Below are 114,159 nucleotides of genomic sequence, written 5' to 3'. Positions count from 1 at the left end.
ACCACTTATCGACTTTTGTATGTCTACCGGTGTCGAGACGTGCCCGTCTCTTCGTCAGGATACAAATTGAACCATCATGCAAAATCATGTTATCCCCTTCCTTTTTGTTCAACTATTTCTCCCACATTATAAAATATTTTCATAACCTCATTCGTGCGTGGAAGGGTTGCTAATTAAAATGCATGTCGTGTTGGTTTTATATTTTTGTGTAAAAACTATGATAAAGGTGTATAGTGGGTTTTGCAAGTTGGTTTGATTGGTGTCCCGACGACGAGACGGGTGCGTCTCGAAACCGGTAGACATAGAAAAGTCAGTAAGTGGTTATACAATACAAATATTAATTAACAGTTTGTAAAATGTTTGACCACAAAGTTAATGCTTTTAATATAAATAATATTTAATAACATTTAATAATACATATATTGTAAAATCGGACTCTCCCAACCCGTGAAATGAAAAAACTCCCGTTATTTTTGAAACACATATCGTATGTGTATAGTAGATTAAGTATTTTTTGTCTTAGTTCTTTATTTTTATTTTTTAAAAGATGCTAAATATTATTAATGTTAATGAGACTCAGCTGAGTCTTGACTTGAGTCGTTAAATAAGTCCAAATCGTCCAAATCTTCAAGTAATTATTGGATTTGGTCATGCCATGGCATTCTCGGTATTCCTCGATTCATCCTCCTAGATCTTAGATGATATATGCTTTTTTCCCTTGACTACAAGCCAAATTCGAAGTTCGTCAGTAGTTATAAGGTACATGCGATGTTATAAAACCTAATTAAGTTCTCAGAGTCTGACACATTTGGGAAGAATAATGGTGGTATGCAGTAGAGCCACGGTCTAGTTTTTTTCAAAAATGTTTTCTGATCTCGATATTAAATATCAGTGAAAAAAAATCATTCAAAAGTCAAGAGATATAAATATTATTAATAAAATAACAAAAACATTATTGTCAAAGCACTAAAAAGTTGAAGAAACTCAATCCTAAGGTATGGACCGTGTCAGAGAATGGCCGATTGGTTTTATTATTTATTCCTACTAATGCATTCGGAGTAATTGCATTTTATTGTAGCTAAATCCGCTATTCTGAAAAGTCATCCTATAGTCGTTATACATTATTTATTGCGCCACGCAGCTAACTACATAATATTATCTAGCATGAATATCGAGACATGGGCTTCAAATCTCGACAGAAATTTGAGTCTTGAAATTGAGACGAGACTCGGAGATCGAGTTTCAAAATTTCCAGATTTTTCAAAACTTTGAGACTAGTCGATCATCATTCCCTTTCCGCACCTAATGGTGCATAGGGCACTGCATTGGTACGCCAATCACAGTAAATCTGGATCATTTTTGTTTCAAACAGGTAAGAATCAAATCGAATCTTACGCTTCAGGTACCAGGCTCCTTTTAAATAAATATTTCATATCAACCATGCCAGGAATCCATGCGATCGTTCTTTACCAGCATGGTGATTAAATGAAATAACATTTCAATTTACTAAAATGAAAACTGTTGATCATTATCGGCTACTATTGTAGGTACCTGTATTTTAGCTGTGAATGTATATGATTTTAAAAATGAATATATCCTTAAAAATACAAGACTATAAATCGCGTTCATTGCCAGTGACGACATGCGGACTAAAAGCCATGTCTGTGACATGTTTCAAGTTTGTGACAAAAGTAGTCAGAAACCAAAATGCACCTAACGATCCATGGAAAGACGGATGCGCCGTGTATGTCTAAGAGACAGAATAAGAAATGAAGAAATGAAGAAATGAGGCGCCGAACCGGAATCGTGGATATCACGGATCGTGCAGAAAAATAAAATGGTAGTGGGCAGGACACTCGGCGAGGCAAAATGATGGCAGGGGGACACCCAGTATAGTTAAGTGGAGACCATGGGCGAACAAAAGAAGTGTTGAAAGACCACAGAAAAGATGGGTCGATGACATTGCTCGATAGCCGGTAACATGAATATTTAAAGCGGGTGATAGGAAGGAATAGAGACGTTTGGAAGTGACCTTTATCCAGCAGTGGAAATAATAAGTTTCTGGAAGAAGAAGAAGAAGACAGCATACTTTTAATTAAACTTTTTATTTTAATTTCGAGTCTCGATTCTCGAATGGAATTCGACATAATTTTTTTATCAAATTTAATGCTAAAGTTTTGTTAAATAAAAAAATAAATGCGATTCTTAAAAACTAAGGTAATTTTTTTAAGAATTAAACTACCTTATTTTATCCATTTTTAAAATAAGGTATACTGCGTTTAAATGTTTTTAATGTTAATGTGTTAGTGCCTGTTTGGTAAACCAATTGAACGTACGATTTTCAATAGGGAAAAATCAGTTTTTTTAAAACATTTTTAAAGGGTCTATAAATTCCTGTAGAATAAAAAAATATTTTTTTTGCTACTTATTAATAGCACGTTAAATATTTTTTCATCATTTATCATTTATATAAAATATTTTATAAATATTGTGAGTAATGTAATCCATTACTTCACATGTACATTCTACATTTTCATTAGATTTGAAAATACTTAATGTAATATTAGTACTTAAATCCATTATTTAGGTTATTTATTTATTTAATACTTCAGGTACAAAAAAAATGCTAAAAATAATATTTTTCAGCCAATCAAATCCACTGATAAGATATAATGTGAGTACCTACTAATTGTACCTTACCGAAGTAATTAATAAAGTTGCCAGAAAATATAAGTTACACTTTTGAAAACCTTTGAAAAGCTATGCATGTTTTTTTATTATTTTTTTATAATCTTTTTTCAATAAAATTCACACATTATTACAATGTTAATACATTATAAAAAAGAACACAAAGTACTAAAAAATATAAATTTTTGCTCCCGATAATAATAATTTGTCATCGGGTGCTCAGACGTTAGTTTTAATTAAGAATCAAATAAAAAAGCAGACATTATACTGTATACATATAAAATTATAAACATATATTATTTTGTTTTTGATGCTTTGAAAAATTAAAAATATTATTAATAAGAAGAAAGAAAAGAAAAAACTCAACAAAACCAGATAAAACGGGTAAATTTTTAGGAAAATATAGCAAAATACTACAATTAAAATTGAAGAACTGCCATTTACTTGAATATATTTAAATAGTGTGTGCTCGAAAATGTAATCAAAACAAGATAAAAAATAAAACAAAGTAAATCGAAAATTTCCATTTATATCTACAGAAAAAAAGTACCTATAAAGATCCTCAGAAAAATTAAGGGAAATGACTGGAATAGTTTTTTCTAGATTTACATAATTATGAATTTGTATTATTTATTAAGTAAGCTTCAAGCGTGTTATTAATGTACTAATGCCGTTCTTTTCGTATCTCATAAACGGAGTCATAATGGTAAAACTTAAAAGTCCCTTAAATTCCTACGTAATATACATCTCATTCTTATAACATTATCTTCATTTCATTGTTATTCTAATAAGTATTTTAATAAAGCCCGCATAACGTACAATGGCGGGTTCATTATACAAAATATTAACTCTAACTTTGGACTACAATACACTTTACTTAACTTTTGTGTTCCATTATAAAAGCAGATAATGAAATAACATGATTTGCTTATTATTTATTCAAACCGTAGATAAATACACATATAATCGTTGTATTGTAAGAGCGGATAAGTTATAAGAAAACGAAGAAAGGTATAAGCACAGATAATTGCCATTTTTCTTTGTCATAGATATCACTTAAAATCTTTTGTTAGACTGCCAGTTATTGTCTACCGCAAAAAATCAGAGAATTAAATTCCGAATACGATAGATATAGTCTGAAATCAAAACTTATATTTACAGGTGCCGTGGTGCAGTTGGTTAGACGTCCTGGCGTCGCAGGTTCGATTCCCGCCAGTTGAAAGAAAAAAAAAACAGGATACATTTTTCTTTATTGATCAGGGTGTCGTGGTGTATTTTTCCCAAGTTCTTTCCATATCCCATCTTTCAAAATAGAGGCTTTGCGAGGAATCCCCAAAAAGAGAACCAGGATGTAACCAATCTATCATTGGCTCGTTCTTAACCCTTATTTTGGCAGAAAGATTTTTTTTTAAAAACATTTGATGGGTGAAAAGGCTTCAGAATCCCTAACAAAAAATATTTTATTTTAATTAAAGTTTATTCTGAAATGTGATAATGCAGATAAGGATGAAAAATACGGTAACGCAGTTTTGACTAAATGCTGTTTTACCCTGCTTTAGTTCATGAGAAAAATATAAATCAAATGTACATCAAATTATAAACATACAATTATTTATTTGTTTATTTACTTATTTACTTATACATAGGTTGTTTATTACACATTATTTAAGGCATAAGTCCCAACTCCATGGGGCTAAAAGTCTTGTGTTGAGTTAGGACGAGCAATTGCCAAGAAAATTAATAAAATGTTATATATACATCTCTAAATAAATATACATTATTGAATGTGTTTACACATATTCCAGCATACTTAAAATATTTTTTATTAAACCAATTTGAAAATCAAAAAATGTTTCCTGGTAATTGTAACAATTTGGTAAATTTTCTCTCTCATATTAAAAATAAATTTCAGTTAAAAAAAAAATTAAAAAAATTCTTTGAATTTTTTATAACGTATACTAATTATAAATGCATAGCTCATTAATTATAAGAATTTATCAATTATTATTGTATCAATAAAAAGTATATTTATATGCATAGAATTAAGAATAGTCCAGAAGGAGCGTAGAATCATATTTGAATACATCGGACTGTGTCCAATAATTCCCCCACTCCATCTTACTTTCGCCGGGCGTATTCGTGAAGTCGCCGGGCAATGTTGCTTGAAGGGAATAAAAAAAATCACAACACAAATGTAAGGTAAAAAAAAAAGTAATCGTTATTGTGCACGCGGAAACATTGATTGACACAACAGAGTAGATAAGTAAAGGGTCATTTAATAAGAGTAATTGAATTAATGAACTTTGAACTTAAAATATAAAACAAATTTTATTTGACATAAAACGGATATTTTTATATCATGTTAAATAATATTTGATGTTTTAAAAATAATGTTGTTCAAATGTCCCCCACGGCGTTGTTTAATCCAAGGTCTAATTTATATTAGTTCTTTTATTAGATGATCAAAGCAGGGTAGAAAAAATATTCTACCCTGGCAACACTAACGGAATTTCCATTTTGTTTCTTCGACAAAATGACAGATGGAAAAAATAATTCAATTTTTAAGTAATGCATTTGTTATATACACATTCATTTGCAAACTACAGATGAAATGTGATAGCATCCTGTTTATTCAAGACCCTAGCAGTATTTCCAAACTTTAAAAGGACACAACACGACATAGAATTCAAATCAGGAGTTGCGTACTGAGCGACGTCTACAACTAATTGGTCAAAATGTAAACCTACTCATTTATGAGTAGTTAAGTCGCCTTCTGTTTGATGTGCGTATGCGGTTTCTGGACTATTCTTGATTCTATGTATATGTCCTCAGAATATATAATGTTCCTTAAACATAAAAGTTATGGTAAAATATATGATAAAAAAACAATTATTAAGTAATGTAACACTCAATAATATAAATAATATGTGCAATAATAACATAAAGAAATCAATATTAGTCCCTACATTTTTTTTTCCAATAAATCCCCGGCTACACTATTTAAATGTGAAGTTATTATCATTTAAGATTTTGTTTTACATTTTTAGTCCTTTGTATTCGGCATTAAATGTTTGATATTTTTGGAGCAACATTGTAATGTTTTTTACCAAAGGAAGTTTTTGCAAGTGGGACAATTGCTGTGTGAGTATTTATATTTTGTTGAGTTCTTTTGACCTGACTTAATTCATCAAATGTATGTAGTAGGCACCTTACAAACAACTATCTTAGATTCAATGTCTTGAACTCATCGAGTAGATCTTCTGTTGGTTCTTTCAACGGTTTTTTACAAATTATCGATTTTTGTGCTATTTTCATAGGTTCAAGGATTGGGCGAGAGCTACCTCCTTAAGCTAAATTGCAATACGATAGTTTACTTTTGCAAAAAGCGAAGTAAATTTGCTTCATAAGTTTGTCTATGAATTTTAATGACAAAGTTAGTCAAATTCTGGAATCAATATCCCACTAGTCACAATTCAATACCCCATCTGCTAATGAAATAAATTTGATTGTAGGTATTTACGAATGAAACGATATGTCTGTTTTATTTTTTACAGTTGTAGTGTTAGTAAGGTTTAAGGAGAAAAAATCTTTGCTTGATTTTATTCCTGCAACTGGCGGGAATCGAACCCGCGACTCCTCGCCAGTTTCTCAGTTGGCCGTTTAACCAACTGCGCCGCGGCGCCTATTCGTTAGCAAATGAGGAAAAGAAAGGCATGAATCAAAATGTCATTTCTTCGCGATAGTAACGTGTCTATTTAATTATACATCATTGGTTTTCATGGACTACACCTTGATCGATATTCTTTCGATAGGGGAATATTTGGATAGATGCAGGGAAAAAGACAGAATAACTCTCCTATGAACCCTTAGTTCGCATTTTGCATACTCAAAACGACGTAATATATTTATCTAACAATAAACATACCCTGTAAACGGAAGCATTACTGTTGTATCCTGGTTTTACGAGTTTATTTAAGGCGCCGAATTAAACTCTCTCATCCAAAATGGCGACGCCGTTAAACATCGAAATTTAAATAATATCATAAAGTTGAAAGCCCCCTTTTAAAATCAAACTAATCTTTCGCAATTGGATGAATCCGATGCATCCAGGGGCATAAACTGGGATGCATATTTATGGGTCGTAAAATATGCTAAAATTAGTTCCTTCGTCTTACGTGTATATTAAGGTCCTTTTTACTTCTTTCTTTGAAATATGGGTAAGAGCTCATTTAGAGTACAAACGTTTTTTAAATTTTCTTACTACCTATCGAGCAAAAGTTTCTAAATATGAGCATGGGTACAGTGTACTGCAATGTAAAAATATAAATAATTTCATTGCAACATTATACTCGTATTTTTATAATTACTAGCTAAACCCGGTAATGCTTTGCTATTGCTATATTTGAGTACACAAAATTTGATATCAATTATTGTATTTACTCTAAATTAGACATGTAAGTACGCATACATGATTATTTTTGTATTTCGGTTTACGTACAATGTGAGGACAGAGAATTTTGATAAGTACGTATTTGAACATTGTTTTCCTGTCACTGTCTTGCAGATGACTCCCCGATACTGTGCGAAAAAGACAACTGCATGTCAGACCATTTGTAACAATATACGAAATTGACGTTTTGTTGTTCCGTTTTCCGCGCCTCAAAACTGAGCCAATTTTGTTATTTTTTTTGACGTATTATCAGAATTTTTTTTTTGTATCCTTATGTATATTTATATATATTTGTATACCGTGCAAAGACAGCACGTAAAACGGTGTTTTTTTACGGGTTTTTGGATGGTTTTAGTTCCCACAATAAACAATTTTTCAAAAAACAAAGCACTAGAGGCACGCCAATGGTAAATATTTATATTGTTTAAAAAAATCTCCACTGTAGTGCCAGAAACTAGAGAGAAAAAACGAGAGTACGTTTGTATGAAGAAAAGTCGAACCACGTTTTCTCTTAAGATTAAAAATTATAAAAACTTTACTTCTTAATGCTTTTATGTAATTAAAGAAACAGGTTTGTTTTTTTTTTTTAATAAAACCGTTGATACACATAGACTCACCTGGAAGCCTCTAAAATTATGTCATTTAACTTATGCTCAAACGCTCAGTTCAGCTCTAGCCGTACGTTATTCTTTAACTGCCAGCCGGGTTTTGACGTGAGCTTGACATTTAACTCTATACCGAAATGCTTGGTTGTGTCAAGTAAGCGTGTAAAAACCGTTCTAATAAACGTAAAAAAGATGGTGTAACTTTTCATTTATAAGGTCTTAGTTAATGATAGAATTACATAACTTGAAATAATAATTTTTTTTATATTGAATTTAAGTATGTACCTTGGTACTTGTTTATTGTTAAATTCCGAAACTTGAAATAATTCATTTTCAAATATAGAATTCTTCTTGCAAACGCAAAACTCTGCTCTCCTCGCCAACAGGGGTGGACTTTAATGAGGATTACGATTTTCTAAAACGTATTTAATGTCAGTTAATATTATTTTAGTATTACCGAAAATGCAGTAAAAAGAAATAAATGGGTAGAAATTATAAAGAAATTAAGGAAATAATCCGATTTGAGATCCATAAAAAACGAATGTTGTTCATAAACATTAAAAAACATTTTTTTTAAATATATTAAAATAATTGTTTTTTAATATAAAAATAATTGTTCATAATTGTATTCAAAAGAATAACATCTTTAATTTTTTTTTCTATATTCAGTCTCGGCAAATGCACTTCTGTTGAACAATGAAAAAAACATTTAAGCTCATAACTTTTTTTCTACTAAATAAATTGAAGATTTTTTCTACTTAATAAATTGAAGAAGTGGGAAACATCTACATTTCGCTGAAAACCGCACATAAATCGGTCCAGTAGTTATTCAGTCTATCGAGGAGTTCGAGGACACACATACGAACATTGCTTTTCATATATTATAATATAGACTAGTGCCAAAAGATCTAGCGAGATCATCTCTAGCTGACGATCCTCTTATTTTGTCAGTTCACGCTTACGCAAATCGTCTCAATATAATATATTTTGTTTTGCACAAGCTTTAACTCAAATAAGAAAAAAAATGTGGTGAAACCGTGGCTTGAGCGAAATATTCTCTCGCAGGTTCAGAGATAATGTTTATATTCTTAAACGAATGTTATTATGTTTGGTTCTTTTCTGCTTTGACTTATTTTTGAGTATTATTTCATTTATTAACGGTAATTAGTTAATATTCTGTGACCTTATTCTGTATCTGATTCGTTTCGTAAATTCATTAGTTTTATGAGAAGAAACGAGAGCGCAATCCGATTTTGATTGCGTTAGATTGAGATGGATAACGAACGAATGACAAACGAACAAATTTACGGAACAAATTTGCAACAGAATAAGCCTGCTCTAAAGCTAAAAAATCGTGATTCGCTTTCGTTATCTACGTACGACTCGAACGAATTTACGAAACAAAGGAGTGATACGATAAGTGATCTATTAGTAGAAATTAAACATCACAGAATTAATAACTCTCCCAGGCAACAATCCCTAAAACGGTTGGATTCTTTTGGCATTTAAATGTGCTAATTTGCTGAGTAATGAAAACACCCTCATCATTTACATATTCTCACCCAGTAGCGCATAGGGCACTGCATCGTAGCTCATGAAAGCTGAACTGATCAGTATTGCAGTGTAGAACCACCTTTAAAACCAATATTTTACATATACCCAGCCAGGAATCGAACCCGGGACTTCGTGCCGGAAGTTACGATCTAGAAGTCTGGATGAGGATGTGTCAGATATTGTAGCAGTAATAAGTTATTAGGACTTAACACGTGAGAATATATCATAGATGGTAAAAAAGTAAAGGTTATTGATGAAATTAATAAAAATGGAACACAAAATGCTGACCACTGTCAAAGTGGAACGGAAGGTCTGTTAATGCCAATTAGTTTTTGTGGTTTCCTTTTCTCAAAACAAATTCGAGAAGTTCCCGACAGATCTTCCCAATATAGTTAGATTAGTCAGAAGGAATATAACTTTTGCAATTTATATATTGTAAGCATTGTAATAAGCAATAGAAAAAATAAGCAACTCCCTTAATTTAAAAAATATATAAGCCCGGGACTTTTCTTTACTCGATTTTCTTATTCAGTTCGTTGAGAATAGGCATCGAGTCAAAATCACTCGATTATGGTTCTAATTCCCACACAGAACCGTGTTCTGAGTCTACCCGGACACAGAGATTTTAAACATAACGTTTGTAAATATTGTAAATAATAATATATTTAAAAGGAAACCCGATATGTTTTTATGCATCCAAAACCGCAAAATCGTTCATCCCCAAAACTACGGGTAGGGTGTGGAATAAACGCAAGCAGTCGTAAAATTTGCTAGTGACTGTCATATTTTTAGAGGACCATATAAAATGAAGTGATTTACGACACCATATAAAGGACTAAGCTTTTCATGGGTTCCTAAAGGATGTATTTTTACACATCTGAATTTAAACCACTTAATTAACTATATTCGGAAAAAAATTAGACGTCATTTTCTTGGTTGAATATGTCATTACTATTACTATTACTACTACCATCACGCAATTTCTCCGTAGGGGTAGGCAAAGAGAATGGACCGCCACACACGTCTAACCATGGCATACATTTCTAGCTTCTTCCACATTCATACATTTTGTCATACATGCCCTTCGGTTCTGCCTGCATTTGGCATGACCAGACTAAAGATTTTGGAATATCTGATAATGCCACGTCTTCCTTGGTCGTCCTCAAGATATATACAAGAATATACTTTTGAACTTAATTGTTTTACTTTTATTTTGATTGTTTATTTCTACTAAAAGTGCAGTGCGTTTTACCTACCTATTGGTACAAAAAAACATGTTACCAAAAAATTTTATAAAAATTCTGCGTCATGTTTTAATCAAAAGCAACTAGGTATTACGAGTATCATATTTTTATAACATTATATTTTAAAAAAATAAATTTATTTCAAAACAAAACTACAACTGACCCCGACGTGATTTGAACACGCAACCTTCTGATCTGGAGTCAGACGCGCTACCGTTGCGCCACGGAGTCTCATGGGCACAGAGGCAAAAATGTAATATATAACTCATTACTATGTCAACAGTACAAGGTTAAAGTTTAATAATAGGTCATTGGCCTAGGTTCTTGTGCATTGTAATGCGTGTTATTTTTAATAGTTTTGAATTATTATGACCGTTTACTTAAACTAAAAATATCTCGGAAGGAATTTAAGAAGACGATAAATATTAAATATGTAGTTGAAACTCGACAAAATACGTCGTTAAAAAAATACTTCTTAAAACTGAATGTCACCAGGAAATGAAAATATTAAAAAAAAATGTTTTGGATGTATGTTTAACAAACAAAACAATAACACATGAATATTATATAATATTATTTTTTTCATCCACCAACTGAGTAGTTCGTAGAGTTGTCGCTAGGAAAGGTTTGGATCTTCGATAAACGTATACAAAAACGGTACTCGACAACGTGGCGGGCGGCTTTAAATTTCAAACAATTTCAACAATGTTATATTTTTATAAAATCATTATCATCATCATCCCCTTTCCGCACCTAATGGTGCAGAGGGCACTGAATTGATACACTAATCGCAGCGTATCTTGATTTTTGTTGTTACATGAAGGTAAGATGAGCAGTCTTACGCTTTAGGCGTCAATCCAGGGACTATGACATATTCTAGTGTAAAAACACATTTTCGAATAAATATTTAATGTCAACCATGCCGGGAATCGAACCTGAGACCTTTTGCAAGCTAGGTAAATGCGCTGACCATTACACCACGAGGCCAACATAAAAACTAACTTAATTATAATAATAAAAATACGTATATTGTTTAATTCCACATTTATTTATAATTTTTACCAGTGAACGGGTTTCGTCGTGACCGACATCGTCAGACTGGTAGGAAACATAATTAATTTCTATGTTATACGAGTTCGCTTCCATTTGTGGTACAGCCATGCTTTTTACTAAAAATAAATACTCATTTAAAAAAAATTGCATTTACAGAAAAATTAAAACTTGCTGTACCTATACGTTGTTTATTTGTTTACGATTTATCGAGCTTTTTTGTATGAATTTGTATTTGTTTAAATGTTGGAAATTGTCTTTTTTAAAACTATTTAAATTAAAAATATTTAAACAAATTAACTATTGGATGTATTTTAGAAGGTTGATGTTCAAATATAGGCGAAATATTGAATGTTACACAGTGGGTAAAGTGGCCATTTAAACCAGCCAATGGCAATTCATAAGCTCTGTAAATGCATAAACTTTCACAAACATGCTCTTCCTAAAAATGTTCCCAATCTTGGTTTTAATGTGATAATCTTCCAAGGGGTTAAATCCAATCCTTGTCTACAAAAATTTTGATAAACTCAACATATTGTTGTATTTTTCATCTGTTGAGGTAGGTTGGTTGGCACGTTCGCCTATCATAAGTCCTGGGTTCAATTCCTGGCAGGGTAGACGTGTAATATGATTTGAAATATTTCATTGCTTCTGGACCGGCACGGCCTTGATTATGATGGGAAGATAAAGACGTCATACCTTCACCTTGACGGAATAATTGAAGATAAATTCTCTCTAGCGATTACTAAGATACACTACCGATCCTCCCACCATCAAGTTTTGATGTAAGTACATCGGGTTGTACCAACGGGTCAAGAACCTCTTGATACGTTTATCTACGCATTCAAAGTGACTAAAATTTTGTTTCACCGAGAAATTTTTCCTTTAATTTTGATTTATTCCAATTTTTAATCGTTTCGAGGTTGGCGTTTTTTTTCTTAAAAGCCTTTTAAAAATATGAGAGAGGAATAGGAAAATTTTTAAATCGAATTAAAATCCGACATAACTGTCAGTGTAGTAAAACGAACGCCTAGATGCAAAAAATAATGTCGCTAGGCTCTGCTTTATTAACTTACAAGAGTATCAAGGCGTTAGAAAGTTGAAAAAATTAAATTAAATTATCATATTTTTTCCATCTGTTTTATACAGACAATCTTTAAGCGTACCGTCTATGCAATTTCCAAAAGTCATATAAAAGTCATGTCCAAGCTAGCACTTTTTGCTTGAATTAGGATTTATTTGAGTTTATAATCGCTTTGAAGTGGTCACTTTTTATCATAGAAGCCTATTTAAAATATAAATGTGATTTTTTCAAATATTACTTACGTTAATGACGTAAGGAACGCGGAGTATTTTTTTGCGGTCATTCATTGGCTTGTTTCGATCATATTATGTCGATATGACAAGTAGGTAAAACATACCGAGGTAGATACAGATAGTACAGAAGTTAATTATACCGTCTGGATATGTTCAGATGAAGATAGCGTTCATAATCGAGGCACGGATGTGTAGGATTGATAACCTTACCTTCATGAAACAGATAATCGAAACAAGCTGCATTCGGTTTATCATGCAGTGCCCTATGCACTCCTGGGTGCGGAAAGGGGAATTACGAAGATGTCGATGAGGTATTAACTAATGAATGTTCCACGAAGAAATGTCGGTAGAAAAACTCAATCGATTAGGTACACTCGATAGGTGGCAAGATTTATTTATTTATTATATATACGGCCCAAGCCAATTACAACAGTTACATGAAGAAACATTAATGCAAGAAACTGAACAAAAAGAGCATAAAACTATTTAGCAAAGACAAACAAGGGCTAAACAATAATTGTATACAATATATTCAAAAAAACGAAAGACCTAAAACTTTAAGCTAAACCATGCCAATCCGACTTCATCCCACACCGTTTAGTCGTGAAGAGATTTACGAAAAGCTGGAAGATCTATCCCAAAGAATTCCAAGTCGTGTGATGAATTGACTAATCTACACATTCTGGACATTGGGGCATAAAAACCAAAGTTGCTCTTAGAAGATTTATTTATTTATTTCAATAAGTGTGTCAGTAGATATCAAAATCGTAATATTAGGATCAGATATATTGTTTATATCGAAAGTGGAAAGATCCAACGTTTTACTATCATAATTCAAGTTTGAAAATTAACTTCATATCAAACCTACCAATACTGTGGCAACAATACTTCGACAACATATGGTAAAAATGCAGTAATTAATAGACTTCACTCTCTAGGCAATGAGTACCGGGACGTTGTTGACTCATTTCACGTGAAATTTAGTACAAATAGAACGGCTCTTCTTTATTTCATTGGTAATAGTTCTAGGTAACAATTTTTTTACTATTGTTAAGAATTGTTTTAAACTTCTTTATTAGTGTTTTTTTTTTTTTTTTTCATTTCTTTTCTTGAATAATTTATAAGTAAAAAATATTTCTCTTCATTATTTTTTTACATCATCATATATTTTTATACATAAATATATAATACTATTTACCTAAGTTTTAGTTTTAAATAATAATACATAAACATATTTTAATATTTTTTTTAATGTTATTCAAAATTGTTTTCTTAGTTTTTTTTAACTGGTTCAAAGTATTTCTAATACCAAATTATCTTTTTTTTATCGATAATTCTATAACTGGTAATATTTTATTATTTTATATGGTTTATCTTTTTTAGACTTTCTTAATTTGTTAATGAATAATATTGTTTTAAATGCTCTGTATTACTTATAATTATGCTTACATGTATGTATATTTAATTGTATTTGTAACTAATATGTAAAAGGCACTAAGTGCCGTTTATTTCAATAAAATAAAATAAAAATCAGCAACATCCATACCATGCATTGTTTCAAAACCGGCAACATCCGATGTGGCCAATCACAGTGGTGCATTTTTTAAAATACGGATGCTAGTTTGCATTTTACAGTGAATGTGTGATGACTCGATGCTTTTGTTTTTTTGTAGTTTTTTTTTATTTTTTTAAATGTTGTATTTTTTTAATTATAAGAAATTAATATTAAATAATAGTTTCGCAATACGAATTGGTTCCTCATTTTATCTATTTACTTTCTCATAAAGCAGTTCCAGTGTTGCGGAAATTATGACAGTTTAATATCGTCCTTTTATGAGATTATATTATTTTAGGCCAAGTTTAGAGGCGGAAACATAAATTGCGAGAAAGAATAATCTTTATCCACCCTAGCGTTGTTTCGTGTAAGGATATTAGGGTGGGTATTTTATTACGGGCGTTTTATTTAGAACTCTGTTTATAGTGATTGGATATTCCGAATGGATTGAGTTATTCGTTTCGACATACTAGACACAATAACGCGTAAAAACTCGTCTAATCTTAAAATCGTGCGTAAATAAATATTTTCATTTGGGTCAGAAGGAATGCTTAAAATTCACACATTAATGAAATTATTTAATAAGAGCTAATTTATTGCAACAAATAAAATTATTGAACATGTTACAGTTTAATAAAAAGTTATATTTTTATTTTTAGATTTGTGCCTGCAAGCTCTTTTGTCCATGAAAAAACTCATACATTGGATTTTCAGTTACTTTTGCTTTTTTCATGCAGCTGCCTTTTCAATTTATTTTTTAATATCGTGACATTGTTGTATGGTAAATAGATATAATTTGAAAAGACTTTCTAGGGGGAAGAATTCATTACTATTCTAGATTTGACCATACTCAAAACACGATAGTATAAAAAGTAAAAAAGTATAACAAATCTGTTATAATCCGGGTACGTATTCAAATATAAAGTTAAAATTTTACTAAAATTTTATCTTCAAAGTGAAATTTAGTTTTCCGTATGAAAAATATAATATTTTTACATATTTTTTTTTCTAAATATGTTCAATTACAGGTGATCAACGAAGATATCTAGATTTTTCATACAAATATACACATTTTCATACATAAATATCGAGTTAGTTTATACCGTCTCGATATGTGCCGATAAAGATAGCGTTTATAATCGTGGCCCAAGACCGCGATAATAAAGGCTATCTTCATCGGCACATACCGAGACGGTATACTTAACTTCTGTACCATCTCTATCTATCTCTATATGTTCTACCGACTTGTCTTCTTTGGCCTTGACAATCGTGACGTCAAGATGATGTTTTATTTAAATTTAAACGGTAAAAAACAAAGCTCAAAATTTAACCGACTCGTAACGTATTGACGGGGGCAATGCGAGGAACCGTTCACGGGAGTTGAAAATTACAAATTAAAAATATTTTTTTATGCTACGAAAAAGTTTTTTTTTTGCCTCGACAGTATTTCATCGACCCTTATTAATAAAAAAAGTTATATTTCCCTATTAAATACTGCGCATTTTATTTAAAATTTAATAACACATCAAATGGATAACCCCTTAAAAGTAAAATCACATTATAATCGTAAAAGGGACGAAGAGTTTACATTTAAGTACCGTGAAACAAAACAATGAAAATCCGCACAAACTTTGAATTGCAAATCGGTGACTCTCGAATCAAAGAATATTTTTTAACTGCTTGGCTATCAAATGCCTTTGCCATAAAACATTGTCAGATGTTAAGATTTATGACGAGATATTATTCGAATAGAAATAAATTATTTAAATAGATCAATCAGAAAGCGCAGTAAAAAGTTGTCTTTAAAAGGGGGCAGATAATATTTTTACTTTCAGATTTGTAGGCTTAAAGCGAATTTGAAAGGGGAGTTTCATTCTTATTGAACCAACATTTAACTTGAAAAACGTAAAGTATACGTTTTATCAAAATGGTTTGTTTTTTTTAGTAATTTCGTGAAAGTTGGACTCGGGTTTCATTGCAGGAACCATCTTCAGAGTAAACTACGCAGAAGCATCATATTAAATGGGAATTCAAGTAGACGAAAGTGAGCATTTTCTACATCTCCTGAAAGCCGATAGCGATATTTGCGCAGTGAACGGTGAAGACGCCATAAACCTAATTATTGTAAAATAATGAAAAAAAAACACTAATGTGTAATTTGTTGTATGTTTGTTGTTGTGGCGCTTCTTGTTCTCCTTATTTGGAAGAACGGGCACAACTTATAATATGTTAACACCGAAATAGAATAAGAATAATACGAAGCAAAGGATTTTAGACACAATGGCTAACCTATCTATGATGCTTTTTTCATCTATTGATGTATTTAACATGCCCCTTAATTTATTTAAAAATAAATTAAGACTGATTTTTACTGGCTGCGATACGATCCCATTTGCTATTTAATGATGCTCACACTTACACACACCTGAACACTTACTCCCACATACACACAATCACACCTATGCACTTACTCTCGTACAAATACACAAAAACACACCCTTTTGTTGTACCACAATTTAATATGTATGCTTTTTATTTAGAGACTTCGCTGGTCTGTCCTTAAACCGTATATTTTTTATGTTATTATATCGTTGTCGACTATTTGTTTCTGTAAAATAAATAAGTAAATAACCTCAGGTTGGCCTCTCACACACGGAAGGTTCCAGGTTCGATTCCCGGTAAGAACACAAAAATCAAATATGATTTTTCTCAAGCCTGGATATTCTGTGATGTAATTCACCACTGTAATTGAGCCTCCTGGCCTGTTGTAGTGAAAAAAAAAATACAAAAATCATAAAGAAAAGAAATCGAGTGGAGATATGTCTCGTTGTGAAGTTATTGGCACGTTCGTTTATTATTTATGGGGTCCACGGTTCTTGTCAGGGTAGATGTGACTTATTGGTTTTATAATAAACGTATGCTTTTATTTTTTTACAGAATTGATTCACCATTTTAAAGTTTTATTTTTTGTCACAATCGTAGAACAACGACGCGTATGGTTTTTTTTCAACTTTACATAAGAGAGGTTTATTTATTTTTTCGACACCTTGATACGCACAAAGGTATATCCTTTAATAATCGTCTTGGTTACATATTTTTTTATTTTTTGTAAACCTGGAATATAAAGGCTTTACAAAAATATTTTCTTAGTCTAATATTAAAATAAAAACAATGTAGAATTTTTCGCATATCAGTCTTTCTTCTACGATCACAATAATACATCTATTTCCAATGTTTAGTTTTTGTAAGCACACAATTTTAATATATATATATTAATAAGAGTTGTCCCAAAATGAAATTAATTAAAATTTGTTGCAACATAGTGAGAAAATATTTTTAAGAGGGGAATATGGAAGTCTTGGCATTTAAAGGGCTTATGATATGTCATTGGCCGGTAACAATTACCATTCTGCCGATGTTCGAACATCCACATTTCCACAACTCTTCCATCTGTTGACTTTTGTGAAGTAAAAAAGGTGAAACCTTTATCATGTGGGTGAGGTTCATCCGACTGAACCAATTCACCTACTAGGCAACGCCTGAAAACCATTATCCAATTTTCAAACTTCTTTTACCAGGTAGTTCATTCAACAATGTTTTTAGTATGTCCAAATGCTTTCAGACGGGCTAGATTTGCTCCCCAGGGAGTTATTCATATTTAAATTTGTTGCAACAGAGAGGGAAAACATTTTTTAGAAGTAAAGTAGCCACTGAAACCAGCCAATGACAGGTAATAATCCTTGTAAATGCCTAGACTTCAATATTTCCTTCTCAAAAAAGTTTTTCCTTTCTGTTGCAACAAATTTAAATATGAATAACCCCCTAGGAAGGAAATCCAGCCAGTCTGCAAGCATTTGGACACACTCAAAACATTATTGAGCTTCATTTGTTAAAACTCATTGAAAATATTGTTCAGAAACTTGTGTTTTTATGTGTCTATAAATAAATTAATAAAAAAAAAACATTAAAGAATAATTAATTTTGTTACACTTATTACCCGCTTTTTTATTTCAGTAATGAAAAATGAGAATTTGTAACCATTTTAAATATAACTTCATTGTATCAATTTCACCGCTCAGTTGTATAAACAAGGTGGAAGTCTTGGCTAAGAATTTTCAGGAATGTTTCAGCAACGCGCATGCGTCACCACGTAACGTCTGCGCGAAAGCCTCCTTAGCAGATTTGGGAGGATGTTTATCTTTCAGTCGACGCAACCCCTACCGAGGTCCCATGGTGTAATGGTTAGCACTCTGGACTCTGAATCCAGCGATCCGAGTTCAAATCTCGGTGGGACCTTCATTTTTCTAGCTATCGAATACGTTTATGTACTTATAAAATATCATAATTAACACATTGTTACGAAAATTAAACCAGATATTCAATATAAATTATATTAACCTATTTTATCAGAAATCAAACACTGATTTGAGTCTACTTGAACACTTTGTTTTATTTTTACCAATATAAAAACATATATTTTGTGACAATTGTTTCGCCTTGTTAGGGCTTTATCAAACGAATTTTCAAATCAGTGTTTGATTTCTTATATATTAAAGTTCTACAAAATAAACACAAAATCAATAAATAAATGATATGCTTCTATATTTTTATTTTTCATTTGATAAATGAAAAATAAAAATATATTTGTTAACTAGTGTGCACATTTAGTTGACATTATTAGTTTAGTTATTTTTTTAATTTTTTTTTATACTTTTAGCCATTTTAGTAAAATTCAGATTAATGGCGCTGTTCAATAAACATTAGAACACGTTGGGATTTCAGTTTCCTGTTAATTATTAAAGTAATTTATTAAATTTGTTTGGATATATTAAAATAACACATTGGATTTAGATTGCAAAACGTCTTGCACGAAATATAAATAGCACATTGTACTCTACTATACAAACATATAAATATTTTTTGAATGTACACATTGTATTCATATTATTTTTTGCTACGTAAATGTGTTTTCTTGAAATTTCTAATAAAGATTATTTTTAATATTATAATTATATTCATATATTTACTGAGAATGAATATAATTTTTTAAACATAAAAAAATCATAATCATCATCCCTTATACTCACCCGATGGCGCATAGGTATTGCCCATTTGATGCTGTGAAACTTGATAATCTGTTACATGAAGGTAAGTTGATCAGTTGGACACTTTGTAGCCAGTCCAAGGAAAGTAAAATACTGCGGTATAAAACCACCTTTATTATTAAAGTATTTACTATTTATTTTTAAATTTATCGCAAAAAAATAATATGCATACTTTATAACAGGGAATCTATATAAACCAATTAATGTAAAATGAAAACGGAGTGTTCTCTGTTTATGATAGTCTCCATCTAACATGGTACAGCCTGTTCTAAGATGGAGATTTTCTATCGTTAGAGCATAAGTAGTCCTATACTAATAAAATTATAACATAAAAAAGAAAAACAAAAACAAAAATTACTTAATTATAAATGCCTGGCTAATCAAATGTAAGAAATTAAAAATCGTTATTATACAAATATAAAAAATATATACATATGTATGTGCCAAGAATACATGTTACATAAACATAAATAATATAGTATAATATATAATAAAACAAATATAAAGCAATGACATATACCTTGTACAAACATTTGATGTCAGCCTTCCTAGGAATCGAACTCGGGACCTCAAACACGGTGAGCAACCGCGCTTACCAATACGCAACGAGGCGAACTTTTATTCACTCGATTTTTCTTTTTTAAGGTTCATCTACATGAAACTAGCTGTTGAGCCGAAAACACTCTTGTAGGATTCCGGTTCTGTTTTATACAATAAACTGTATTCTTCACCTATCCAGACACCCACAATATAAAGATACAATTAACAAAGTACAACAGGGAAATATAATATTTTAGAGAAGGCCCCTTAAATAAAATGTTTTCCATCTCTGTTGTAATTTGTTAATCTTAATGACTCCCTAAGGGGTGAAATCCAGTCTTTGGTCTGCAAACATTTGGACAAACTCAAAATATTGTAAAGATACAATGATTTACAATACTAACCATGCCAATTTATATGGCTTGCTGATGGAGATAGTTTTAACTCTTAAAAATCTGTGGTAATTAATCCCTTTGCGCGCGGTGATGTAACATTGTGTTACCACTGGTAAAAGACGGAATATTCTAAAGCTCAGACATTTGAAAAATAAAATTAACATGCAGACATACAGTTTAATTTTTTTTCTTCTTAATTTACAAAAATAAACGTTAACTTTAGCCCTGATATAGCAAAAAAAAATCATACATTCGCCGTCCATAATTCACGCGTGTGTCTCCCATCACTGTCAACAACCGACTGAATTTGTTTCACACAACACCGGCTACGGCGGCTACAGAACAGCGTCTCTGTCTTCCTTTTTATGTGTCTATCTTCGTGCTCCCTCTAATATAGATGTATTGCTGTATTTTTCGGACATGATTCTTCGGGTAGCAAGGTTAAATGTTTTTTGTATTAAAATCCAACATAGTTATAAAAATTTTAATTTCCAAATCGGGTGTAAAAATGTCAATTTGAAGATTATAAAAAATCCAAAACCTTATCATTTAAACAGATAAGAGACATATATCAAGTCTTGTATCGTATGTCGACTAGTGTGACATCTCAGCCACACAAGAGTTAAACACACGTTTATTCAACAATGTTTTGGGTATGTTCAAATGCTTGTAGACGAGCAGGATTTCCTCCCTAGGGAGTTTTTTAGATCTTAATTTGTTGTGGTGGTTTATTTAAATGGTATAAGAACAATAATAAAAATTGAAATTTGTTTACAGGCGTTGTCTTGTAGGTAAATTGGTTAAGCGGGATAAACCTCACCTACATGATAAACGTTTAAGCTCTTTTACCTCACAAAAGACGACCGATGGAACTGTGGAGGAAATGTGGATGTTTAAACATAGGCAGAATACCGGGAATGAATATGCATCACATTTTGATATATTTAGTTTATCTCTGCCTAACTTAAAAAATAAAGTGACCAACATATTTTTATCAAAAATAGCAAATCATCTTCAGAAGATTGGGTTGGAATAGTTATAATTTGATTGATTAATGTATTTTGTTATTGTATAATTTCTTTAAAATATGTATGTATTTCAAGTAATGAATAATCTGTATAGTACGAGTATATTAATATTTCATACTCGATTTTTTTTATTTTTAATCTTTTTATTTCTAAGCACTCTTTATACCACATATATGTAAATGGCAGAAATGCCGTATATAAATAAATAAATAAATAAATAGTGAATTTTACGCAGTGTGTGAAGTAGCTACTTGTATTTAATTCAATTCATTTATTTTAAATAAAAAATATTCATGACAAACAAATATTCAAAACGTACACATTATAAAAAAGAAAAAAATACATGAAAGATACTCATGTCAAAGTAGTAGGAGAATCTTGCTCCGGAAAACTCCTTCGGATACATGGAACAGATCAATATCCATAGCGATGTTGTTCAGCATAGCGGTAGCCCTTCCAACAGGCATTACCATCGGCAGATTGGTCCTGTATATCGGAATATGAAACAATCTATGCTGACGCTGTCTTAAGTATCAGGAACATACACACCAATGCTCATCATAATCTCTGAATTATCAATCATACCGCGCAACAATCGATAAAAATGTATGGTCAAATACCCATTCCTTCTAGTCTCTAAACTGTTGTGATCAGCACACCCTGGAGAAACTCGGTCGGGTAGAGACAAGGGTAATACCCGCACTCTCTCATGCAGAGATATCTCAGAAACTTTTTTTGGATATTCTCTATCATAATTCATATGGCCCCCAAATCATCGAGCCACTCTCGAGTCTACTTCGCACCAAGGAATTGTAAATAGTTCTCAATACGCGGGTATTTTCGAAAACCCTGGCAGTACGCAGAACAAACCAAACAAGCCAATATCAGGTCGTAAGCCCATAAATGCGTAGATTTCCATATTCCCTTCTCAAAATAATTTTCCTCTTTGTGCAACAAATTCAGAATTCAAAAAAGAGATTTTGAAAAAAAAAATGGATTTAAAAAAAGTTTACCTCTTGATGAATGTTCCTCTGAAGTTTCACAGTCTGCCCCTGAAACACCGTGTATAGATAATAAATGAATAAATAAATCATGTTTAAACTGATCGAATTTAAATAGCCAGTATCTTACTTTTCTCTTGTCTCTCTTGGTTGTGCCATTTCTAGGCAGGTTGGCAACAAATTGAGCATAAATGGAACCACTTTTTTTAATATCCTTTTGGCCAATTTGTTGCATATTTTTGGGATCATTAAATTATCTTCGTAGTGTAACGCATTTGTCTCCTTTTGCAGAAAATAAAGAGAAGATCGCCCTGAATCTTGTCGAAATAATTCTGCCATATGGTATACAAAATACAACCCTAAATTTGAGCGTCCAAATGACAAGTATCGTTTAGAAACGAAATGACACCACCATTTGGGTGCATAAGGCTGTGAAAAAATCGACGAATTAGGGGGAATAAAATAATAACAACTATTCGAATCGGATATTAAAGTTGCTGGTGGAAAACCGACTCAAAAAGGTGACAAATTTCAATTATGATATTTAGTTCACTGCGCAAACGATAGATGGTGTTTTCAATATAAATAGTTTCCTAAAAGCCACTGGCGTGGCGCGGAGGGCAGCAGAAACAATATATTGTTTTTTAAAGTATCGTATAACTGTCTGCCTCGCTGTCAAATGGTCTTTAGCTATTTATTTTACTTTCTATTGTATGTATTTTGTAACTTGAGTTACATAAATACAACTTTAATTTTATTGGCTCGTTCGACAGAATTGCCATTTGGAAAAAAGCCAGCCAATGATGAATTTACATTATTACATTTTAAAAAATAACAAAAAGCCCATCTTTTTGGTGCACTAATATGTATTTTAAGAAGAACACAGTCTAACTAGTTGCATAAATAATAAAAATAATTATCATGTCTTTCTCTGCACTCAGTGTTACATAAGGCACTGTATCGGAACATCGAATAATGGTATATTGAGGTAAAATCCCCCTTAAACAAAAAATTTCGCTCATTTACATTATTTCCTTTATATAATGTTCGTTTACGTTTCGTTGAGGATCGTTTTTATTTTTTAATTATATTTTTGTGACAAAAAAATACCCCGCCCTTGAGTGAACGCACTGTCTATTGCAGCATTGAGTGACATTTTCATTTGGCAAGTTGCGTTCACGTCAGTCACGTGTGTATTGGCGCGAAAACTGGAATTCGCGCGAAATTGGGGCGGTAAACGTCAAACCAAATGACAAACCCTTCTCTTATGTGACCCCATACATGATTTAATTGTAATATATATTATTTTAAACATTAAAAACCACTTTAAAACATCACCTAGGTATATTCTGTATCGAATTGACATTCCTCATTTAAGTTTTCGTTATAAAGGTCAAACTTATTTTATTTCATCATTAATATTTAAAGGATTGTATAAGTAATTAAAAATCCCAATAAATAAAAGTAAATATTTATATATTTTTACAACCACTGACCAACTTTTTTAAGTTCGTTTTCCGGTTCGAGACGTATCCGCCTCTTCGCTAGGACACTAATTACTTTAACATGCAAATCCCACTGTACACCTTCACCATAGTTGTTTCACAAAAATATTATATGAACACGCTGATAGGATAAATGGTATTAAAAGCTAACACCAACGTACGCTGATTAAAAATAAAAAAAGGTTTAATCCTACGGGAACAAGAGTGGGTGTAAGCTTCTAATGGCGTGTGTCCTATCAGCACGTTAGTTATACGTTTTTGTATCACTACTTTGGGAAAGAAAACCGCTCTTGAAAACTCATTTATTTATTTTATTTAAAAGATAAATAAATATTTGCATATTCTTACGATTTACCCAAATATGTATTTCGATTTCGCGGCCATTTTCAAGGAGTTGTAAATAACTCGCAATTAGAAAATGGTAATAAAGTTGAAGTAGAGTGGGGTTCGATCCTCGGACATCTACATCACGGACATCACGTTGTGTGGAGCCCACAATACATAACAAACATAGAAAGGATTGAAAATGTTCAATGAAAAATTTTAAAATACCTTGATTATAAAAACCATAAAACTCTTTCTACTTACAGCCAATCTGCCAAGCAAAATGGATTTTTTACCCTTGAAAATAGACGCACTGTATCTGAATTATGCTATTTACATAAATTATTTAATAATATAGTAGACTCTTTTAACCTACTCTCCAAAATTAATCTTAATGTCCCCTTTCGCGTGACAAGAAATAAGTATTTATTCCATCTGCCAGTCTGTAGCACTAACTATGCACAACACTCTTTCCTCTATCGTTCTTGCTCTAACTATAATGTTTTTTTTTTCATCTATTGATACATTTTACATATCCCTTAATTTATTAAAAAATAAATTAAGACTAATTATTTCTGGCTGCAATACGATCCCACTTACTATTTAATGATGCACACTCCTGAACACTTACTCCTACACTGATACACATAAACACACATCTACACTTACTCTCATACAAATACACATAAACACATCCTTTTGTTGTAACATAATTTAATAATATGTATGATTTTTATTAAGAAACTTTGCTGGTCTGTCTTTAAACTGTATTTTGTAAAAATGTTATTAAATCATTGTCGACTGTTTGTTTCTTTAAAATTAATAAAAAAATATATCTAATCCGTGAGTCCGCAAAACTGGCCACGGTACCACAAACCGATTAGTATTATGTAATGTCTATGAATAGGCTGGAGGCTTTTGAGATGTGGTTGCATCGCAAAATACTTAAGATATCTTGGACATACCTGATAACGAACTCCATAGTCTTAAGTTAAGCAAGAACGAACAGAGAAATCTTAACCACCATAAAAGTTCGTAAAATTTAATATCTGGGGCATATAATGCGTGAAGAAAAGTACCGCTTGCTTCATTTAATTTTGAAAGGCAAGATTGAGGGTCACAGAGGGTCTGGAAGAAGACAGATGTCCTGGCTGCGAAATATACAAGACTGGACTGGCTTCAGGACTGTGGAGCAGATTTTCCGGGCAGCACAAGACAGGGAGACTTTTGCAATAGTGATTACCAACGTTGGGGATACCTGACAGGGCACTAAGAGAAGAAGAAGAATGTCAGCCTCCCAAAGAATCAAACCCGGGACCTTACCTCAAGCATGGTAGGCGAACACGCATCCACTACACAACAAGTAGATTTTTTTTCCTATTTGATTTATTTTTCAGGATTTTTACCTTAAAACAGCCGTTGAATTAAAAATACTTTTTCAGGATTTTTATTATATCGCAGACACAAAACTGTACTTTTAATCCGCCCAAACACGGACAATTATACAATTTGACAGGTAAACATTAGAAAATCATTTAAATTATCACTCCATTATAAATATTTCAGAAATTTACGATAGTAATAATATAAATAAACATAACAATGCAATAAAACGACATTTTTATGCGAAATTCCGATTTATTGTTGACTATTGACCACTGCTTCGTTTTTCGTCGTAAGAGGTATCAATTATATACTTTCACATACACTCATCATTATGAGTGCTGTGACCGGTCATATTATGCCACAAGCGTAAATCTTTGTACAGTTATGATTGTATTACATCGAAATGATCGGAAAACTAAACTTTTTTAGAAAACCAAAAAGAATTTAAGGAAAAAATCTTGTGGCTAATTAAAAAAAAATGCGTTATGCGTATAGTTTAATTTTGATTTTAAAATTGTTCGTGGGCTAGCGCAATAAGTAATTTGCGAAATTCGTAATAAACATAATATTTATTTTATACTATAATAAATATTATATTATATACTAGCTGACCCGACAGACGTTGTCCTGCCCGAACGTTGGCTTGCCTTGGAAAAATACTTTTTATTGATAAGTAGGTGCCTAGGTACTTGGTTTTGATTAAATTCCAAAACTAAATATTGTTAATATTCAAATATTAAAATTAAGTAGGTACTTGTTTATGGTTGAATTCCAAAACATAAATAAATATTTTTTCAAATATGGCATTCTTTTTGCAATCATCAAACTCCGGTCTTCTCACCAACAGAGGGGTGTACTTATATAGGAATACGATTTTTTAAAATTTATTCAATTTAATATTATTTTAGTTTCACCAAAAATCCAGTTAAAAGAAATAAATGAGTAGAAATTATAAGGAATTTAAGGAAAGAATGTGATTGAGATCCACAAAAAGCAAATGCTGTTTGTAAACTTTCAAAAACATACTTTTTTAAACACAAAAAACAACATCTTTCCATTTTTTTGTAAATGCATTCTCCTCAAATGTAACCCTGGTAGATCGATGAATAAAACATTTATGCTTTTTACTTATTTTTTACACATTGGTTAATATCTACGAACACGCATAGCGCAATGCTCTGTATTTCTCTGAAAACCGCACGTAAATCGGTTAAGCCGTTTAGAAGTGACATCACATGTACAGAGGAATTATATATATAAAGATTTGACTTATTTTATCAATGAACAATGACAATCATACTTACATAATGACATTCAAGATATATAATACAGCTAAACTCGTCACCTCTTATAATTATCCACAGCATGCTATAATTTAATAAAAATACGAATAAAGCGCTAAAGTTTAAGGAAACTAGTTTAAAAATAATAAAATAAATGAAAAAACAGCATTTTTGGAAAAATACAACTTAAGTAATAATAGAAAAATATTAAAAAAATAACAAACAAAACGAATAAAAAAACAGCATTTTTGGAAAAAGACAACTTAAGTAAAGTTATAATAATAAAAAAATAATAAACAAAAATTTCGAACCTAGCAAAACTAGCCACTGCACTACAACCCGATTCAATTATATTTTGTATCGGAAAATATCACACAAACTGATAATAGTATTTTAAACAAATGCTAAATTTCGAACATGTCCATATTTGATTAAATTTTTCGCTTAGATTCTGCGCGCACCTAAAAATACTATGCTAAAATTGAACGAATAGCCGTCACTGTATTTTCATTAGTCAAAATATAATAATAATAAAAAAAACTGCAACACAACAGGCAAGGAGGCCCAATTACAATGATGAATTACGGCAAACCCAGACTTGATAAAAATCACTTTTTTATGGTCTCACGCAGAATCGAACCTTCTGTATATGAGTCAAGCGTCAAGGCTCTTAGCCATTATACTACGAAGGATACCAAATATGAAAAAAAAACGTTTTCTGGTTCAAGATTTACAACTCATTAAAAATGACCTCAACATTGAAAAATTTCAGTAACTCATAAAGACTTAATTTAAAAAATATAATTTTATACTTTTACGTATTTTCTTTCCCATATAATACAGTCATGCACACTCAGCGTAAATGCAAACTGCTGATTGTTCGTCGGCCATTATACGTATTATCCATATTGTATCATCTGTATTTGAAATTTAAAGTGCTCTTGACTGGACTTCCATATCGCTGCCGGTTTTTTGCGGATACGTTCCTTGATTGTGCTTTGAGGAGGGTTATTAAGTAATTTCGAGCGTCCATTAGAATTGCGTTTCCTGCAGATTAGTACTGCTTTAGAGATAATATGAGAATAACTCAAACACGAGCTGATTGCGCAATAAAAATACCAACAAGACACAAGTATGGTAACACCGATTTCTGTCGGTTTATTTAAGTTACTATTTTTTTAAATGTTGAATCCAAATTTCACCCCGCTTCGTTTTACTGTCTTTTTCTTCACGTGTCATGTTGGGTCTGCCCGACGTTGGCGGCCCCTCGGAAGAAAGCTTCCCTATCATGAGACCCGGAGCAGTGCAAAACAGCTCCTCCACAGTTTTAATCCTGGTCCACGTTCAAATGTTTCGAAGCCAGGAAAGCTGTTTTCTTCTGACCCCTCTACGTCCCTCGATCCCCATTATGACGAGCTGAAGTAAGGTTTATTTACCAACTCCCAACACATGGCCAAAATATGATATCTTATGGAACATAACTGTGATGAATAGTTCTCGATTCGTATTGGCCCTACGTAATACTTCATTGTTGGCTATCATATTGGTCCCATATATTTTTAACTTTCTACGGTGGATCCACATTTCAAATGCTTCAAAGCGGTTTATAATATTAACTATAAGAGTCCACGCCTCTACAACGTACAAGGTTAGACCATATACGAGTACCTATATAACATTTAATCATTCGTTGTCTCAGCTGTTATCGGCAGAAATATTTTTTTTAATTTTGTTGAATGCTGTTCGGGCCGCTTCTATTCAGTGTCGGGGTCTAGATTCTCAGTGATTATACGGCCCAGCACCTGAACTGTTTCATTCTTTCAATATTGACATCTCAAAATGACTTACCGTCATGTCAGCCAATTTGGTTTTGCGGAAATGGACCAAGAAAAATTTGGCTTGAAAACAGAAAGGTCGATATGGAAATGACATTTGACGTGTTTCACGGCGCTACGAGTTGCTGTTAAAATGGAATAAAACCCTTGACCTTTACGAGTAAATGGCATCTAAAATGACGTGTTCAAATTTCACGTTGCTATAAATTATTACAGTTTCGCAGTTCTTGTGATAGACAAAACATACATAACATTTTCATTGGGCTTAGTATTTACATTTTACGAAGTGAATATTAACGTGATTTTTTCGGGGGTTGAGTTTATCACATTTTATCGTTAGTACATTTAAAAAAAATAATATCTTAAGTCAATGAATTTGAAAACTATTGGAAATGTTTTTGATAAAAGCTCATAAAAATGTTTTATTTTATTACGTACTATAGTATAATGCTTCTGGATTTTATTTCCGAATAAGCGTTTAATTTCCACAATACTTGTAAAATTTATTTCTATTAAAGACTGATAATAGATATACAGATGTAGCGTAATTGATTTGTTAATCAAGTTACGTATTTATTCACATAGGGCCTTACTTTTAAACCTGGTATAAAGTTACGCCTAAACATAGTGGTAAAATAAGGATGGTATTCTCATCCCTTATTCTACCACTATTAGAAATATGATATTTATTTAAAAGAAATTTAAGTTATAAACAATACAAACAAAAATAATAATATTACCTCACTGGGGTGGAGTTATCTGTGCCGAGGACACTTAAAATATATATTTTTTTCAACATGTGAGAATACACAAAAAAGATTTAATATACAGAGAGAAATAACAAAATATTATGACAGTTTTAAATACAACGTATTTATGTTTATATACTCATACCTATATTAGTATAAACACAAGTTGGTAGATGATTACAACACCAGGAGCTCAATCACAGATGGCTATCGACATGCTAAAAAACGTGCTAAGTATTTGAGCGATCACCACGAACAATCATGAACACGCTGAAGTTAAAGCGGTCGCGTTGCAAAACGAAATTCAACTTCGGTCAGTTCAAGAGGATTGGTTGAATCTCGCACAGGAACTTATCTATGGCGTTTTGCAACGCGACCGCTTTAACTTCAGCGTGTTCATGATTGTTCGTGGTGATCGCTCAAATACTTAGCACGTTTTTTAGCATGTCGATAGCCATCTGTGATTGAGCTCCAGGTTTACTAGTATGGAAGGGCTAGCTGTTCCTAGATATTGCAATAAATATGGCAAAAGGACACTGCAATGTATACCTAAAATATTTAACATGTTACCAAACAATATTAAAAATACTGAGGTAAATACAGGAGTGAGACGTTTGCTCAAATTATAGTTAATATAAAAAAAATTGTATTAGTGAAAGTTTTTAATTTTTGATAATGTAATATGTAATGTTTTTTAAGTAAAATGATTGTTAATGTAGGTTAAGTGTAAATAATTGATACAATTTATAAAAACCTGCTGACGAGTTGTATGTATGCAACTCAACGGGACTTTAATTTTAGACTATTTTGTAAATACTTTTTTTTATAAAATAAATAAAATAAAAATATTTTTATTGAAAAACGCGCAAACGCATTCTACCACTATGTCTAGGCATAACTTAATACCACGTTTATGAGTAAGGCCCAATGAATCGTTTGAGAAAATAAACGTTTTAAATTAAAACTGATTTGAATAGGTTTTAATTTATTTTGTTTTAAAACACAAATAGTTATTATGAAATGTTTTGTACATTTTCTAACATGAAATAAGGATTAAATCGTTAAAATGAAGGTTTTATAATAAATATGAAATAAGTGGAGATAAAAACTAATAGGGACTTACTTATAAGTCTGGTATAAATTATTATTTCCCCCCCCCCCCTTCCAATGCCTAGGCGCAATTTTATACCAGGTTTGTAAGTAAGGCTTATAAAGCCATAAAACTGGTGAGTGAAAAATCAATTGATAAGTATAAAAATAGCTACCTCTTAAATACCCTTTATCCGCTGCCCTGCCCAGATACTTCTAGTGATTATATTTTTGACTTCTATAAAAGAATCAAAGCAAGGGTGATATCAAAATGAAATTAAAGCATGGCTTTTTAAGTGGTTGAGAATTTTCAATAGGACCATAATCCCTCTCTAATAAAGTTGTTAACCCTATTGTGGACTGACCAAAGGGGTCCCTTTTTGGAATGTTATTAGGACTCGTGATATAGTATGAAGCCATGACCGTCAAAACATCGTTACTGACAAAAACAGAATTTTATGGGAGAATGTTTGACTTATTATTATTACGGATAACTTATATAGCGCCATTTGCGTAATATAATACCTCAAAGGCGCTTTACATAGTGATTCCATAGATAAATAAATTTAATTGAAGCTTTTAAATTTGTAATTTAATTAAAACAATTTATTTTGATGTCGCATGCTACGGATTTATTTTAATGATTTAGAGAACAAGCGGGTTTTAAGTTTTTTTCCGAAACATCCCTTCACTTTCACAGCCTCGCACCTCTGCTGGGAAAGCATTCCATGCAATAAGACATGCGACCGCAAATGCGCGTTCACTAAATTTAGTGCGCTGTTTGCGTAGAGGTATATAATAACTTTTCTGCTCTTCGTAGACGTAGCTGATCTAAGCGCGAGACCCCTGTCTGCTAGTTTATCTGGAATACATAGTTCCTTTAGATATTCCGGAGCAGAGTTGTGCAGTGATTTATACACAAGCCAACAAAGTTTGTATTCGACCCTCTGTAGATATCGTAGCCAGTGAAATTCCCGAAGTAGTGGAGTGATATGACTGAACTTAGAGATTTCGAAAATAAGTCTCGCTGCAGCATTTAATACAGATTGTAGGTGAGTCATTTTGTTCATTGGTAGACCTGCATAGATACCATTACAATAATCGACTCTAGACACTACAAACGCATTTATTGATTGACGGGCGGCATCAACCAGCAAATTTTTGCGTATGCCTTCTAAATTATTAAGGCATATACGAGTACGTTGAGAACCAAATTTAATTTCGAGTTTTCTTTATATCAATAAAATAAATATTCGAAACAAAATATGATTCTCGAAGTATATTCCTAAATAATTAAGAAAAAAAAATATTCGTCGTTAAATACTGTCTTTGTTAGTTACGATGTTTTGGCGATCATGGCATTATATGTAAAAAGAGAATTTGATACAAAATAAATAGTATAATCAAATATAGAAAAAAGAAGAACATGAAAATTCAATTAAAACGCTTTTATTTTGTTCATAAACTGGTATAAATAAATGAAGGTGGCTTTAGAACCCAATAAACCAAAGGCAAACATTTTAAAAGGATGTACGTATTGAATAAAATGTATGTATTAACCTCTAACTTTGTGGTAATTCGACCGTTCTTTTACCCCTTCTCCACACCATAATTCCACAAACACAAAATATTACTTGACATAATACCTTGACTTATTACATCCACATTATGATAAGTTTAAGTATTTTTTAGACACTGTTAAAATTATACAATAGGATACTTACATATTTCGACTCGTGTAAAGACTCTTCTTCCTTTCATGGTTTAACTTCCCTTACTAAACGTAGAAGCATTTCTGATCTGTCTTTCCTCTTCAAAATTTTAAACAATTTTATCGATAGTCAATATCTCTTGGAGCGTATTTCAATCAATTGTCCCGTAAAGTCAACATGACAAGTTCATTTTTTTTATAATTCATTGCCCAAAAAAAAATATGTTTAAGAATTGTTTATTTATCGTAGCTGCTTCAAATTTAATTAACTTTGTCCCCATTTAGATATTTTTTATATAAAATTTTGTGACTTCAAAAAAAACTTTTTGAAACACTGTAAAATGAAATATTTGTCAGTGTGTAATAAGTTTATGTTCCTTTGAATATGTTTTTTTATTATGATATCAAAATTTTGAATTGGTCAACTACATTATAAAAATCCCTCTTCTCCACTCTATTTCGTCATCCCTTAACCTTCTTACGAGCTCTTTTTTTTTCTCATGTCTTATATAATATATTATTTTTCTTTTTAATGCGTAACATGTTCTCTCATTATATTTGTGGAAAAACTTTAACTGGATATATGCACTATTTTCGTATTTTGTATTCGTATATAACAACTATTGTTTTTCCTTAATAAATAAAAAAAAAATATATATATATATATATTTATATACCTTTGGCCAGGTTCTAGACGCAATAAAGATCAGGGCTGCAGGGCGGAGCGCTCGACGATCCTTGGAGCCTGGGGAGGCACACCTGGGGAGGTCACGGCACAGTTAAAAAAGTCTACATTTCAACTCTTAAAAGGATTTGCTAGAAAATTCCTTTACACGCGGTGATGTAACATTGTGTTACCTCAAGCAAAATACAGAATATACTGAAGTTCAGACAACTTATTATTATTAAAATATTACAACAGAGATGAAGAACATTTTAAAGAAGGCAATATAGAAGTCTAGGCATCTACAGGGCTTATGACCTGCCATTGGCTGGTTTAAGTAGTCACTTTACACACTGTGTAATATTCACCATTTTGCCTTTGTTTGAATAAACACATTATTTCATTTCTTAAATCTGTTGATTTTAGTGAAGTAAGTTTGTTTTTGGTCTTTTTCACACAAACGTCAGCCACAAAACAGCGTATCTCTCTTCCTTGTTATAATTTACATTCTTATGCTCTTTCTTATTCAGTAAAGTTGGCATCACTTTCATTCGTATAATAATTCTTCGCAAAGTCCTTACTTATCACCAAAAATATTTATCCTTATAAATATTTTTGGTATTGAAATCCAGCATATTTACACAAATTGCGAAAATGTTGATTTAGAGATTACAAAAAATACATCTTTATCATTTTAATATGTAAACACGAGAGATATATTAAGTCTTGTATCCTATGTAGACTCGTGTTACACCACAGTCACACAAAAGTTAAAAAGTTTTTTGTTTTTGCTACTGGTATTTAGTTATTTTTTAAAAATTACACTGTTTTCATTAAATTAAGAAAGAATGTAAAATTCAATATTTGAAATATAAAAATAAAAAAAATGTAAAAATAATACATAGATTTAAAACCTTAAAAATGGCGTCCGATACACTTAAGAATATTATGAAACGTTAATGATCACGTGTTATAATTACTGCACAGTAAATTACCATAATAAAATAATGGCAACGCTTACTGAATACTTTTTACAATTCAAAGTTGTTTTGTAATTACCAACTGAAAATTTTATATGATTTATTAATTATGCCCGCCTCGTTATTAAATAGCGCGTTTGCCTATTATGCAAGAGGTCTTAAAATTGATTTCCGGCGTGGTTATAACGAAATATTTATTTAAAATAATGATTTTACACTATAATATTTCATAGTTCCTGGACTGCCACCTAAAGTGTAAGACTGATCATAATCCGCCCAGCTGTAATGCTCATATTAAACATATTTTTTTAAAGATTTTTTGTTTTACAGTCAAATTATATGAAAATTCAATCGGTGTATGTTACTTCATGCAAATCAATGAAAACTTATCATGTAAATATTTAAAAAATACACATATTTTTATATTAGAATCATAACATACCTATTATCTTGAGTACAAAAGACAAATTTTGAAGTTAAATTTTTTAGACTTTTTATTACTGTGCCAACAGCCAAAGGATTTTTAAACGTTTTTGCCCATCTTAAGGGATGATTATCTATGTTTGCGTATTACAAAGTAATTTTATAAATAATAGTTAGTTAATACTTATTATTACTTCTGTTTTTAAAATAAATATTTTAATAATATTCTATGTGCCAGAGGTACGCACTTGTTGGCGTATTCTGCGCCGAAAAATAATATTTTTGAATTAATATAAAAATGCAAATAATGCTCTGGCCCCAAGACATTGTTTTAAATATCTCAAATGTTTATTAAATTAAACACGTTAGTCATGTAAAATATTATAAATCATACCTCGTTAGCAAGGTAAAATAAAAGAATCATTAAATTTTCGGTTCTTATGTATTGGGTCTTAACATAGTTGTGGCATCATTGAGCAGACTGTAGAACCTCTTTTAATATACTGTCCAATGTTCGATAGGCCGAGATGGGAACTTGAATGCAAACAAAACACGGATAGCTGAGCTTCTGAACTGTAATGATACACGAAGAGAGACTGTCCGATTCGTTACAGGGACGATCAAGCAGGCTAAGTTATGTAATGGTGGTATTTAGTTCTTTTTGTTTTTTGTGTCAAATATTTACCACTTTTTTCTTTGGTAATGTAATATTGTGAAGTGTTATTGAATTAATTCTGATTTTGCTCTTATTTTTATTATTGTTATCTTCGGTGGAAGAAAGTTAAAGTCTACTGAGTACAATTTCAAGATTAAATTATTCGATAAAACCTTGCACAAAACGAAAGCAAGGTACGAGTAATAACAACTTGCAGCTCTTATTAATAAAAACACGTAGAAAAGTATAGTTGTATCCGTTTTTACCAAATTAAAAAATAACACAAGTAAAGTTTATACGTAATTCGAAAAAAAGGTTTCTGCTCAACAAGATATTGTATTTGCTGTAGAAAGATTTGAGATGGCAGTATACAGTCATGTGACTACAATTCATCTGCTCAGGCAATTCTACGGTGGTTTGAAGAGGATCTTTATAAAAAAAATGCTTAAGTGGTCCTCATCAAAGTTCATTGGTCGACCGAAATGCTCCATGTCTTTCAGGTCGAAATTACCATCTTTGAAACGCATAAACTAATGACGAGCTGTCCTATCATTCTTAGTATCTTCACTGTAGGCTGCGAAACCTTATAAAACTCAGCCAAAATCAAGTGAGGGTTATCACTGGAGCCCTTACGGGGCACTGCAAATTGAAAAAACACCTTGCTAGAATGAACCTTTCCGAAACTTCTAGATGTAAATAATATATTCATGAAAGAAGCTTCATCTTCGGGGAACCACTGGTTAAACCTGAGGATGTTAAAAAGCCCGCCCCCTACCCAATAGCCTGATACTATAAGGATCAGCAGCTCAATCACAAATAACTATCGACGTGCTTAAAAACATGCTAAGCATTTGAGCGATCACAATGAACAATAATAAACATACTTAAGTTATCGCAGTCATAAGTCAACGCGTGTGTAATCTTTAAGTCAACGCTCGTGTCAGATTGTTTTTTGTTTTCCTTGTAAATAAATCCAGTTCACTGGCGAAAAATTGGCGTTTACTATAAAAAATTATACAATATATTGCATTTGCGAAAAAGTAAGTAGTATCTTATACAAAAAAGTTAAAAATTAAATTACAATTACTACAGCGACTGCTTTTCTTGACATTTGGCTTATCAACTGCCGGCTAAATGCAATAAATAGCATGAAAAACAATAGATAAATAAATTAAAATAGCAGTTATGGAATATCTTCCATATTTACACCGGTGACATTCAAATATGTGATTGCACAGCAGGATTATACGTCGCGAAACGTAAATGTTTTGTCATTTAATATTAGGTGTTCGCGGATGTTCCATTGTGATCGTGAATACGATAAACAACCGTGGCGAGAAATTGTTATCACGTCGCTTATTAGCACGTAGATAGTTATTTGTGATTGAGCTACTGGGCTCGGAGGGGAGATTTAGCGAAATTGGAACTCTCGTTTTCCACACCGTGGTCAGGCTCTTTATAGACCTGGGCATGAAGGAAGATAACTATTCATAGGGACCCGTCACAATAGATCTTCACAGGTCGCAGTGACGTCAGGAGCTTAAAGCATAGCACTGACCCGTATCTCAAAGAATAAGAATATGTAGACTGCGTAAATATCGCGAGCAACTTTAGCAAATTTATTCCCTCGATTGAACGCGAACCGAAGGCGTCTGCAAGCATTTGGACATAATCAAACATTGTTGAATTACTACCTGGTAAAAGAAGAAGTATAAAAATTGGAAAATTGTTTCCAGGCGTTGCCTAGTAGGTGATTTTGTTCAGCCGGATGAATCTCACCCACGTGATAAAGGTTTCAGCTCTTTTACTTCACAAAAGTCAACAGATGGAAGAGTTGAGGAAATGTGGAAATGTGGATGTTCAAACATGGCCAGAATGGTGAATGTTACACAGTGTGTAAAGTGGCCACTTAAACCAGCCAATGACAGGTCATAAGCCCTGTAAATGCCTAGACTTCCATATTCCCTTCTCGAAAACTTTTTCCCTCTCTGTTGAAATAAATTAAAAAAGTGTTAAAAATGCTTTATTTCGTCTACTTAGCATGCCGTTATGAAGGTTTGAAATCAAATAAAATAAAACGTGTTACGTAAAAGCAAACACAATATATTGTACAGCAGAAAATTCTTTCGAATGACGTATAACCTTTACCATTTTGTTTGACTTTTGATGCTCATTTTTGAGTTTGGAAAAAAACGGACGCAACACATGTTAACACCTAATATATACCTACGAAATTTTCATCAACAATAAAATACGTTATGCTTGCATAAATTATATTTGTTCCTATGGATATTTATGTAACTATTTTGTACGTTTGATAACTGGTTTGCAAATCAATTACTTATCTGTGATCGATAATTAATTATTTGAATACTAATCAGAATCCGAGGTTTTAAATTCGAGAATATTAATCAAAGTAATGTTTACTCTGAAGTCAGAATTCTTTATTATATTCGGATGTAAATGTATTTAAGGAAATGAATTGCCTGATTACACATCTGTTTTATTTATGTATTTATGAACAAGAAAATAAAATACATATTTGAACATTATATTTTTTCCCACATTCACTAATTTAAAAAAAACAATTAAAAAAAAAAACATATTTTAGTTGAAGTTTTTTTAATTACCATTCTTATTTTTATAATATTGTGTTTACTTTCTTGAATAAAAACTCTAAAATAATGTTAATTAATACTTTTAAGTAATATATTACAACATTCATACGCACAAGCATCAACGAGGTTTTATTAAATAGACTCATAACAGGCGTGTAGTAGATGGCATTTCCATTCTTGGGTAATTGCCTTCATCGTAATCAAACGTGACGCATCGTAAAAAAATGCCCCGGTATGTGATAAGAAAATGCTTTAATTACCTGCATGGTTGCAATAATGATTGCGATTTAATCTACACTGGGAAAACTTAAAAAAACGTTAATATAAAAGTAAAAGAACACTTAAGGTGCCTAAATAATAACATTTTTTCTGAATTCGCAAACCATCTGATGGAAAATAAAAATAATTTCATTAAAGACACTGGATTACATGTTCTTCATATTGAAAGTAAAATATTAAAATTAGACAATTTAGAAATATAAGATATTAAAAAAGCTATTCATAATAAGAAAAAAATAATAAATAAACAACATTTCCTTCAGTCGAATCCTATCTAGGTTTAAAGATCGTATCCATCTCACAAAACGCTTCCTATCCTAGTAAGACAAAAGTACTTGATTTATTAGCATCATATCTCCTAGGAACTATATCTCAATTATTATTTCGATAATGTTTTTTTTTTCTCTATTGATGATACTATTATTTTGTATATTTGATTATGTATAAATTTAAATTTGAGAAATTTATATTTTAATATTTACATCAGATATTTTTTAATTGTCTTCTTTGGAATTTTATTTTTAATACCTTGTTTTTTTGGATTGTTATTCTATTGCATCACATGTCATTTTAATTTAGTTAAATTAATTTTTCAATGTATATTTTATTATGATTACCGGAAGGAGCTTCTTGCTACTATCCGTGGCCCTGTTATAGGTCCTGTCGGATATACAGATCTGGTGGCTTCTAAAAAGAATTTCAAGGCTTTTAAAAAGTTTTGTAATCATTTCGGCGAATTGATCATGTCCTATCAATTTAATCCCAGTCAGTGAAGAATTCACTTCCCTCTCTTCTCAATCCAATGAAGTACATATTATGTACTTCTGGATTACTTTCTTTCAGCACAAAGATGCTAAGGCTACCAGATTTCGGAGAGCTCCTTTGGGCAGCTTTTCTCGTTTGAAAACGAGCAAATTTTCCGTGTATGTGGGCACCGCCAAGGAGACTTATGTCCTCAGATGCGGTGTGCGGTATGTGGTGGGTAAGCTGTATATTTTATTGTTTATTGGCTTGACACGGGTACAGCCTTAAAAACCTCAATAAGTTCAGTTATATTTAAACGAGTGTAATTTTGAATGATAAAATAAAAATGTAATACTTAGTAAACATCGAAATAGTAAAATAGGATAGAATTCATAAGTTAAGTATACCTTGACAAAAAAGCTTGTATGGCTTTGAAACCGGTCGGTAGAAAAAATAAAAAAAATTAAAGTGTTAAGAGATTTTTTTATTTCATCACAAAAATATTGTTCGCATCAATGCAGAGATAAGATCAAATCAAACCACTTTTAAAAACCGTAGCATAATTGTGTGTGTTCCGAAAGATGTTTACGTAATTAATTAAGTATCTGAATAAAAACCAAACTTCATAGGTATGTTTTGTTGAGTTCACTTTCTATTGATTATACAATCGAACTGACTTTACTTTATAAATTACTTTTCAACATTATACCTATACTAGCATGATAATGTGCTTGCAAGGAAATTAACTAGCGCAATAAATCTTTACCAAAATGTGTGGGTTAGTCCATGACTACATGGATATAAAAGAAATCTATTATCCTAACGTTGTAATAATTTTTAGATGAAACTAGCATGTAACTGTCGTGTATAATATTTGGCTCTTCGGGCGTAAAAATCACGGCCTATCCTGGTGAACTATTTGTGTTTTTTTTCTTCTCTGAGAGATCGCTGCTGGGACACACAAATAAACTTTTAATAAAGAGCTCTAATTTGGAACATTCTTGTTACTGAAATATTTAAAAAATATATAAATACAAATCATTAAATAAATCACCAGTGCATTAAAAAAACATGCGTTTATTCACAATGCATTTTTTTTGTTAGAAACCGTATGTAGATTTTATAATATCGCATCGTATAAATCCACACGATACCATAAAATAAGAGTAAATTCATATTTATTTTATTATTTAATATATTTTTTATTTATTTAGTGATTCATCTCAGGTAAAATCCTTCTAAACGAAATCGAGTAAAAAGTAATCGGCCTCTTGTGTAACTATCATTTAATGCAATAAAGAAACCTGGGGTGATATTTCAAACACTCTCGCGGCCGTAGAAAAAGCTTTTATTAGTTTTATTATTATTATTTTGTACCTAAATACGCAAGATAAAAGTGTTTTCTACGGCCGCGAGAGCGGTTCAGAATAGCATAGCAGAGCGCAGAACTTTTAAAGAAGCAGATCAGCTGAATATCTTATATGAAGGCTGTTTAACAAGTTTCCCACCGAGGTAAAAGGGCTCTACCAGTTTGGATTAAAGAAACAGACGAATTAAAGATTTTCTCACTAAAAATCAAGACTTCAAAGTCTAAAAATGTGTTTTTTATTATTTCAACATTAAAAAAATCATAATAATGTTTTCTTAAATTGGTAGTTGTTTTATTTTTAGTTAATTTGATTTTTTTCTGGAAATTTCTTATGTTTTTTATTTGTTAGAACTGGCCAATAAACTGTCTTAATTTATTGATATTTCAGTGCTATCTAGATTTAGTTTACTTTCGTGTAAAAAACAAATGGATTATAAAATAAAAAATAATGCCAACACAACAACAAAAAAACAAATTATGTGCCATGTGAATTTTTATGATCCTCTAAAATGTGCCTTAAGGTATTTGAGTATTTTTTTTTTTAATTTTCGACACCATAAATTTAAAGCTATTTTTTTTTCAATTCTGTTCCCGGTAAAAACAAATATTTCTTCAAACAAATAAGAAAATTCATGTGAAATAAATACATAAATAAATAAAAATAGGTTTAGTGTCCAACAAATACAATATGGATTTATTATGTGTAAACAATTTTTAAGGTTTAACTTAAGAGTTGAACCGGCTTGAACCGGGTTGCGGTCCCGTGGCTAGTGTTGCGAACTCACGGGTCAGAGGTCTGAGATTCGAAACCCACTAGAAGATTTATTTGTTCTTATAGTGAGTTATTCACAACTCGTTTGAAAATCACAAGAAGGCGAATACTTTTTTTCATAAAAAAAGAACTAATGATCATAAAAATCAATAACGTCACAACTGCGTTGATGTCAAATAAATGCTATATACACTGAGGCATCATTAAAAAGAGATGATGCTTTATTAAATGATAGGTTGAAATTATGTTCTAAAAATGAGCATTAACATCAAAATTGCCGTGTAAAATGCGTAGTAGAGTAATAAACAATATTTGTCTATGCAAGTTTACTGTAAATTTAAAGCTCTATGTCGCGCCTTTTTACGCAGCTTCACATTTACTAACCGCTGCGCATAAAACACTATTTCCCACCAAGTAAAAGAAAAATCCCGAAGCTTCAGTTGAATGGAAAACAAGACGGTTGCTTAGTGCCGCATCTAGTGAATACATAATGTGATATAATATATGACATCTATATAAGGGGTAAAGGAACAGCACAATTTGGTCGGGCGGGCATTTTTATTCTTGACGGAGAAATAATAATCAAATTATTATTACCAGAAAAACATGTTTTTTTCATTTTCTTTTGTTAAACCCATCATCATACTACCTTAAACAGATTTTTCGTAGAGCCCCTTTATTGGTAATCCGTTAGTTTTACATAATATTATAATCAACAAATTACAACAGGGCTGGAGAACATTTTAGAGAGGTGAAAATTAAGGAAATTTCTTACCCATTAATACTAAATGCTCACTCGTACAAGCATTACTACTACCCATTCTAGATTACGCTGATGTTTCCATGACTGATTTAAGCTGTGAGCAACTTTATAAATTTAAATGACTTCAGAATACACGCATAAGATTTATTTTTAATATTTCAAAATATATCTATATTTCTGATTTTGGTAGAAAACTGAAATGGCTTAAAATTACACAGATGAGAGACTATCACTCCTTCTCACTTCAGTTTACAATAATTCATACTCCTACCGCTTCCTTATTTATTTATTTATACTTTAACAATGTTTGTATAATTTTTTTATACAAAACAATGATCCCACACTGGGGTGTCCCGTGCCGAGGGAAACATTTTACAATAAGTTCAACATGAGTTATTTAACATAGTTAACATAATAAGAAAATAAAAACGTAATTAATCTAATTAACTAAATTATCATCTTATAAGCGATATAAACTTAAATAGTTATAAAAAACATAACAAATTCATATAAATATACCTTCGTGAAATATTTCAACGCTTATCAGTTCATGGTTTACCTCTTCGTTCTAATTCTCAAAGCACCCTCTTAATAACCAGCCACAATTTCACTTTCTTCTTCAACTTGTATAGTGTCTATGCAGCTCGACTGTGGAATCATCTTCCATCCACTATCAGAGATGTTACTACAGTATCTCTGTTTTAATCACGTCTGAAGAAACATTTAAGTAAATGTTCTCTTCCTTAATTTTCTCCTGCTCTCTTTCCTTTTTATTCCCTTTTCCCATTGTAATAGTATAGATTAAAGGTAATTTGTATACAGATACAATCATTTCTATTTATGTTAATATTTAAGTTTTTTGTTTTTGTTTTATATATATGTTATGAAAAAATGAAACTTTTTTATTGGTTAGTTAGAAGAAATTACTATTTGTAATATACAATTAACAATATGTACAAAAAGTTAAATAAATAAATATGGAAGTCTTGACATTTACAGAACTGTCATTGACTTTTTTAAGTGGCCACTTACACACTAATAATAATAATATTTGGCTAAGTTATATAGCGCCATTTTTGTGAAAAATCACCTCAAGCGCGCTTTACAATTGTATACTTAAACTTACATTCTAATTAAGCTAAAGTGACATATTATATTTTCTGATTTAAAATTGAGGGTATGATAATCTAAGGAAGTGAAATTTTAGTTGGGATCTGAGCTGACTGGGACTGTCGATGATTCGTAAATTTAAAGGCAATTGATTCCAGGCAGAGAGGCCGGCAACGGCAAAAGCACGATCTCCAAATCTAGTGTTTGGGGAGCGCCGGATTTCAACAAGTTTACCTCTGCCTGAATCGAATATCTAAGAGTAGATTTTCTTTGACATGTATTTTGGTGTAATTATTTTTGTGTAACATTCACCATTTTGCTTTTGTTTGAACATTCACATTTCTTCGATTCTTCCTTCTGTTGATTTGAGTGAAGCTAATGAGCTAAAACCTTTATTTTTGTGAAGAGATACGCCTAGACTTCCATATTCTGTTCTCTAAAATGTAATCCATTCCTGTTGTTATTTATTGATCTAAATGACTCCCTAGGGGGTAAAATTCAGTAATTTTCCTACAAATATTTGGACGAACTAAAAACATTGTAATATTATTATAACGTTACACTTATGTAATCCACTTTCTTCATTCTGTTGACGATTAGCGCAATACGTAATAAAATTTAATGACCAATGAAAGTTACGGCTGTGTGAGGTTTAGGTTAAAAATTGAGATATTTTTATAATCACGTTGTAATGCGTAGCACTATATATTTATTTAATCACTTTATATACCTACATATACAATTTACATACATATGCACAGGGCGGTCATATTGCCTTAAGGCAGTTTCTTCCTACCTAACCTAACCTAATCTAACCTAACCAAACCGTTCAATTTGAGAACATCAGTGGTTTTTTATTTTATTTAATTGAATTTAATATATTTTTTTTTATTATTTTTTTTTACTATATTTTATATTTTATATTTTATTTTATTTTTTTTTTTTTCATTTTATTTTTTTTATTTTTTTTTTTATTTTTTTTTATTTTATTTTATTTTATTTTTATTTTATTTTTTTAGGTAGGTAAATCAACAAAGATACATACTAGAAAATATACAATTTGAAAGCATTCGTCGATACAATTTTACATGCAATTATAGAATTACACGAAATAGATTTATATATTAAGATGTAATACATATTTTTAAATCAGGATACGATGCAATAAAAAATAAGTTGTACATGTAAACTTATTAAATAAGATTTATACCCAAGAGATTATTTGCAAAGCTGAGAGAGTATCATGAAAAATGACAATTTTATTGTTTCGGCAGTATATATTATATTCCCGACACATGCGGGCCATAGGTGTATGGTATATGAACATATAAACACATTGTTGGTAAACGAGTACTTTAGAATGCTTTCTAAATTGATATCATTTTTAAATTATTTTATTTTAATTTGGTTATATTCGTATATTGAAACCAACTAAATAATTATTGTTTTTTATTTTTGATTTAATTTAGACAGAAGCGACACGCATGCGTCGAGCAAGTCGCTATTGTCCTACGGTCCTGTCCTTGCGCGTTCACACGAAGACAATGCGGCCGCGCGTACTCGTTAATTGCAGTTAACTCGTGGACAATAGATCGTATGCTGGGCCAGGACAATATTATATTATCCTCGTTTAAACGTTACATCAACGCAGCGTATCTCGATTATCTGTTACATTAGCGTTGAAATCATAAGTAGACTAAAGTAAGCATTTTCAACACCTCCTTCTGTTCGTGTTTAATCGAGGAATTATTCCAGCTTTATAGCTACCAAAGCTGTTCGCGATATTTGCGCAGCGCGTAAGCATGCTAAGTCATTTTGCAGATCTGATTTGCAGAGTGAGAATGATCATCTTTGCCTTAATGTACCATATGATCAAGATACGCTGCAATAAGCAAGTTCAGTGTTTTTTTTTGTTAATAGACTATTAAACAAAGTAAAAAAATAATTATGTATCGTTTTATCAGCGCTGTGATTTTTTAAAGTTTTGTATTTCTAAAATTAATCCGCGTTTGACGTCTCAAATTCTCTTTCGCTTCTTCTCGGTTAGTTTTTCCGATTAGTCCGTTGACGATAAGTAAACCATGAAAAACGAATTATTATTAAAAATGAAAAAAATGTTTCAGCTCTTTAATTTCAAAAACATCAACATGGATAAATAAATAAATAATAACGAACAAAAAACGTCAAAAATGAACAAATTTACTGATTAAATTTATATATTTTTTTAATTGTGTATTTTATTGAGTGGCTACTCGATCAAAAGTTTAAATGTTAATAGTTATTAAACTAGCTTATGTGTAAAAAATTTAATTTTCTTTTATTTAAAAAAAAACCTATTATTTGTATGTACATATATTACTGATCTTTCCGGCTGTTAATTATATATGTAAATTCATTATGTTTATAAATTAAGAAAATATTATATCAGTTGATATTGATATTGATCTACACCAACAAGCTAAAAAAATTGAATCGGTGAGATTTAGTTTTAGTAAAAATAAAAAAATTAAATGTTTAAAGTGTAAAAATGTATACCTCGTTAATAAAAAAAAAGAAAAGAGTATTTACACATATTTTAATGAACTTGTAAGGTTTAACAATAAAAAATCTACTTTTTGGCGTTTTGAAGAGAATTTTTGTATATTTAAAGTATGTGAAATAGGTCGATCAAATTAATCTTTTCACAATAATAAAAGTTTTGGCTCTTTTACTTCACTAAAATCAACAGATGTGAGAATTGAAAAAAATGTGGATGTTCAAACATATGCAAAATGGTGAATGTTACGCAGTGTGTAAAGTGGCCACTTTAACCAGCCAACGACCGGTTAAAAGCCCTGTAAATGCCTAGACTTATTGCCTTCTCTTAAATGTTCTCTATCTCTTAAGTATTTTTTTAAGCTCTCCCTAGGGGGTGAAATCCAGTCTACAAACATTTAGACAAACTCAAAATATTGTAATAAAACAAAATGGTCAAAGAAGAAGTTTAAAAATTTTAAACTTTCAGGCGTTGCCTAGTATGTGAAATAATTCGATCAAATGATTCTCTTCACAACAATAAAGGTTGTAGCTCGTTAATTCCAACAAAATCAAAATCAACAGATGGAATAGTTGAAGAAATGTATATGTTCAAACATAAGCAAAATGGTGAGTGTTACATTGTGTGTAGAGTGGCCACTTAAACCAGACAACGACAGGTTATTTGCCCTGTAAATGCCTAGACTTCTATATTTCCTTATATAAAACTTTCTTCATCTCTGTAGTAATTTGTTAATATTTAAATACGCTAAAACCGAATATCGGCTTCGGCTCCTTGTTTCGGTCGGTCACTATAAACTACTATGAGACGAGCAAACACAGGGTCAGATAAGACAGCCGTTGCTTGTAGAACAAACTCTATATGGTGTTGTATAATCTCTCTGGCTATATAACAATCTAAAATATATAAGTGTGGGTATATATAATGGACTGCCTATCGGCCACTTGTTTTCTCCGATGTTAGCCATTAAAAATAGGTATTAAAAATTTACCCGGGAAAAACAATGCGTAACGTGCAATAAATAATTACGTTTTTCCCACGCGTTTAATAATTTTAAATCGAAAATAACACGCATCATAAAATAATCAGAAATTTTGAATTGATAATGTGAACTTAATCAATTGCAATTTCCAGCATTGTATTTTGTCAGCCTCGTGGTACGCCTCCGTAATATGGTCTCCTATATGTTACTCCTATAAATCGCACCGAATCAGTTCAGCATAAATTTATAAGAAAAATTGCGTACAAACTAGGAATCACAATTATAACTATACCGACATGGAACTTTTTCTTAATATATCCAGTCTCTCACAACGTTGATTTATTTTACGCAGATTTAATTTGCGTGTTTAAAATACTTAACAGTTTATTTGATGTACCGACTATTCCCCAACAAATATCTCTTAATGTTCCTTCACGTAGACTCAGAAATAATGAAATTCTGTTCCTCGGTCATCATAAGACTAATTATGGTATTCATGCGCCTCTACTCAGAATGATTAGATTTGTAAATGAAAATCAAGAACTGAATTATTTTGATTGTAAATGGATTTTTTTTAGAAATAAACTGAAAAAATATTCCCAATAAATTGAGTGCATATTTGTAGAATTAACCTGGATTCCATAATGCCTTTCTAATGTATTAACTTGTCTTTGCTTTCCTTTGTTATATTATTGCTTTTATTATTTGTTACTGTATTATTATTGTTTTTCGTTAAATGATTTGTTTAAATTGGACATTAGCCGTAAATTTGTTAAATAAATAAAGTATCTTGATCATTTTTGGTACATCAAGATAAGATGATCAGTTTTACGTTTCACGTACTATTTCAGGGAGTATGAAATATTCTAGTGTAATAACACCCTCTTAAATAAATATTTTATATCAACCATGTCGGGAATCGAGACCTATTACATGGTAGGCAAACGCGCCGACACAAACTTCTTCATTACTCGATATAAAAACGAATTAATATACGTTTTAATTGATCTGCTACTGTTTCTGTTTAGACTATCGCATTTATAATTATTTAAAATAGTGTCGAGTGTAACAAGTTATAAGCGAGGTCATATTGATAACTTTATGGAGATATTACAATCATAATTAGGCATATCTTTTACGTAGATATTTATTTATTTTATAGAAACGTACGATACATTCAAAAACAATTAAACTATTCAAGAAAGATAATATGGTAAAAAAGAAGAAATAAAAAAATTAAAGAAATGCGTGATTGCAAAAATATGTAAATTTAGTTAGTAAAAAAATTAATAATTTTTAACCTTGTTTTTGCTCCCCGCAAAATGGTCGATACATACCACAGTGTATTTCTAAGGTTTCGATAGAAAACTGTTTTTTTTTAAACTTCTGATCATTTGTCAAAAACTGTACAACTGTACATCTGATAAATTTAATAATTAATGTGAAATAACGATGTTTTTCATTTGTCCCAATTTTTGTAGACAATGCCGGTTTTCACTCTTGGGAGAGAAAACATTGTGGATATAAAAGTTTAGGTATTTATAAGGCTTCTGATCTATCACTGGCTGGATTATTATTTTAATTTTTTTTCCACACAGTAAACAAAGATTAATAATAAAAAAAATAATGTGACCTCATTGGAGTTACCCGTGCCGGGGACCCTTAACAATATACTTTTTTTTTAAGTGGCCACTTTACACACTGTGTAAATTTCACCATTCTACCAATGTCACTGTTTAAAGTAGGTTTGAGGTCTTGGATTAGCATGGAAGGAATAGATAGACACCTTCTTTAAAAAAATAAAATATAATGAAATACTGCAAATAAATCCTGCCTTTTGTTCTATCAGCATATGTTATGTTAATCTTTTTTTATTTTTTATTAATATCCCTACAGCGATGAGGTAGAATTTTTTCAAATTCAGGATTATGGATATTCGAGCGTTTACAGGGCTTATGACCTGTCATTGGCTGGGCTAAGTGGCCACTTTACGTACTACAACATTCCCCATTCCGCTTATTAGCGAATATCTTTTTTGTTTTTTTTTCTTTCTTCATGGTTATGTCATACCATATTTATATGCTATAAACTTTTAAATCATTAAAAAAGGGATGGCCCACGCTCAGACGCTGAAGTCTTTGCGGGCATTTTTTCCAAAGTATATATAGCTTAATTTTAAGATGTACTTTTTAAAGTGTATTTTTGTGTTTAAATTTGAAAATAAATATATCTATAAAAAAATATTTTAAAAATTTTAAAAAATTTTTATTGTGTCAACATACAAATTTCCTTCATTCTTCCATATGTTGTCTTTTGTGAAGCAAAATAGCTGAATCCTTTATTATGTGGGTGAGATTAATCTGGTTGAACTATTTCACCTAGTAAGCAACGCTCGAAAAGATTTTTTCAATTTTCATGCTTCTATAACAGTTAGCTTAGTCAACAATGTTCTGAGTATGTTCAAATGTAAAATGACTACATAAACCCGCCAATGACGGTTCATAAGCCTTGTAAGTGTCTATGTCTATACTTCCATATTCCTTTTTCAAATATGTATCCCTCTCTTTTGCAACAAATTCAAATCTATAGATAAATAGCTCTAAAGCTCTGTTAAATAAAAGCTCCGTTACTGTATGCACACAAACATTATTCTCTACCTCCCATAACTCATTTTACAAATACAAGAGTTACTGGTTACTCCACCCTGATGCTGCAAAAACAATTAAAAATTAATACAATCTTTGGTCAAAGAGGATTCGCCTACTACTCGGTTAAAGTGTACAATATAAATCCATTGTCCATAAGGACAATAAGTAAGTACTCGCAATATCAAATTGCTATTAAGAAATGGGTAGTGGAGGTGGGTTGCACACGGATCGATGAGTGGATCAAGCCAAATAGGTAAATATTTGTGTCCTGTTTATGAAATTTGGTCTACAAGTCTATATGAATTTGTTGTGTTTTTTTATGATTATTTTAGTTTATATTGCATATTACATTTAAGGTGATAATTAGGTTATTTGGATTAATTACGTTTTTATTTTTTGATTGTTTCAACTATGTTAAAAAAAACTAATTCAAGACATGTTTTAATTATTGTAAAATGTTTCCCTCGGCACGGGACACCTCAGTGACATTATTCTGTATAAAATAAATACAAATATTGCAAAAGTATAAATGAAATAAAATAACTCCAAAAGAGGAAATCCAGCCTGTCTTCAAACATTTGGACATACTTAAAACATCGTAGTTAAAAAAGATGTATTAATTGCTAACTTAGTTTATATATGTATCTTTGTAGGTCTCATTTAACTGGGCCGGCGTTCTCGTAGGTCCGAACGAGAAGGCGCAACTGATAGCAATCTTAACAGTGACGTAACGGCAGCTGGAGTAGACGTAATAAGAAAAATGGAGGTGGTACAGCTTACAGCTGCCTCGGGAAACCACAACAAACCTTCCTTCTGTTAGTTGGTGCCGGAGTCGCGTACTGAGAGTGTCGCTACGGGCGCATGCGCGCGCAACAGCCTATCAGCAAATGAACCGGTGCGTCATTTAAAAATTAAAAACGTTATTTTCCAATTTTAAACATCTGTCATTAAGAGAACTAAGGGCGAAATAGATGTCACAAGTGATTTATGAATGCGTAGTATTTTTTTAAACTGGTTAATCTACTTTTTTACGTCGAATTAACTAAAATTTAAGCACAATTTAGTGTTTTATTGCACAATTTAAATTTTAAATGCGTTTGTTAAAAGGAATGTGTGAAAACTATATTGATTGTATTTTATTTAATTAGTGAGTTTCAGAAAAAAAAATCAAGATACACTGCGGATGATGTACTTGTAATAATATTAGGAGCAACAATGCAATAATACGAATTGATTGGTGTAATTTGAAAATTATTGTAATGCTCCCTTTTTATAAAAACCGGTGCATGGATAGTGAAACATTATTTAAATTCATTATCATTACCCTTTTCATACCCACTTGCGCATAGGACACTGCATTTTTAAACGAAATGTAGCGTATTTCGATCATCAGCAACATTGCGGTAAGGTGATCAGTCTTATGATTCAGGTGCCAGTTAAAGAAAATTGAAATATTGCAGATGAAATAATCCTTAAAATCAATAATTCACGTCGATCCTGCCATGAATCGAACTCAGGACATCAAGAACGATAAGCAAACGCGTGAATCACCATACAACAAGGAACACTTATCTCCACTCAATTTTCCTTATCAAGGATTTTTACTTGAGAGCAGGCATTGAGTCTACAAGACCTGGTTTTTCACATACAAAATTGTTTACTTCATTCACCTGGACGTAGACACAGATTATAATAGAATGGAGAAATAGCTGTCTTAATTCAATATGATTCATATTTGTAGATTAAATAGTTTATTACTATTAAAAAAATTATAAAATAATGGAATTTCAAAACAATAATTAAAATAAATTGGTTCACATATTAAAGAGCATTTTTACACTGAAGTATAAATTACAAATTATTTTTTGAAAATAAGGGTTGATTAAACCAAAAAATATAAGGTTTCTTAAAAGTTTCCATCACTGCCTAGGTACCGACTTTTTCAAAATATTTTTTTTATTTTTTAACAGGTTCGATATTTTTTTTTTAAATTGCAAAAGAACTTACATGATAAGGCAAAAGTGCACGAAATGAAAACAAAACAAATACCACATCAAAAAAGAGGATACCTCTTGTGCTTGGTGTGTAAGGTATTTATTTATTATTTTATCCAATGTGATGTCATTTATCTCTATCGTTACATAATTTACAAGTCTTTATAAAAACATGCCATTTGCATTAGATAAACGATACACAGCTCAAGCCGATAAATCAAAAAATGGCAAAGCTGTAACCAGTTTCCGCACGGGAAAATGACTAAAAAAATTTCAAGTGATGTGCAATTATATATCATTAATGGAAATACTAAGTTACACCAATAACGCATTTCTCAAATAGCAATATTAATGAAAAAAAAAACAATTAGAGTTAACCAAGGGAAAAAAATAACAAACACATAATGTAACTTTTGAAGTTTTTTATTGTATTTATATACTTTGAATGAGGTTTTTCTGAATAGAGTTTTTGGAGTCTTTGAAATTTCGACATTGTTATTCTGTGCAGGGTCAATTTTATTCTATTCACTATATTGATATGATCATTACACAACATTAAAGTAGATAAAATTTATTTTTTTTACATTATAACACTTATAATTTTGATATTCGTGGATACGGGGATGGCAAAAAAGGCGATGGCAAGTTTGGAAAAGATATGAAAGGACAGAGGCATTTCGAAAGCTACAAAAATTAGGTTGGTCAGAACTTTAGTCTTTTCAATTTATTTATAAGGGGCAGAAACATGGACAATAAGGGCAAAAGAACGCAACATAATATACGCCTTTGAGATAAGGTGTTTGGGAAAGTACGGTAATAATACCCTAGACAGCCAAACATACCAACCAACGGCAACGCCTCAATTCTTTAGGAACTGAAGCTTACTGACAGACTGTCGTTCATATGCCTCAGAAGAGTTCTCCGATATTATGCTTGTCTCGCGAGGAGATAAGAAGATTGCCCGGAGAAGCTTGTTGCGGATGGCAGAGGGAAGAAAAATACGAGGGAGGTTTTCCATGCGCTGGTCTGACCAGGTGAAAACCGGCACAGACATTTGTGACGGCTTTCAGAGACAAGTGGATAACTGCAGTTTTGAGAGTGCAACATGGTGGTCATGATCCTCAGTCATGAGGGACCGACTATGAAGAAGGATACATTCACTCACTGGTGATGGGCAAGGTTCCGGAGTGAAATATTGTACATAAAACTCATATCATATTAATTTATTTACTGGTCGGAACGGCCAAAGAAACTATTTAGAAATAATAAATAAATTGAGAAAAGGAAACCTAGAATATTATTGCAGATTTGAGATAATTCAAAAACCTCTTTATTTATTTGTTTTTGTTTTCATTTCCAGGTACTCCAAAGAGTGTAAAAAATCGTTGAATCCAAGTTTTCAGCAGTTTAAAAATTGGTCAGTGTTTTCTTAATTAAATCAGTGAACTGTTTTCAAAATGGAATCCGGGGGTTTGGTGCGTACCGTCATTCTGATTGGTTTGTTCCTCGTGCTGGTGTGTGACTACTCTACCCTGATATGCCAGGTTTATCAGTCCTTCAGCAGCTCCAACGTCTCCACGCCATTCTTCACTGATGAGGAAGGCGACAGTGGACAGAGCGTAAGAAGGAACCCCACAGCATTCAGGGAAGACAAGGCGGAACTTGACCTTGATGCTGACCTAGACTTTAAAAACCTCAAACTATTCGGTAAGCAATCGTTTTTTTAATATTTACAGAATGCAATTCGACAGCAGGTTTTTATATATTTTTAAATATTATGTACTTAACCGGTATTAATAATCATGGTTAAAAACATTGGCTTCCGGCCTCTATCGTGTAGTGGTGAAGACGCTTGACTCACAAACGGAAGGTTCCAGGATCAATTCCCCGTGAGAACAGAAAATTCAATTTGATTTTTCTCCATCCTGGGTATTCTGTACGGTAATTCACCACTGTAATTACAAATTTTATTTTAAATTAGCATTAATAGAAACTTTTTCCATTGGACATAATTAGAAGTACTTTCCACTTCTGTATTCGAATCTCTTAAAATATAATCTATTAAAGTGTCCTTTTGATGGCAACAATAAATATGGATTTATTACAATACTGAAGAAAAGTTAATATGAACTAATAAACCATTTGTGATCTATTCAAATATGGTTTGTGAAAAAAAAAATAGAAAATTCCACGTAAAATTGATCTTTTCTACTCTTGTGTGCATTTACGTGTATTTGAATGCACACAAAAGTAAAAAAAAATAAAATTATTAGCAATATAAAATTGAAACTTGCACCTGTATCTTAATTATCCATGTGAGCATCGTCTGCGTAGCATGTCATGCTAACGACCTTATCTCTCTTAGTCCTTAATTGGCTAATTCATTTTTGAAAGCTATTTGTTTATTTATTTTGTTTGTGCCAGAAATTTTCTTGGCTATATTTTGTTGTGATATATTTAGTTATAAAGATGTTTGACTTGCGTGGTTTTTTGTTGTTCTGAAAATGCACATTTAAATAAAAATTATAGTATTATTTGAGTCCCTAATTGAGTAAGTGACTCAAATGACTAATTATTTAAATATTTATTTATTTAACTTTTTGTATATAATGTTATTTCTACATTGGCGGGCTTATTGTCAAATGGCAATTTCTTCCAACCAACCCATAAAATAAAAGTTTTATTTTTATAATTTATGTCACAGAACATATTCAATAGAAAAAAAAGGTTAAAAAGCTAAAAATATATAAAAATAGAAATAAACGTATTTGTTTATAAATTACCTTAAATCAAAACTATAACTCAATGGGAAAAAATAAAAAAAGAGGAAAAAGGAAAAAGGAAATAATAAAACAAATAATAATTGCTACTAGAAGGTACCAGTAAGTTTTAAGCATGGAGGCTAAGTTATACCTTTGTGGTCAACCATATTAAACATTGAATTTCAGACCCCAAGTATGATTGATAGTTAAATGCAGAACATCATTAAACCGCTAGGCAAATGCTTTGCATCTCTTTAGTACATAGTAATTAGCGTTTGAATAATTGTAAAACATACCAAAACAAACTTTGTAAATAAATTTTGAAGATAACAAATAGCATAATTAAGACGCATATAAATATATAAATAAGTTTTACAAATAATAATATCAATCAATTCGTCACAAGTTGTATAACGATTGGTATTGGAATTTTCAAATACATACTACATACTAAAACAAAATTAAATCATTTTGACTGGGAAGTTGTTTTGATTAACAACATTGTAACTTTATTTACAATTAATCTAAAATGATTTGAACTTTCTTATCTTAAAAGTAATTATGTCAATATTAACTATTATGAATGCGATAAAGTCTTATCATTTATTAATTATGATGATAATGATTTATTTCAAAACACGTTTTTAATTTTTGATCTGGAAACCGTAACATACTTTTTATTTTTTATAATAAGAGATCCATTACTCTTATTAATTCGTATCTTACTGGTAGGAAACAAAATGTTCGGATAAATAAGTATTTGTCAACCAGTGTTGATGTTACATCGGGTGTACCTCAGGGTGCCCATTTGACACTCCTGCTTTTCAATTAGTTAATAAATGATGTTGCTAAATCATTCTCTAACTCTCGCTTTTATGAGTATAAATTTAAATTCAGAGATAACTTTAATTAATCATATTATATTTCAAATGCATCACCCCTGCTATCAATATTCCCCATAATTAGGAAAACTTCACCCCCTCCACCACACATTGCCTTCCCCCTTTCGCCCAACCCTTTCAGTACCTAAGTATTAATCTGTGTATGTGTTAAAGTTTAGTTTATATTTACACCTGAGGATGGGTAATACTGATTACCAGAAAATAGTCGTGTTTTAATGTATTAAACTCTTGTGTGGTAAATTTACAAAGTGTTTTATTTTAAATAAATTCAAAATGTTTTTCCACAAAGTAAATACAGACATTATCTCTTTTAACCAATGGTGCAAAGTCAATAAATCAGAACTTAATATTAAAAAATGCAAAATAATGTCATCACAAAAACAACCTATTTCCTTCGAGTACCTAATAGAAAACTCCAAAGTTGAGGTAGTTAAGTCCATCAGAGATTTAGGAGTTGTTTTGGACTTTAAACTGACAAAAAATGAGCATATAGATAATACAGTAAATAAATCACTGAAATTACTTGGCTTCATTAACAGAATATCCTCTGATTTTACTAATGTCCGTATAATCAAAACTCTTCATAGCTCAACTGTTCGCCCTCTTTTAGAATATGCCTCCGTGGTCTGGTCTCCATTCTATGTCAATCGCATAAATCACATTGAATCAGTCCAACATCGCTTGCTTAGTAGCGTGGATGCTTGGAATAGAGAGAGGTAATTATTCTTATGCTGATCAATGTTAAATATTTCTAGTGTACAAAAACGTAAAACTAATATTTATTCCATATTTATGTTCGGCATACTAAATAGTACAATCGATGTTCCATCATTACTGGGGAAAGTAAAATTCAATATTCCGACTCGTAGGTTGAGAAACAATAAAGTACTGTTCATCGATCAGCATAGAACAAACTATGACGTTAATTCTTCAATGACTCGTCTTTGTCGTATTGTTAACTCAAGACAAGATCTGGACTTTTTTGGTTTAAGTTTACAACGATTTAAACGAGAACTAAATAAATAGTCCAGATCGTGTTTTGATATCCCTTATGTTTGTTTGTCAATGCTTCTTTTCTTTTTTTTAAATGTTTTAAAATATTCTTTTATTGTAATATTTAAACCTTATTTATTGTACACATAGACAATGTCCGTTAATAAATAAATTATAATAATAAATAATAATATAGTTCAAACTGTTATTTTAATTCAACTACTGTCAACAATATTTTGTTGCTTTATTGATTACTTTAATTTATACTTTCTAAACCATATGTAAATGATTATAACAATTTTATTTATGTAGGTACTATTAATTTATTAATTAAAAAAAATTCGGCCTCGTGGTGTAATAGTCAGTGCATTTGCCTACCACGCAAGAGGTCTCGGGTTCGATTCCCGACATGCTTGATATGAAATATTATTAAAAAGGGTGTTTTTACACTAGAATATTTCATAGTCCCTAGACTGGTACCTGAAGCCTAAGACTGATCACCTTACCTTCATGTAACAAAAATGATCAAGATACGTTGCGATTGGTGTACCAATGCAGTGCCCTATGCACCATTATGGGCTAAAAGGGATTGATGATGATGAAAATTTTGTTTACCGATTTATTTTCGTTACTTTAAAGGTTTGATTTATATTCTATTACTTTTATAAGTTTCAAATGTTAGTTCTTTAATTTGGATTGCTATTTTTAATTGTTATGTTTAATTTTTAAAATGGTTTCATATGAAATTATTATTATCAAAGTATTTGATGTAATTTCTTGTATTTGGATTGTTTTTTAAAAAAAATATATTGTATCTAATAGATTTTTTTTAAAAATTAACTTTATATTTTGTTGTTATTATGGCTTCACACGGGCACAGCCTTAATAGACATAATAGGTTTGTATAAAAATGTAATTTGAAATGAATAAATAAATAAAAAATTGAATCGGCATTCACTTCGTAACACTTCATTATACATGAATATAAAAATAAAACTTTTTTGTAAGTATTGTATAGTAGTACTATGGTACATACAATATTCTGTAAATGTACTATTTTAGTTTTATATTACCCGTTGATGAGAGGAGTGCTCTCCCGAAACTATGGTAGTGTTGTTGAAAAATAATAAAATCGTTTAACTCAAATAACCAGGTTTCATTTTTATAATAATTTGAAAAATGTACGTACATACTCGGATACCTACACGGTTTTTCACGGCCATACCGCGAAACTTCTGAGGAACATTTTTAATGATGTATTTTAAAAACACCCTAATGAATTTTTTGAAAAACCGTTTTTTTTTAAACTGAGAAAAACGTATTTAACCACCGAAGCGATACGCATTGGATGTTGACTAGGAAATAAGCTGGGCAGGGCAGGGGTAGAGCTAACGGAAGAGATGCAAGTTTATGACATTAAAGATTTTCTCCATTTACTCAAATTATAATAATAAAAAAATTCGTTCAAAAAACGATTTCTTAAATAAAAGCTTCAGTTCTTAATCTTAAAAACCTTTTTTTTGTTTTGTAATTTCCGTTACTCCGTAGCAAATAATAATTAATATCTTAACGATTTAGTGGCTCAAGGATAAATAGTGAAATATATTTTTCTAATACCCACAAAGCCTTTTGAAAGTCTGTCGAATCTAAAACATGGGGTAACGTAATTGAATATTAATCTCCATTGAAGGTCTTTGTACTGATTATTTAAACAATCATATTTACAAATAATGTGTTTTGATAAATTGGTTATATTTTAACCTTAGTGAACATTACAATAAATCAAGAATCATAATTATTTATAGAGAACAATATATCGTCACCTTAATTTGAATACAATGTAAATCACACAATGATAACTTAATAGAAGACTATGAAAATTTCAGCGGTTTTTTTACAAAATATTTTGTTCTCAAGGTATACAAATAAATGTAAACTACTGTACTACATAATTCATTTCAAATGAGGAGAAAGACATTCTTGAGAAGGGAATTTTTAAATCGGGTTGTAGTCCCGTGGCTAGTGTTGCGGACTCACAGATCAGAGGTCCGAGGTTCGAACCCCACTCTACTCCAGCTTGATTTCCATTTACAAAGACTGATTTATTTTGTGAGTTGAAAATGGCCACCAAACTGGAAATATTTGATTTAATTACAAGAAAGCCAATTTTTATTTTTTTCAAAAAAAATCATTTTTAAAAGTATTGAAGTTTAGGTATTTACCGGGCTTACAACCTGTCATTGGTTGGTGTAAGTGTCCAATTTACACACTGTGTAATATTCACAGCGGCCTCCATGGTGTAGTGGTTAAGACGCTTGACTCATTCACAGAAGGTTCCGGGTTCGATTCCCGGTGAGAACACATAAATTAAAAATGTGATTTTTCTCAAGCCTTGGTATTATGTGATGTAATTCACCACTGTTATTGGGCTTCCTGGCCTGTTTTGGTGTAAATTAATAAATAAATAAATAAATTTAAATAAAAATCACAATTCTGCCTATGTTTAAACATCTACTAGGCAACCCCATAAAACACTTTTAAATTTTCAGGCATTTTTTACCTGTTAGTTTCATTAATAATGTTTTGAATTTGTCCAAATGTGTGTAGACAGGACATTTATTTTGTTTGCATAAGAATCTGTTCAAGTTTTTCGGTTCATATTTTTCTGTGATATATTTAATTATGTTTAACTAAATGTTATTATTCTTATTCATAATGGTGGGGTTCAGTGCTATGCAAGCTCCTGACGTCACTGCGACCTGTAAAGATCTATTGTGACGGGTCCCCGTGAATAGCCAAGCCCAGGTCTATAAAGAATCTGGTTACTGTGTGAAATGCGAGAGTTTGAATGTTACGAAGTACGTAAAGTGGCCGCTTTAATCAGCCAATGACAAGTCATAAGCCCTGTCAATGTCTACGCTTTCAGAATATCTTCTCGAAAATATTCTCCATGTCTGTTGTAATATATGAATCATTATTAAATTGATAAAATTCTCGGTTACTTATTCTCCCATAAGAATTATCATTACTCTCCGAGCACGTATTAAAGTAATATTTAGTAACACTATGACCAAGTCTCCATTTTCAATTTATTTTGATCAAATCGCTGCCGGGTTTTTTAACCACAAATTGTGCCACTTAATGAAGTGAAAAATGCAAATAAGTATATTGAAAAACGTATTTCCGTTTTAAAGACTTATATTTTTTGATTTCTCCTTTTGATGTACTAATAGGTCCAATATCAAAATAAAATAAACAAATTAGTAGGCAGTACGATTTTCTGAATATGTATTTTTTAATTTTTGCTGGAATTTGGCAAGAAGCGGTTTTTCATATAGAAAACCTCAGGTTAGCTCACAATAATTACCATAGTATTCATTGATATAAATATACATTAGCGAGAGATTTGGCGAGATTTAGCGAGAGATTTTGGTGTACTGATGGATGATAAGCTTTTATTTAGAGATCACATAAATACAATAGTAGATAAGGCGTACAGACTTCTAGGGTTTATTTTTCGAATTTCCAAGCCATTCTCATCACCAAATACATTCAAACTTCTTTACTATACTTATGTGCGAAGTCAACTCGAATTCGCTTCATTAGTATGGTCCCCTCAATATAATGTATATATTAATCAAATTGAAAACATTCAAAAGAAATTTATAAGGAGCCTGGAATATCGTTTTGGTAACATTGAAAATGATTACGCCGCATCTTTGATCAATTTTAATATAGAATCACTACAAAAAAGGCGCCTTAGATATGATTTAATTTTTCTTTTCAAAATTCTCAATAACATAGTTGATTAGCCGTATCTTTTACAAAATATTGGTTTCCGTTGTCCTCTTCGCTATACTAGATTAAATTCCCTTTTTTATGTACCAACTTGTAAAAACAATTATACCTCGAATTCATTCATTAGACGTACCTGTAGAAATTATAACGGACTCAGTATTGATGTAGACATTTTTAACTGCACGTTGCATTTGTACAGAAAATTTCTTCATGGGGTCGATTATTTGGGATAGTTGCTGAATGTACATCTTGAGTGGTTTATGCTATGTATATGTGCCGCATGTAATGTATATGTTTGTGTATGTTTTATATGTGCGTTCATGTGTGTGCGTGGATGGCTCGGAGTGTACATTCGGTATTTTTATTTATTTTAATTTTTTACCTCCATGGAAAACGCAAATGTCAACAATTATTCTTTTCTCATTTAAAATTCTTATTTATTTTTTATTTTTTGTCACATTTAATGTTTATATAATCTTTTTAATTTATGAAAACTAAATTGGTCTTTTTATGTTAAAAAATTGTTGTTTTTTGTACTTATTTTGTATGACTGTATGTTTTCTGAATAAAATAAATAAAATAAAAAAATAAAAAAAATAAATACATATACTAGAGCACTAAGCACCCGTCTTGTGTTGGAATCAACTTAGGTTCCGGAACTTAACTTATCGTCTGTAAATGCGCAGCAGCGTAAAAATGTGCGACATACAGATTTGAATTCATAGTAAACTGGAATAGACAGTTAGTCTTTTTTACTCTACTACGCGTTTTGCTCGGCAATGTTGACGCGACAACGCTCAATTTTCAGAACATAATTTTAAACTATCGTTCTATGAAGCATCATCTCGAATTAATTTTACGCCAGTGTTGATATTAACTGTTTTATTTATAAATTCTTCTCTTCTCTAAGTAAATAAATAAATATATGTATAAAGTTCATACATACATTACATACATATACTCACATTAACATCCATGAATTGAGTTTTTCTATTGACATTTCTTGGTGGAACTGCATTTTAATTATAATAATAAAAATATGTTTATAGTTTTATTCCACTTTTATTGTTCTATTCCAATTCAATTATATTATTTTATTCCAAAGTGGAAAAAAAATATAAACGTATTTTTGCTATTATAATTAACATATATGCATACATAAATACATATACCACACGCGTTCATATATATAATTAATAATTAAAGAAAGAAAACAAATAATTTTGCTCTTGTGACGTTTTTATCGCAATTTTAAAATGTTTTTTAAAACAATATTTTGTTTCGTTGAAAAGATTTATCGTACTAAAGTTTTTATTGTATGACAAGCATACTCGATTATGTATTCTTTTTTACCCAGTTCTGATTGTTAAAGAAACAATGATAAAATATGATTTCGTCTACTATTGAATCTGGGTATTCTAAATTGTTTTTGTGATAATTAGTGTCAGCAAAATCAATTATAAATATACCTGTTCTTGAAATATTATTCCATACGATATTATTCTAATCTCTAAAAAAAATAATTTTAATTGAAACCCTGGATAACACTTACATATTTGAGCATTTTTTTTAAATTACTTTTTTTAAACAAATCTTGAATGATTGATAATACATATTTTGATTCGATTTAACCTTAGGTTTCAGATGTCAGTCCGAGGCTTTGATATTGCAGTGAAAAAACACGTATTTAAATTACAAAAATCATGTCAACCTTGTCGGTGATTGACCCCGGTAAAGTTTATTGGTATCACTATCGCAAAATATTTTTCACCTGCTTAAAACATTTCAAAATGAAATCGAAAAGTTTAGTTCAATCTTAAATTAAAAAAAAGATTTAAAATATTACAAAAGAGATGAAAAATATTTTAAGTTAAAGAGCAGAAATGCGGGTAAGATTCGTGTAATTTAATTATTTCATCTACATACTAGCCAACGCCTGAAAAATTATTTTTTTTATATTTTATACTTCTTCATGGATCAGGAGGATTGATCAACAATATTTTGAGTTTGTCCAAATTTTGTAATATGTTAATATTAACAGCTTCCCAGGGAGTTGAATCCAGTCTTTGTCTACAAAAATTTGGACAAACTCAAAATATTGTCAATCAAATATTCAATTTGAAATTGTTCAAAAACGGTTTTAGAGGTCATAAAATAACAGAAGAAAATATGTAAATGATAACAGAACAAGCTAAATTTAGAGCAGCCTTGATAAATGAGTTATTTATATTTTTTAAATCTGGGTAATAGATTTTAAACTAATTAGATTTTTTAAATAATGAGGCTGACACAAGCATTATACACAAATTTAAAACAGGGGTGCTGCGTTGGTTTAAACAAGTAGAGCCGAGCCAATGGACAGCGAAAGAAAGGCTAAAAGGATCACAATGTAAATGTTGATGGATGCAGAAAACGAGAAAGACATGGCATGATCAAATCCAACAAATACTTGAAAATTGACATGTCAAAAGTAGTAATGTTTTCTTACATGCGGTAGAAATTGGAGCATTTCACTTATTTATATTTAGGGGTACTTTATTAATTAAGTACGGTGAAATTTCTTTAAAATTTATGAAAAAATTACTACTTTAAATGACGTCACAAGTTATTCTAAATCAACCAGTGGTACTCACAAATTAGGACAACTCGTTGAAGAGAACTAGTGACGTCCGTGCGGAGTAATGAAAAAATACAATGTTCTAAAAATCGAAGCTATTATAATGCGATACAAAAATAATAATTGCGTTTAATAGGCTACGAACAATTTTTATTTTTTTTAAAACCATTGAACTTCTTCCTGTTAGTCGCATTGATTTAACGGGACTACTTAAACGCACACTTTTTCTTTTTTTAAAAACGCAATTTTGTGATAGCTTTATTTTTATTATTATTATTAATATTTTTTTATTGACGGACTTATGCAGCCCATTCTAACAATAGCAAATATATTTTTTTTTGATAAATATAGGTACTAATCAAATAAAATACAACTAAATAAAATAAAAGCAGGGACAGAAAAATGAAAATTACTACCTCAAGACAAGATACGGTCTGGTCTATCTTAGTGATTTTTTAAATCTATAAAGACTTACACCAAAAAAGTCCAGATCTTGTCTCGAGCTTACAATACGACACAATCAGAACATTGGTGCATGTAAGCCATAGTTTGTGCTGCGTTGATCAAGGAACAGCACATTATTATTTCGCAACTGGCGGATTGGAACATTGAATGCCATATTTTTCCAGTAACGATAGTTTTGTCACATTTTGTCATATTAGAATTTCAGTGACTCAATTCCTTTGATTGTTATTGACTAACTTGTTACATTTTGAATTGAAAACTTGAATAACATTTGTTGATTTTTTAAAAAATATCTTTATTATCTTTTTGATTGTTTTTATAACGTTAACCGTGTAAGAGGCACAAGTGCAAAAAAATATTTTTCGTAAACTTTGTAAATTTATTTTTTAAGAAAATCTTTATTGCAAAAACTTGATTTGTGAAGATTTAAAATGTCAAAATTACAAGGGCCACTGCCAGCTATACCTTGAAATACCTAAGTAAACCATTTTAATTTTTAATTTCTGGTTATTAAATGGTTCAGGTAATGATTATAAGTAGGCAATTAATGGTTGATGAAATTGAGATTTATAATTAGATAAGATGGCTTCCGTATTTTAGTAATAATAGACTACCGGTTTGTTGTGTGGATATCACTCAACGATTGTGGTTAATGGGGTATAACTAAAAATAAAATTAAAATAAAGTAAAGAACATTCGTATTTCATAATTTTCTAGCATTGCATTAGCACTAAAGTTGCAGCATTCTCGATTATTTTTGTCGAACAGTCGTAAGTCGCACGTAATTAAACTAAATCGTTTGAATCCATAACGCTTTACCGTATTCTTGATGAAATGCTTTATTTTTGTTCGATTATATAACATATTTTTTTAATGCGTATAATAGTGTAACCTCAATTGTACTTGTTGGTAGTAAACAAATGTATTAATAAGTGAATTTTTCCACACTTCCTCTTTTCAAAATAGATGGTACAGAAATTCCATTCATGACATCAGTCAAAAACTTAGGTATTATTATTCATAAGCATTTAGGGTGGCATGATCAGGTTTACGAAGTTAGTCGTAAACTTTATAGCAGTTTGCACTCACTTAAAAGATTACAGAATTTCTTACCAATTAACGTTAAGCAAACATTAGTCCAGAGCTTACTTCTTCCACTCCTTGACTATGCGGATGTATGCTATCCAGATGCTAACTCTGAATTACTTGATAAGTTAGAACGATTGCAGAATATTTGTATTCGTTATATTTTTGATCTTCGCAAATTTGACCACATAACCGAGTATCGCACGCAACTACATTGGCTTAGTATCAGGCATAGAAGAAACATTCACATTCTATCACTTCTTCACAATATTTGAAATAATCCCTTTTCGCCTGTTTATCTGAGAGAGCTCATCCAAACTCTTTCACAACACGGACTATCTCATCGTTCTAGTAACGAGAGAACCCTTTTAATACCCTGTCATCGCTCTAATTTTCTTGCCTCCTCTTTCACAATAGTAGCCGCTCGATTGTAAAATAATCCACCCACTAAAGTTAGAGACGCCCCTATTTTTCCTTCCCATCCCCTCTCCTCTTTTCATAGTAAAGTGTTAATTTTTTGTTTTTATGTACTTTTATTTTGTTAATCTTTGTTTTTGATTTTTGTATGATATCGTATGATTCAATATGTTCATGTATTTATAATTTTCTCTAACTGAACGGTTTGGGTAGTTAGGAAGAAATTGCCTTAAGGCAATATGCCCGCCCTTATATGTATATATTGTATATGTATATAAAGTGTCAAATAATTAAAATAAGTAAATAGTGTTATAAATTGTATATATATAAGAAGTACAAAAATATAACTAAATACAAAACAAAACAAAATAATAAATGTACGAGTATATAATAAAATACTCAAACGCGACATTTTGGCTTATTTATAAAAACGTTTTTTCGCATTACAAAATAACTTTTTGTATCTTTTGATTGAAAACAAATAAGACAACATAACAAATATTCGACCATGCTGTGGTCTGAACAAGGCTTCCTCTCACCCATAAACCTGTTTGTTCTAAGTACCAATCCTTCATTTCCTTGTCCTGACGTCATGAATCTTGAATCGTAATATGGCGATACAAAATGGCGATAAATCAATTGTGATTCATCATTAATAAATATGTAAATTATTTTTTTTTGGGTTTTTGTCATTGATTTTGAAGCCTTGAAACATGCGCAAAATTTTTGCAGAATTTATTTATTTTTTGCGTTAAATATATTGTTCCCTCACTAGAGTCCCATGCCGAGAGAAACATTTGGTCTTTTTTTGAAACATGCCATAAATACACATTAGACATTAAAAAAAACATAAAAACTAACACATAATTTTTTTTTTTTTCCATTTAACCTGATCCACTTATTAATCCGTGCGCAACCCACCTCCATTATATATTGCTTAATAGCGATTTTATATTAAGAGTGCTTACTAATAATTATTGTTCTTATGGACAATGGAAGTAGGTTGCACACTTCAATTGTAAACCAATCCTCTTTGACCGAAAGTTGTGCTAATTTTCAATTGCTTTTGCAGAATCAGGGTTGAAAGTCTGGAATATAGAATTAAGAATACTCCAGAAGCCGCATACGCGCATCAAACTGAAGTAATTTTACATTTTGACCCATTAGTTTCTTTGTAGGCGTCGTTCACTACGCAACTCTCGATTGGAATTCTAATATGCCGTGTTGTGTCGTTTTAAAGTGTAGAAATACTGCTGGGATCTTAAAGAAACAGGATAAGATCTCATTTCATGCTTAAGTGGCAAATCCAGTACTAAAAAATTGAATTATTTTTCCATTTGTCAGATTGTCAAAGAAAACGAAATGGACATTTTGTTAGTGTTGTAAGGGTAGTATTTTTTTTACCCTACTTTGCTCATCTAATGAGAGAATTAACAAAAATTGGACCTCGGATTAAACAACGCCGTGGTGGACATTTGACTGATATTATCTTTAAAACATCAAATATTATTTAACATGACATAAAAATATCCGTTTTATGTAAAATAAATTTTGTTTTATTTTTAAAGTTTACAGTTCATTATTTAAATTACTTTTATTAAATGACCCTTTACTTATCTACTCTGTTGTGTCAATCAATAATTCCGCGCGTACAATAAAATTTTAGAGAAATTGACAAATAGCTTTTTTTTACCTTGATTATATTTTTTCCCATCTGATAACATTACGTGGCGACTTCACGAAAGTGGGGGGATTTTTGGACACAGTCCGATGTATTCAAATATGGGACTATTCTTAATTCGATGGTCTGGAAACTCTAATTTTAGTGCTTTTAGTAGAATTTTTACATGTATTTGTTTTTCAGACGTAACATTATCATTGGGTATTTGGCGCTTAAAGTTTGATTCTGAAAACATATTAAATACCAATGATTCGCAAAATACATTAAAGTATTCCAAATTGTTAAAACAATATTATACTGTTGAATAGTTAATTAGAAGTACTGCCACACTTAAAATAAACGCATTAACTTGGGTTTGACGCGTTTCGAGAAAAAAGTGTTTAAAGTTTTTTATTTTTATTTTGCTTGTATCTCAGGAACTTGATAAGATGCGTTTGTGAAAACTGAAATACCGATAAAATGCAGAAATCATAATATGTCACTTTGAGAAAGTTGTAGATCTCGTTTTCGTGATACCAGATAATATAATAACTCAATTTCGTCAAAAACCTTTGTTGATGCGTTTATCGTAAGCGCGGCAGCGTACCTGTAGAAACTTAAATGGTATCAGCGGTAATAAAGACATTTTCAACTGCAGATTTAACTTAAGCCGTTAAATTAAGACAACATATCAATAAAGACAGGAACCCTTGAGCAATGGCTCGATATTATGAAGGCATAGTACTCTCCTACAGCAAACATGGTTTTACCAATGTAAAATATGTCAATCTTTAAAATAATCGTGTTCAGTTGCCTGACTGTTTTTCCCATCAGCATTACTTTTACACCCTTACTTTGATATGTTAGGTATATGTGTGCATATGTATGTTTGCATGCGTCTGTGTATATCTATGAATATATGAGTATATATCGTATATATATGTATATGTATGTATGTATATATATATATATATATATGTATGTATGTGTGTTTGAATATGTATAATATTTCTATTTGTTTTTAGTTTTAATATGCAACAGTTTTATTTGATTTCAATATGTGTTCTTTAATTTTAAGATAGAATAAATAAAATAATTCGTTTGAGACACCTAAAACATTATATATACACTAGCTTCCTATATCGGTACATGCTCATTTGGTTGTACATAGGAAGTAAGTACTACTGACTAACTGACTTTGCAACAATAACCGATAAACCGGAGATTCAGTCTATTTGTATAATATACTCATATAAATGTCTATTTATTTTTATTTTTACTGAATTTTTGGCCTAGCAATGTGTGCCTATTTAAGATTTGCAAACTTTAAATGCATATCTTTCTTACTACTTTTCTTCTGTACTTAACTCTTTTACTATAAATATTTTATTATTGTTTTCACTATACATTACTTATACTGAGTTTAACCATTAAAATGAACTCTGTTTTTTAACCTTGTATTAAATTTAGTTTGGTACAAATTGGATACGGTCGTTAGTTATAATAATAAATAAATAAATTATCAGCGTCAGGTTAGTTCTGGAAGCCGGGAATTTAAATTTATCTAAGATATGCATTGCACTGTTTATGGGAACTTTTGAAAAGGTAACATTTTTTTACACAGTAAAGTTATCTCCCTTGTGGTTCCAGTCTAGGTCACGACTCTCCCACGTATTACTTTATATCATAATTACTTAAATTGCACAATACGGCAGACAATGAAGATGAAATTATAACCTTTATCGAAAAAAATGGTATGTTATAAAGATACTTTTAACGATTCAAAATGGCAGCAAGATTAGGCTCAGCTCTGCAATAGCATTGATAAATTCAATTTAATTCATTACAATTTAAATTAAAAAGTTATTTATTTTTACTCTTACACAGCAAACTTCCATCATCATCACAAAAGTACTTTCGAAACGACCCAAATTTTTACCGGACACGGAGCTATGAGAAGTTATCTACATAGGTTTAAATTAAGAAAAGGTGACTATTGTCCATGCGATGATATTTCTTCACAGAGTATCGAACATCTGTTATATCAGTGCCCATTTTTCAGTTTACAACGCCATAGTCTTGAAGCAGAATGCAGGAAAGATGGAATATCCTTAACAGATATCCACACTGTAGTTAAAAGTAGTTATCAAGCGACATTGTTTTTTGATTTTTTTTTTTGTCGGGGAGGGGTAGAAGTTTGCTGAAGGGATGCTAGTCTGAGGAATGAAGTTCAACTCCACTTGGAAAAATTAAAAATTAAAAAGACTTTTTGGAAAAATTTTAAATATATTTTTTTTAAAGCTTTCCATGAGGAACGTTCCTTTGATGTTTCGCGGTCTGGCCCTAAAAAACCGTATATTATCATTTCACAAATACATGTATGTATTTACATTTTTTACGATACAAATATTTCAAGTTGGCAGTTGGCTCAGGACCGGAATGCCTACTCTAGAGTGATCGCCAACGTCTGCTTCAGGGGAACCTGATATGGCACAGAAAGAAGTAAAAAAATAATTATCACAATAATTTCCTTATACGCACCCAGTAGGTGCATAAGGCCCTACATTGATGCTACAATTGCAGCGTATTACAACGACGGATGTGTGAAAAATACCACAGTGACTTTCTTTTATATTTGATCTTGGAAAGGTTATAAAAAGGCTTCATGTTTAGAGGTTAAAAAATAAAAATATGTATATAATTATCCCAAGTATAAAATTATATACTTTTAAACTTATCAAATTGTGATATAAAGTGACAAAGAAATACTAGGGTCAATGAAATATTACAGTGTAGGCCATCTTTTAAAAAAATATTTTAAGTTCCTGAATAGATTCGTTGTTATAAAAAATAAAATAAATAAAACAACTTTGTTTTTTAAACACAATTTTTTTTTTTTCCACCAACCGGTTTCAAAGCAAACAAGCTGGTTCGTCAAGGTTTACGTAACTAATGAATTAATTTCTATTTTATTTTTATCATGTTAACTAAATACTACACGGGGACCTAATAAATCAAGTCTTTTTTTTCCTTACATGGGTGGTAATTTGATATCAACATTTTAGAAGCTAGACAGGAAAGGACTGGAAGAAATATTATTTATTTGGTAATTAATTATTTTTTTCTTATTATGAATCGCTTTTTTAATTTTTACGATATCTTAAGTTATGAATATTTTCTGTCAGATAATTTGGGATTCATAAAAATTATTATTATTAAAGCATCTTAAGTGTTTTTTTACTCTAATATTGACGAAAAAGCTTGTTTGCTTTGAAACCTGGCGTTGGAAAAAAAATAAATTAGTGGTTAAAAACAAAGTTGTTTTGTTTATTTTATTATAATGAATAACCACTAAGTTCTTCAAATATAAACTTTATATTTAGATTGGTTGTTATTTTATTCCATCCGCAAATATTTTTAAAATATTCGTAAATATATCTCTATACATCATGCAACCCCATTATATTACAGCTGTTACTGTTTTTATACACGATAAATATGAATTTATTCGATTCTCACAAAAGAAGAAGTTCACATGGTTTTTCTATCATTTCTCAAGAGTTTATCCAATTTAATGTATCCGGCTCATTATATTCCATACGATACAAGATACCTTGTTGTGTTATATTATATTAAGTTAACTTCGCTATTTCAAAAAAAAATGCAATTAAAAACTAGTACTGATATAATAATCAAAGATATTTTTAAATATCTGTATACAAGTATTTAAATTGTTTTTATAACAGTCATTTAAGTCTAAGATGTATGCAAGAAAAGCGATTTGCATATAAATGTTGATATATCGAAAGTCATGGTTTTTGAAAGGGATGAAAAAATAACTAAATGTGAGATCAGTGTGATCGGAGATATTCCGAATCAGGTAGAAGAATTCATGTATCTGGGAAGTATGTTTACTAGAGAGTGATATGGCGTTCTATCATCTCTGCCTACCCCTACGAGGAAACAGCGTGACGGTTTGTTTGTTTGTTTAAGTGTATAAATTTGAAAACGGCAATTCAATCTAGATAATTTAAAATAGTGTTAATCTCATTGTTATGGAACATTATAATGGAAAAAAGAATATGTAAATTCCAATCGGTGGTAAACGGCTAAATGACAGATGTGCCATAAAGTGAATTTTGCAGAAGTCATAAATATTTTTTTTAAAGAAAAATTACATCAACCCCAGAACAATGTAGGTAAGATAGTATGTAAAACCCATATATGGATATGTAGGACAAATACTAAAGAAATTTTTGTTTGTAAACTTAAACGAGAGTTCGTAAAAATAAAGCTAAATTGAGTGTAATATTAATCCAATGATAAAGGTTTCACCTCTAAAACTTCACTAACATCAACAGATGAAAGAACTGAAGGAATATAAATGTTTAAATATGAGCAGAATGATGAATGTACACAGTGTGTAAAGTGGCCACTTAAACCAGCCAATGACAGATCATAAGCCCTGTAGATGCCTAGACTTCTTTATTACCTTCTCTAAAATATTCTTCAGCTCTGTTGTAATATGTTAAATCCAATGATTTAATCGGATCTCAGGTGTAAAACCGTTGTATGCGCAAATAGTGTAGTTTAGAGATATTTTGTTTAAAGATTTTACTTTGCTTTGGATTTTATAAACGTTTTTTATATTTTTAATTAAGCTCTGTTATAAAATTTCAAATCATAAATACACTCCTTCTCTTCATCTTCTTCATGTCATCTTACATGCGTTCACCCCCGTTCACTGCCAATAACCGATTGACTCTCTTTTACACAAACACCGGCCACAAAACAGCGTCTCTGTCTTCCTTGTTATGAGTTTTATACTTGCGCTTTCCCTTATACATATTTATTGCAGCAAGAACTAATACTGTTTGGATTGAAAAATCAGCATATTTACACAAATGTAACGTTCCAAATCTGGTGTAAAAATGTCCATTTGAAGATTATGAAAAATACAAATTCGTCATTTAAAAATATAAGAAAAATATACACGTCTTGTATGGTACGTAGTGTGACATCATAGCCACACCAGAGTTAAATATGTATAGAGAAGAAAATGTAACAAATATGTATCACGTTATAATATGTGATAAGGAATCGCATATCTGACCTTCTAAATTATTATTTTTTTATAACGGGTTATATAAAAAACAACAACGCATTTCATCTGTATGTTTTTATATGAAAACGTAATCAAATATTTATTATTTATTTCGATACAATATTTTTTCCGAAGCCTTTATACGTTGGTTTTAAGTCTTATATAACAAATATGTTCCATTCATTTTTAAGGCGTAACTTATGTAACGAAGTTACTTAAGTGTGTCATGAAATCGAAGAATACGTTATAAGCCGCCGAACAATGTCGTATCTGCATTGAGTTACATCACTATACAACCGGAAATATGTCGGAAGTTAAAACTCGGAACAGCCGAGAAAGTGAAAGTGTCGATAGACCAGTAATGACTATTTTGCTTTGTGGGCTTGTAAAAGTAACAAAAAATACCGACGTAATTAGATTTTTTTCAAATTAGTTTGCAAAGGAAACATTTTTAAATTGATTTTTGTATTTCTTTAGTTTGTCAACATTTAAAGAAAGTAAAAATAGTTTGGCGAAACAATAAAATAAAATATATCCACAAAGACATATAAAAAATATTAAGGATTTTTTTACAATGTTTGATCTTTTGAAATTTTAGGACAGTTTTAAGGTATATTATTATTTTATAAAATGACAGAGCTTTGTATACCTGACGAGTGATGTTTTATTTTTAAAAAACTGTTGAAAAATTATACCTGTATAGGAATCTGTGTTTCGCTTATTTGTAAGAATTTGCAGCAACATTTCCTGTTTCACAATTGAAACAGTTTCGTGAAATATTTTTTAAATATCAGTTTAGAGTCGCGTGAGCAAAATGTCTGGTACAAGAAACTGCTGAAACAGTTTCACAAAAATTAATTAAACTACTATTTCTAATAAAAAACTGGTCTGTATCTGAAACTATTTCTTTAATAACAGTTAAGAGCCGTGTGGACAAAACCTAATAATATTCTGACTGGTTTTTCATTACAGTAACAGTTTGGAAAACCGTTTTGTAACAAAAACAAACACCCAAAATAGCAAATAAAAATTAAGGTTAATTTGATAGTATTTTTATAGATTTTTTCACCTAATGGTGCATAAGAAACTGTATTGATACCTACATAATCACATAATCGTATCTGGATGATTTTTAAATAAAATACATATGAAAGGTTTTCCGATTTGGGTTCCAATCCTGAAACTATGACATATTTTAGTAAATAATTCGGCTATTTGATTCAATATGTTACGTCGAGTTGAGTTTACTAGAAATTGAGACCAGGAACTCACGAATAGTGGTCAAACGGGCTTACCATTGCCTTAGTAAGTTACCTAAGTAACCTTTTCCTCTTAAAGAGCCTAATTTTATGCTTCGAATGACATATTTTAACTCAAAACTGTAATTTTTAGGGTTAGTGAATTTTGCCTGAAAAGCGCCGATATATAGTAATTGAAAAGGGACTTTAATTCTGTGGGTAGGAAATATATTCTGGAAATTTTCTTCATACTTAACTCAAAAATTACAATTTTGGACGTGTGCCATTATTATTGCATGGGTGCGATTTGTAAAATCTTAAATTGTTAAGTCTTCGGTGTATCTTCATAATCCAGTCATTTTGTTACGCTTTCTTTAATTTGATGACATTAAAAAACAAGTAACTTTTGTCAGACATCATCAACAGGTAATATATTCATGTAGCACTAAACTGGAATAGCCGTGTCGTACTACTGACTACACAGAATATGGCTTGCAATTGTTACTACAAGTTCTGCCATAACTAGTTATCTACCCATTACAACAAGTTTCTAGTTAACAACTTTAACGAGTCGATAAAATATCACACATATTTATCAAAGTCTAATAAATTGACAGAGAAAGCCAAACGGAATTTTATAATTATAGATGATTTTAATAGCCGTTAAATCAAAGACAAGTATTGATGTAATCAATATTTTATGTCTGGAATCAAATTTTTAAACAATAATATAAATTAAAGAATACATTAACAAACTAAATTTAAGAAAAATAACTACAATTCAATTGATTAAATTAAATTCAACTGAGTTGTAAGACACAAGTCAGAACTCCAAAGGACTAAAGTTCTGTGTTAAGTTGGGACGAATAAAAATACATTGAAAGGCATTATTTTAGTATAACACAAATATAATAGAATCGGGTCGTGGTCCCGTGGTTAGTGTTACGGACTCACGGATCAGAGGTCTGACGTTCAAACCCTACTCTACCTTAACTTGATCTTTATTTCTTAATAGTGAGTTATTTACAACTCCCTGAAAATGGCCTTAAAAAACGAAATATTTAGGTAAATAATAAAAACGCAAATGTTTCCTTTAAAAAAAAACTAAATTAAAAATGACACATCGTTTTTTAGCAATTCGTTTTCTTTTCAAGGTGCTAGAAAACGGTACAGCGAAACGTCGTTTTTGTCTATTCTAACAAAAGGTCTGACATGCAGTTGTCTTTTTCAAGACAGTGACAGGAAAACAATGTTCGAACACCTATTATAACAATGTATACGTATCTAATTTTGACAAAATACAATAATTGATATGAAACTTTCGATTGTGTTAATTTGATCTATTTAGCAAGAACTCAAATCCAGCAATAGCAAAGCATTGGCGGATTCAGCTCGATATACATATAAACACAAAACATCAAATCCGGCGATGGGCGTTGTAATGCTGTCGGAAAAAAGTACGAACGACCCACGGCATAGTGACCCATGAAAGCTTATTACGCATCTGAACGGCCGGCAGTAAAAATCTAAGAAATCTAACTAATATTTATTTAGTTATGTACCCAATAAAGTTATTCGTTTATTTTGTACGCCAAATATTTGTGATCCGGAAACAAACGAATACCGTTTATCCAGAAATTAAAAGTGAAGTTGTTAATACAAAAGCGGGTCACAATCCTTAAGAAATTAAATATCAGTAAACAGAATATAAGTAATGATATTATATAATACGTGTTTGCATAGAAACCACGATGCATAAAGTTCAGACGTGAATATAAATAAGTAATTCTTATGCAATATTTCGATGGATAGCGAAAAGCTACTTTTGAAATTCGTCATCAGAACTTTAGTCATGCTTTTGCAGTGTGTGAATAAATAACAACCAATACTTTCGCTAGCAGCTAACAAAGCATTGAATTTTTGGTCCACTACGATTGCGCGCATAATAAAATAAATTAGACCTGTTTTTAATTAACACTCCATAAACGAAGTGATAGCATGTTGTGATTATAAAATATATTGAATCCAAAATGTTATTTCTTTTATTTTATTCTTCCGGTTTCAATCCTCGGGTCTTGGTATCGGTGAGGTGTTCAGCAAATATTCGCACCTACTTCTATATTGATTCAGCTCTTGGTGGCTTTTTTAAACTATTAATATCATGATGTGCGACCAAAAAAACGGATTTTAACCCTGTTTATTTTGTTTAATTTTTTGATTAATTTATTTAATTTTTTTTTTTTTTTTTTCTAAATTCCCCTTTTTATAGATTACATTTTTTGTGGATACTCCCATTTCACTAGTCCGTCTATAGACACTTTCGGGTGTGTAAAATCTATTATATTGTTTAAAAGAATACATATTTCTCACATTCGATTTTATTTTAGTAACAAAACACATTTGAAAAAAAATATTTAAAAAAAAATATTATTGTCAATATATTTATGTACCATTTTTATGGAGACACCAATTCTAACTCCATGGAACCAAAATTCTATGTTGAGTTGGGACGAATATATGCATAACAAATATATACTCGTATTATACAGAATATACATCATTCAAAAATATATGGCATAAACAACATCAATAAACCATCACGCCGTTTCCTCGTACAGGTAGCCAGAGAGGAAAGAACGCCATATCACTCTGTTTTTGCATACAGACCTCGCTTCCTCTACATTCATTCATATTCTCATGCATGCACGCCGATTGTTAATACTCTTGACTCTTGACATGTCCATCTTCAAATATTTGATGGACTTGATCGTACCATGTCTTTCTCGGTCTTTTTCGTTTTCTGTATCCATCAACATTTGCATAGTATTTATTTATTTATTAATTTACACGCCCTACGGGCTTTTACATATATTAGAAATTACATTCAAGTGCAACAGCAAAACATAAGTATGTAAAATTTAGTTAAAATTAAAGATAACATAAGAAAAGCCAAAAGATACAATAATAAGTCAAAATAAGGAAATGTACCAACATAGGTATAGGTTACATAGAAAAATATTCAATAAATTTACATATGAAAACATACACACATACATATAAGTTTGTAAATTATTATAGAGATACACGAGGAAAAAAAATAGTAAATAAAGAACAATATTAAGAAATTTTATACAAATTAATTTATAACCTTTTGAATACTTAACCTATATTTAAATTTATATAAAGAGAGAAAGTAGATCCTTTTAGCCGTTGTTTCGTTGTTCATTCGCTCTACATGTCCAAACTAACGCAGCACCGCTTTCTTGATTCTGTAGGTAATGCATGTCTCAGTCTTACACAGTTCACGGATGTCGACATTTGTGCACCTATCATACATCGTTTTACCACACATCCACGTGAGGAATAATAACGTATAATAATTAAAAACATTTGAAGTTCATGAAAATAAAAAATTGAAATAAAGTAACTCAAATATTTGAAAAACCATCAAGGAGTTTCTCATTCAATAATTTTTTTTTACATTTTTTTATTTTTTTATTCATAAATTTCATAAAAACTACAACTTTTACACATATAGTAAATGTTATCACTATAAATCTCCAAAAAAAGAGACTAACTCTTGTGCTTGGAGAGTGGCTTACACTGTTTTAGTTGTTTATTTCTAAGAGTTTATATAATTTTAAATACGAGTACATGAAATGAAAAATAAAAATATAGGATATATAATAATAAAAACATAAAACAATAATACATTCATAGTAATTAAAATTTAATGTTGTTTTTACACGAGTTCAAAAAATTTCTTTAGATTAACTTTAAATTTATTTATTGATATATTATTTTTAATAGTTTTTAGTTCATTGGGAAGATTATTATAATTTTGTACACCTTTGAAGACAAAGCTTTTTTGACCATGACTTGTATGGGATTTAGAAATTTTGATATTATGTTGGCATTGGTTGGTATTAAATAAAAAGAAAAGAAACTTCTAACTTGCGGATGCGATCTGAAAATGTAATCTTTGTGTCGAATTATGTTAATTTTGTGACTTCACTTGTAAATAAAAAGATCTGTGCTTTCGAAAATAGAAGTGCTTCAAAATAAATTCAACTGGTCCGACAACAAAATTAATAATTTAATGTAAAATATAAGATCAATATCTTTGTGTTTGTGTTGTCAGCTCAATACCTTTCAGGCATTGTACACTGATAACAGCGGAAATGAGAGTATTGTGGACTGTATAGAAATTGTTTACTCATTTTTAAGTTCTTACGATTGTTTCTTTCATGAAATACTTCACTTTTGCTATTTGCACGGATACCGGAATCGTGTTGATGATGATGAGATGTTTATTTGAAGTTGTTTATAAACACTAATTGCACTTTGTCCGAAGTATGCAGACACAGGATATGATAAGGATATATCAGAGAAACACCTTTTACAATGTGACTTGCTTACAGGACGATAGAAGAACAATTTGAAATGGGAAGGATTTATGTAGGAACGGTATGTTAACAAACAGTCTTATATGAGATGATAAAAAATGTTAATTCAGTGCTTAGCGGTGTTTATAATTTTTATGAATAAACGAATACAAAAACATGTTTTAAAAAATAATGAAAACATGACCCGAGCAAATTTTCTGGATTTTTGTAAATTTCTTCGCCATTAATACAGTGTGCATTAATTTAAACATATTATTATGATGGATAACCACAAAGTTGGTGCTTCATATATAAATTTAATATTTTTTTAGGTCTAAATAACTAAGACTTAACCATTATTTTTCTTACCGCTGTTAATATTGTCGGCCTCGTGGTGTAATGGTCAGCCTGCCATGCAAGAGGTCTCGGGTTCGATTCCCGACATCGTCGATGTGAAATAATGATTAAAAAAGGGTGTTTTTACACCAGAATATTTCATAGTCCTGGACTGGTACCTGAAGCGAATAACTGATCATCTTATCTTCATGTAACAAAAATTATCAAGATACGCTGCGATTGGTGTACCAATGCAGTGCCCTTTGCACCATTAGGTGCCGAAAGGGAATTATATATATATATATATGTTAATATTTAGTACCAGTATGGGCCATTCATTACGAAAAAGGGTTTAAAAAGACTGAAAGTACGTGTAGTCGTAATAAAGGTATTATATGTTAATATTTAGTACCAGTATGGGCCATTCATTGAGAATAAGGGTTTAAAAAGACTGAAAGTACGTGTACTCGTAAAGGTATTAAAATATTTCTTAATTTTCGGTCAAACCGTGTCCTGAATTGTATACTGCATACCGCTTATGTAAGCAATCCTGTCTGAAGTAGAACACAGTATCCATAAGAAAAACATAAACAAAGCCAGCATAAGACTATGACCCCTTTCTCATACAAACCAGTCTCAGAATTTGGGCCCAACGCATCATTAAGCACTACCACACAGAAACAGATTACGTCTTCGTTCTTTCTCTCTGTTTTGGCCACAAGTGACGTAACCGGACTTGTCAGAATACTTTCTCTTGAGGCTTGAGGTATTACCATACAGATACAGCCGTTCACGACATTGTACATGTAATATTACAAAGGAACAGTTTTTCATTCAAACATTATTATTTTTATTAACATATTACAACAGAGATGAAGAAGATTTAAGAGAAGGTAATATAGAAGTCCAGGCATCTACAGGGCTTATGACCTGTCAATGGCTGGTTTAAGTGGCCACTTTGCACACTGTGTAACATTCACCATTCTGCTCATATTTGAACATCTGTATTCCTTTAATTCTTTCATCTGTTGATGTTTGTGAAGTTAAAGAGCTGAAACCTTTATTTATGCGGGTGAGATTCATCAAATTGAATTATTTTACCTACATACTAGGCAACGCCTGAAAATATTTTTTTTTCAACTTCTATACTTCTTCATGGACCAGGTAATTTATCAACAATATTTTGTTGAATCCAGTCCTTGTCTACAAAAATTTGGACAAACTCAAAATATTGTTGATTATTATTTTTATAACACAATATAAATGAAATGTAACTGACGTATGAAATAATAGATTTTAAATAAAAACAATAATTATTGACTGATACTCCCAGTTTTTTTTTTAAAAAATAAACTTAATTGCTCTTTATTTTAATTAATTAGGGTTCTAGCATTTTGATGTGCTTTTTTATTTTTTTATTTTTGCACCACAACAGGCCAGAAGGCCCAATTACAGTGGTGAATTAAATCTTACATCACAGAACATCCCGCCTTGAGAAAAATCACATTTTAACTTTTGTGTTCTCACCGGGAATCGAACCCGGAACCTTCCGTGCGTGAGTCAAGCGTCTTGACCACTACACCACGGAGGACGATTTAGTACTTGTACCAACTGCGCCACGGCGGCGGCGCCTGTCTCTTCAACTATTTATTCAATTATCTGGGTTATAAGAGCGAATGTTAGTCTTTTTTTTGACGTTTTAACAGCGTTGCAACGTCCATAATATAATCTAAAGCATCAGAATATCATTTCACCCAGAAAATCATTTTCAGTAACATAATCACAAATACAATTCTTTCGAAAAAGGAATATGACATCCATTTTAATTATACGGCATCTGTTGTTTATTAACACATATTTTTTTTTAAAATAAAAATTTATTAAAAAAAGAAGCTATTTGAATCTGCTTTTTAAGCCGAAATAAACTTAAATAATAAATGAACTTTAAAAACTTTGTTATAAATGTAGATTACGAGTATAAAACATTGTTTTAGAGTAAAATATTGATATACTAAAAAAACTTATTATTTCGTACAATTTCACTAAGCGTTCAATATAAAAATTATATATATATATATGACAATTGATCTGATAGCCTAGTCAAAATGTCCTATTAACATTTTTTTTGTATAAAATGGCTTTTTTATATTGAATTTGATGCTTTTGTCAATGTCATGTTGAATTGTTTTGTTAACAATAATCAATAAACAACAATAATCCAATAATTTACATACCAACTAAAGTAAGTGCAAGGTTATAAGATTTTTTCGTCTGGAAAATCCAATCATATACGTCTACTCACTGAACGATGAAATATTATCATCTGTGTCTAGTATACTAGATTTAGGTATTATTTTTTAAACTAAACTTTATTTTACGATTCATATTCATAAGTCGGGTTGTGGTCCTGTGGCTAGTGTCTCGGACTTACAGACCAAAGGTTTGTGGTTCAAATCCCACTCTACCCCAACTTGATTCAATTTTTTAATAGTGAGTTATTTACAACTCGTTGAAAATGGCCCTCAAAATTAAATATTTGGGTAAATCATAAGAACGCAAATATTCCATTAAAAAAAAAAAAATGTTATCAATAAATCCTTTAAACTTCTTGGATTTATTGATAGCAGCACAACTGACATAAAACAATCAATACCCTTAAAATTCTCTTCGGTTTCCTAGTTCTCCCCCACCTAGAGTATTCCTCTGTTATCTGGTCTCCATATTATGATGTTCACATAAAAAATATTGAATTAGTTCAATGTCGATTTTTAAGAAAGATAGGCGAGAGGTTGGGCCTACCCAGAGACCAATACACGTATAATGAGTTAGAAACTAGCTTAAATATATATTCACTTTAAGATCGTCGAAATAAATCCGACCATCTAGTCCTACTTAAAATTCTCAATTCATTCTTTCATGCGCCTGAACTACTGAGCTCAATAAAATGAAATATTCCAACTAGAAACCTCAGACAAAACTTACTCTTTTATAGCAATTACCATAGAACTCCCTATGGTTTTCATTTTTCATTCCCCTATGCCCAGAATTCTCAAGTCTGCCAACAAACATACCAGTCTTGATTTCTTTAATAACAAGTTGTCTTCTTTCAAACGATCACTGAATCAAATTTTATTATAAACCCCTCTCTCCCGCTCCACTCCCACCAAATCTATTATTTACCATTGTGTCTTTCTACTTTCCTTAATAATAATTTTCCCCGTATAAATATGTACTTAAAAATGCCCATTGGGCAAATATATAAATAAATAAATAAATGAACTATGTGGATCGAACATATTTTTGATTAATCATAATTTATTATTATATTATTCTTTTAAATTTGAACCGTTTATATTTTTTATTTTTAAATCATTAACTTTGTGGTCAAATATTTTAAATAATGTTAGTTAATATTAGTGTAAATATTTTTTCATAGATTCTTTGATGACGTGCACATAAGCGAGAGCACATTTACAACATAATTTATTTTTTTTATATCTCAACAATGCAAATACTTATGATCCACTTTCATACCATAAATATTTTCTAAAAAATAGTTACCGATATATTAAAAAAATGTAAGCTTTAATTTAAAAACCTGGACGTAAAGCTGTGCGCGTATAATAGACTGTAAAGCATTATTATCTGTATACGGAAGTAGGTGAGCATAATAAATATTATAATTACCAACACTATAAAGCTTATTACATAAGCTTATATTTTCGGTATTTTAAGAAATGATAGTAAATCTATCAAGTCGTAATAGATTATGTTGTGGAAACAAAATTACTAAGTTAATCGTCTTATTTTTATGTGTTTGAGCGCATGAAGAATGAAGTTCTGTGTGTGAAACAGAATTAGTACCCTTGCCGAGTGTTTTAGAGTCAATGGCAGTCAGTTAAAGACCCCGAAAAATAAAATCGTGTGGGGATAAGTAGACCTCGTAGTTGGCGCATTCGCCTATCATGCTAGAGGACCCGGGTTCAATTCTTGGAAAGGTTGACGTGAAATTATACGTTTTAAAGGTGGTTCAATACTTCAATATTTTACTGTCCCTGGACTGGTACATGAAACTAACGACTGATCACCTTATCTCCATGATACAGCAGATCAAAGTACGGATTAAACTACTGGATTAAAAGTTCTTCATTTTTAAAATAAATTATCAAAATTAGACAACTTGGAAATCTTGGAAATCAAAGAAGAGATTTATAATAGGAAAAAAAATAATAAATATGTAAACCAACAATATTTTGAGTTTGTCCACATTTTTGTCGACAAGAACTGGATTCAACTCCCTGGGGAGCTGTATTACCTTACCTGTATTGTCTATATTACCTTCTCTTAAATGTTCATCTCTGTTGTAATATGTTTATATAAACAGCTTCCCAGGGAGTTGAATCCAGTCCTTGTTTACAAAAATTTGGAAAAACTCAAAATATTGTTGATAAATCCACCTGGCCCATAAAGAAGTATAGAAATTGAAAAAATAACATTTTCAGGCGTTGCCTAGTATGTAGGTGAAATGATTTAATTAGATGAATCTCACCCGCATAAATAAAGGTTTCAGCTCTAAAAATTTACAAACATCAACAGATGAAAGAATTTAAGGAATATAGATGTTCAAATATGGGCAGAATAGTGAATGTTACACAGTGTGTAAAGTGGCCACTTAAACCAGCCATTGACAGGTCATAAGCCCTGTAAATGCCTGGACTTCTATATTAACTTCTCCTTAATGTTCTTCATCTCTGTTGTAATATGTTAATATAAACATATATACAATATTTCCTTTATTCCTCCTCACTCCTGTCTAGTTTCAAAGATCGTATCCATCTTACTTCACACTTTACAAGAACAGCACGACAAAAAGACTTAACTAATTAGCTCCATATGTTCGATGTACGAGTACTATTTAGCAATCACCATTAAAATAAAATAGGATAACATTAATTAGTTAATTATACCTTGATAAGGAAAATGTTGCCCAGTTTTTTTTATTTATGCTTTATTAGATTAGTTCGTAACATCTCAAGAACTGATACAAGCTTTTTATAACAGTATAATTTTTATAAAAATATTTCAAAAACGTATTTTTTCAAGTTGATTTGAAACATTTCAATGATTTCAATTTTTCTTCAGGTAACTCATTGAAACGCTTAAATTCCTTGTACAATGAGTTTTGAGACGCTGTTTTTCTCCTCATTGGTAATCTTATCTTTTTTATTCTTAATTTGTATGACAATGTTGGTTGAATTTGATTACATTTTTTATTTTATTAATCCCCTAATTAATTAGGGGTTATTATAATTTAAGGATTAAAAATGCTACATTCTATTTTATTTGTTGATTTGCTTTGAAACCGGTCAGTAAAAAATAAGTGGTTAAAAACAAAGTTGTTTTGTATTTCTTATATTATTACCCTAAGTATGTTATTTTTTCTTCATGAAGAGCGGAATTTAATTTTCAAGGACATTTTGAGTAATTTTAAAATAATTGTAAGGCGTTTCCAAGATAACACGTATTTTTCCATATAAAATATTAATTTTAAGGACAATCATTATTTTGCAGTCTACAGACACAAAACATAAAAGAAAAACTCATGGTCAGTGAGCAGTTTCGTTCCAACCTCTTGAAACCTGAAACTAAAATAAGAAGATGAACTTTTTTTATTTGGACGTTCAACAAGGATTTTGATGGAGCCATGTGGTACACCGATGGCTACAAGAAAGATGGACAAGCAGGTGCTGGAATAAGCGGAGTTGGACTCGTCAAATGGTTTTCCATTAGCCTAGGGCTCTATCCTACTGTCTCCCAAACGGAACTCTATGCCATCCATGCCTGCGTACATGAAAATTTGCGCAGACAGCTTGCCCACCACATACCGCGCACCACATCTGAGGACATAAGTCTCCTTGGCGGTGCCCACATACACGGAAAATTTGCTCGTTGTCAAACGAGAAAAGCTGCCCGAAAAAGCTCTCTGAAATCTGGTAGCCTTAGCATCTTTGTGCTGAAAGAAAGTAATTCAGAAGTACATAATAAGTACTTCATTGGATTGAGAAAAAAGGAAGTGAATTCTTCACTGACTGGGATTAAATTGATTTGACATGATCAATTTGCCGAAATGATTACAAATATTTTTTTAAAGCCTTGAAATATTTTTTGGAAGCCACCAGATCTGTATATCCAACAGGACCTATAACAGGGCCACGGATAGTAGCAAGAAGCTCCATTCGGTGATCATAGAGAAGGGTAAAGGGACAAGACCACAGGATGTGTTCAGAAGATTGGTTAAGATATCCGCAGCAGCACGAAGGGGAGTCAGCAATATTAAAAACCAATATTTTTTTATTAAATTTACCATGACCAGATAAAAACTGCGTAGTCCAGTGATCGGGAATAACCCAAGAAGATTCTAAGCGCTGACAGATTAAAGGAAAAAAAAGAATTGTAACCCTCCCCGAATTGAATGATTCCCATAGCGATTGCCAAACATTAAGAAGAGCATTTAAAGTCATTTTTTATATATTCGATTGAGACATTCCTTCAGTTGGGAGAAGACAGACGCCACCAATAACATAGGAGCGCCTTTATTTTAGGTGTAAATTTGCAGATCGTTGCTGAACCTCCAGATCCAAAGGAAACTAGCCCGTTAGAACCAATTTGCGCAGACAATACAAAAACTATAAAAAAAATATTCTCTCAGACAGTCAGGTTGCTCTTAAAGCACTAAATTCTGCCAAGATCAATTCTTAATTAACCTCGGAATTCCTATATCGGTGAGTGTAACAGTGTGACATTAATTTGGGTACCTGGATACTTGAAGACTATATACTCGATACTCAAACTCGAAGGTTGCGAGACAGCTGATGAATTGGCAAGGCTGGGAGCTGAGATAGCCCCAATAGCCCTGAGCCCTCTATGGGTAGTTTAAATGTGTTTCTTGTTGCTTAGGTCATGGGCCAAGAAGCAAAGCGTAATGCTTTGGCAAAAAGTACATGGTCAGTACCATCTAAAGGAACTGATAAAAGGGTACTCGCAAAGGTTAACATTGGACCTAATAAAGCTAAAGCCGAAATGGAGTAAGGGTTTATCACAAGAGTCTTTTCAGGGCACAGCACATTGAGCAAACACCTTGGCTAGAATGAACCTCTCCAAAACCTCTAGATGTAGGTTACGCAGTGCTGATGAGGAAACACCTATAGATATTCTATGTGAGTGTGATTCTTTACATCATAAAAGAAGCATCATTTTCGGGGAGACACTGGTTTAACCTAAGCATGTTTAGAGAAACGAAAAAAAAAAAAAAAAAAACAAAAACAGCATATATTTAACATAAATATGAAAAAAATAAAACTTACAAAAAATCATAAAATTGCATAACTATAACAATAATAACAAGTAGGTAAATACACCTAAGCAACCAAAAATGTTAACGAAATAAATACATAAATATGAAAAAACAAAAAAAGAAAAACATTTTTAAATAAAAAGAAATGTTTAAGAATAATATTGGAGCCTAGGGATAGGCGAGTGCATGTGATAGTTGGTCCTAGAACTTGCAGAACAAAAATAAGATCTGTGGCGGGTATGTCGACCAGGTACACGGAAACACACCAACTCCAGCAAATCAGGATGGTCAATTAATGAATTGGACACCTTCTAAAGTAATATTAGGTCAGTTAGGATTCTTCTATCAGAAATTCTTAAAAGATTTGCAAGATAACAATTTTTTTTTATTTAAAATTATTTGATTGGTTGCATAAATTAATAAGTCCATTTTTTTATTCCAAACTTATAATTTTATGCGGAATACCGAGGCGATGTGATTTTTTTATAGCTAGTATTTGTGCAAATTTACCATCAAGTATATTTATAAATTTTATGCTAAGCTAAACAGTTGCATCGAAATACGAAAAATATTAACAAAACTTTTATTACCTGTAATTTGGCAAAATATCATCACCCTAACTTGTAAAACTCGTAATTCCACAAATGGTCAAAAATTATTTAGCCTTTTCTGTTAGGACTTCAAATAGTTTATATGCGTCTAAAACTAGTGGTCTATATTTACGGTTCTAAGACCTAATACTGGGTACTGCCCTTAGTTAAACTGGTAATGATACAATAAAATATATCAATAATATGTGTATTAGTTACCATATGGTAATCATATTTTTTTTTTTTTGAATCTTAAAATAGGGCACGCATAAAAATATTATTTTGTGAGCCCTAATAATAACAATGTACATATATATCATTAATAAGTTATTTAACACATATTTTTTAACCTTCTGTATTTAATTCAATGTATTTAGTTTGTTAAATGGTTTGGAAATTCTTAAAATAAAGCCTAGCATTTTGTAAGCTTTTTTAACAATTAAATTTATTTATTTATTTATTTATTTATTTATTTATTAACGGACATTGTCCATGTATACAATTTATAAGGTTTAAATATTACAAATAAAAGAGTAGTTCAAAACATTTAAAGAAAAAAGAAAGAAGCATTGACAAACATAAGGGACATCGAGACAAGATCTGGACTATTTATTTAGTGCTCGTTTAAATCGTTGTAAACTTAAACCAAAAAAGTCCAGATCCTGTCTTGAGTTAACAATACGACAAAGGCGGGTCATTGGAGAATTTAGGCCATAGTTTGTTCTATGCTGATCGACGAACAGTACTTCATTGTTTCTCAATCTACGAGTCGGAATATTGAATTTTACTTGTCCCAGTAATGATGGAACATCGATTATACCATTTAGTATGCCGAACATATATATGGAGTCAATATTAGTTCTACGTTTTTGTAGACTAGAAATATTTAACATTGACTCTATTTCGGCATAAGAATAATTATCTCTCTCTAGTCCAAGCATCCACGCTATTTTTCGAAGCAAGCGATGTTGGACTGATTCAATGTGATTTATGCGATTGACATAGAATGGAGACCAGACCACTGAGGCATATTCAAGAAGAGGGCGAACAGTCGAGCAATACAGAGTTTTGATTGTACGGACATGAGTAAAATCAGAGGATATTCTGTTAATGAAGCCGAGTAATTTCAGTGATTTATTGACTGTATTATCTATATGCTCGTTGTATGTCAGTTTATAGTCCAGAACAACTCCTAAATCTCTGAATCTCCTAAATCTACATCAATTTTGGAGTTTTCTAACAGGTACTCGAAGGAAATTGGTTGTTTTGTTCTATGAAATGACATTATTATGGGAGACCTTACGCCCTTTTTCTGGTATTGTGATCATGTTTATGCCAGCTTTGATATTTTTATCTATTAAATTCTGTGTTTTTTTTTATCAACAATTTTATACGCAAATATCATTGTATTGAAAAATAATTTTGCTTATATGTTAATAATTTTAACTCTTTGAGCATCAAAAACTTTGTTTTGTAATTTGGTTGGTTTGTTTAATTGTTTTGTTTGATATAAATAATATGCTGCTATATTAGTTAATGTGTGGCTCAATAATTATGTAATCAATAGTTTTGCATGAATCTTTAACGAATCTTTTTTATTATTTTATTGAAAAAATTTAAAAAAAACTGCAATTTTTTTCTTTAACATCTTAGTATTTTGATGAAATGTAAGTTTGGAATCAATCATTACACCCAAATATTTCATAACTTCATTCCGTTTTTTATCATCTTCTACATTCGACGGCGTAATAAGGATTTTGTTAAGGAGTGCTATTTTTGTTTATTTTTTTTTACTGTTAACTTTTTGTGCTAGGTATATTTGTGATTGCCAAACTAACAGCTATTTCATAATCACTTTTAGTTAATAGAAATTCATCCGTCCATGCACATGGTAGCTGCAAGACATTTGGTAATATTAGGTTTGATATTATGTAAATTAACTAACTAAATACTACAAACTTCACACTAATACCCTTTTAACGTAAACTTTAACTATAAAAACAGGATGTAGATTTCTAACTGTCCATGCGTTCTGTAGCTGCGAGATATGTCTTAATCTAGAATTTATCTGTACTTTTGTTAAAAATAAGCCAATCAATTCGTCAAATGTAAAAGTGTGCTAGATATCTAACCACCCGTGCGCTTTGTAGCTGCAAGATGTGTTGCAATCTAGCTTCTATACGTTACAATTTTTTTTTATAATTGGAAACGGGGAACTGAATCCTAACCGCCTATGCGCTCTGCAGCTGCAAGATATGTAAGGATGTTTACTGTACAACGCCCTTGAGGTGATTTTCACGTAAATGGCGCAATGGAAGTTATCTCGAACAATAATGATAATTGGATCTTAAAATTAGTCGTGTCAAATAAAATGCGTGTAAAACTTGCGTATTCGTAGAGTTGCATTTTTTTTAAAAAATGTATCTAAAAAACTTCGCTCCAATTCGCTGCTGAATTAAAACCTGTTTTTACTCTCCCCTGAACAAAAATAAGTTTTGGACTTACTAGTTTTACAAGTAAGGCCAGTGTTTTGAGATTTGTTATGTTAATATCTTTATATTTTTTACATTTTCCTATGATAAGTTTCAATGAAAAAGTAATTACAATGATATACAATTATAACAAATTTATAATTTTATTTGAAATACAAACTTTTTATTCAACTCTTTTTAATTAAAATACCAGAGGAAAAAATGATTTATGAAAATTTGGAAAAATAAAATATGAACGATGCCATAGAAAGGTTGCCCTTAAAAAGTATACTAAAACTCCACTTTTCCGAACTCTAGTCATCCTGATTGCCAAATACTCGGATCGTTATCAGGAAATAAAAAATAAAGTATAAATTAATGAATTTCTTTGTCAAAGCAATTAACTTTGCCGGACATGTTTAAATAAGTTTTTAATGTGTTTCCGATTCGCTGTATTATTTCAAAAGCAATAAAAAAGTTATCGTAGAGTAAATTTGCATTTTCTTTCAAAACATTGCCTTAATTTAATGGTTACTCCAACTACCCGAATAACGCCTGGTACACATGAATATATTTGAAACTTTAGAAAAAAAATGTGAAACTCGTAAAAAAAAAAAAATTAAACAAAATAAATCAAAAACTTTAGATCTTAAGTATTTATATAAAAAAAGAAAATAAAAAAAATAACAAATAAAATTGTATTTAACGAGAGATAAAAGTACTAAAGTATCCAAAATGAAAGTTTTACATAAATAATAAATCAGTATAGAAACCTTCCGTCTTCTAACCACTTTCGTAATAAAAACATTATTTTATTTTCATTATTATTGTGACATGTTTTTGTTATATTATCATGTTTAGATTTGTCCCACATTAGTATTGTATCCAATTTACAAAAAATAGATTGCGCTTTGGTGATTTTGTTTATGTTAAAAATATTATTTACACGGGTTATCAAATTATTACAAAAGTTTCTATACAGTTTGTAGTCGTGCTAAAGTTTTTCATTGTTTAGATTATTATTTACTTTTCTCTGCATTTTGTTCCTCTTGCGAAAGCAATTGTATCAAACAAATTATGATTTGTATTATTGATTGGCCGTGGATAACAATTGATTTTTATAGGAAATGGACTACAAAACGTTTAGTTAACCTATAAGAAACTGATTAAATGTTTACGCCAGGATGTCGGGATTGAAAATTTTCAACATCCGTGTAACAATTCGTTATACTTAAATCACTTAATGTTTTGCTCTTGAGAACTCTCATGCGGTATTTTAAGAGGTTAGCATGTAAGTCGCTAATTTGATTAAAATTAAGCTTTGTTCACATTTCAAATGTCATGACAGACGCAGTTGGTTAAACTGCCAACTGTGAAACTGGCGTCGCTGGTTCAATTCTCGTCAGTTTATTGTTAATATTTTTCCTAATTGTGTGGTGTATTTTGTATTACCTCTTTCCATATCCACTCTATCCAACCTGCTGACAAATCTCTTTATAGAGGCTCAATATGTACATTTAGATGTATTTATTATAGTTACAATTACATATTCCAACAGAGATAAATAACACTTTTGCGAAGGAAATATAGAAGTCTAAGTATCTACAGAGATTTTGACCTGTCAAGTTGCCAAATAACACACAGTGTAAAATTCAATATTCTGCCTTTATTTAAATTTCTATATTCCTTTAATTCTTTAATCTGTTAATGTTTCTGAGTTAAAGAGCTTAAACATTTATTGATGCAGGGAAGATTCATCGGATTGAATTATTTTACTTACATACTAGGCAACGCCTGAAAATATTTTTGAACATTTTTACAAACTCAAAACATCGTTGATAAACCCACCAGGTCCAAGAAAAAATGAAAACATTGAAAAATATTTTCAGACGTTGCCCAAGGTTAAATAATTTAATCAGACGAATCTCACCCGCATCAATAAAGGTTTCGACTTTTTAACTTCGCAAACATCAATAATTTTTTTGTCTCTTCTTTTGCAGTAGTAGCTGTTTGACTGTGGAATAATCTACCCACTAAAGTCAGAGACGCCTCTTCTTTATTTACATTTAAATCAATATTGAAATTTCACTATCTAAACATTTGAGTTTTTCCTTTCTCCTTCATTTTTCATTCCCATCCTCCCTATTCTCTTCATAGTCCAGTGTAGATTTTTAGTTAATTTTTGTTTTAAATATTGTATATATATATTTTTTAATACTATACGGTTTTGGTAGGCTGGAAAAAATTACCTCAAGGCAATTTGCCTACCCTTATAATTAAAATGAAAAAATAAATTGACATCTCACTAGCGTAAAAAAACTGGCATTTTATTTTATATACATGTTGCGTAAATAAAATATATGGGTTTATAAAGTGAAAAATATCTTAATTAATATGGCAATTACCTACGAACTGAAATGCCAGTTTTTTTACGCTGGTAAGATGTCTATTTAATTTTGCGTTATTAGTCGAACCAATCTTTATTTTTTCCATTTATAATTGATATCTCGTCTCTTAATAAATTCTTCGTACAAATTCTTAGATTTGTTGCATTCAGCGTTTTAAAGTAGTCGCGTTAGTCACGGACAGACGGAAGAGCAACAAACCAAGGCAGCGGTCGCCATTATTTTATTTTTTGGTGTATATTTTCAAGGCAATGCGCTTGACTTTCAAATTCAATCCACGCAGCCACGTGTCAAGTCACTGTACTCTGTAAGTAAGTTTTATTATGTTGAGATAATAATTTCAACATTGTATTTAACACTTTTTATTGCTGTTTTGACGGATACATGCGAACTACATTAAGATTGTTTTATTCTATTTTTTTATTAATAATAACAAAACATATAATTTAAATAGTACATATCATACTCCCAGGAGTAATTGAAAAAAACTAATTGGGACCGCACATAAAAAGAAAACATTTTTGTGAAAATACATAATATCATACATACATAGTTAATACATCCAAAAAAGTAAGAAAACATAATACAAGAAACATAAAACACAGTTCTTTACCCCATCTCCGAGTATACAAATTACATTAATAACTATCACCATCAAAAAGATTTGAGTAATATTTTTTAATTTCGACACTTGAATATACATATACACAATTCACACTTTTAAAATTGTTAAGAGTTTTTGTATTTCTTCGTTATTAATTTACGTATCGATTGAAATATTCTATGATTAAATAAGAAATACTTGGCCAATGCCGCAAAAAAATCATTTTTTCAGAAATTGGAGATAAATCACTAATACAATCAAAAGCTCACCAAAATATCGCATTGTCACGGCGATGAAATAAAAAAAAACCCCAATATACGACTGTCTCAAACACTCCTCTTTATGTCTCACTCTCGATGGTATAGATATACTCGCAAGGGATATGGACAATTTCACACGTGACACAGGCTAGCCTATACTTTTGCCTTAAAACGCTCAGTTGCTCTTGGAGCTTCGCTAAAGGTGCCGTTTGTTTGTGCTATGAGCATTAGCAAATGGTTTAAGTGATTATATTTCAAATATTTTTTTTTTTTTAAAGCTATAGTTGATTGAAGCAATTGCCTGTGATCAAATTTTATATCCTTCATGTATATTAACTATACAGTACCGGAACTCATAGATTTTTTAGCACAGTAAGAGAAGGGTTAAACAATATTAAAAATAAAATAATAAACATGAAATTAAAATAATATTATTGTTGGATGAACCAAAAAATAATGTCAAGGTTAAATAATGAAAGTAACGTGGGATGGTAGAGAATGTATAAAGAAGTAAAAAATAGAAGTGTAAAATTATATTTAATGTAATGACGACAAATAAAGAAAAAAAAAGTGCCTAAAGATGGTGCATTAAAAAAAAAAGAGGTAGCTCATTCCAAAGTTTTGCACCTTGAACCGAAAAGGAATGAGGAAGTTCAATGCTACGGGAAAATAGATATAATTTTTTTTCTTACACGCGATGAAAATTAGAGCATTTAATTGGATGGCACTTCTCGAAAATGTATGAAAAAATATAAAAAATCGGTATCAATAAAAATAATTACTTTGAACTACGTCAAAAGTGCTTTTGAACTAACCAATGAGTGTTGTGATAGATTTTCGGTTTCCGGAAAGCGAACTAACCAACCAGCAGAACTCACCGAAGAAAACATTTGACGACACGGGCGGAGTAATTTGAAAAATATCATCGCGCCATATATGTTTTTTGCTTTGTTTGAAAGTCTATTAACAAATAAAAAAATGTAAAAAAACCTCCGAGCTTCCTCATTATGTCATCAAAGACTATTTTATAATACAATTTAATTAAGGTACTTAACATGTGTTTTTTTATCTTTGACATTCTTTACTATTTGTTTTTGTTAGACGGGAGTACAAAAGATTCAAACTTTACAACGACTCGGTAAATTAAATACGTAGATAAAAAAAAATATCATTAAAGATCTAATCTTTGATGATTAATTAACTTTTGTTCCCCATATGAATGAGATGGTAAATAGAGCCACAAAAACCCTAGGCTTTGTTATCAGAACAACAAAAGAGTTTAAGTCTGTTGATGCATTAAAAATATTATACATGACCCTAGTAAGAAGCCAGTTAGAATATGGGTCCTCAGTTTGGTCTCCTCATTATGTTACCCATATAAACAGTATGGAGAAGGTCGAATACAAGTTTTTAAGATTTATAAATTTCCAATTAAACATTCCAATTGAAGAGCTTTACTATAAACGTTTAATGAAGCAGTTGAAATTAATGTGTATTAGAGATAGAAGGGAAATTTCAGATTTGGTGCTGCTTTTCAAGTTACTAAATAATGTTCTTGACAGTCCCGAACTTTTAAATTAGATGACTTTTCATGTGAGACAGCGTGGGACGAGACAAAATACTTCTTTTGCTGTCGATTTGCATAGTTCAAACTATGCCAAATACTCACCTATTCCACGGTTCCACATGTTAGCAAACGAACATGGAAACTTAGATTGATTTAATTTATCTTTATACCAATTAAAATCATTACTATTTAATCACTTCTTTTCTAAATTAAAAAAAAATGTACATAGTGTTATACTTGATTTGCTGTTTATGCTATGATACATCGCCTCAGTTACTTCAATACTTTTTTATTTAAATACTTTATTTATTGTTAATTTTCTGCGTTCCTATGTTATAATTTCTTATTTAATTTTTCTCAATTATCTCCTTATTTTCTGCTGATTTTATATCATGTATCTATATTTTTTATACTATGTTCAGGTGTTTTGTTTTATGACAATTGTTTATCAATATTATTTTATGCTTTGTAAAAGGCGCAAGCCGTCGAAATAAATAAATAAATGTATGTAGATCAAGCTACGAATTGTAACTTTTTATATTGTTTACAGTAAATTGTGCGCTGCGCTGTAGGTATACGAGTAGAGAAGGACAAGTTATGTACATACAGTCAGTGGTTACCCATATTAATAGACTTAGCGAATAATAATAAAAATCTTCAAGAAATATATCGGTCCTTGTCCCAAATGGAGTAGAATTTTTTTTTTCTCAGCGTCACCGATGAAAACATATAAATAAAAGTGTATCTTTGAATCTTTAGTGAATATTTACGCCATTTTCTGGCCTTTACTGCAGTGGCAAACGGTGACTTTTTTTATAGGTAAGCTTTAATTTTTTTCATAATTTATACCTGCATGTACATACATACATATAAGTTATCTCGAAAATGAGCGGAGGCGTATAAAAAAAAAGTATATACAGGTACACGGATTCTTTTTCTATGGTTTTGTGTAAAAACAACTTCATCTCTCCAGCTCCAGTTTCACCTGCTGGCAACAGAAAACGCAATACCTACTTATTTTTAATCAAAATAATTTTAACCAATAACCCAACAAACAAACAACAATTAATAACTTTGCGAAATATGTAGGTATATTCTCCGTTATTTTAAGACAGTACATGTATACAAAAGTTTAAAAAAATAAATTTTGTTAAAAAATAAGTATATTCATAATTCCTTTTTGTTTAGCACTGATTGAAAACACAGTATATTTTTATGTAATTTACATTTTATACTGCAAATATTTAGGTACTAATATAAAATAAAGTAAACTTTTTATTGTAAGACGTCACTCCCATTATGTATAGAATTTTTTTTTTCTTTTACGATATATATTTTTTTTTCTAAAAAATAAAAAAAATAAAAATAAGATTCGATTTAAATTCATTTATTTATGTCAAAATACATAATTTTAACTTTACATATTACATTACATAACATAACATAACAATAACATTCATTAGAAATATTCTCAATAATATTGCAACAAAAATGTCACGTGACCGTCGTGACCGCCGCGCTGCGCCGCGCCGAGCCGTCAGCTTCATTTTCTTCTAAAGAATGAATAATGCAAGAAATTGACGACACAGAGCGAGGCGCCACTAGCTAAAACGCGCGGACTAAAAAACTGGCGTTATATGTCAACAGAATACTATCAAACGAAAATGGTCTTTAGGAAATGACGCTCGAAATGCTACTCTCCAAATAGAGAATATTTAAATAATATCTGTAATTTGCAAGTGAACTCAACAAGGAAAATATACGCACTGGGTTTTTGAATGTTAAAATACAGTAAACATTTTGTATTGAAAAATAAGCTGTAATAATCGGAACCGGGCAATGCGCTGGGTGCGCATTTAACAGCTTATATTTTTTTTTGAGGAAGATATAAACAGTGATGTTAATTTATAATAAATATAGATTATTTTATTTATTCTCCTATAATTGAAACTACTATAAAACATTATTGTTGGTAGTGAAATATAATGGTAAACTGCAAATAATCGATTATATGGACGGTTTGCCCCTGTTTTACTGCTGCATAGAGTTTTTTTTTGCAAACTGATTATTCGCTAAAACTTTTCAATTTTATAATTTTAGTAAAGTTTTTCCATTTTTAAGGGTACGTATTACGTTAAAACATGTGTTTTTGTGTATTATTATTAAAATAATAAGCGAGGAAGAACTGTCAGTAGGGTTGCAGTGAGTCACATCTTGCTGGAGGATGCGATTCTATAAAATGCTGTGAACGCCCAGTTGCATTCCATCGGCAACACTACTAACTAGTTCAACTCGTTGGCGTCCACGTCGCAAACTCTGGGCACTGGGATCATACTCATAACGGTGTGATCACAGCAGATAAAGAGAGGATGGATGTCGAGTTTTTAGCGCCTCAAAGCCAAAACCAACCAGCTAAGGAAAGGTAACCCCTACAGAAGAATCCACCAGAGAAGGCAACGGGAAACCACTCTGGTCATCTTTACCATTTTGATGTTCCATATATTTAGTTTTTAAAATATTTTTGTTGTTTCTGATTATATATAATATTTTTTATGATATACTCATGTGTCTGTGTCAACTAATTGCTCGTCCCAACTCAACACAGGACTTTAGGTCCCATGGAGTTGGGACTTATGTCTAAAATAATGTGTAATTAACAACCTATGAGTAAATAAATAAATTATCATAAAAAAAGCTCAATAAACTTTATATGTTTTACAATACTCTCACAAAACCACTTAAGTATTGAGAGATTTAGATTTTTTCACTTCAAGTCTCATAATATGGCAAGCCACTGTATACCTATGGGTGATATAAATTGTTGATAACCTTGAACAAAGCTATATCACGTCGATATACTTATTGACTGATCCGTTTATTGATGTAGGTAGCAATAACCTTTATACGCTTTATGTCCTTTCCTTTATTTTACGTCAACTGCAAACATACACTACATAAAGCTTTAAGGTGTCATACTTCATTTGTTGGCTTGTTTCGTTTGTTGACTTGTGTCTACGTATACTCGTATACGTGATTTAGGTTTTTTCCCCGTTATTCAACAAAAGCTTCTAAGCAAAGGTCTATTAAACCAATTCTATTGCTTTTTTTAAATTATAAATCAATGTTTATTTCACAAAAGTTACTATTATGCTAAAAATAGTAATTATAATGTAATCTAACTGTACCAACCTAATAATTTATTTTTTTACACATTGATATTTATTTATTTTATTTATTCATATTTTTCGCTTACAAACTATAATTAATAATAAAAATAATGTGACCTCACTGGGGTTGACCGTGCCGAGGACACTTAACAATTTAGTTTGTTTTAATTACATTTGAGAATAAACAAAGAAGACTAACTTAAAAAACAAACATAATTAACAAGTATTCAGACAGTTTTAAAAACAAGGTATTTATGTACATCTATATTATTTATATTACAAAACACACAATGAAAACAACAAAAACCTAACATAAGCTATACAGTTGTGGAGCAGTTGATTCAGCATTGGTATGGGCGAATGAGACAATCCATTTTACTTCTACCTAGCTCCACTATCCATTTTTTTAGCCTTTTTAAACATTTTCTCATTACTAATTGCTTTAATAGATAGTGGAGGTGGGTTATAGATTTTAATAGAATAATACTCAAAATCCCTTTGTCCGAAAGTGGTATTAGTTTGTATTTGTTTAAGTTGTTTATGTGTTGAGGATCTAGTGATTATATTATTTGCATGTGATGTATTGTGGGGGTTATGTCTTTAATTTAAGTGAGAGTAGTTTTTGAATCTATAAGTGAGTATTGTTTTAGCGTATAATTGTTTTGGTGTCATAAGTTGTGATTTATGGATTTTGCGATGAATATCGTAATTATTTTCTCTTGTTTGAAAGAAGAAAGAAGGGAGGACTAATAGCTTCGTATTACTTCGTATGGATCCGCCGGCGAAAGAATTTTTAAGTCCGAGTAAACAATAAACTTTTTTATAAAGTTTATATTTGAAGCACTAACTTTGTGGTTATTCATTATAATAAAATAAATAAAACAACTTTGTTTTTAACCGCTAATTTTTATTTTCCAACGTAAACCTTGACGGAGAAACTTGTTTGCTTTGAAACCGGTCAGTGGAAAATAAAAATTAGCGGTTAAAAACAAAGTAGTTTTATTTATTTTATTAAAAAAACTTTATTTTTTATTTTTTTATTATTTCATTATGACTGTAATATTTTTTATTTTATTTATTTTTTATTTTTTTTCTTTTATTCAGGAAACATACAGTACAGTTACAAAGTTTAATATTTTACACAATTGGACTTAATTCTAATGGACCAGTGAAGTTTCCATATTAAAAAGCAATTAAATCTAATGTTAATTATGAAAGTATAAAAAAGAGAAGGAAAAAGAAAACATAAATGAAAGTTGTTTAAAAATTTAAATTTAAGTGAAAAAAAAATATATTTTAAAGTTTGTAGTTTGTAGTGAGTATTTACAAATGGAAATAATATTAAAAATGGAGAAAACTTGATTTATTTATTAACTTGATTTAAAATTTTATTTATTTTTTACGTGTGGAATGATGCGGAGTGGCTATTTCAATGTGTGCTATTTTTCTTAATTTTTTGACATTGACAGTAATGTATAGAAAACTATAATTGGCCTATAATTTTGGTTTATTCAAAAATAAAAAAAAAAATTGTAATGGCTGTTATTTTTTAAACATAAAAAAATAAAAAGAAATTATCAATGGTACCTCGTTGCTATATATATATATTATTCTACGTTTAAATTACCTTTTTTTTGTTTAAATGTAATATACTCTTCTTAGTACGCGGTAATATATAATAGTAGTATTTTTTTTTTACGCTCAATTGTCATACTGTGTTTTACTTATGATTGCTTACAGTTTTTAATAATTTGCACAACGGTGATAAATACTAAAAAACGTCGTACCTCAACATACGACTTTTGAAAAAAAGCTGCCCTTTTGCTTATGACGACAGTATAGGGGTGTGGTCAGGCTTTATTTTGAAACACTAACAGTGAGAAACAACAAGAACAACACAATAACAAAACAATAACAGTATAGCATTCAAAACTGTTTTTTTTTAATAAAACCTCTGTAACCTGTTTTAAATTATGGGTTTATTGACATATAAATAGAATGGTATTGATCAGTTAATAGAGATTTTATTTATCCGTTTTCCTTATTTTTAATATGCAAAATATGCCTGTAGTACGTTAGGCTAATGTGCGGTTAACTGTACACAGATTGTCAAACTTCTAAGATACCTTTTTTCTTTAAAGAATCAGCCTAATTGTAAAAAAATATTTCTTGGATTCTTTCTCGCAACTGACAGGAATCAAACCCGCAATGCCAGTTTTACGGTTGGTAGTCTAAAGAACAACAATGTGGCGCCTGTCAATATTTCAATAAACATTGGCGTTCTATGACTAACCTAATTATTTACATATATACCAGTGAAATTTCCGTATTGTATAATATTTATATAAGGTTATCAATGAAAGTACAAAAAAGAGAAGGAAAAAAAACATAAGTGGAAGTTGTTTAAAAAATAAAAAATTAAATAAAAAAAGTAATTTAAAAGTTTGTAGTTAGTATTTTCTAATGGAAATAATATCAAAAATGAAAAAAGGAATTTGAAAAAGTATTTAAAAGGTAAGAATTAAAATAAAGAATGAAAAACATGCTCTGTGCCTTGATTATGAACGCTATCGTATTATGAAATATAAAAAAAATGCAAACAAAAACGGAGGCAGTTCTCAGATACGCAGGCTGCTACTGCGCATTCGACTTGTTTACAGCACAATACTAGACTTAGACAAAATAAAAACAATCAAAATATTTAGTTAACGATATTGAAATAAATGCACTCCCAGTGTTTTTGGACAGGAGCTGACTAGTAAGTATTAGGAATCACTGATTTTCAACCTCGAGGTTAACGTGCAATAACATTGATGCCTTAAAATTATCATTGTGTAGCGAAAATATACCACAGCCATTCTGCCAAGGATTGTTAAAGTCAAATGTTTTATTATTTTTCATTTAATTCATGCGGATTAGAGAAAACATGTTTTATAAAGTCGCAAAGGCCATGGGCAGGCAATTTATTATCCCACCTGGCCCCGAATTACAATGGAAAGTTTACAGTTATCTTCAATTGTATCTACAAAGTAAACTCAAGTTTTCTGTATGAAAAATTTACAATTACAGGTTATCTACGAAGACATTATAAATGTTTACAAATTAAGACATTTTTGTACAGAAATTTCAATTTTACTTCATAGGCAATAATTATTTTTTATTTTTTATTTTCTTTTATTCAGGAAACATACAGTACAGTTACAAAGTTTAATATTTTACACAATTAGACTTAATTCTAATGGACCAGAGAAGTTTCCATATTATAAAGCAATTATATGTAAGGTTAATTATGAAAGTATAAAAAAGAGAAGGAAAAAGAAAAACATAAATGAAAGTTGTTTAAAAATTAAAATTTAAGTGAAAAAAAGATATTTTAAAGTTTGTAGTTTGTAGTGAGTATTTACAAATGGAAATAATATTAAAGATGAAGAAAATTTGAAACAGTAATTAAAAATTAAGAATTGAAATAAAGAATGAAAAACATGCTCAGATGTAAAAATATAATAAAATAGTAATAACATTTTTTAAAAAAAAGGAAAAACATAAATATACACATATTTATTTTAAGGGATTCAAAGAAACGATGAGAAGAATCTTTAAGTGAAATATAAGACAATAAATTTAGGTCAATTTAAAAAACATCTTCAAAATTAATGACACATTATAGTAAGAGCAGCAATATATTGATTTTATTTACATAATAATATATAATATAAGTAATTAAAAGTAGTTAAAAGTATAAAAACATGCCATATTACTAACTCTGTTAAATTCCCATTGTAATCGGGGCCCTGGTTTAAGAACATGGTATTTAACTTAGGCATAATTCACACATTATCTTAATTAATGTATTAAAATAAAATATGTTTGTTTTGTCTCGAGTTATTTTAGAGTAACAAGAATGGTGTTATTTTGTGTTATATGAATTTCGCGTGTCTGTCTTGAGTTTAATTCCCGTCCAAGTTAACCTAAAATATTTATTCCAAAAGGCAGTTTTTTCTCTAGAATATTTTAGTCTCTAGACTGGGACCAGAAGCGTAAGACTGAACTTTTTACTTTCATGTAACAAAAATGATCGAGATACGGTCGGTAGCTGCGGTCGTTGTACCAATGCAGTGTCGCATGCACCATTTCAGTTAATGATGATAAAGAATTTACAGCTCGTAAATTAAAAAATAAACTAAATAAAACTTAACATCGACATTAAAATTGTTACCCTTACATATTGAGGTATAATATATAGAGATAACACTCCATACAAATCCGAGCTAAAAAGTCTTCCCCAAAGAATAGGAATTGACCAGCGGAGATAGCAAATATCGTCACGCCGACTTTGACAAGCAAAACAAGTAGTACAGTAAAAAGCACGTACTGTTTACATCGGTCTACTGTAAATTATATTCAGTATGTCGCTCCCTTCTGCATCCGCGTTACCTTTGTTTGTCGTTTTAACTAACTGAGCAGGACGGAGACAGGAGATAATTCGCGAATTGTAACATATTTATAAGATGTATTTTGACATTAAAATAGCTATTTAAAAAAAAATGACTAAGATAAGGACATTACTTGCCGTTGAAAGGTTATACCATCGCTTTTCCAGATCGATTTTTGCAGTATCTTAGCGTACATACAGGCATTTTAGTAATTTCGAGGAGAAAAGTATCTGGCGAACGCTCGCAACAGACTTAAGTCCTTTCTATCAAACATACACCAATTGGCCGCAATTGACGCCTATGTTTACTCTAGTTGTATACCTCAATGCCTTAACATAATATTTAGAGTTTCAATCTTAATTGTTTACAATAAAAATACTTGATGCCGACAAAATTTCATGCAAATATTCTAATTTTCTTTGATTCTAAATTAATATCAATGATCATCGATGAATCTCTTATCTTCTCACTGAAACATGCATACGTAATATTCATTTATTTATTAACACCTTAAATATATTTTTTATTTTTTTTATTACAAAATAATCACAGCAGTGAATAAATTATACGTTATGTAATATAATATTCTAAATAATAATTCTAACTTAATAATTAAAGGAAAATAAAAAAAAAAAGGAAATTCTACTAATTTATTAATATAACTATAATATTACATGTATATAAATTCTTTCATATTCCTTTGTACTCATTGCGCGTTACTTATAAACGTAGTATAAAGTTACGCCTAGACATCATGGTATAATAAGGACGGTATTCTCATTGTTAAGGTAAATTCCTATAGTTTTTGTGTAAACATAGACGTTAATTGTATTGTTTGTATCAGGAGCAAATAAAGTAACACGAGGTTTTCTTTTTTTTCAGGTGGTAGAAGCAGAGTTGAGGTGATAGCCACTATAAAGAACGCATGCCTTCCGAAGCTGATTTGCGAACTGAGCGCTGGTGCCGCCAAAAGACGATTGACGGAAAGCGAAACATCTCTACTGAAACTAATTAGGTATATGACTCTTCAATTTTATGCGCTCCTGGAAGTTTATCTTCATCGATTTGCCCATTTTGAAAGCGCATCGAAATGTTATGATTTTTTGTATTTCTTTACTGACTATTGTTGGATAAAAGTTTCTCTCGTGGTAAATAACATTGAAAATATTTATAATTCATCCTAATGAACCTTTATTTCTTCATTCCTAGCTAGGATTTGGTCGCTTCTTAAATTACTCTACGCTTTTAATTATCATACTTCTTTAGTGTCCAATTCTCTTGCTTTTTTCTGTCAGTTTTAACGTTTGTCTGCCTGCAGATCGCTTCTTTTAGAAAATTCACTTGTTGGACATCGTTGGACATTTTTTTCACATGCCCAGCTCAAAGCAGGCTTTGCTACTTGCAAAAGTATAAAATTTCATCTTTTTCTCTTAGATCCTATATCGCGGTGTATCCAGGGTCGGGCCTCCTTGTACGCAAGCGTCAGGATCTTTTGTCCTGGGTTGTCACAACAGGAACTTTCTGTACCGCCGGCTCCTTCTCAATATAAGACCACCATATTTACTATAAAAGTGTTTCATCAGCGATTGAAATCGACCTAGTGATTCATTCTTCTTTCCGTTGCTGTCTGTCTTGTCTGGGTTTGAGCGAATGAAGATAACAGTTCTGTTTGTAAATTAGAACCAAAACCCTGGAGGAGTATTTTCAACTCGTTGGCTACTCTCATGTAAAAATCTTAAAAAAGGAAATCAGTAAGGATGAATCTTGTAGCCACCACTATACTACGGTTGATGTCTCGGTTTAGATTTCTGGCTGAGTAGAAGTGAAATAATTGTATTTGAGGTAGTTGAATACTGGGGCACTACAGATCGAACAAACACCATGCTAGAATGAACCTTTCCGAAACTTCTAGATGTAGATTCTGCAGTGCAGATGAGGAAAGACGTATAAACATTTTATGTGAATGTGATGCTTTACATCATAAAAGTAGCCTCATCCTCGGGGGACCACTGGTAAAACCTGATGATGTTAAACAGCTCAGCTAAGTAGTCAGGCTTTTTATGGACCTGGGCTTGGAGGGGGAGATTAAGCAAAATGTAAACTCTCGCCTTCCACACAGCAGCCAGGCTCTTATAGACCTGGGCTTGGAGGGCGAGAACTATTCACAGGGACCCGTTACAATAAATCTTCACAGGTCGCAGTGACGTCAGGAGCTTGAACAGCACTGACCCCCACCTCTAAGAAAAATAATAAGAATATGGTTAAGACTGAAATGTTTCGCTGTTCCATTTGAAACCTAAGACTGATCGCCTTACCTTCACGCATCTGGTGGTCCAATGTAGCTAAACAATGGTGCAAATGGGTATAATAATATGATGATAGTTCATCAACATGTCCGGGTGGACAGGTGAAGAATATAAATGGGTGAAAAAGATCTAGGATCTTAGATGAGTGTCTCTTAATCACAATTATCTATGAAAAGAAAATTGAGTTTTAAATACGCGGTCGTAGTGTAGTAGTTGGTGTATCGTTTACAATACTTTAGGTCTTGGGTTCGATTCCTGGTAAGATAAATATGAAAAGATTTTTTTTTTTTTTTTACTCTTATGTTTCATTGACCATGCAATAGAACCCAAATCATTAGACTTACTTTATGTAAAACATTCGATTTGTTTGTAAAAATTATTTGTAAATTATTATAGGAATAAATGACAAGAGATACTTATTTTCACAAATTTTTGAATAACCAGTAACCGATTTCATCACTCTTACGATTTTTTCAAGACTTTTATTTTTATTATAAAATTAAATGCATACAAAACTGAGGAATGACAGAGAATTAAAAATTAAATAATAATTTATTTATTTTTTGAAGGACTTATTTACCTAAATTTATTTCAACAGAGAGGGAAAACATTTTTGAGAAGGGAATATGGACGTCTAGGCATTTACAAGGCTTATGACCTGTCATTGGTTGGTTTAAGTGACCACATTACACACTGTGTAACATCTCACCAACGTGATAAAGGTTTCAGCTCTTCTACTTCACAAAAGTCGACAGATGGAAGAGTTGAGGAAATGTGAATGTTCAAACATGGGCAGAATGGTGAATATTAAACTGTTTGTAAAGTGGCCACTTAAACCATCCAATGACAGGTCATAAGCCTTGTAAATGCCTAGACGTTCATATTCCCTTCTGAAAAATGTTTTCCCTCTCTGTTAAATAAATTTAAATATGCATAACTCCCTAGGGAGGAAATCCAGCCAGTCTGCAAGCATTTGCGCATACTCAAACACTGTTGACTTATTTACTTTTTACAAATCGGGTTGTGGTTCCGTGGCTAGTGTTGCGGACTCACGGATCAGAGGTTCGAGGTTCGAACCCCACTCTACCCCAACTTGTTTTCCATTTTCTAATAGTGAGTTATTTACAACTCGTCGAAAATGGTCACCAAAATTGAAATATTGGGTTTATTATGAAAACTCTAATATTAAAAAAAAAAAAAAATACATATATGAAAAGATTCTGCAGATATAAATAACCGGTCACTGTTTATTTATGAATTTGTGGATTTTAGTATTATTACTTATTCTATAGTAAATTACTTTTATGTGACAGGATACTTCATTTATAATGTTTCGTTACACTGAGACTTGCAGTTTTGATTGAACAAAGCAGTGCCCTATGCACCATTTATTTTAAAGTTTTTTTTTATTTAAATTATTTTACATTACGCCCAACGGGCATTTACAAAAAATATACAGGTAAGTACAAACATAGTAAGTAATAATTTAAAAGATAAACAACGCTTTTTTGTATACATGTAGAAACAATAAAAAGCATACTGCCATGCAAAATAAAAAGTGAAACTTGACATAGTAAAAAAGAAAAAAAAACATATAGATATAAGAAAAGTATTTGAATTAAAAAGCAAATTGTAAATAATTTGTAAAGAATTTAAACAAAAATATATATATATTTACATATACTTATACGTTTTAAAAAAAATGGTATATAAAAAATAGTTTACAGTAAGTATATATTAGATAATAACATAATATCTGGTACACAAAAATATTTGATACATTAATTAATTATGTGCGGATAAAGGTGTTATTATGATCATTATGTGGGATATATTTTAATAATCCATACTAACAAAATTGTATTGTGTAAGAAGTCATTAAAAGCACGGACAGCGGCTAGTTATTAAGACCGACTCGTATGTAATGTTATCTAAGAAGCATTTCACGAATATAATATAATGTAATATGGCCAGTACAGTGGGCTCTAGTAGAGGTATTTTATTACTAGGTAGTCACTTTCACCGCTCGTGAAATTATTACTTCCGACTTTGAGATGGAAAAGATTATACAATAACTCTAAATATAAATCTTGTATACGAGCGTGTTTATAATTATATCGTTCCGGTAACAATTTTACTTTATTTCATATTTGATAGTGTGGTTATTACATAAAAGTAAAACTATTACATGTAGTCAAAGTAAAGTTCAGTTCAGTTGAGTTACCTTCGTTTTGTATCTGGGTGGTTAAAAAATACAGTTAAGTGTGCGATATAAAACCAAAACCCTAGACGAGTGGTTTTGACTCAGAGGAAAAAACAAATCGAGTAGCTATTCACCTCGTAGAGTAGGGGTTGGCGCCATCACCTAATAGAAGAATAAGACTTTATTTTTTATTTTTAGAGTAGCAAGGGTCCATGAAGTACTGTAGAGTAAAAAAAATATTTTTTTATTACTTATTGTCATAAAAAATATTTATAAATTTATTATTTTGTATTCCCACTAAAACTCATTGCATTGGTCACGCCCCTTATGCGTTAATTTTGAATTTTGTTCTTAAAAGATTTAAATTTTTTATAGAACATCGTCACGAAACTTGACATCACAATTATCAATGCCAAATATGTCACGTTGTAGTGACACATTTTTTTATATGTTTTTTTTTTAAAGTTGTATATGAAAATATTTCTCCACAATATCCATATTGATTTTAAAATTACAATTAATTATTCTTAATCTATTTCATATATTTTTACCGGTATTCGTAGTATGTGATATTTCCCTATTGGGCGGATATAAAATTTTTAAATCAGGAATATTTCTGCATACTTAAGAGGAAACGCGGTTTTACGTATTTTCTTCATACAAACGTAGTCCCGTATTTTCTCCCTGGATTATGGCACTAGAAAAGTGATTTTTTACTGTCTGTAGATATTTATCATTGGCGTGTCTTTATCGTTTTGCTATTTCAATAAATTATTTCTTATGAGAAACCGAAAAACTTACTTACTAGGGATGGAATGACTGTGAAAGATATTAAAAGGAGGATGAGTGCTGGGAACAGAGTGAACGGAGCACTTAAATCAACCTTGGCGAATAAATGTTTGTCGCAAGAGGCAAAATTAGCAGTTCACAACGGAGTCCTGGTCCCAACCCTGATGTATAATTCCTTGGTAAGAAGTCTTTTGGAGTTTAGTTCCATTATTTGGTCGCCACATGAGACTCAATACTCTTTGATGGTGGAGAGAGTGCAGAAAAAAATTCTGCGCTATCTGTACCTAAAAGAGTGTGGATATTATCCTTGGCTCTTCCCAACCGACTTTTTACTGGGAATGCTAGGCTATCAGTCATTATGAAAGAGGAGGGACGTTCATTTGGGTGTTCACTTTTTCCAGGTGATCGGTGGTCGCATACATAACTCAGAAATTCTGATGGATGTAGGTCTGTTCGTACCTGATAACTATCTTCGACAAAGACAGCATCGATTGTTTTACCTACCGCGATGCAGAACCAACCTGCCAATGGTTATACCGGTTGGTAGAGCAATCTTGCTACTTAATCGCATCGCCTCGGATGTCGACATATTTCACGACAGTGGGCCTTCCCTTAGGAAAGCACTTTCTAACTTTTAATTTTTCTTTTTACATTTTGTTAACATTATACCATATACATTTTAATAACATAACTATCTACTGTAATTTGTGATCTATTATTGTATTTAGAATGAATTGGGTCTTTTTTCTGTAATGTTCTAAATATCTGAATAAATAAATGAAATGAAAATGAAATGAAAGTATGGGAGCGAAGTATGGACTTGGAAAAACAGGGATGAAAGTAGGCGGGACGCTGTCGAAATGCGATCTCTCAGGTGAATGTGTGGTAAAACTATGTACGATAGATGCACAAATGTTGAGATCCGTAGCTTATGTAAGGTTGAGACAAGCATTATCGACAAAATCAAGAAAGGAGCTCTGCGCTGGTTTGGACATGTAGAACGAATGGACAGTGAAGGAACGGCTAAGAATATTTACAATGCGAATGTTGATGGATGTAGAAATAGAGGTAGACCGAGAAAGACAAGGCATGACCAAATCCAACAAATACTTGAAGATGGACATGTGAAAAGTTGGAATAATCGGCGCGCGTGCATGAGAAGATGTATGAATGTAGAAGAAGCGAGATCTGTATGCTAAGATAGAGTGATGTGGCGTTCTATCCTCTCTGCCTACCCTTACGGGGAAACGGCGTGATGGATTGTTGTTGTTGTTGTCATATCGACTTTATACGGTGTAATTTTTTGCTATAATATTTTATCGTTTTTGCAGACTGAGTACCACGAATTTTCCCTGCTCGTAATTTCTGAACCATAGTAGTGATCTATGCTTCATGATGTGCAAATACTAAGTGGAAAGTGTTTAAAATATGTGTTATTTTTATTTTTCAGCGACACATCTCTCGGAACTATGGCGGAAGTGACGTCAAAATATCACTTCGCCGCGCACATGGGGCAGTTAATTTCCGGCACGGACGGGACCGGATGTCACAATTTCTACACCACGTGTCCACTTCCTGGCCTCCAGGTCCTGGAGATGATGAAGAAGGTGCGCATGCGTTGAACGGAAACGACGCCACAACCGGAAACAGAGAAAAGGATATTGAAATTGATGTCACAAATTGTATTGCTTTTTTTATTGAAAACGTCTTATTACTTGAAACTAATGGGACCCCAAAGATAAATCAGAAATGATGGTGTTTGCTTAGAAGAAATAACTATTTAAAGGACTTTAAAAAACAAAATATCTCATTTCAGTTAACCAAAACCATAATTTGTATATTATTTTATGATACAATGGGTTTTTTTAATTACTTTTAATTAAACAAAACATTACATCGCTGATGGATCAAAAAAATATTTCCCGATAAAACAATACACAAATACTTCATAATTATTAGTTTATCAGAAACAGATTTCTTATTCACATTTAATAAACGATTAATAAATCTTTTCATTAAATTTTGTAGTGTTTTTGATGAGTTCTATAAAAGATCTATGTTCATCTTAATTCGATATATTTTATAAAGTATGATTTTGCTGATATAACCAGATTGGCTCTCAATGAAACTGAAAAATTGTTCAGTGTATGAGCTCTACAGAGAAAATTTAGTACTTGTGCATACTTTGTTTGATAATTGAAAGCTCCTAGATTGAAACTTTCGAGCAAAAACTAATTATATAATAAATTTATTGATTCCGTGATGTTCAGAGTATTGTTTCTTATAAAAAATATTTTGCGTTTATATGAATCTCCACGTTTACATTATAAAATTTGAAAAACTATCGCGATGATGATTTAAAAGCGAGATTTTAAAAATATATAAGTACACACATTATTTTTTCTAAAAGAAAAAAAAAATGGTTCTTAAGATTGTAAATAAATTTGATAAAAAGTATTTTTCGATTATCAATAACAACAACGCTCTCTTTTTAAATAAAAAAAAAACCGTTAAATATGATACATTTTAATAAATTGAATTTTCGCTTGGCAATAATGATTTATGTGTTGTTTTACAAATATTTTAATAAGTACGAGTCTCATCATAGATATTTTATTATAAGGTATACTATTTTAACTGTTGTGTTTTTTAAAGTACTAAAAATGCAAAAGTGCACTACTTAAGACAAAAAACTTATTTTTTATTAGTTGGACTTTGTATTAACTGTGATATTAATTTTAAACGTAGCATATAATAATTTTAAACAATTACAAATAATACATTATGAAGTAAACATTTTTTTTTTTAAATAAAGAAATATGGAAGTCAAGGCATTTATGGCTTGTGATCTGTCATGAGGGGGTTTAATTGGCTACTTTATACACTGTGTAACATTTATCATTCTTTCATTTAAATTATTTATTGACAATTCTTGATGGAATTCCATTGTAATGATGTAATAACTTATTATTACATCATTTATCATTCTGCTTGTGTTTGTACATCCATATTTCTTTCATTCTTCCATGTGTCAATTTTTGTTGAAAATTCTCCCTAGGGGCTGAAATCAAATCCTCATATTTTTTGGCATTTGGATAAACTCAAATATTGTTTATTGCAAATAAGTACACTGCATTCTGATTTAATTAAGTTCAATTATTGCCTGCTGGTGAACCAAGTAAATACACATTTTTGCCTGTGTAAGCACGCAAATTAGATTATAATGTATCTAAACACTTTTTGTTCAACATTGAATCTGTTAATTAAAAATTTGAATGGACTGTATTTTTATATAAGGTTGTTGAATACAGACATCGGAATTCAAGAAATTATTAAATTAGTTTTAAGTTATTAATTTTAATTGTAATAAAATATTCAAGAGTTTTCCTAATGTTTTTGAAATGGTACTGATTCGTTATTTTTCATATTTGAACGAAATCTTCAATTATTTCACAGCTTAAACCACCATGTACACTAGCAGGATTATAAAAAAATATTTTTGTCATTTCTAATTACTAGCTTGCAATAAAACGACGTCTGTCTTTCAAATCGTAACAATTTTCCATTTAAGATTATGAATGATACTAATGAATCTATCAATGGCAGCTCAGTTAATTATTATATCTTTAAAATTAACATTTACACACTCTTTTTACAAGTATCATTATTACTAATACATCGTTCATCCCAAGCATCAACAACTCATGATCAGACAAAACATAATTTTTGTACACCTTTAATAAATAATAAGAAATTTCATTAATATCTAAGCATTTCAGAAGGTGATCAATAAATCGTAGTAATGACACAAGTTCTCGTAAGATGCGACATTTTAAAAGTTGATTCGTCGGAGGAAAACAGAAATGACAAATCTGAAAGTCACAGCAGGTTTTTGCTCGGGACTGACTTCCAGGACAGCTAATAAACCATAGGTGATTTTAAAGATATTTAAAGTGAAAACATTGTTGCTCGGGATTGAATGAGTTTGATCCATCAAATTTCGTAGTGTAGCCGGGCGAAGGATAAAAAAATCTTGAGTGCATACTCATTTTTTGTATTTAATCCGTAACGGAATCAAATTTTTAATGGTGAAAGCTCTACGCTACGCTGTCCGCATTGCCGGTGCTTGGAATATACCACGGTTACCCGATTTTAGTTATCATCAATAGGTACTAAATGTTGTACTCTGTAAATACAACATTTTAATTATATATGCCAATGTTTTTAACATTGTTATTATATAAATCCGGTATTATACTTTGTAAACCTCCCGCGAATACTTTGACATTAAAGTTGTCTTAAATTTCCCCTTTTTTTAGTGTACTGGAAAGTTTTTTTTTATAACACGATGGTTTCCGTAGCTGCCATTGCTATTAAGGTTTATGAATGCGTATCTTAGAATAATATTAAGGATGATTAAAAATGTTTGTAAAAATTATAATCATTGCAGGCCGAAATGTGCAATGTTCTGTAAATAAATAAATTTAAGCATAGATTTAATTTATGTTAATCACATGACAGTAGTTAAATGTTATTTTTTAAAACGCCATCACTGTAAAATTTTAGTACTTAATTTTTATTTTAAGCATTATTTTTGAAAAAGGGAGACTTAAAAAAATGTAAAGGTTTTATTGAACGTAGGTATGCAAAAAGCAGCCAATCCACAATTTTGAAAAAATTAGATATTTATGTTATCGGGTGCAGAAAGGTCAATTCCATATTCTGCTAAAAACTGCCAGACCACTTTTACACAAAATAAAATGTATTAATCACGTTTTGAAAATGGTGTCTTTTTTAAAAACGGCATTTCTCTATTTGCAAAAAACACCCACAAAACTAGAAAAATCTCACGGTACCTTAAAAATCAATAAAACTGGTCAAATACGTAATTGCATTCTTGTTTGTTCGATAAAAAAAACTGTTAAAGTCAAAAACATTCCAACTGTTTTGTAGATTCAATTAATAACCCTTTTCACAAAAGTGCTATTTTCTCAGTTCACTTTTCTATGGCTGGCTGTTTTCTGCATAACTGCATTCAATTTGTCTTCGAATGAAATGTAAACAATATTGATATTATTATTTTTGAAAAGAGATGAAAATTTTTTTTAAATGTCAAATTAAAGTCCAGGCATTAAAGAAGGACCATGACTTGTCATTATCTTGTTTAAGTAATCACATTAGGTATTGTCTAAAATTCACTACTTTGCTATTGTTTGAACTTCCATACCTATCGATTATTTGATCTCCTGTGTTTCTATTTTGTGAATATAGCTTATTGTATTTCTTAAAACGTTTCAATTCTATTCAATTTGTTTGCGTTTCAATCAAATAACGTTCTCAATTTTTTTTTTTCAAAGTTAAGGAAATCGGGTTCTGGTCCTATGGTAGTGTTGTGGACTCACAAGTCCGAGGTTCAAATCAAACTCTACTACAACTCGATTGCAATTTTATTAGTACAGGTTATTTACGACTTTTACAAAATGGTTTGCAATTGGTAAAGTTGAGTTAAATAATAAGAACTAAAATATTTCTTTAAAATGCAATTTACCTTACTTGAATCCTACACTGAAAGATAAAGTAAAATATATTATTTCAATCTAAATTTATTGTAAGAGAGAGGAAAAGTATTTTTTGAGATGGGCATGGGGTGGGAATTTAGATCAGAATAACGCCCTGGGGAAGAAATCCAGCATGTTGGCAAATATTTGGACATATTTAAAAACATTGTTAAATAATTTCAGTTAAGGTGTGCTCTATAACTGGTAGAAATTTTTCTTATAAATTATTCGTTATATATTAATTTATCTAAAAAACTAAATATTAGTTTATTCCTTAAAATTAAAATATGTTATTTCCTTCCGTGTGCTTTTTGGAAAAATCTATGTAATGGTTTTACTTTTGATTTGATATAAAATATTTTTAAAATAATTTTTCCATCACTTTTTTAAACACAATTGATAAATATGAGTGTATGTTGTACTATAATGTTTTTATAGTTTATTGCAAACCTTTATAATTATTGTTTATCAAAATAATGTTGCAATCGGTAAACACTTCGGGTGCAAATGTATTAAATAGGTTTTTAACGATTTTTTACCAACAAAAAACCGTTTATTAAATAAAAAAGTATGTTCATAAAATAAAACTAGGATTAAGAACTGTTTTAAATAATATAATATCATTAACATCAAATCATTATTTTATTTCTACAAAAACCGTTTTAATTATTTAACAGAAGACATTCTTGTGTACTTGGGTTTAAAAAAAATGTACTAGAGGAAGTTCTTGAATATTTCAATTGATAATTAGGAAAATATCAAAGACTAATCACATGTTAGGTTAAATCAAACATTTCGTGCTAAATAATGCTTAAATTATCTTAAGTCAGTTAGATTATTTTTATATCTAATCCAAGTTTTTTATATTTACTGTAAAGTTTAGGTAAGATATTGGTTTTTAGATTGTTGCTTACTTTATGTCACAAACAAATTTATGTAAATATAGTTTTATGATTTGTTTACTCATATTTTCAAAGTTTGTAATTCTAATTAATGCGATGTTAAAAGTGTCAATAAAACTGTATTTTTTGAAATAATTTTGTTTAATTTTTAATAGAACCATGCCCATACAACTAAAATTAAATAAATAAACCAATAGTCGTGTTGTTAACAAAAAGGGTAAAACATTAAATAAACTTCATCTCGACAAACAAACATCAAGAGATTGCAAAGACGTTGTGATAGATTTTCCGATATTTGTCGATTACTAAAATTCAATTAAATTCCGAACCATTAAAAAGGTCTTTTGCGATGGTTTGGTCATGTGGAGTGAATGAATGATGAAAGAACGGCTAAAAAAATTTATGATGCGAATGTGTCTGGTTGTAGAAGTCGAGGAAGGCCGAGAAAGACATGGCATGATCAAGTACAACAAATTCTTGAAAGTGGCCATGTGAAAAGTCGGAATAATCGACGTGCGTGCATGAGAAGATGTATGAATGTGAAGGAAGCAAAGGAAGTGTGCCAGGACAGAGTGGTGTGGCGTTCTATCCTCTCTGCCTACCCCTCTGGGGAAATGGCCTTTCCGCACCTAATGGTGCATAGGGTACTGCATCGGTACACCAATCGCAGTGTATCTTGATATTTTTTTTGCGTGAAGGTAAGATGATCAGTCTTACGCTTCAGGTAACAGAAACATTCTAGTGTAGAAACACCCTTTTAAATTTTGAATCGGGTTGTAGTCCCGTGGCTAGTGTTACAGACTCACGGGCCAGAGGTCCGAAGTTAAAACCCCACTTTACCCCAACTTGATTTCTATTTTCTAATAGTGAGTTATTTACAACTCGTTGAAAATAGCCACCAAAATTTAAATATTTGGGTCAATTATAAGAACGCTAATATTTCCTTTTTTCTAAAAAAAAAATAATTGAGACCTCTAGAACGGTAGGCAAACACGCGGACCATTATACCAAGAGACCGACTAGATTGATACTTTATCCCAAAATTATTAAAATCTCACGAATAAATATGTGGGATTCAGGTTCTATTTCACACACATAACTCCATTCTTCATCTGCCTGGAAACACAAATTATAATTGCAGGTAAATTGCAGGAAATTTCGGCCTCGTGGTGTAACGGCTGGCGCGTTAGCCTGCCATGCAAGAGGTCTCGGGTTTGATTACCGACATGGTTGATATGAATTATTTATTTAAAAGGGTGTTTTCACACTATAATATTTCATAGTCCCTGGACTGGTACCTGAAGCGTAAGACTGATCATCTTACCTTCATCTAAAATAATTGATCAAGATACGCTGCCATTGTTGTACCAATGCAGTGCCCTATGCACCATTAGGTGCGGAAAGGGAGCGATGATGATGATGAAATTGATTCTGCGTGGATACGAATCATTTGATTCGTGTTCGACCTTCCATAATAAGTAATAGTAAATAACCTTGGTACTGTGCTACGTAGTTGGAAATTCCTTCCATAAATGCATCCATCTGTGCATAAGATTTCACTTACGATGCCGTGATAAATTACAATGTTTTATCCTAGCTAACATGAAACCAAATTTAGTTGTCATGGTCTTTACAACAGTAATTCTCATTTAAAAATTAGAAGTATAGGCTAGCTTACTTGACGGGGCATCGGATTCTACAGTCCTGAACATTCATTTAGTTTATCTGCAGTTCATGTCAGAACTACGGAATGCAAACTGAATTGGCTCGGAGGGTGCACAGGAGCTTGCAGCCGATAGAATAACCTGAAGGCTGTTTGTAGACGCCACAAATATGCTTCAAGTAGGGAGGCAGACAACAACAACAACAACAACAACAACAAACCATCACGCCGTTTCCCAGTAAGGGTAGGCAGAGAGGATAGAACGCCACACCACTCTATCTTAGCATACAGATCTCGCTTCTTCTACATTCAAACATCTTCTCATGCACGCGCGCCGATTATTCCGACTTTTGACAGGTCCATCTTCAATCTTTATCTCAAGTATTTGTTGGATTTGGTCATGTCATGTCTTTCTCGGTCTACCTCTATTTCTGCATCCATCAACATTCGCATTGTAAATACTCTTAGCCGTTCTTTTGCTGTTCATTCGTTCTACATGTCCAAACCAGCGCAGAGCTCCTTTCTTGATTTTGTCGATAATGCTTGTCTCAGCCTTACATAAGGTACGGATCTCAACATTTGTGCATCTATCGTACATAGTTTTACCACACGTTCGCATGAGAGATCGCATTTCGACAGCATTTAGCCTACTTTCATCCCTGTTTTTCCAAGTCCATACTTCGCTCCCATACATCAGGGTCGGGACCAGGACTCCGTTCTGAACTGCTAATTTTGCCTCTTGCGACAAACATTTATTTGCCAAGGTTGATTTAAGTGCTCCGTTCACTCTGTTCCCAGCACTCACCCTCCTTTCAATATCTTTCACAGTCATTCCATCCCTAGTAAACATACTTCCCAGGTACACAAATTCCTCTACTTGTTTTAGTATAACCCCATTCACAGTGATTTCACATTTAGTCATACTTACATTTCTTTCAAAAACCATCACATTCGATTTATCGACATTCATCAGCAAATCGCTTCCCTTGCATACATAATAAACCTTTGTTACCAAGAATTGCAGTTCCTCTTTGTTGTTAGCAAAAAGCACGGCATCGTCAGCATACAAAAGGCAATTGACATTTAAATCACCCATTTTCACTCCTATTCTTAAGCCTTTATTCTTTCACGCAGTTATCGATATACACGTTGAATAGCCATGGTGACATCACA

General features: G+C 31.0%; 1 protein-coding gene and 2 non-coding genes across 3 annotated transcripts; 2 read left to right on the top strand and 1 right to left on the bottom strand.

Annotated features, from left to right (window-relative positions):
- Positions 1-10,700: 10,700 nt before the first annotated feature.
- TRNAW-CCA (transfer RNA tryptophan (anticodon CCA)) lies at positions 10,701-10,772 on the bottom strand. Its single transcript has one exon. It is a non-coding gene; the product is annotated as a tRNA-Trp (tRNA).
- Positions 10,773-18,687: 7,915 nt separating this feature from the next.
- TRNAQ-CUG (transfer RNA glutamine (anticodon CUG)) lies at positions 18,688-18,759 on the top strand. Its single transcript has one exon. It is a non-coding gene; the product is annotated as a tRNA-Gln (tRNA).
- A 31,011-nt stretch (positions 18,760-49,770) lies between these two features.
- Positions 49,771-107,370, top strand: geko (olfaction protein geko). The gene is made up of 4 exons (XM_088238144.1): positions 49,771-49,852; positions 52,312-52,658; positions 100,448-100,580; positions 106,314-107,370. The coding sequence occupies exons 2-4, from the start codon at positions 52,409-52,411 to the stop codon at positions 106,483-106,485; spliced, it is 555 nt and encodes a 184-aa protein (XP_088094270.1). The 5' UTR covers positions 49,771-49,852; positions 52,312-52,408; the 3' UTR covers positions 106,486-107,370.
- The last annotated feature ends 6,789 nt before the right edge of the window (positions 107,371-114,159 follow it).

Source organism: Micrasema longulum, unplaced genomic scaffold (assembly GCF_059751315.1).
Source record: "Micrasema longulum isolate JH-2025_06_02 unplaced genomic scaffold, ASM5975131v1 h1tg001829l, whole genome shotgun sequence".
In the NCBI taxonomy this organism is placed as follows: Eukaryota; Metazoa; Arthropoda; class Insecta; order Trichoptera; family Brachycentridae; genus Micrasema; species Micrasema longulum.
The sequence above is the reverse complement of the archived record's forward strand: the minus strand, read 5'-3'. Positions and strand labels throughout refer to the sequence as shown.

Excerpts from the sequence above, each read along its gene's own strand:
- geko (XM_088238144.1), top strand. The coding sequence starts at position 52,409 with ATGGAATCCGGGGGTTTGGTGCGTACCGTCATTCTGATTGGTTTGTTC. Across the intron at positions 52,659-100,447 it reads TAAAAACCTCAAACTATTCG|GTGGTAGAAGCAGAGTTGAG; the intron begins GTAAGCAATCGT and ends CTTTTTTTTCAG. Across the intron at positions 100,581-106,313 it reads TCTCTACTGAAACTAATTAG|CGACACATCTCTCGGAACTA; the intron begins GTATATGACTCT and ends TTTATTTTTCAG.